Source organism: Oryza glaberrima, chromosome 3 (genome assembly GCF_000147395.1).
Source record: "Oryza glaberrima chromosome 3, OglaRS2, whole genome shotgun sequence".
Classification (NCBI taxonomy): Eukaryota; Viridiplantae; Streptophyta; class Magnoliopsida; order Poales; family Poaceae; genus Oryza; species Oryza glaberrima.
The window spans coordinates 1,816,239-1,952,623 of NC_068328.1; the positions used below are offsets into that span (position 1 = coordinate 1,816,239).

Here is a 136,385-nt window from a genome sequence, read left to right on the forward strand (position 1 = left end):
AAGCTTATGATGGGGGAGCATATCAGTTGATAGATTGTCAGGGAATCAGACCAATGCCCCCTATTAATGGAAGGTTTTTGAAGAAATATTTCGCATAATGTTTTTTTTTTCCTTTTTTTTTCCATTCTTTTTCTGCTTGATCACTGTTTTTTTTCCTTCAAAAAAAAAACAAGAATATACAAAAAAAAATGAGAGTTAGAGAGAGGTCATGCTTTCAAATGCATTCTCTCTACTCTGTTTTTTTTTTTCCTTTTCTCTGCTCCTTTATCAATGGACCATTGGTCCTAAAAAAAGGGCTTTCCCACGATGAGACTAGCTCAGGGCTAATGATTTGGCTGCCAGAAGACTTGTCGAAGACTGACTAAAACAAAAAATATGTAAGAAGAGAAAAGAAACATCTTCATCACACAGCACACAATGCCAAGCAGTGGTTGCCGAAGCTAGTGGAAAATATTGCACAGTTAACTACTGGGTAGCGGGGACGATATTTCCCTCGTTTTCTCGGTGAGTCTCAGACCAATGGAGACGTTGAGCCCCAGGGTAAGACTATAGGAAGAAGAGCATGAAAGGGCTACCTGTCCCAACATAAGTTGCGGTTCAGTGTGCAGCCGCTTGCCAACCCTATGAGGCAAGAACAAGGGTTAAAAAAAAAAAATCATGCCTGCGAGGGATATTTAGACACATAGTTGAGTGGCCACTCTCTGAATTCCTTGGAAGACGAAGGCTGCAATCCTCATACGAAGTATTCAACACACAACCAATGGTTATATGGTTTTCCCTTGAAAAATATCCAAGCGTCAGAAATTCAAAAGAACAAAAAAAAAAGAAGAGTAAGAATAAGAAGAAAGAAGATATCAATAGTCGAGCATGAAGTCTTTTTTCTCCTCTCCGAATCAACATGGAGAATATATCACGTACCATAACACGGAAGGAGGAGAGTGGTTATTCAACACCCCTCGGCAAAAGTAATGGCACATTTCCAAATCCAACTCCCAAAACCAATGTTAAACATTATAGCCCACCTAAGTCTCCGGTTCGATGAGACAAGCATCGGGAGGTCCGCAGCTAACCGGTAACCCTGCCGAAGCATTATCACTCCACATCCACGAACATCGAAAGAACTGTTATGATCTGAGTCATACTCGCCATGGCTATTCGGCGATATCAAATATGATAAGTCTTTCGGCAGCCTTATCTGAAGTCACCTCCATAGCTGACTCTTGATGGGAAAGCCAACATTTTTTTGAACTAAAACACACAAATATTTTTTTTTCCTCGTGTTTATTCATTTTTTTCTTTCTTTCACTGATACCTTCGTTAAGGTATATGATGTGCTACTGAAATATTTATAACATAATGACCACTTAAGCTTTAATCTTCATATTTATCTTGGATGACTTTTGGCTTCTGGTAAGTAGCGATGGATGTGCCGCTACACATATTTAGGGAGCAGTGCAACACGCCAGTGCGGCCAGTGTGAATCTGTGAAACCCTTCAACTCATTCAGCTGACATCGTGGATTTTTTTTAACGATCGTGTGTGGGTTGATAAAATTCGCTCCGGACACGGCACGTTTGTTTCGCCATGGCCAGGATAGATTATGGCATGGATGTTCGCCTCATATATCTACTCTGGACCCTGCCAAGAGATGCACAGGTCCGAGGAGTATTTCGTTAATTTTGGCATGGTTGTTCGCCTCATTCTTTTACTTTGGATCTTATTAATCATGTAGAGGTCCAAGGGATATTTTGTTAATAATGGCATGGTTGTTCGCCTAATCCATTTGCTTCGGACCTGATCAATAATATGCAGGCCCAAAGGATACTTGTTAACGATGGCATGGATGTTCGCCTAAATTAAATGAATTCAGACCTTATCATAAAATATACAGGCCAGAAGAAATATTTTGCTCAACGATAGCCTGGATTTCGGCCTCATATTCTACTAATCCATTAGGCTCTGACATGGGTTTCTTCGGCCCCAGCGCATCCTAGTGGAGTATATATCATAGTAAATACACAGTTATTTATTGCAAAATACAGGTGGCATAATCTATAGGTACCATGAGATTAGTAGAAGGGATTAAACATCTTTACGATGGCAGCTGCATGCACTTCTCCAAACTAAGAAACACAGAGTTCGCCTTGTTTGGTCAGTATTTGAACTCTGCTTGCAGTTATGAGATTTTAAAAAAAAAAAAAAAAGGGGGAGATCAAACATATGGTAAAAAAATGTGTGATGTGGTACTTAAATTATTACGCATCAGGAAATGGAAATTTTCATCAAGATAATTCTGAATCGCTCCACACTCGAATTTAATTAACAGTAGAGAAGTGGTGCGACTATTCGGTCGCATAGACGAAACATGGTGACATGGATTTACTAACAGTAACATGCACCTGGTCAGAGAACGAGGCAATAATTTTCATCAAGCAAAATTAAGCTTGAATTTACTCACAAAAGGCTTGATTCTGTGTATACAATATGGACAAAAAAAAAAGAAAGAAAAAGGGAAGCAGAAAACAAGCACATATACATATATGGAGGAAAAAAAATAATACTAAATTTGTGCCAGTTAAGCACTAGTACTCATAATATTTTTCATAATATTTTGGGCGCATCTAAGGATACCCCAGATTATTACAATAAGATGAGAAAGACTGGAATCACAAGCTAAGGACACAACTTTTATTCTGGAAAATATAAAGAGTAAAGACTGGCTGATATTACTCTTAAGGAATAGCTCGGATAACTGTAGGATGACTCAATTAAACTATTACTCGGGAGGTGCTGGAAGACCAAAATATGGGTTGCACGGATAGGACAAGATGCGAAGGATGGTCGGTGGGGCAGACGCTCCAGCCTCCTTCTGCTTTTTTGCGGCTTCAGCATTGGTCTTTGCGTTGGCACACTTGTTCTCCAGTTCGGCCACCTTCTGGGACAAAGAGTCCACGGCGGCAGGGTGATTGATAATCATCTCCTCGTTACACTTCACTAACTGATAATATTCTGCAGCGGCAGCTCTCGCTTCTTTGGCCTTCTTCTCATAGTATTCTGCCTTGGTTTGCCAGTCGGCATGACAGGCATCAAGATGTTTTCCGAAGGTCAGCATCTTAACCTTGTCCTCGGCAAATATCTTCAAGTCACGGGAAGCATCAATGCAGAGGCTCTCATACCTCTGTAACAAAGAGGTGGCTTCACTGTCATTTGAAATGACCATCAGTTCTTCAAAAGAAGGTGAACCTGAGTTGCCATTCAAAAATCCCACCAAATCCTCCAGGTCAGACATTAGCTTCACCAAATCTTCGGGGCGCGGCTCCACATAGTGCTCCTTCCACGACGAAGTAATCACCCCTATGGCATCAACAATCATACGATTGTCGAGGGGTTCCTGTTTCAAGAGCTTCTGTAGATCATGCACATCACGATGCACTGCCGCTGCATGCCGGACCATAGTGAAACCATCAGATGGCAGATTTAGTCTTGGGGGCTCATCATCAGTGGACCGAACTGACATTAGGAGAAGCCTTGGTTCTGCAGAATGAAGCTCAGCAATCTGCTTGGTCAATGCCGCCTCAAGTCTCTTGCCACGGTCTTGCATCAGATCAACCTGGGCCTTATCACCGGCAAGGTTACCTGAAGTACGGAGCAAACCATAGTAAATAAAAATGTTGTACCGCGACATTTCTTTGAACAAAAAGGGCAAGAGACAAATAAAATAAATATAAGTGAGAACTTAATTACCCTGGGGGAGAGATGAGTTGTTATTTTCATCCTTCTCTGGCTCCTCAAGTGTGTACACCACTGGACGTTTCTCTTCTTTTCTCGTCTTCCCTGCATCCGCACGTCGGGGTTGAGCTTGGACCGTCTTAGGCTGCGCACTCCCAGCAACGCCAGCCTTCTTGTGCGACTCCTTTGAAACCCGGGGGATGGGCGTATTGCGGTTTGACGAGACAAAGTTATTGTCCGGTATGGTGGGAACCTTAAAGTAACATCTCATCAGTAAACAAAAAAAGAGGGGATATTTAAGACGTCTACAATCAGGAGGGTATCGTTAAACAAGCAGAAAGAGATGGGACAAAATATATAAATGTATTTACAAAGAGTGTAATAAAGGGGCTCACATGCTCTGCAGAAGGAGTGTTGCCAAGTATCTTGACTGCATCATCCGACAAAGTATCATCCGAGGAATCGCTCGACACGATAGGGGGAGACTCACTGCTGCTGCTTGCCGGGGTAACAGGAGGTTTCTTGGAAGAGCTGACCTTGGCAAGTGTTGGAGAGCGATCTCTCTTCACGCCCCGACGACGCACTGGAGATGGCGAGTCTTGTGCTGACCTCCGAGGGCGAGACGAGGAGGGTCGTGCAGCGGCTCGTTTATCCACGTGCTCATGAGCTCGAAAGGCGGGTTGCGTAGATCGCGACCCACCGGCAAGGTGATGTTGTGGCCGAGCACCGAAGTCACCACGATCAGGTGCAGACCTTGGGCGGCGAGGAATTCCCGCGTCATGAATTCCAGCCGATAGTGGCCTCTCGGCTGATCGAGGGCCTCGAGACGAGCCGGCTGCTGGCGTCCGTTCCTTCTCAACGCCACTAGAAGCATGCTTGCCAGCATCACGAGCCATGAATGGAGCTGCTAAAGAAAATATATATATATATGATGAGAAGCAAAGAGTAAAAATCACGTGAACAGAAAGGTCAGTGAGAATTAAAAGAGGTACACGAAGATGAAGTACAAACCTGTGGCTTCCCTACCGAGATTGAACAATATTGCTTGATCAGGTCGCTGATGGTACGTGGTATTTATAGGGTGCTTAACCGAACCTTATATTTGGGAGTATTTGGCTAAAGGAAAGTGACGTGAGTTAATTTGGCAACATCATTCATAGCTCCACAGCCAGATCGTTGTTTTCAGATTAAAACATATATGGAAAATATCTGTACGAGGGAAAGGATCATGCTAGAATCGATTCAGAGGGGAAATAGAAAGGTTCATCAGTCACCAAGTTAATCCCGAGTCGCTCCACGCTCGAATTTAACTTGGTGAGGGGGCATTTTGTTCGATGATATTTTGTACACCTTTTTTATTTTATAAGAAATGGGGTGCGTCAAAATATTAATTCCGGGAATGACAGTACAGTAGTAAAATTAGTGATTAATTATCACCAATGATACAATCTGGCGTACATGAGAATGTTATATGACATGTGCAGTGCTGCCCAATTAATATACGGGTGCATATATACTCACGTGTATATATATATATATATATATATATATTTAATGATGTATTTCAGCCAGGATAGAATATATAAATATATGCATGGAATAGATGGTAGAATAAATGGCAGCACAGCTATAAACGATATCACTGACGAAAAGAAGAAATGACGGTGGATTGATTTTGGAAGCATGCCACTGTAGAATCATCATTAGAGAGCAATAATCACGTCATTTGCCGGCAGTTGATTTCCTATCGATGATTCCATGGAAACCATGGACACGCACGTATGCTTAGAAACCAGAAATTGCTCTGACAGGAGAATTCCACACCATATACAGATTGCACGCATATACGAATATGAGGAAAATGATCCCTCTGTATCATTCCAAATTGGAAAGGAGATCGGCCAGTGTAACTCAGACGGAATCATGCCGAATAAGGATCTCGGTTAATTGGAAGAATCACAGAGCATATGGAAAGAAATGCTAATCGCTAAATTAGGCAATTGGCTGATCACGCATGCACTGATCGAGCCATGCACGTACTGGCTGGAACCGCCTTTCTTCACTATAAAAGGCCATGCCATTTCACACAACGGACACACAGAAACGGAGGAACACACAGACAGAATACACACACGCGACAGTCACAGAGAGAGAGACACGCACCATTTTGGCCGGAGAATCTCGGCGTCCGGCGGGAACACGTGCGCTCGGCGGCCGGTGACGTTGGCCACAGTGCCTCGGCGTCCGGCGAGGAGGCGCGTGGAGAAGGAGACGATCGCCGGAGCATGTACTCAGCCATTGCCATGGGTATAGCTTATTAGCTTTCTTTTGTTTTTCCTGCTTTTCTGTTCAGATCGTCATGCATGCACAACACGGCGACGAGGCGAGTTTCTGGTGATGCCCGGCATGCTGGAGATAGCGTCCTCTCCGTCTGTCGGAGGCACTGCCGGCCGGAGATCGCGTCGCTCCCTCTCATCAGAGATGTCGGTCGCCGGCGACACATCTACCTCTGCCGCGAAGTCCTTGCCTCGCCGGCCACAACCTCTATCCCACGACGTCTTTACCTGGCGATGTGATGTCACCGAGACGTTGGACGTCGTCGCCTTGCCGGTCGCAGCCTCCCCTACACTACATCACTGACGTCCGCTCGCTCTCGTCGACGTTACCATCTTCTTCGAACTCATCGGCTGGTTGCTCGAGGAGAATGCCGGCCGGAGCGTCACTACTCGGTGCCCGCAAGGCGTCACCAGCTCCAGCCACGTCGCAAGCCATCTCGTCGGAGTTGTCGGGGACGTCGTCGAGCCGCCTGAGTCCGTAGACGACGCAACGCTGCCAAGCGATGCTCGCCATCATCCGCTGCTTGCCGGAGAAGGTTTTTTGTCATTTTGCCTCACCGGAGCACGCCAAAGGGAGTCGAGGCAGCCGCCAGGGCGCTACGCCGCAGAGCCGTCCTATGTCGCGGATGCTAACTGTCTTGTGCATGCCATTGTATACGGTGGCAAGCCAACAAAACAAGACATGCATGCATGCTACTGTACACGGTGACAAGCAAAAATGAGTTTGCAGATTCATACTCATTTGGGGCTGCTCCATATTAAACTTCCAAGCCACGACCAATTTGGCTATTATTCGCGTTGATCATTTTACTTTTATAATCTAATTCCGATGCAATTTCTACGTCGTCGGGTCATCCAAGCTACACAATTCCATGCATGTCTTCAACAACAATATAAACCAATACGTCGTCCAAGGCCGATGAGGCTAGACGGCAGGGCGGGCGGAGTCGACACCAAGACAACGTCACCAACACCGGCGTGCGGACCGACGAGGCCGCGAATACCGCCGGCGCCCACTCACACACATCTACATCACCATCACCATCATGCATGGGAGAACGTGAAGCGAAGACAGACGACGACGACCAGCGTAGCTTAATCGGAGGTATCTCACGGGTTTAACCCGCGAGAGTAATTAACCGGGTGTCTTCCGAGACCCCGGGAACCAGGAGATCACAATCGCCAAGTCAGATCCACCTTGCTTATGGGCCGTGGAGCGTATTTGACCAAGGATTCTGTATTTTTGTAATTCTTCGAGAATTATAATAAAATGCATTTTTCCTTCGTCCACTTTATTTTTTTTGTGTACTTAGTACACTGGCACGCCCGCACATTTTTTTTATTTTATTTCCCTGGGCAGAGAAGAAAAAATTATTTTTTTTCTCTCTAAACAATACAGACATATATTCGAAGGATTAAACGTACTTTAATATCAAAAAAATTACAGAATCCGCTTGTAAACCGCGAGACGAATTTGTTAAGCCGAATTAATCCATCATTAGCAATGTTTACTGTAGCACTACATTGTCAAATCATGGTGCAATTAGGCTTAAAAGATTCGTCTCGCAATTTACACGCAATCTGTGTAACTAGTTATTTTTTCGTCTATATTTAATACTTCATACATGTATCCAAACATTCGATATGACATGGTGTAAAATTTTATGAGGGGATCTAAACAAGGCCTAATTCAACTAACTCTCATTTTTTTTAATTAGCATATTTTAAAACTACTAAACGGTATATTTCGTGTAAAAAAATTTCTATATAAAAGGTACTTTAAAAATTAAATAATATATTTGTCAAAATTTTAATAATTAATAGTCAATTTAATTATATACTAACCACTTTTTTCGTTTGTGAGCCGCTAATCAGCCCAAATTCATGTACCACAAAGAACACATTATAATTATTATTTTCATTGGTAGGCAAGATATCAATCAAGAATAAATCAATTGTGGTGACTTTATCAATTTCAATATATCGGTTCGGACATACTCATAAAGATAAGGATGAGCGCACGTGTTGTGAACGTTTGTATTTGTGCCAATGGTTTTTTTAAAAAAAGGAGAAGAACACGCCCTTTGCTGCTTTGCATAACTTCGTGCAGTTTTGAGCTACCAAGAAAAGGCCCATGGGCTAAACCTACCTTGTTAGCCGAAGAGGAACGGAACCCAGAGGTGACGGCCCACGAAACAGAGGAGCCAGCTGGGACGACGCCGATGATAGTACAGGTACAGCACGATGTCCGCAGCCGCAAGGCTGGCGGTACACAGCACAGCTCAGCGCCACCGAGGCAGGGGTCGTGTCGCGCCGTCCGACTAGCGCTGGCACTGCCAGTCTGCCACCGCAGCAGGTACGGCGCCTCGTCCGGCCATCTGGCCAAGTTCCCCACCACCACCCGTCTTCACCTGCACGCTGCACGTACGGCCGCGGCGTCTCTCTCTCGCGCGCACGCGCCGTCTCGTGTAAACCTGATAAACCCACGAGACCGAGCTCCAACCGCGCTCCGGCCTTGCGGCGTGCGTGTCTCGTCGTGGCGTGGCGATGCCGCCGGGGGCGGGGGGCAAGTACGCGGTGCAGACGGCCGCAAAAACCGCGGGGGGGGGGGGGGGGGGGGGGGTGGTGGAGGGAGGGAACGCATGCTGCGTGAGCGACCGCGCGGCGCGGCGCGGCGCGTCACGTCGCTCTCGCCGTCTCGCGGAAACGTGTCCAACCAAACGCACCAGGGGAGGGGGAGGGGCACGCAATGATCGAAAGCGCAAAGCGGCAGCGAATCCCGCGTGGGATGAGCACCTGGAGCCGCAACTTTTTCGCCTTATTTCTTCCGGCCAATGGAGCAGTACTGTACTACTACTATTGTGCGGCAGGTGAAGCATCCATATGCTAATCTGTACTTCGATGCATCCGTGCGTGTGCGATCGATCGATGGTTCGGTTTATGTCGTTATCATGATAACCGGATTATTCCCCTCTTTTCTGCTTTAATAATGATTAACTTGAATTGGTGCTAACTGCTAATCCCGTGCTCTTCCGGTGTGTACGTATATGTATGTACGTAGCTAGTAATGATTTGGGCATATGCTTTAATAAGGTTTTCGTGGGAAAAGAAGAAAAAATGGTATCGCAAATTTCCCAACTTGTCTTTTGCACGGGAATAGTAATCGCGATGGCGATGGAGAATTGGGGATGCTGGTGTATAAACATTGCACATTTTTATACTGATAATGACCCTATGAGAGTGACAGCAGCTAGCCATTATACTATTATCTACTAGCACTATCCAACGATTTCGTTGGCAGTTAACGCGATGTAATCTTCTGCCACATCAGGTTATTTTATCCTGGTAAGCTGTCAGTGCACGTGAGGAGGATTATCTTAAACTATGAGTTCGAGAAAAATCTTTTGATGGTTCTAAGGCAGGAGAGTAGAGCTAGACAATGCGCTGGCGCCGCAGACGATGAATTGATAAACGAATTACAGTGGCACCAGCACAGTAGCACGTCATAAGTCATGTACTTTTAGCAGTAACAAAAGCTACATGTCCCCGTTAAGCAGCAGTAAATTGTTTGGAACTGGCTGAGTGATTAGTAAACGACACGGCGTCGTCGTTTCCCGGGTGCGTGCCAGATCAGCCACAAAAAAAATGGACAGGGTAAGTTGCCAACTTGGCCACTTTATTGTCCTCTCTTGCTGTTGTACTGGAAATGAAAAAATAATTATCAAATATTAATTAAGGGCAAATTAAGGATCAACTGATATTTGGCTCGGCTACTCGTCTGCCTCTGGGCAAAAAGCAGGAGCTTTTCTTTCTCCTTTCATTGTTCGAAATGGGAACGGAAGCTAACAGCATGCAACTGGATAATTCCATCAAACTGACGAGTGATGACTGATGACTAACGACTGAGCTGATCAGGTCAAGTGATGTCTTGCGAGGCAGCGAGGGATCTGAAGAATTCTGATATTCTGTTGACTCTGCATTGAGCACTACATTCAATAATTGCTAAAGTATTCTTTGTATAAACACAATGCTAGCCTGGATTTCTGAAGAATGAAGTCTGGATAAAAAGGAAAAAAAAACGAGCGAGTTGCTCCAATGAGTTAACACTACTTGAACCCTTGGCCAAAACTGATTTACATGTGATTGAACCCTCGGCCAACACGAGAGCTAATTTATTGGAGCATGCATTTGCTTGGACTAATTCTTACTGTCTGAAACTCTGACTGTTTCACCATATTCATTTTCTGTCAGCACTATATCCAGTAGACACTGTGCTTGAGTAATTGAGTTCAAGTTCAACTACTTTAATAGGAGGTGGAGACAGCGAATGACTAGTAGTAAGAAATACCTAAACATTGGATTTACCCGTTCCAATTTAGGAGGATACTCCAATTTTGAGCTGCCACTTGCTACGGCAAAAGTCCTCTACCATGAATTAATCTACGGGATTGCTTTTCCCCGAAAAAGGTCTACGGGATGGCACTGTTTCTGCTGCTTTTCGGCTGCCAAGTGCCAACACGTCGTCATCAGTTACTGTAGTGTTTAGTTAACAACAGTTTCATAGGACTAAAACATCATCTTCATCCGTGGAAATAGTTTCACGAGAAAACGAATGTATGTTTGGATATGGATTATGAGAGGCAAGACTGAAAAATATAAATTAATAGGAGATTAAGACGAAACGGTACGTAGGAAGAATGGATGGTCAATTGGTTGACATCTACGATTAGAACTTAATTAGATTCTAAAAGGTGAAACTTTAAGGTTATTTACTTCGTTGCTACTTTTAACCATATCGAATTACCTTTTCTTGTCATTATTATCTTATCAAAGTTTGACAATTATAAAATTTCCAATTTTATAAGCTCTATCATAATCTTGGTAAATCTTTAAACCAAATACATCCAACACCATCAAAATTGAAAAGGCATGTAGCCTAGTGGTTGCAGTAACCTGAGTAGCTACATAGGAGCGAATTTTAGATTGGGTTATTTGAGCGCTAATTTCTAACTTAAAAAAGGTTGTATATATCCGGTTGGATGTAGAGGCCGGGTAAAAATATCATTCTCTAAAAAAATTAAAGAAAATCAAAATTTGGCAACATCAAAACATACTAAAATCTGACATTATCAAGCTTTAATAGGGTTAAAGGTGGCAACGAAGTAAATGCGCACTAATTTCTCCATCCCATTTAGTCAAACATGTTTCGTGTTCAAATTACTGGTAACAAATACTTCTCGTTTTTGGGTAGAAATACCCTTCTCTAAAAAAAATAAAAATCAAAATCAAAATTTGGCATCATCAAAACATACTAAAATCTGACATTATCAAGATTTAATAGGGTTAAAGGTGACAACGAAGTAAATGCACACTAATTTCTCCATCCCATTTAGTCAAACGTGTTTCGTGTTCAAATTGCTCGTAACAACTTCTCATTTTTCGTTAGTATACTACCCGAATTATCACGCGATATGTTTTATGTAAAAATAATTTTCTATACAAAGAGTGTTTTAAACGATTATATAATATATATATATAATTTTATAATAGTTAATACTTAATTAATAATATACTAATGAGTATTCTCGTTTCTAATCTACCATCCCAAACTCACAGATCAACCAGCAGCCCTTAGGGCCACGGTATCATCGGCGAAAATTAACATCGGTGCCCTGGTGGGCACTGATCAGGAAATTTAGCTTTCGTGCCTCCAGGTGCCCGTGTGTCATGAGACTCGTTGCCGCGGCGTGGCAGCGACATGGTCGCCGAATTCACGGGAGCACGGCGATTTTGGCTTCGGATGCACGTCGACGGTAGCGACGCGCGTAAACCGCGCAGGGGGTTTCGCGTGACTGTGGCTCCGTACGTCGCCACGACGGACGGATTTATTGTCCTTTCTTTTCCCTTTCGAACTCATCAAAAAAACAACGACAACCAAAAAAAAAAAACGAGAGCACGAGTTAAACCGTTGACTCATGGACCAAAATACTAGAGGAACAGAGCAAGTGTGGGCCAAAGCATGACGTAACATCAGAAATTACTCCAAACCGTTCGTTTTCAGTTTTCACTAGTCGTTTCCGTATGCTCTGCTTACAGGTTGATGCCCTCGACCATTTCTTATCAAAATTTGACAGAGAAATAAAGTTTGAGCTATGGAGCCCATGACTAATAACCGAATCAAGAAACGTAAAATAGTTTAGGATGAGACTTTTATATATGTGTTATTATTGGTTTAAAAATAATATAGAAAATAGACCTGACGAAAAAACTAAAATAAAATCCAAAGTTAGGCCTCCAATTTAAAATTTTGTTGTCTTTAGCTAATATGTGGGACAACCTTTCTCTAGAAAAAAAAAGGTGAATAACATACTAAAAATAACTAGAATTGGTTGAAAGAAAGGAAACACATAGGTATAAGGGTTATCATTTCACATCATGTCCTCTCCTTCTCCAACACTATGTTTTGAAAGGCACATCAAAGAGAATCTTAGAACACCATCAAAGCATCTCAAGCAATTTATGTGTGTGTTTTCTCTGATTTCAGCTTCAACTAAACTGTTCAATATGAATCATTGTAAGGCTCACACAAAACAATTATGTCATATGGTTCCATTTATTTTCCTATCATTAAAGCGTTTTGCGAGTTGGATGAATGTTTCTATCGTTGAATTGAATATATGGAACATTTTAGAGGAGTTTACCTATGTATAGTTAGTGTTGTCATGGTGTAATTTCAACGTGAGAGAAACAATGATTTCAAAGATATTTAATACGACCAAACAAAAAATAGACATCCGAGTAATCATTGTAGTATTTCCTTTTTTTTCTGTGTGTGTTGGGAACGTACTCGTAGGTGTGTGAATATAGCGTTATATATGTCGGTGTAGCTACGCGTATGTCTACTGTATAATTGCAAGAAAAAAACTTTAGGATTTCAACGAAAAATTAGTGAGATCAGATATGTATCATTGGTTTTCATTTGTTTGGTGTGTCAGGGGTATACTCGCGAGGAGAGCTGCTACACATACGGTATTATGTTTACTATTGTTTTATGATAAATGTTCTCTCCTAGTGTTTGTTGACGGTTGCAAGTTTCGGTCCCACGCTAAACTATATAAGCAGATGGTCCGGCGTTGGATCGTACTAAGATCGTAATAAAACATCGTATGTGCAGTATTTTCCACTTGTGAGTGTGAATGTAGTGTTATGTTGTAGTGGTGCGGACCGCGGAGGAAATAAAATTTGTTCCAAAACGATGATGACGACATCTCCATTTTTGCTTATCCCCTCGCTAGATTTGCCGAGATGTGAACAGGAGACAAACAACATATCACCGTGCCCACGGCCTAGCCTTAGGCCGTACCCTGCACTGCACACGCGCACGCACGCACACACAGCGGCGTACTCCGTAGGCGTACCGCGGCAGCGAAAACCGAGACGAAACCCGAACCCCCCCATTCGAGCGAGCAGGTGTTTGTACAAAGGCCGCCGCGTCGAAAGCAACCACTCCTACTCGACCTCGCGCTCGCTCGCTCGCCCTACAGGCCACCGCCGCACCAGGGGGGGCAGCGAGCGAGCCCGCGAGGTAGTCGGCGACGACCAGGAGGGGGACTGGGATGGGTTGCTGCGGGTCGTCGCTGCAGGCCGGGACCCACCCGGAGAAGCCGCCGGGGATGGCGGTGCCGCCGCAGCGCCCGTCCTTCTCCCTGAACCAGCACCAGGCGCCGGGGTCGGCGGCGGCGCAGGGCGTGGGGAGAGGGGAGGTCCCGGCGTTCGCGGAGTTCTCGCTGGCGGAGCTCCGCGCCGCCACGGGCGGGTTCGCCGCGGAGAACATCGTGTCCGAGAGCGGCGAGAAGGCCCCGAATTTCGTGTACAGGGGCCGCCTCCAGCGCACCCGCCGCGCGATCGCCGTCAAGAAGTTCCCCAAGATGGCGTGGCCCGATCCCAAGCAGTTCGAGGTACGCCCCGATTCGGGAGGAGCTTGTTGTGCCTGGAGAATTCGTCTTTGCTGTCATCAGTCCGATAGATTAAGGTTATTTGCTTTGGTTCGCAGGAGGAGGCCAAGGGGGTGGGGAAGCTGCGCCACCGCCGCTTGGCGAACCTCATCGGCTACTGCTGCGATGGGGACGAGCGGCTTCTCGTCGCCGAGTTCATGCCCAACGACACCCTAGCCAAGCACCTCTTCCATTGTGAGTTATTGGAATATCTTTCTTTTGATAAGTTCCTTTCTGAATTTCTGATCACCAGGAGACTTTTTTTTTTCCATATCCGATAAACACTGGTCGCAAAAAGATTGGATTTTTCTGCCTCGTAGTTCCTGATTAGTGTGGAAGTTGGCAAAAGAGGACATATTGGTCTGCTTTGAGCAACTGCTGGCTCCTACCGGCTTCCTGCATTTGGTGTACCGAACGAATGATTGGGACTGCCCTTTGTCATATCTTGTTCTTATTCGGTTATTGTTGGCAATGATCTTGAGTCAGTCGAACTGATTATGACACAAGCTTCCTTAACACACTCGATGGAATGTTGGTGTTGTTATGAGTCTGTCAGCAGCTATATGTGTACACAAATGGATGCCTTAAACTGATTCAGGTCTCCAATGTGGAAATGTCTTGTTATTACAGTGACCAATGCAGTTGGTAACTTTTTTATGCATTTAAGGTTACGGGAGATTGTAGTTCACTTGAGAACTTAGGCTTCTTTATATGTTGTCTTCATGTTTGATGAACAACCTGACAATAGGGTACACTGGCAGTGGTGAAGGGTGAGCTGTGGACTGTATTGGTAATAGTTGTCGCAAGTACTGAATTCTGTAAAACCTCAACAATAATGCACTGTATTACTTCTTTTTGTGATCTTAATTGCATTCACCATTCATGCAAGTTTGAATTTGCGCAAACTAGCTGTGTGTTATTAAATTTGCAGTTCATTTATCATGATTATTTTTTTTTACACATTTGCAGGGGAAAACCAGACTATCGAATGGGCTATGCGTTTAAGAGTTGCACACCACATTGCTGAAGCACTTGACTACTGCAGTAGCAATGAACGGCCTTTATATCATGACTTAAATGCATATAGGGTCCTTTTTGATGAGGTAAGCAACCAATTCTTTTGTGGTGTTTGTATGTTTTATTCTGTAGGATTGTCTCATGTGGTAGAGGAAGTGAGGATAGTATATTTATCTCTACAAATACCTCCCTGCAAGAAGTAGTGTGCAATCTACGGAATGGCACTGATTTAATTTAGTTTGTGCTCTTATCCTGGATGCTTCCTCTGTTTGTTGATTTGCATGCTTATATTGGAAGTGGAAATTGTTGGCATCTCTAGTACCTGGAAGAAAGCACATGGCAGAAATGAAAATGTCAACTCTTTACCAATTGTGCTGATTGGAGAAATGATTAGGAATCTCATCAAAGAATAAATCGCTTTCCCATGATATTGTTCACATGAACCTCTCCTTCACATGGTTATCCAGATGTTATCCGTTTATCTAAATCGTTAATGTATTTATATTTGCAGAATGGTGATCCTCGTCTTTCATGCTTTGGCCTGATGAAAAACAGCAGGGATGGCAAAAGTTATAGCACAAACCTTGCATATACACCTCCAGAGTATTTGAGAAATGGTACATATGCCTTTTACCATGAGACTAAAAACTATTTTTTTCCTCTGAGATATGAACTGCTATTTATTAAAGAGAAAATCCAAGAAATGATATTGACAAGCGCCCAATTCCAAGAAATGTTATCAACAAGTACGAGTTCCATGAAATAATATCGTACAAGCAACTTTGTCCTAGAAATGCCATCGCCGTTAGGGTTCCGTTAGCATCCCTCCTTTAGGTGCTATATGATGAACAGTGTATTTAACGACACAGGATGGATAGAACCCTAACGGCAATGGCATTTCTCGGACAAAATCGCTTGTACGATGGTATTTTATGGAACTTGCACTCGTCAATGGCATTTATTGGATTTGGATGTTTGTCAATGACATTTCTTAGATTTTCTCTTTATTAAATGGATAAATACACATTGCTCTTTTTTTTTTCTGTATGCATGTAATTCTTGCTTTATGCCTAAATTTTTTATTTGAATTGCCTACTCTGGGCATTCATAGGAATATTATAGATGTTAACCATCGTCCATTGATGACAGAACTGTACCTTCCACTCTAATGGCATGACACATCATATGCACAAACTGGACCTATAATCAAAATAAGGCATAATAATCATGTTCTTTTTCCCTGCCAGATAAATAAATAATTCATCTTGTTTGCCTACTGAGTGCTTTTGTAAGCATTGATATGTGCTTTTTAAGGTGATTGCGAAGAAATGTCAAGCTCATAGTTAGCCAGCTAAAACATATGGGTGACTAACACAAAGGCAGCCTTAGGATAACAAATATAAGAGGAAACCATTCTAAATGTAAGGTAATTTTTTTTTTTACATTTCTTCATGGTATATTCTCCTTTTTCAGGTAGAGTTACTCCAGAAAGTGTCATATTCAGCTTTGGTACTGTTCTCCTCGACCTTCTAAGTGGAAAGCGCATACCTCCTTCCCATGTAAGTTTATTTTGCTAGTAAAGTATGCCTTTTCTTGTTCCTCTTTATCCTAGCTCCAATGCAGCATAAGAAGTCCGAAATCCGTACTGAAAATACCTTGGCCAGGTGGCATACAATGCTATTCTGCTTCTGCATATATATTTCTTTTGCATCGTGCTGATGCAACACTCCTGTGCAACTACAGTAGAACAGAGTTTTACTTATATAGACATGAACATTAAGAGGTTGACTGCTGCTTGAATTCATAGTATGACTAACACTCTTAGCTGCTCCAAATATTATTTTACTTCTAAATGTAACTTGGTAGCATAATCACATCGTAAGTGGTAACAATGCTTAAAACAATTAAAACATGTGCTTTCTTATTGACAATTAGCTTTGTTTCACTCAGGCTCTCGATATGATAAGAGGCAAAAACATTCAAGTGCTCTTGGACTCACATTTGGAAGGAAAATACTCAACAGAAGAGGCAACTGCTTTGGTAGATCTTGCTTCTCAGTGTTTACAGTATGAACCTAGGGACCGTCCCAATACAGGAAAGCTGGTCTCCATACTTGATCCTTTGCAAACAAAACTAGAGGTAACCATTGTGTTTTTATCCTTACTTTTCTAAATCTTTTTTCTGTCTTTGATGGTTTAAGCCTTCTTTACTAATTTATGGCTGCCATATTTTGACTGACCTAATTTTATTTTAAAATACAAACAGGTGCCTTCCTATGAGATGCTTGGCATTCCAAAGCATGAAGAAGAAGCACCTCCTGCTCCTGCTCCTGCTCCAGCTCCACAACCACAACACCCTCTATCCCCCATGGGTGAAGCCTGTTCTAGGATGGACATGACAGCAATCCATCAGATTCTAGTTGCCACACATTACAGAGATGATGAAGGGACTAATGAGGTAAATATTGGAGCACTTTGATTTCTGTCATATGGCAGATCGTTGTCTAAGAAATCTATCTCTTCATCAATCTCCCTGTTGCAGCTATCGTTCCAGGAATGGACTCAGCAGATGAGGGATATGTTAGATGCTAGGAAACGTGGAGACTTTGCGTTTCGTGATAAAGATTTTAAGACAGCCATAGAGTGTTACACACAGGTTGGAACGTCAAATATCAGGAACCTTCTGGTGTTACAAAAAAATCGTTAGATTGAAGTTATCTCACTCCTTTACCTCCTCTTTGGGTTGCAGTTTGTTGATGTGGGAACAATGGTATCACCAACGGTATACGCTAGACGGAGCTTATGCCACCTCATGTCTGACCAACCTGATGCTGCCCTCCGGGATGCAATGCAAGCGCAGTGCGTATACCCTGATTGGCCAACCGCATTCTATATGCAAGCTGTTGCGCTCTCAAAGTTAAATATGCAGAGTGATGCTATGGACATGTTGAATGAAGCTTCGCAGCTAGAAGAGAAGAGACAAGAGCGTCTCTGGTCTAAAGATGCGTCTGCTCAGTCTCCTTTGCGGCTCAAAGGTTTATGTTGAGACGTGCTGCTCTTCCTTCAGAAAATTGTGATACATTCCAGGTTAAAGAGTTGGGTGTAATGGGGGGGAAGGTGCTGCAGAATCCTTTTTTTTTTTTCTCTTTCGGACCAGATGTTGTAGATCCTGTGATTGTAACTATTTGGTTTGCCATTTCTATTATGCATTTTTTGGGGGGCACATGTATATGTAACATTAATTGAAAAAAAAGAGAGAAACAGGCACCATGCAAGGGAATTTGTGGTGGTTAACACTAGAGTTCGGTTGTTGTGAATAAGGTGCACAGTTGATCTTGTAGCTGAAGCTATTTAACCAACAATCCATTGCATGTGCTGAGGAGGCGAGCCGGCAAGGACATACTAAGCATCACCACGAGGGGTGTGTTTAGTTTACGCCAAAATTAGAAGTTTTATTGAAATTGGAACGAGATGTGACAGAAAAGTTGGAAGTTTGTGTGTATAGAAAAGTTTTGATGTGATGAAAAAGTTAAAAGTTTGAAGAAAAAGTTGGGAACTAAACCAGACCAAGAAAGAATTATGTACTCTTATCTGGAAAAGAAGGTAGCCCAGCGAAATCTTAAAAAGGAGGGAGTTCTTCAAAAGGAAGAACTGCAAAATAACCCCTACCCTTATGCCTTGGTTAGATTTCAATTTTTTTTCTTCAAACTTTCAACTTTTCCGTCACATCAAACTTTCCTGTACACATAAACTTCTAACTTTTTTATCATATTGTTTCAATTTCTTCAAACTTCTAATTTTTCCGTGGAAAACGCAGGCTTAGTACTATATATCTGACATGCGGCAGGCGCGAGCTCGATCTGTTTCCATGTTCCACCACGATTAACCTTCCAGACACATGGAAGAGACGGGCACCTCGTGTCGCCATTAGTAGACAGAATGGATGGTGATCACCGGTCTCATTTGTTTCGTTTATATTTACGATTATACGAACCACTTATTAATATTTTTTTTAGAAAAATATGAGAAACTTTTATACGTGTACCAAGCTATTTCTAGATCCGTCCATGCGTGCACGCACATCCTGATTATCGGTTTAAGTCTTACTTTCAGGCACCGCTACTATAGCTGTTTTGACTATCAGGGCATCACTAATGTATATGGACCAAGTAGTCCATATAGGTGGGACCCATATAAGTGGTCTTTTGTTATTTCTATTTCCACAATGTATATAGATAGCAATTGACATTAAGATGAGACCCACACTCTAAAAAAATTACTTCCAAATGCTATAGTTCTCTCATGAAAGAAGCAAAAAGAGAGATAGTATATTTTAATCTATATGGGTGGTCTTTATAGCTATTGGTAGCTTATCATATGGCTCTTCCTAATGCCACCTCCTACAATGGTAAAGGTACCCATATAGAGTTATAAGGACTGCTTTTTGGCCACATTGTGGATGCCCTCATGGTAGTACATTTCTTCAATAATTTATGCTCGGTTATACAAACTTTTGTAACCCCAGATTAAATACAGGAGAGGCGACCTCAAATCCTTTTTTTTACTTAAAAAGGTATAAAGGCTTTACCTTATAACCATTTTACTAATGGTGAATCAAAGATTAAAAAAACAAAAGTAGGAGAACACAGGGAGAACAGTAGAGGGGTAAAAAATTAAGGGCAGAGAAACAAACAGAGCAACAGAAGGAAAAGGTAGAAAGATAGAAAAGAAGAAAAAAAGACAAAGGGGCTGGGAAACAGCCCTAAAATTAACTCAGCTTGTTCATCCATTGATGGATAAGATCGCGACTGTTGTTTGCGACACGGTGCTTCCAAAGACTGAGGTCTTCTTTGATGTAGTGTATAAGCTGTGAAAGCCGTATAAACTTTCATTCCGGAATGTTAGTTGCACGATTCCGAGCCTTCCAAAGGGTGTGCACGCACGCGGCAAAGCAAATTGGCCAGCCAGGTTGCAGCTGGTTCGGGGCTGTATCGTCATGACAGTCTCGACGACCTCAAGTCTTCAGTCTTCTCACTGCTTTGGTCTTCGGCATTGGCAGTGTCCCGGTCCAAGGCTGTGTTTAGTCTAAGGCTGTGTTTAGTTCCTGAAAAAAGTTGTAAGTTAGAGGAAAGTTGCAAGTTTAAAAAAAAAAGTTAAAAATTTATATGTGTAGAAAAGTTTTTGATGTGATATGATATGATGGAAAGTTAAAAATTTAGGGTACTTAAGGGTGAACTAAACACGGCCCAAGCTGCCGCGTGCATACGCCATGCTATGGTCCAAATGCTCGCGGTCACTGTTGCACTGAATGTGCCGTCCTTGACGGGCTCATCTAGCTCGTACGGTTGCATGTACATCGTTTGAGTTCAATCGGACGGAGTGATCGAGCCGACAATCTCGCGCGATACTGTCGTATATAAAGCCGTGCCGTGCGCTCTGCAGTCTGCAGTCTGCACACACGATCGAGAAACACAATTGACAGTACAGAATTTGTAAGTTGTTGATTTGCGCCATGAGAAGGCTTCTCGCGCTCGCCGGCGCCACGCTGCTGATCGCGGCCGCCGGCGGCGCCAGCGGGCAGCAGGCGGGTGTTGGGTCGATCATCACGCGGGCGATGTTCGAGTCGATGCTGAGCCACCGTGGGGACCAAGGTTGCCAGGGCGCCTTCTACACCTACGACGCGTTCATCAAGGCCGCCGGAGATTTCCCTAGATTCGGCACGACCGGCAACGACGAAACCCGCCGGCGCGAGCTCGCCGCTTTCTTTGGCCAGACCTCCCACGAAACTACAGGTAGTACTCACTACTCACAAGCTAGTCACAACCTTCACAGTTCAGATCACTTAATTTCTTCTGTTTTTATTTGCAAATTAAACGGATTACTCCATACAAAAGGTGGATGGGCAACTGCTCCTGATGGACCCTTTGCTTGGGGATACTGCCGGGTGAACGAGATCACGCCGTCGGACCCGCCCTACTACGGCCGAGGACCCATACAGCTTACTCAGTACGTTCATAAAAAAAAACCGCACACAAACAGTTCTAAGTTATTGCAACACATATCGTCTCATGCAATGAAATCTATTACTACTAATCTACAAATAATCAATGGATCCACCAAAATAAATCTGATATGATGCATGCCCTCGTATGTATTATGCAGTAAGTACAACTACCAGCTAGCCGGGGACGCGTTGGGTCTGGACCTGGTGAACAACCCCGACCTGGTGTCAAGCGACCCCGTGGTGGCGTTCAGGACGGCCATCTGGTTCTGGATGACGGCGCAGTCACCCAAGCCGTCGTGCCACGACGTAATCACCAACCAGTGGACGCCGTCCGGCGATGACCGTAGCTCCGGGAGGCTCCCCGGCTACGGCATGGCCACCAACATCATCAACGGCGGTGAAGAGTGCGGCAAGGGCTACTCCACCGACAACGCCAAGGACAGGGTCGGCTACTACAAGAGGTACTGCGACATGTTCCGCGTAGGATACGGAGATAACATAGCCTGCAGGGACCAGAAGCCCTACGGAGGAGGTTAAGCACTGGAGACGATCGACTGGGAGTACGTCGTCTAAGCGGATTCTCCTAGTGCTAGTACAGCTGCTGGTTGCTTGCTAATGGCTAGCTTAGCCTTCGCGTACATACGTATATGTACGTGATCCTAGTACGAATAAAGCTAGCAGAGAGCGTTCGCGGATATCATGTAACAGATATGAGTATACGACACATGGTCGCTTATCTCACATGTTATTGTGAAATAATATTATTACTGGTGGAACTATGCCCCTAGTTAAACTGATCGTGTGACCGGTATCTGTGTTAATTTTCTTCAATTGCTTTCGCATCTCAGCTCCCACGGCGATAAGCGATCATGAGCTAGCGCTGTCTCTGCCGCGCGCTGCACTCGCCGTACGTACAAGCCCAACGCCAAAGTTGCCGCTTGGCGCCGCGCACCTAACTGGATCTATCTCCCCCAACCACCGAAACAGGAGGCGAGAGTCGCGAAGACTGGATCGGGGGAGCATATCGATCAGTCTTCTGCTAGTGCTACATCAAACATATTTTACTTGCAAGTGTCTTTGACAAACTCAAACTCGTACAGCGCTCCGAAGGTTGTCAAAAGCGAATATTGTTTGCGCAGAAATTTTGGCCCATTGGGTGAGTAGTGTCCCCTGCGGGCTGTGGTCCGAATCAGCCACCAGTTTGTTTAGCGGGCTTCTCCGCGCACAAAATTTGGCCCATACATCTTTCTTGTATTGCTGGGTTCCTAGGATCTGTTGTTTCGATCTGTTATAATCGGTGCACAAAAAATTGGCGGCGCAAACATGAATATAAAGTTCTTGAATCTTATAAGAGATTCTAGCATTGTCAAGTCAGAAAGCATCATATTATCTTGAGAGAAGACCAAAAGATTGATTGATATCTCGGTGCTACTACTATATGTACAATCGAATCCACAGCTAGCCATTCTACGCTACTTGTTCTTCGTCGACGGGTGATTTGATCTCTTGCTCTTGCACATGCATCTGGAGATCGCGATCGACTCCTCTTGCTTCGATGCACAATGTAATTCTCTGCCCCTTGCTTAGTAGTAGAGCAGATGGGCGTAGGGAGACAGGCAGTGCTGGTCCTGCCACGGGCTGCGCAGCTGCGTCAGGAACGGGTCCTGCAGCCAGTCCATCGCCGGAAGCTGCAGGCTCGGCAGCTGGCTCACCGCCGGGAGCTGTAGGCTCGTCGCCGACGCCACCGTGACCGTGACGTCTGCTTCTTCCTTCTTGGCTTCCCTTGGTGCGCCAGCGCCGCCGTTCTTGCTGCTGCTGCCGGACGGCGCCGCCGACGAGGATGAGGACTGGATCAGGAAGCCGCTGTCGTGGACGTCGTCCGACGAGAAGTAGTCGTCGCCGGTGGAGGCGGAGGCGTCGTGGACGAGGGATGCTCTCGTCGCCGTGTAGTCTCCGTGACTTGATCCTCTCTGCATCTCTTCCATTGCCGAGGCTCTCTGCTCCAGCTCCTTCAGTGGCGTCGCCTTCCGGTATATCTTGCAGAGCACCATGTCCTCCTGCAGCCAAACACAGTGTGAGAAAAATCCAAGTTAAAATTGTACTACTAGTGGAGTATTTGTTCTCTGGAGTAAATTTACATGTACAATGGTAAAAATCAAGGCAGTCAACTCCCAAGTCAACCGTGTCAATTCTTAATTCTTAATGCTTGGTGCGGTTTCGTGGAATATCTACATCATTGATACTGCAAGTCTACTGGGACAACGACTACATTGCACCCCATTTTCACACCAAAAACAACCAAATTAATGAGAGCATTCACTGCCAATGTACTAATACTCTAATACTAGTACTACATATGACATGATCATTGTTCGTTCAAAAAAGAAATAAATGACATGATCATTCTCACTTCATTCCGATCATTTTTTTTGTGACCATTTTAAGAATTCAGTAGTACTAATATTTTGCGATCACTTAAAGGATTCGTTCTAATAATTAACTCTGCAACTGATTGTTCTTGTTAATTGCTAAGAGAGCATTAGTTTAACCTTGGGAGGCGGCGCGGCGGCGCGGGCGGCGCCGTAGTCGGGGAGGCGGTACTCGTTCATGACCCAGTCCGTCTTGGTGCCGCGCGGGGCGCGACCCTGGTAGAAGACGAGCGTCTTCTTGAGCCCGATCACCCGCTTCGGGTCGCCGGAGCTCCGGATCGCCCTGTCCGACCCCGTCGCCTTCCAGAACCCGCGCTCCGTCGTCCGGTTCGGCCGCCCGCCGTTCCCGGCCTTCCTGTCCCGCGGCACGAAGAAGTACCACTCCCTCTCCCCGATCTTCGCCATGCCTGCACATTTTTACAAGAAACACACACATCATCATCATCAGATCATCCAGCTCAAACACTGTCTCCGTTCTTGCTGAACTCTCACTGTGTGTTGGTGTTTACCTGGGAGGTCCCAGGGATCATGGCGGTAGATGTTGAGGGTGCCGATGATGTTGAAGTGGAGCTTCTTGCCTAGGACGACGCGGGAGAGGTAGAAGTCGAGGAGCTCCTCCTCCGTGGGGTGGAAACGGAAGCCCGGGAGGTCCTGCTCCACCTCCATGGACGGCCCAGCCACAGCCACTGCCGCCGCCATTGATGACAGTGTGCTCTGCTCGCTCGCTCGCTCGCTCTGCTCCAGGTGGTGGTGGTGGTTGCCTCTGCACTTGGCTTGCCGATCTTGATTTTTACTGGAGACGATGGACGAGGTGAGGTGGAGATGGTTGTGGATGTGGAGGCAACGAGCTTATATAGAAAAGAAAGGCATTGCATTGCTTGAATACTTTAACGCGGTTTCATGGAGAAAACCGGTCGCAATTTCTTAGCACTGGTGACAACGACCAGTGCAGTCTCCAGTGCTTGGCTTCAGTAGTAGTAAAAAATAATCTGGGCGGCTTAACAGTAAAATTTATTTAACTGTATTTAATTTGGAGGGTTTTGCTTATTTGTGAGTGTGCATTAGGAGACTTGTCAGGTCACACAAATTGACTCATTTTTCACTCACCTGAAACATATGGCATTATGGCCTGTTCATTCCCTTTTGCTGTGCCGAATATTTATGAGTAACTCTCCAATTTGGCTGCTGGGGTGAGAGTTATTCCACAGTTTTAAATTTGAAAACGATATCTGTTTTACATAATTTTTTTTGACAAATAATCTGTTTTACTCAATAATTGAAGTGCAATCATTTCTGCAGGCATTCTCTCGGTTTATTTATTGGTCTTCATGTTTTACTACTTGATTAAGATCGTTTAGAATTTTCGTGATTCGCATAAGAAATTAAGTGTTCCTTACGAAGTTCATGTCGTCCGAGAATGTAACTTTCTCAACAGGTGGAGGTAATTAGCCATGATATCGTCTAAATGAGTAATTTAATTTGTGATTTTTTTTTTGCATAACTTGTCATTAATTACTACTACCTCCATATTAAATATAAGAGATTTTGTCCACGTAGATAAATAGTCTACATGTAATCAATGGTGTGTGAACGTTGCATAATTGTATTGTGTTTGTATCAGTGGGGATTTTTTTTAGAAAACTCATAAAGGATCTACCATGCAAAATTTCAACAAGCTGGATATCTACATACTTAATTAGACTTTCTGCTGTAATTCCACAATAAACTTCAGCCTTGTCATCGGATCATATAATTAAATGATACCATGTTAACTAAACCAATATGTAACACTGCATGGTCTTATTAATTAGGCGATTATATATTGTTGAGCCTCTCGAAACTGTGACCGGACTAGATCATATACGATGTCCACATCAATGGAATATTGGACTTGGTATAAGCTTGTCGGATAGAGATTGCGACCAATTCCAAAATTAAAGATGTCATTGTCATGTACTACATTCTTTTCTGTTTCTCTTCGAGATACCGCGCTAACCTATAGTTATAAAGTTGAATGATAGTAATATGAAACCCTAATTTATTCCTTCTTAAGAAAAGGAAGAAGAGAGAGTAACGTCTGGTTAATCTTGCTGTATTATTCCGGGAAAGGCGGCCACATCTCATTTTACTTGCACACTTTTGTTTGCTGAAGGGTTGGCGCAGCATGATCTTCGTCTGACTAATCTGTTAAGAAAAACAGCTTATTGTTAAAGATTTTAAACATGTTTTTGGACTTAAAGTTGCCGAGGATCTTCGATACACTTACAAAGGATCATGGAGCATTGCAGATCAATATAGAAGTAGGACAAGTGTAATTACCATCAGATTACCATTTTCATGCGTGCATAGTAGTACTTGTGGTCTAATTAATTGCCTCTTTTTTAAGGTAGCATCACGGCAGTCCTACCTTTTAAACATGTGGTATGTGACATCTAGAATACTTTTCTTTTCAATGGGCAGAAAAACGACTGGAGAGATTATCTGTTGATCAGGCATCCCCAATGTGAATTTGAACTAAGCAATTTAATGATGAACAGGCAGAACAGAAACTGTTGGTCAGTTCCACGTTTTACCGAGGACTTGATGGTCTCCCAACATCTATCTGGAAAGCAAAACAGGTAATGAGGTTTCCATTTTATCCCTGCTTTTACCTTCCCTTTCACTTTCTTACGGGAGACTGGAGTTAAGTCAGAACGAAAAATTACTTCAATTTCAGGTAAGAGACTAGAATTACTGTACCATGAAAGGTGCGATAACAGAAAGAAGAGTCACAAGCCACAGTGTCGTGGCTTCGACACCATGTCACCCTTGCGTTTGGTCCATTTGAGAGGATTGCAACAATCAGATCTTCAATCAGCAAAGGATTGGAAATCCCGGACCAATGATCGTTAGCAGGTTCTCATAGGTTGTTCATATTCTCTAATAAAGCAAAACGGCTTCTTAGAGATAAAAATTAATTTATAGGTAAAATTTTTATATGTATGTTAGCGTCTTCAGAGTTAATGCTGAAAAAGAAACTACGTTGAAAATGTCTTAACATCAACTTTAAAATTAAGTTTGAAAATTAAAAGTTTGGCTTTGGCTATGACTTATTAGGGCACCAATGGGGCTCTTAGCCGGTGATTAGGGGCCTGTTTAATTTCCAAACAAAATTTTTCATGCTGTCACATCGAATGTTTGGACACATGCATAGAGTATTAAACGTAGACGAAAAAAAACCAATTACACAGTTCGCCAGGAAATTGCGAGACGAATCTTTTAAGCCTTATTGTGCCATGATTTGACAATGTGGTGCTATAGTAAACATTTGCTAATGACGGATTAATTAGGCTTAATAAATTTGTCCCGCAATTTTCTGGCGGAATCTATAATTTATTTTGTTATTAGACTATGTTTAATACTTCAAATGTGTGTCTGTATATCCGATGTGACATGTAAGGGCAAAAATTTTTTTTCCAACTAACGCCGCGTTTAGTTCTGAAGTTTTTCTTCAAACTTCCAACTTTTCCATCACATCAAAACTTCCGTCTTTTCCGTCACATCGTTCCAATTTAAATCAAACTTTCAATTTTAATATGAACTAGACAAAGGCTAAACAAGCCCTAGGTTTTGGAGGTCAGCCATCAAGCTCGTTTGAGAACTCCAGTGAGGCAGCGACTAGTAGACATGAAATTTTTCAGCCTTTTCGACCTTAGCTAGCAAACTATAGGTGTGTGGCTGCCTGTCGCGTTTTGGTCATCTTGACCGACTTTGAACAAAGACTGCATGCATATTCATCATGAAAAGGACTAGTGTGACGAACCTAACGAATTCCTAGTGGACCAACCAAAGGCCCCTATCGTTTGTCTTTTTTTTTTCTTGACAAGGCAAAACAGCTTATTAGAGAATAAAAATAAATTTATAGGTAAAAGTTTTATATATGTGTTCTTGGTGACTTAAAAGCCAATGCTGTAAAAGAAACTACGTTGAAAATATCTCAAAATCAATCTCAAAATTAAGTTTGAAAATTTAAATTTTGACTTTTTCTTTGGCTGTTTAGGTCATCCGATGGGAGCAAAAGAGCTTATATAGTTTCTCACTGTTTGACAGCGACATTACACGCATTGGGTGGGTCGTGACAAAAATATTTGAACAAAACTCGGTTCCTACTAGTTATGTGTACAAACACCGATCACAACTGACAGGACAGAAAGGATGAAATAATTTCCTCACAAAACGGTCAGAGTTCCTGAATTTCAGCAAGAATTCAGACGGGATAAGGCGATCGGAGTTTGCCTAGCTACTTCCTAAAGTTATATCAGGCAAAGCGCATGAAGGTTTAAGGTGTATAAACAACATGTAAGTTAGGCAAATGCCTGGGAAGTCATGCATATGAGAATATGATTCTAGTAGCTCTTGTGCTTAACTTGGTAAGGAAAAATGTGTCTAATGCATGCCTGTGTGAATGTCCTGAACAGATATAAACAGAAGACTGCATGCTGATTGGTTCCATATATAGCTCTCACAAAAAAAAATATAATCACTAATGTAAAGAGAATATGAAAGCATGCGTAGTATTAGACGTAGTTTCTAGAGTATAATCAACGGGAGACGGATTTTTTTTTCCTGAGGACATATTCCCTTTTTTAACGTCATTTAAAAATTCTTCAAAAAAATTAAAATCTTTTGATACGATAAATCAATATGTGATGTTCATTCCACAAACATGCAAATTCAAATTTGATTTATATAATTAGAAACGAAAATAATAATTTTGACTATGAATTGTACGTTCTATTAATAGTTAAATTTATTTAATTTTTCTACTTGTATTAAGTTAAATTTAATCCTACATGTTTGTTTAGTGACATATTACATATTGATCTATCTTACTATTTTTAAAATTTTTAGTGATATTTTAAGCGATATGAAAAAGGAGAGAACATCCTTTCAAGAGATAAATAGACTTTCCTTAGCTTGTTAGTACAGTTCAGTAGTGCCAACCACAGGACCACTTATACATATGCATATCTAAACTGTTTATTACTAACTAAATAAAATCATTTATAGTAAAACTTTTATATATGTATTCGTAGTGATTGAAAAGTAATCGATAAAAAATCCACAAAATCAACTTTAAAATTAGGGTAAAATATGTAAAATTTGATTCACGTTGATAATAATTACCTGAAGGTATAAAAATTAATATAGAATTTAGATATCTTAAGATACTTTCTCAATGATTTAAAATTTCTCTTAGAACTAAATTTTAAATTTAAAGTTTGGTTTATAAGCATAAAATAAGCGAAACGATAGGCTGCCTGTCATAACGAAGTACGTTGATGCATTTTCTGTGGTTTGGCTAAGAAAAATAACGTGCTTAGTTAGGCATCACGCGGCCTTTTCTTTTCCTGTTGAAACTAGTAGTGAATTTGAAGGTTGCATTACACTGACAGACAGTCAAGTACCGTACCACTCTTTCTCGTTCTTTCCTTGACCGGTTCAAATGTACCGTGCCGGTACAAACAAACAAACGAACAAAGTATGAATTCCAAGCCTCTAGGCTCTAACTACTCATCCATCACATAAAAAAACAATAACTTGAATTCCAAATCCATGACCATGAAGATATCCTTTCATGCATTCACACATTTCAGGACCTCCTTTGGAATAGGGGAATTGTTAGAGGATTATACAATTCCAACTAATTAACGGCATGGTACGCTGTCAATTGTTCGGTACTACTCCATGTCCATGTCCATGTCCATGTCCAGCAGAAATTAAGTCATGTCAGTTTCAGTGCTCTTTGTTAGACTACTGTATTTTGTAAGCACTCAACACTAACCACAAGAGTAGCAGAGACCTTGGTGGTGGACTACTCCGCGTGAAAGTCAGTAGGCCGGCCGTTAGTGTACAAGAGATTTGCTTGATTTTCCTCTGCATGTCCGGTTGTCCACCCTCTGAAATGGGGAACAGAGACAGTAGCTATAGACTTCTCGTCAACGCAGAGGCGAGGCGACCATTCAAGTCGAGTCGTCCACCGAGGAGACCACACACCTCATCTCCCTGATCAATTGGCTGAGCAGTTCGCTATAGCCGGTGCTTGTTCCATTTTAAAATATAAGAGTTTTTAAACGTGGATATAATATATTATGATACTTTTATTTAGATTCGTAGTATTAAAATATATCTTATTTATTTAAAATTATTTATATTTTGGACGGAGGGAGAGCTAGGTTTGCGGAAATTTTCAATAGCCTCATGGGCAGACAAGTTAAAGCAAGTTATCTAAGAGAAAAGGTTAAAGTAGTTACAGTCACATTATAAAAGTTCTGTTAAACAACTTGCAGCAGATTCGGCCCATCTGCAAAGTGCCATTGTTAAGCAGCATATACTAATACTCCTACTATGTGATTTGCTATTTGACGTGTGGGCCTACTAGCCGTACGAAATAAAGTCGTATTGGACGCGTAGCTATGTTGCTTCTACGTCTGCTTCGTCATGGTTCGTTTCGTTCGTACGCAGGGAATCAAGCATATGATAACCACTGGAATAGTAACGGTAATAGCAATGGCTAGAGGGAGCTCCAGTGGCCTGTGCGAAGCATACGGAATCCGAACAGCAGCAACCTCCTTCAGAGAGAGACGTACTGTACGTACTTGCCATCAACTAAGCAGTTTCAGTGAAACATCCACCATGCTTTAATGCTTTGCCTGATCCCAGATTCCCAGACTTCAGTGCAACACCCGGGAAAATTCGGACTCGCCGCACTCGCTGCAACTCCTGGCCTGTATTTAGATTGGTCCAAAGTTTAGAATTTGGTTAAAATTAAAGACGATGTGACTGAAAAGTTATGTGTGTATGAAATGTTTGATGTGATGGAAAGTTGAAAGTTTGAAAAAAAAACTTTGGAACTAAACACACAGTAGCTCGCAAGGCGCCATTCCGCCGAATTGCTTAGGCAACAGGCTACTTGCATGGGAGTAGCGTTTTTGCGTGTGCGATTCGGTGTCGTTGCGGCACCGGGCTTGATGGATTGGGTAGTGGCCGAGGCCGATGGCTCTCCGGCAATTTGTTCGGCCCAGCCGCGCGTGGCGAGACCGTGGGCGTGGGAGTTCACGCACGCAGGGAGCGGATGTGGGTTGCCGGGCTAAAAAGCCGCCGGCAACAGCCACGTCCCGCCGCGCGTCGCACGTCCGCGCCACGAGGCACCGACCTATCCCCGCCTCGCGCGCCAAGCGCTCCACGCGCCGCCCAGCGCCGCAAGGCCCGCAAATACGTGGATCCCCCACGGCGCAACGCCGCAAATAATTTACCCGCACGCAAGCCTGCACGCGAACGTTCGCGACACTTCGTACCAATCCATTGTCCGTCGAACGCCAGAACTATTTAACCAAGACCAGGCGCGCGAAGAGCGAACGACGCTATAGCTTCAGCTACGTACCCGTTGTTCATCACTCACTCAACTCAGCTCAGTAGTCAGTGCGTACTAGGGACCGATCGATGGAGAAGCTGGTGCCGAACACGAAGAAGGCAATGGAGGACAAGGAGGAGAAGCCCAAGGTGCCTTCGAGCGACCCGGACCTCGTCGACCTCGTCGCCGGCGAGCAGCCGCAGCTGCAGCGGGAGCACCAGCCGCCCAACATCTCCGAGATGAAGCCGCTGACGCGGGAGGCGTACGGCGGCGGGATGTACGCCAATGAGGGGCGGAGGGACCCGACGCGGCCGCGCGCCAGCGCCACGCAGAGCGCCGACGGCCCGGAGGAGGCCGCCGTCAGGCCCAAGCACGCGCCGCCGCCGTCCACCGGCGACCGCGACCTCGACATCACCGGCCAGTCCTACATCCAGTAGTTAGTTGTGTGTGTCCGTGCCGTGACGGTGTATGCGTGTAGTCAGGAAGTTTGGTCCGGAACAAAGATGTGCATAGGTCGTTCCACGCTGTAACGAATAAATGTAAGTTTACTTGCTGTAATTTGGCCCAATAAGGCTACCGGCCTACCAACCGGAGATCGTTAGTCTTGGCCTACTAACTCTTATGGACCTTGCCAATGGGCTAATCTGACCAAGTGCCCATGGATCATAATAAAGTCACGAGGAACCTCTCTTATCAGCCCGCAAAATTTTACCGTTTTCATCCCTTAATATCCCTTAATATAAAGGATCCCTTAATATAATTAATATCCCTTAATATAAAGGATTTTGATATTTTTCTTGCACTATTTAACCATTCATTGTATTTTAAAAAATTATATAAATATATAAAAAAAAGTTGTGCTTAAAGTACTTTGATAATAAAGTAAGTCACAAATAAAATAATAATAATTTTAAATTTTTTAATAAGATGAATGGTTAAATGCAAATAAAATATCAAAATCTCTTATATTAAGATATGGTAATTTTTAAATGATTTTGAAGTTTTGTTTTCATTATGCTTTATATTTTCACCACTACCTAGCTAAAATAAATCTTACTAAAATAAACGTTTGGATGACACAAAACATTTTAACTGGATAGATGCTGCCACTTTTCCACGACAACAACGTAAGCTGCCATGGCCACGGCAGAGGCCCGCGGAACCACAGCCAAGCGTAGATAGCCTCCAAAATTCTCGACGGTAACACGCGTGTCACCGTGTCAGTGTCTCCACGGTCAATGCTTATCCAGTATATCTATCCAAAGCCGGGGAGGTAGGAGACATGTTCCACGGCGCCGCGCCATCTGCACCGGCCGCGCTGAGCCACGAGTTACCTCAGCACCTGGCCGCGCTTGTGGCGGGAGCCGGCCGTTTCACTCTCGCGTGCGCGTGACGTGGACGATCCGTGGCCGCTAGACACGCGAGTCGCTTTTCCACGTAGCCTTTTGTCGCGACGGTCTCTGGCCTGATCCTGATCGGGTTCAGTAGAGCCGCCTGGTTGGTCGCCACGTGGGACAGGAGCGCTTTTTGTCCACATGCTGTGACTTTGCGTGGAGCCACGTAAGATAGACCAGGCCATGTGATCCGTGATCAGTGCTATACTATGCTTTAGCGTACGTGATTTATGGAATTTAATTTTATGATATAATATATATGATTTTAAAAACATTATTTTAGTATACCATCTTATTGTCAGAAGTTGAAGGTTTAACCCATCACACATTTTCTTAAGTTCTTTTCTTTTTATTTTTGAGACTTTTTGGTTGTATGCTCACAGGCAGAGATCAGAGATACAATCCATTTCTATTATTTAAAAAAGTTTACTTTATTTTCATTTATAATTCTAATGAATTTTAGCATTGTAAAATTTAGTTGAAAAATAGACTAAACAAATTCTTATCATTGTTTTCTTATGAAGTTTTAGAAAATCCCAAAGCTTCCACTGTTAAAACTCTACATAAGACTTTAAACTGAAGTCTGACACTATCAAAATTTAATCCCACCAAAATATAGCAAATGGTACCGCCGTTTGTAATACTAAATATTGGTAAGATTAAAAATTACAACAAAGTAAAAAGCCCAACGTGCGTATATAGGGACCAGTGTCGCGTAATAATAATAATTTTATCTTTGCTAGTGTGCGTGAGACACAAGCAGCACAAGACATGGGACGGGGTCTTCTAGTAGGAGTGCCAAAACAATTTGAGCTCACGTCTTGGGATTCCACTACCGATTTTAAACTGCATTTTCAGATAAAGTGTGTGAATTATCACAAACAAAATAAAATGCTTTTTTTCATTAGTTTCCAGAAGAGTAGGGGAGAGAGGCTGGCCAACTTGTTGGGCCGGGCCGACCGTGCGGCTCCCTGCGTACCGATCACCACAAGCTTAGCACACGGTGGCATCCTTGCGGTGGGCCCACATCGGGGGGTCCCCTCCTGATTACTGCCAATCTTGACTCCCACCGACAAGCGGGACCCACCAGCATCCTTCGTCTTCTTCCCAAGCCCCATGTTCTTCTCCTTCCTCCTCCTCATCGCCACTCCTCTCCCCCACCTGCAAAGATCTCCCACCCCTAAACAAATCCAAATAAAAGCCCCGAAAAAAAAGGCTTGCTCATTTATGTCTCCTCATTTCCGCGAGCTGATTCGCAATCAATCGCTCTCTCGCTGGTTCGGATGATGCCCGCGGTTTCCCTCTTCGCCACCGCCCCTTTAAAACCCTCCCCCTCGCCTCCGGGCTCCCACCACCGCCGCCACTGAGCCAGTCCGCCGCCGCCGCCGCCGCTCCTGAAGCCCTCGCCGTGGCATGAGAAGATGGCCGCGTGCTCCAGGGGGCTCGTGGCGCGGCCGTTCGATCTGACCGCGAGGGGGGCGGCGCACTGGCCGTGCCCCGCCCCGCGACGCCGCGCGATCCGATGCTGCTGCCGCGCGCAGCAGGAGCCGCGGAGGCGCCTCTCCAAGGCCGCGGCGGCCGCGCCGGAGCGCACCGAGGAGTGGCGCATCGACGGGAACAAGCCCGCCGCTGCCGCCCGGGGCAGGCGTCGCGCCAGCCTCACCGCAATGCCGTCACTCCCCTTCCCTTCTCCTCGGTACGTGCACGGCGGCTCGTCACTGAACATGGCCCATTTTTCTGTCTTATCCAGTCAGGCCTCGCATTTGCCACTTACAGTAACATGTTGTCTAATCATTCCAACATATGGATTGTTTTTTGCTTTATGCTGAATTGCGTAGTGACAAGTTAATGTGCCAATGCTTTTGACACACGCTTTATGTAGTGGAATAAACCGTACCTTTCTGCTGTTGCACGAATGCTCTTTGTTCAGAGAATGAATTTTGATGGTAGACTTTGTTTTCACTAGTATAGTTCTAGGAGGCAGTGGAAACAACAGAATTTCTATCCACGGTGCACGCCAAGAGGGCCAGCTCCTCAATCCCGTGATACTCCGCCGAAGAGAGGTGGGTTCCTTGCTGATACTTCCAAATTTTGTGATAGACATAGTGTACTCCAAAAGGAAACACCCGACCCGCAGTTCCAAGTGTATTTTTCAGCTTTGCTAAGGAAATGCATTTGTTTTCTTTGCCACCTGCCTTATAGACACTGGTATTGCTAGTGAGAAGGAATGGGGAATCAACCTTCTGGATGAAGCAGTCAAGGAGTCTGGGACAAATGAAGATGGAAGCACCTGGTACAGGGAGAGTGGAGACGATCGTGGTGATAATGGGTACAGGTGTCGCTGGGCTAGGATGGGAGGACAGAGTCATGATGGTACCACTGAATGGAAAGAGACGGTATGTTCTTGTTGTTTTACCCTTAACTGATAATATTCTAGTACAAATTTATCAAGTTGTATACCTTTGTATGATGCACCTGAGTTAAGAGTTACCATCTCAGTTTTGTGCAAACACCACATTTTCGTATGAGAAGGATCTAGAAAAGATTTCTGGGATGTAGCCATTATATTCCAATGACTTCTTTATGTAACTTCTGATGCTAATGAGCTGTTGTTGATGCTTGTGGCACTAGTTAGAATCGAAGATATGTCTGCCATCCTGCAAGTTGCTTCGTGCTTGTTCCAATAGCTATAGCGCACTCTGCAATAGCTCCAACTTGCACTTTCTTACTTGACTGAGAATAGGGATTTGGAATTATAATCTCCCAGGATTTCATAGGCCATAGCTAACTCTTTTGGCACATTAATCAATGCTGGACAGAATTCTTGAGTTGTTAAAAAGATTTTTTCTAACAGATCTCAATAATTTATTATGTGGCAGTGGTGGGAGAAAAGTGATTGGACCGGATATAAGGAGTTAGGTATGAACATATCTTTATAATGAAGGCTCTGGTAGCAAATGGTCTTTGTAATTTGTTGTTAAATTTCCTAAGAATTCAGTTAATTTTCTTATTTATGTGTGCCCTTTTCCTTTTGCATATCTGATCAGCCGTCGTTGACTTTTCATTACAAATCTCTCACATTAGGTGCGGAGAAGTCTGGAAAGAATGGTGAAGGTGATTCTTGGTGGGAGAAATGGAAAGAAGTTCTTTACCAAGATGAATGGAGGTAAATTATTAGCATGCAAATTCATTTTTTTAATGATACTAGCTCCTTGCTTAAATAATACAAAAATACATAATCTCCACTGAATTTTAACTAATTTTGTCACCAAAAATAAGTTTACTGTTCTTTGTTTCTGCCTGCTGAAGAAAACAATTGTTTGGGGAGGAGGGGGGGGGGGGGGGGGAGGACAATTGTTGACCCCTTGGTTATACTTCTGTGAACAAAGAACTTTGATTGTGTTAAGCACTTGGCGCTTGCAATTTCTTGTTGTCTGTTTGGAACAATTTTGTTTGACCATATATCCATGCTCTATTTACTTATATTTGAAATTTAGCACATTATTGACTGTTATTACCAGACATGGCTATACACTTCAACTTGGACTTTTGGACACATCATATGTGCACCAATTATCGATTAGCATGCATTATTTTCTTATTCCTCTTATGGCCCATCCATTGGGTTCTAGTACCTTTGTTTGATGGAAACTTGTTCTGTGGGCTCAACTGCTTTAGGATTGTTCAATTTAGTTTGAACAATAACTGTCTAGAACCAAAACAGCATAAGCTCTCCTGTGGATTGGGATATTTGACACGAATATCCAGTGAAAATCACAGTGCTGATTCATAAATTATCCTGTTCAGAGAGTAGTTCTAATTTCTAAACATACTGGGCACATGATATATTTCTGGCTTAGTGTTATGATCATAATGATCTGTACTTTTGAGTAAAGGTCCTGAATTCTCTTTAAGATAGGGAAATTAAAGCAAACTAGGTGATACCCCGCGCTTTGCTGCGGGATTCACGAATGAGTATATGTTAAATATTGTCGAAATGATGAAAGTTGAAATGTTTAAAAAATAATATGAGGAAGATGATTTGGTACATACTTGTTGATCTCTATAATATAATATTATAGATGATATGTCATGCTTGCATGGGATTTAAAATAGGCTAGAATAGTAATTGCTAGTGAGTGAAAATGTGGCATGCTTGCATGGGATTTTAAATGGGTTAGAATAGTAATGGCTAGTGGATGATGATGTGGCATGCTTGCATGTTTAGCTTTAGCTTTAGTGGGTACCAACTATATAGAAAGTATAGATTAGTTAATAAATGACCATCTAGCACAACATTGTAAACTGTAGATCATAACATGATTTACATTGTGCAAACAGCAATCTTGCAAGAATAGAGAGGAGCGCTGAAAAGCAAGCGAAATCAGGAGCAGAAAATGCTGGGTGGTATGAAAAATGGTGAGAGTTATCTCAGGCTTTCGTTTAGGTTTGGTTGCAATTGTTCTGCAAAATATTTGCTTGAACTGTTGAGGTGTTCATGTTTCTTTCCTAGGTGGGAGAAATATGATGCCAAAGGCTGGACAGAAAAAGGTGCTCATAAGTACGGAAGATTAAATGAACAATCCTGGTGGGAGAGGTGGGGTGAACATTATGATGGCCGGGGTTTTGTATTGAAATGGTGAGCCTATATATATAGTGCTATTTTGCAGACTATTGTTATACTGTACTTTAGTTTATCTTCAAGCACTATACCATACACTTTACATTGTATTACATGTTTCTTATGCTGCGCGCATTGTGGCCTAAATCTGTAGTCTAGGTTGTGCATTTACATTGTGCATCATATTTGAGGCACAAGTTCTTTATACTTTTAATTTATTTGCCTGTTCAATCATGATTGGAACATCCGATGTATGTTAATTGGTAACCACTGCAATTCATTTGTATTACAGGACAGATAAGTGGGCAGAGACAGACTTAGGCACCAAATGGGGGGACAAATGGGAAGAGAAATTCTTTGCTGGAATTGGTTCTCGACAAGGGGAGACATGGCATGTATCCCCTGGTGGAGATCGTAAGTTTCATCGTCATTTATATATATGCACAGTATCCACCTTGATGATGGGCTTTGTTCTCTTTGGATGCTGGTATTAGGCATAAATGCTAAGCACCTTTGGACCTTTGATGCATAGAAAAAGTTTGCCTGCTGCATTGGCCGAAATTCACACTGGTGCAATCTATTGGAAGCTATGCTGGATATTTTAACATGTTTCTTTTATATATGAGCTGTATCTACTGTCTGCATACTCAGGTTTAGAAGTTAGATCCTGTTTATTGCATTGTTAAATGTGTGCACCGCTCGTAGTGTGACTTATGACTTATCTGATTTCCAATTGCCATCCACTTATCTGATTTGATACTTTCAGGATGGTCAAGAACTTGGGGAGAAGAGCATTTTGGTAATGGGTATGTTCCATCATGACGCTGGTCTCGCATTTGGTTTGACTGACACTTGACATTAATAAATGAATTGAAACCACATGGGCTTGTCCTTTTCTAATACACTATATGTCATTCTGCAATGGTTCTTCTTGCAACGATACTACCTGGCATTACAGTAGTAGCTTTCTTAGATACTGTTGTTCTCTTGTATTTCAGAAAAGTTCATAAATACGGCAAGAGCACAACTGGCGAGAGGTGGGATTTGGTAGTTGATGAGGAGACGTACTACGAGTAAGATTATGTCTTGTTTGGTTCTTCCAGACATCTTCGGAGTATTTTCAGATTTACAATTTGGCGTTGATCTGTGCATTGTCAATTAGGGCGGAGCCTCATTACGGATGGGCTGATGTCGTTGGAGACTCAACACAACTTCTGTCGATACAACCTGTCGAAAGGCCACCAGGAGTGTACCCAACTATTGACTTCAGCGCTTCATCTCCAGCTCCACCTTCGGATGATCCACCAGGCATTCCTCCTCCGCCTCTGGAATGAGTCATACCTGTGCCAGTACAAAAGAGAAGCTTTTCTGCATAGGTTTCCAATTTTGCCTGTAAGGGGAACATTCTTTGTAGAAAGGGGATCAACCGCAGTATTGCGTTCATTGGTTCATTCATTCTTTCGTAGCATGTTTTCCTTCCGCGGCTTAGCGTTTTATCGTTCCGGACTGCTGTTTGATCAATTAGGCGAAATAATCAGTGGCTCGCGATCATATTGTCTCTATGCTTATCCATGTGCGTTTTTGCATAAAAGCTCCGTATAAATAACGGAGGAGAAAGCTCTCAATGATATCCACGCGTTTTTTAGCATTGCCTTGCGATGTGGACACCTCTGTTTGGCTGTTGGTTTGTGTGGCGAAGAGACGTCAACTTCGCCCTGCTGTTTCCATTTTCCTCGCATCCAGCTCCGGCCTGTCTGTCCTGCTTGTATCCAAGTGTGCTGCCGTGGACGAGGCTACTCGTTCACATTTGTGACTTTGAAGTCCAGATTGGCCTCTTGTGCAATTTAATTAGCCTGACTTGGGTTGCCAAAGTCTTAGCGTAGTCAAGCTCCCCTTGAAGACGCTAAGCTGCATGCATGGCTAACGTTTGTAGTCAAATTTCCATCGGTAATTTTGAAATTTCAGTGATTTTTTGTTCTCCAAGTCTGACTCAAACCAATCAATTCCACACAAGTTCACCATTTTCTACTTTGATGCAATCAAACCAAAGGATAGGGAAAGGCCCACGCTGCAACCATTTAAGTCGCCACGAGCACTAGCATCGAGGCATACTCCTCCTGCTCCAGTGTCAACACGACAGTCAAACAAACACCAAGCCTCTCATTCCCACCTCTCGAGGAGAGCTTTCCCCACCATGGCGTCGCTCACCGCCGCCCTGGCCACGCCGGCGGCCGCTGCCCTCCTCCTCCTCGTCCTCCTCGCCGCCCCCGCCTCCGCCGCCAACTTCACCTGCGCGGTGGCTTCGGGCACCACCTGCAAGTCCGCCATCCTCTACACCTCCCCCAACGCCACCACCTACGGCGACCTCGTCGCCCGCTTCAACACCACCACCCTCCCCGACCTCCTCGGCGCCAACGGCCTCCCCGACGGCACGCTTTCCTCCGCCCCCGTCGCCGCCAATTCCACCGTCAAAATCCCCTTCCGCTGCCGCTGCAACGGCGACGTCGGCCAGTCGGACCGCCTCCCCATCTACGTCGTGCAGCCGCAGGACGGGCTCGACGCCATCGCGCGCAACGTGTTCAACGCCTTCGTCACCTACCAGGAGATCGCCGCCGCGAACAACATCCCCGACCCCGACAAGATAAATGTCAGCCAGACGCTGTGGATTCCGCTGCCCTGCAGCTGCGACAAGGAGGAAGGCTCTAACGTGATGCACCTCGCCTACAGCGTCGGCAAAGGGGAGAACACGTCGGCGATCGCTGCCAAGTACGGGGTGACGGAGTCCACGCTTCTCACCAGAAATAAGATCGACGACCCCACGAAATTGCAGATGGGACAGATTCTAGATGTCCCGCTGCCTGGTACGTGCCTTGCTGTTACTGTTTAGTATGGTTCTTGCAATCTTGTGATCGAGCTCAGAAGTTTTTTGTTTAACAGTGAATTTTCTCAGTAGACTAGTCTTACTAGTACTACAAGAGAAGAAACCTGAATTAGTTAGGCAGGTGTTTAGTTCACTTCAAACTTTTAAAAATTCCATCACATCAAATGTTTGGATATATGCATGAAGCATTAAATATGGACGAAAAAAAACCAATTACACAGTTTGCATGTAAATTGCGAGACGAATCTTTTGAGTCTAATTACGCCATGATTTGACAATCTGATGCTACAATAAACATTTGCTAATGACGGATTAATTAGGTTTAATAAATTCGTCTCGCAGTTTATATACGGAATCTATACTTTGTTTTGTTATTAGTCTACGTTTAATACTTCAAATGTGTGTCCGTATACTTAAAAAAATTTTGGCACACGAACTAAACACGGCCTTACTCGTATTACTACCTCTACATGGTTGACTGGGGAGACTGAAGATTAGCTGTGTTGTTCTGTTAGTTTGCATATTAAACTTAGGTTAGGTATGGTAAATTATTTGCAATATGCTGATAATATATTGCTCGGATTCAGTGGTATTTGCAATGAACTTAGGCTATGGTCCCCTTGCATGATGGAGTTTATCAGAATCAAAATATCTGGTCGTGACTCGGAAAGTTGCTCTCAAGAAAAGATAGCTAGCTGCACATGCTTCGATCGTTGAGAGATTGAGATAACATTACACATAGCTCCACTAGCACATGAGTAGAAAGCCACAAAATTCCATCGCAATGTTGAGGAATTTAAGCTTTAGAGCTTGAATTCCTGCACTCTTTGGACTTGTATAATCAGCTAGCCGTTGCTATCACCGGACAAACTATCTGACTTTGTGGTTTAAAATTACGGAATAAACTACCAATACCAATCCACAAAGTTGACCCTCGCTACTCACAAGGTTTCAAAATATACTATTATAGTACTATCTTAGATGGATCTTGATGTTTACTACTATTCACTTTCTTCGGTAAGAATGTCATATGAAACGAGTTCCTAGACCTAGTACTAACTTCTGGAAAACTGGTGTCCTCAGTGTGCCGTTCATCAATCAGCGATACCTCAGCTGATCACAATCTGATGCTCCTCCCGGATGGCACCTATGGATTCACCGCAGGAAACTGCATCCGCTGCAGCTGCAGTTCAACTACCTACCAGTATGCTCCCCTATTATTTCCATCTCCTTCTAAGTTGTTTCTGATCAAGCAGTAACCAAAGAATTTACATTTCTTTTCACTGTGTCAACCAGGCTAAACTGCACTGCAGTACAGAACAAGGGATGCCCGTCAGTGCCACTGTGCAATGGAACGCTGAAGCTTGGTGAGACGAACGGCACCGGTTGCGGATCAACAACGTGCGCCTACAGTGGTTACTCCAACAGTTCATCGCTCATCATACAAACCAGCCTTGCAACTAATCAGACAACAGCCTGCCAGAGTAAGTTGAGCCCGCAAACCTGTACAAACTCAGAGTCTCTGAGTTTGTTTGAGTTAAAGAAACGGCAGGTTTCTAATAGTTGATTTTGCAGAAGGAGGATCTGGGAGGTCGCAGTTCGCTAGGTCCATGTGGAGCATGTCTGTTATCTCCTTCCACATGGTGTTGATCATTATCTGTTTCCTTTGATGTTGGAGACTACTGCAACTCTAGATGGTACATTTCAAAGAGTTCTCTACGATCTATGATTGTTGTATACGATATATGATTGTTGTCGTAACTTAGATTTTGATGACTGGTTTATCCAGCTTTGAAATTTGAGTTTTGACTCTGTTCTTTAGAGGATGAGTGGCACTTGTACGGCTGCTTGAATAAAACGTCGATGTATTGTATTCGATCTGCATCTGAAAAGGAATATTCATTAGATAGGATTATTCGAAATAAAAAGATCCCACATGTTTTTGTTATAGGCGTTACATGTTCTGGATGGATATATAATGTACCATGCGGAAGTATGAATGGACTTCCCACCTTCCAATCTTCCATCTACACTTCAAGCCTTGCATAAAGCAAAATTGATCTTAGCAAGTCTCAGGCAAATGCTCGAAACTAGTACTAGTTTCTTTCTGATATCATTATTTTTGTTGCGACTTGTTTTTAGTATTGAAGATACTTTAAGCATGACATATTTTACATATTTGCATTAAGTTTCTAAATAAGTTGAATGGTTCAATATCATTTTCAAAAGTCCATGTCATGCATTCACTCCTTTCATTTATATATGACGTTGGATAGTTCACTAAAATGAATTAACCAACTCATATATAAGTGGAGGAGGGTGTGTTTAAAAACGGTGAGGGAATATTCCTCATTTTCCCCGAATAAGAGGGTATATTCTTTTTTATGATTACTTTTAAGTGCATCCTACATGATGCTGCACTTGACTCAGTTTTAACACGGAATTTATGCAACATCCGTGTTGGTCTTCCCAAATACTGTATCATCAGAAAATATCGGAGTAGTCGTGCAGGGCGCTGTCATCTTGGCAGCAAAACCAATCGCAGCTAGTACAATAGTACAAGACTACAACTTGGATTTGCTTTGCATAGGCAGGCTTCCCATGGCCCTGGCCTTCTCCCGGAGCAAGAACTTCTGCGTCTTCCCCGTCGACGTCTTGGGCAGGTCGCCGAACACCACCGTCCTCGGCGCCATGTAACGCGGCAGCCGCGCACGGCAGAACGCGATGATCTCGTGCGCCGTCGCGCTTGCCCCGTCCTTCAGCGTGACGAACGCGCACGCCGTCTCGCCCCAGTGGTCGTCCGGCCTCGCCACCACCGCCACGTCGAGCACCGCGTGGTGGCCGAACAGCACCGACTCCACCTCGATCGAGCTGATGTTCTCGCCGCCCGATATGATGATGTCCTTGGCGCGATCCTTGAGCTGGATATACCCGTCAGGGTGGCGCACGCCGAGGTCGCCCGTGCGCAGCCACCCGCCGCGCATGGCCTCCTCCGTGGCCGCCGCGTCCTTGTAGTACCCGCTCATGACCGTGTTGCCGCGGAGCATGACCTCGCCGACGGCGCGCCCGTCGGACGGCACGCTCGCCATGGTCACCGGGTCCTTGATGTCGACGTCCTGCAACATCTGGTGCTGCACCCCCTGGAGCGCCTTGATCCGCGCGCGCTCGGCGAGCGGCAGCGCGTCCCACTCGGGTCTCCACACGCACCGCGTCGCCGGCCCGTACGTCTCGGTGAGGCCGTACCCGTGCTGGACGTTGAAACCGAGCTCCTCCATCTTGGCCAGCACCTGCGGAGGCGGCGGCGCGCCGCCCGTTGAGATGAGCACCCTCCTCGGCAGCGGCCTCCGCTCCGACGCCGGCGCGTTCACGATCATGTTGAGCACCGTGGGCGCCCCGCCCATGTTGGTCACGCCGTGGCGCACGATCTGCTCGAAGATGACCTTGGGCACGACGTTCCTGACGCAGATGTTCGTCCCGCCCTGCGCCGCCGTGGCCCACGCCATGCACCACCCGTTGCAGTGGAACATGGGCACGGTCCAGAGGTACACCGGCATGGACGTCATGTCGTTGCAGAGCAGCGCGGCCAGCGAGTTCAGGTACGCGCCGCGGTGGCTGTAGATGACGCCCTTCGGCCTCGACGTCGTCCCCGACGTGTAGTTGAGCGATATCGGGTCGCGCTCGTCGGCCGGCCACCTGATCTCGAAGCCCCGCGGCGCGTCCCTCAGAAGCGCCTCGTACTCTAGCCCGCCACCGTCGCTGCTGCTGCTGTCGCCGGTGTCGGAGATCGCGATGACAAGAGGAAATTTGGCTTTAGCATCGGCGAGCAGCCTCAGGGCGTCGTGGGCGACGGCGAGGAACTGCGATTCGACGAGGAAAACCTTGGCCTCCGAATGTCTGAGAAGGACGGACACCATGGCCGCGTCGTGCCGGGTGTTCAGCGTGCAGAGCACGCCGCCGGCCATCGGCACGCTGAAGTGCAGCTCGTACATCGCCGGAATGTTCGCTGCGATGACGGCGACCTGACCAGCAATTAACCCATGTCTTGTTGAGAGCTGAATTGGCACCAAGTACAAAGCTCATCGAGGCATCAAGCTCTGGTCGATCACTTACCACGTCCCGGCGGCCGACGCCGAGGCGCGCGAGCACGGACGCCCCAGCGAGGCACCGTTCCCGCGTCTCGCGCCACGAGTACTCCCTGCCGCCAGAGACGACGGCCGTGCGGTCACCGTACACGACGGCGGCGCGCTCCAAGAAGCTCACCGGGGTGAGCGGCGCGTAGTTTGCATCGCTCAGCATACAGCCTTCCATGGCAGCTCGTGTACCAGCAATCGGGATCGATTTGTCACACTAATTAGTCTCTCTGAAGAAGAACCAATTGCAACTAATGCAATCCGATTTGTCCAAAGTGAGTTGGAGGATAATTAAACGGATGACCAACACTAAACCAAAACGTTGTTCTCCAGCTGAGTCAGTCTTCTTTCGCGTGCACTAATTAATTGCATACTTGATGTGTGCACTCCGGTTAGATTAAAGACGAAACGCAGGAGGTGTGAGACGCTGAGAATACGTAGTACATCACGGGTCACTCAATGAGTATCATGCTAGTGGAATTATTTTTCGAAAGCACTTCCAGTTGGCGCAATGGAAAAATGCCAAGAGCATTTGATCGAGACAGAGGGACAATATTCAACTATTCAGAGCAAGCTAGAAATGCAGAATTGTGTCAGCGTTATGTACGTTAATGTCGGCCTTTTCAACTGATGAATGCTATTACTACAGGATAATGGAATGGTCGTTGAATTGTCCGTCACTATTGTCTTCGTCTCGCTCCCTTTACATACCTTTTGGATCCCCTCCTAGATATCATCGAGCGATTTGAATTCGATGTGCACTGATACGAAGCTGCGCTCGTTTCTCACTTCTCCTATCTTCTACTTCTTCATTTTTCACATGCTCTTTTCCTAAGCTCCATCTTCAATTCATGGCTCCAAGGTTACTTTCTACCCTTATCTTATCTCCTACTCTTCTTGCCCCAAAGCTCAATCCAAGGCCTTCATTTTTCACATGCTCTTTTCCTAAAGCTCCTTCTTCAATTCGTGGCTCCAAGGTTACCTTCTATCCTTATCTTATCTCCTACTCTTCGTGCCCCAAAGCTCAATCCCCAAAGCTCAATCCAAGGCCTTTGTGGGTTTGGGGCGATAAGAGCATCACCAAGAGATACGTATAATCTTTCCCAAAAATTTATTTTTGGGTTTTCTAAACTAAAAATAGGTAGCGAAAAAACTGATATCTCCAAGAGAAATCTAAATTTTATTCCAAAAATTAAAAAGGATCCTTTTGTTAAACTAACATCAGATTCCGTTTTCCTCCCACTCACGTGCGCCCGCGCTCCTCACTGAGAAAAATCTGGCGCGAATGAGAGATTGGGGACGGCAGACGCACCATCTCTCTCCCTCGAATGAAGAGAGTGAAAGATGCAGGGAGAGGGTTTCCAAAAAAAAAGGATCCGGATAGGACATCTATTGGAGACTTTTTTTTCACCAAAATCTAAAAAAATAGGATTGGGGGTGAAATAAGGGAACTGTTGGTGATGCTCTAAGAGAGGCGTCGAAGTAAAAGCTTGCGAGGTGTGGAAGAGGAAGAGATTGCCGACACCCTCTCCATGGAGTTTGCTTTCATTATTGCCTCTATTCTCACTAATTGGTACTAACTCCATCCCAAAATAAGTGCAGCCGTGGATCCGTGTCCAACGTTTGGCCGTCCGTCATAAAAAATTTTCAAATAAGACGAACGTTTAAACGTTGGACATGAACCGGATAAAAACTGCACTTATTTTGGGACAGAGGGAGTAGTGCGCCACTCAGGGGCGGAGCTAGGTAGGAGAGGGGGGTGCCCAGGAACCTGGTCAAGAAAACTTTTTAGCTATAGTTCATTTATTTTCACCATTTGTGCACCCCTCTCAATTCAAACTTAGACACTTATATAAGTATAAAGTAGAGTAAAAAAAGTGAGTGGCACCCCTCTCCATTTCGTTCTAGCTCCGCCCCTGGCGCCACTAGTTCAAAATACATAGTATTGGTAAATATATCTCGTTTAAAGTGAAAAGATCAAGGATAGGGTGGTTCATGGTGAATCTTAGGTAAAAATACCAGCTCCAATATGCAATTTACTGAAAGTAAAATTAATAGGAGCCACATGATGGGCACAATTTTGGTGAAGCCACTAAGATAAATAAGTCATTTGGCCAACATCAAATTTTGCCACAGGGATTGGTGGCAACCTGCCAGCTGACATAGTATAAATTGAAAAACCACTCGATAAATTAATCATTTTTTTAAAAAATAAATCCAAACTTAAACTCAGACGTTCGGTAAATTTTGTTCAAAATTCACAGGTTTTCGAGTGGTAATGACAAAAATGGGCAAAACCCCTCGAATCAGCTAATAATCTTTGGAACTCTGCATACTACGGCATCCCATCCAATGTCCAACAACAGAAATGATATTACAGTTTACTATTGGCAGACTTGGTGAGACTGCCCATGGCCCGGGCCTTCTCCCGGAGCACGAACTTCTGCGTCTTCCCCGTCGACGTCTTGGGCAAATCATCGAACACCACCGTCTTCGGCGCCATGTAATGCGGCAGCCTCTCCCGGCAAAAGCTTATGATCTCGCCTTCCGTGGCGTTGGCGCCATCCTTGAGCTTGACGAACGCGCACGGCGTCTCCCCCCAGTAATCGTCCGGCCTCGCCACCACCGCCGCCTCCAGCACCGCCGGGTGGCTGAAGATCACCGACTCCACCTCGATCGAGCTGATGTTCTCGCCGCCCGATATGATGATGTCCTTGGCCCGGTCCTTGAGCTGGATGTACCCGTCAGGGTGGCGCACGGCGAGGTCCCCGCTGTGCAGCCACCCGCCGGCCATGGATTCCTTCGTCGCGCCGATGTCCTTGTAGTACCCGCTCATCACCGTGTTCCCCCGGAACATCACCTCGCCCACCGTCTGCCCGTCGTACGGCACGTTCTCCATCGTGGCCGAGTTCTTGACGGCGACGTCCTGCACCGCGATGTGATGGAACCCCTGCCGCGCCTTCAGCCGCGCGCGCTCCTCCGCCGGCAACGCGTCCCACTCCGGCATCCACGTGCAGACGGTGGCGGGGCCGTACGTCTCGGTGAGGCCGTAGATGTGGTACAGCACGAAGCCGAGCTCCTCCACGGCGAGCAAGACGCGGGGCGGCGGCGCCGCGCCGCCCGTCATGACGCGCACGGGCCCCGGCAGAGCCCTCCTGTCCGCGGCCGGCGCGTTGGCGATCATGTTGAGCACCGTCGGCGCGCCGCCCATGTGCGTCACCCCGTGCCGCGCGATGCTGTCGAAGATGACCTTCGCCGTGAAGTGGCGGAGGCAGATGTTGGTGCCGCCCTGCATGGCGACGCCCCACGGCAGGTTCCAGCCGTTGCAGTGGAACATGGGCACAGTCCACAGGTACGTCGGCATGGCGGTGATGTCGTACGCGAGGACCGTCGCGATGGTGTTGAGGTAGGCGCCGCGGTGGTTGTACACCACGCCCTTGGGCCGCGACGTCGTGCCGGAGGTGTAGTTGACCGTGATCGGGTCCATCTCGTCCACCGGCCACCGGATGTCAAACTCCGACGGCGCGTCCCTGACGAGATCCTCGTAGTCCACGCAGCCCGAGTCGCGGGCGCCGGCGCCGTCGTCGGAGATGGTTAGGAGAACCGGAAGGCTCGCGGCGCTGGTTGAGCCGGCGAGGCGCCTCAGAGCGGCTCTCCCAACGTCGAGGAGGTGCGACTCGACGAAGAACACCTTGGCGCCGGAGTGGCTGAGGAGGGTGGAGATCATGGCCGCGTCGTGCCGCGTGTTGAACGTGCACAGGACCGCGCCGGCCATCGGCACGGCGAAGTGCAGCTCGTACATAGCCGGCACGTTTGGGCTCAGGACAGCAACCTGAACATGGGACACACGACAATGTGGGTCATACGCCTGGGCCTAGTTTTCAGACTGACCCATGATTAAATCAGGTCGAAATTTTTTCGATCGTTGAGTGGCCTGACCAAGGAACATGAAGAGGTGGAGTGGACTGTGAGTGGGACCTAAAATCCTTACCATTTTCTCCAGAATTCCTATGGATCTCCGAATAACCAATAATTTGCATGGAAGCCACATTACTTCGCAGTTCATACTGAAAGTATAAAAGTGAAAGATCTAAACTGCAGAGAAGGCCATTCGCATGATCGAGAGTTTTCATGACTTCGCTACTATTACTCGGTGTCAGTAGACTGTAGACTCAGATTTATAACTGGCGTTGCAAAAATATAGATAGCGGCAATGCACGAGGATATTAGCAGCAAGGTAAAATTATCCCACTAACTGAAGAAGTATACGCGGCAATGCAGAAGCTTTATCGCTAACTGAATCAAGCTGTTTATTCTCAAAAAAAAAAAATCAAGCTGTTTACATGCTGATGCATAGAGAGAACATTAATATCAAGAGTACTGATAGGAGAAGATCCGCGAGGACGTGAGGTTATCTAGCTTCAACTATTCATGGGCTCATGGCAAAGATTAGCGGAAATATTACTCGTAAACTATATGTTTAGCATACTTAACAAGTTTTCTACCAAAAACTTTCGGGCCATCGATCTAAGCTGCATCCGCCACTTCCTACCTTGTTGGTTCAAAAGAAGAAACATCTAAGTAGCAAATGCTCGCGCACACGATAAGCTAAAAGAGCTAGCAGCATTGGTGTTCCACTCACCACATCGCCGCGGGCGAAGCCGAAGCGGGCGGCGAGCGCGGCGGCCAAGCGGACGCACCGCCCCCGCGCCTCCCTCCACGTGTACCGCCTCTCCCCGCACACCACCGCGGCGCGGTCGCCGTAGACGGCCGCGGCGCGCTGGATGAAGCTGATCGGCGTCAGCGGCGCGTGGTTCGCCGCGCACCGCACCGTGCCGGCATCCATGTCCAGCACCTCTCCCTCACACAGTCACACTCCGCCTCCCAAGTCCCAACTTCCCAGTTCCAACAAGGCTGGCGGAGTGGCGATCAGCGGAAGAGATGCGACCCCGGAGCCCCGAATTATCTGGCATCGGCCACTCATCTCTCGTCTTTTTTGTAGAGGGTCTATTCGTAACAAAGAGGGACTAAACTTTAATTTAAGAAATTCGTAACAAAGAATCAAAGATGATGGACTAAACTATAATTTGAGAAATAGAGCCTATTGGTAACAGGAGGGACCAAACTTTAATTTTTGGTAACATTATTGGTAACAGGAGGGACCAAACTTTAATTTGAGAGGTGGCTGGGTTGTTAGGTAACAGAGGGAGAAAACATTAATTTGAGAACAAGATAATAATACCAACCAAAACAGGACCAAAATTTAAATTAAGGGAATTGACAGGGGCCGCGCGAACGCGTACCCCCTCTACCACAAATTATGACGTCCACTCTCCCACTTGGGGAGATGGTAAACCAACGCGCTCACAAAGTGCAATGTGAGCCATTGATCTAGGCCACGGCCCTTCTTGATCGGCCGTCGACCCCGTCCAGGTAAGTATGTTGGAACGTTGCACCATCCGCCTCTTATATAGGAAGCGCTCCCGCCTCCATCGCCTCGAGTTATCGAGGTGGTACTAAACGAGAGCTGGCCGTGCTCGAGCAGGATTGCTATTGCGGCCGCAGGGTTGGGCCTGCATTGTCTTTGGGGCTTTACTTGCCCTGGTGGGCTTTGATTGGGGCGACCTGGCAAGCTGCAGTGTGAACGAACAGCGGCGACTTGTTTTCAGATGGAAAAAGTCCACTTTGACTCCCTTAAGTAAGCCGAATTTAATACGGACTCCCTTAGATTTGGTGTAAGGGAGTCAAAGTGAATTTTTTTCCTTTTCAGATCACCACACTTAATCAAATGTGGATTTGGTGTGGATGAATTCCCCTTTTGCTTCGTACGGCGTTAGGAAGATGCAAAACCAGTTGAACTTGAACACTTGCCTCCTTTTTATTACCCATCCACGGTGTGCTATTTTTTTCTCACGGATTATACCTAAATGAGAAACATCACCTAATTGCGGTGTTTGGCTAATGGGATTAGGAAATGAATTCCCACCAACCAAAAGATATCTTTAAATCCTAACTATTCATTATTCCTCTTCCATTTAATCCTAACCCTACATTCATTTCTCAATCTCAATCCCACCTCCTATTTTCCATTATCCAAACACACCCAATAGGCTAACTACGGTAGAATTTCTTTTTTTGATTTTTTTTAGATAATAGAATCAAATATCCCGGCCTTTACTCAAACGAGCTACAACTAATTATTACATAGTTCACAAAATAGCAAACTCACACAGTGAGTCCAGAACCACATAATGAAAATTTTAAACAAGCCCAAACCAATACTTGATGCTACTAAGATTCATAAAAGAAAGCTTGTACTAGGCCTTAGGCACTGCGCTGAAGTACATAATTGCTGATGGTCTCTACAGAATGAACCAGTCCTAACAAGTTATGATCCTGGCTCAGAAGGAACGCTAGCTTGCTTAACATATGCAAGTCGTTTCGGGGAGAGGGGCAGAAGGAAAAGAGACTCTAGCTTAAGTATTCTCGCCCTGCTTCAAAAGTACAGGGCGCGCGCTATGCCGCTATGGCTTTGACATAACAAGGACATTACTCCACTATTTACGGAGGTGCTAGGCCACGAGAAAATATAGGTGATTGGGCCTTGCACATTACAGAATTTCACTAGATTGGCCCGTTAGATGTAAATGCTAATCGTTAAATCAGGCCGAGATTATTTGGATCATCAAATGGACCGACAAGGATGGGAATGAAGTGGGCTGTGATTGTGAGTTTGTGACCGAGACCTTAAGCTTATCCATCTACACATCTCCAGAAACTCCCAATGGAGTCCCCGTGAAACCAATGATTGCAAGCAACATTACGCGTCGCCGAGTTTCATGATTTTGCCACGATTACTCGGTGTCACCGTGTCACGGTGTCAGTACCAATCATGTGACTTCAACACGAGCGTGCGCATGGTACGTAGGCTAAAGTAAGGCCATGTTTGGATGGGACTAAAACTTTTAAAGCCCTATCATATTAAATGTTTGAACACTAATTATAAATATTAAACATAGATTATTAATAAAACTCATCCATAATCTTGGACTAATTCACGAAACGAATCTATTGAGTCTAATTAATCTATGATTAGCCTATATGATGCTACAGTAAACATTCTCTAATTATAGATTAATTAGGCTTAAAAAATTTGTCTCGCAAATTAGCTTTTATTTATGTAATTTGTTTTATAAATAGTCTATATTTAATACTCTAAATTAGTAACTAAATATAGGGACTAAAGTTAAAGTTAAATCCCTGTATCCCAACACCAGCTAAACTGCCTAATGGCCGCATCAAAGCTCGCAGACACGACACGCCACGCCACGATAAGCCAAGACGAAAAGAAAGCAGGAACAGATCAAATCACGGGAAGCTCGTGTTGGTAAGTACAATTTCCACTCACCACATCGCCGCGGGCGACGCCGAAGCGGGCGGCGAGCGCGGCGGCCACGCGGACGCACCGCCGCCGCGCCTCCCTCCACGTGTGCCGCCTCTCCCCGCACACCACCGCGGCGCGGTCGCCGTAGACCGCCGCGGCGCGCTCGATGAAGCTGAGCGGCGTCAGCGGCGCGTAGTTCGCCGCGCACCGCACCGTGCCGGCCTCCATGTCGAGCACCTCCCCTTCGGCCTCCCCCTCCCTTCCCGCGAGGCTGGAGAATAGCAGAGATGCTGCGCCGGATCTGGCAGAAGTAAACGCTCGCTGATGGCGCCATGGCGATAAATTAATCGCGCGGGGGGAGGCGAGATTAGTAGTATAATCCAAGTGAGGAATTGAATAATCTTGGGGAGATTGGTGATGACATGGTGGTGATCCGGTGCTGCTGCGGCGAGCTAGCCTACGCAACGCACGGGATGCGGCTCTCATGGTGTGTGACTGCCAGTGACGCTGTCATCTTGTATAGCCGTGTCTGTGTCACTGTGTGAGGCTACTGTTCACTCCGGCAGGGACGCAGCGTATGCATCCATATGAGCTGGATTTTTCTGCATCGGCATCTCGCCTCTTTTCTTCGATTTTTTTTGTAAGGAGTACAGAAGCTTTGCCCAGTATACTAAGGTGATGTTAGGATCACAAGATACTAATTTTGAGTATAAAACATAGACAACTTACAAAACTAATTACATAAATAAGAGCTAATTTACGTGATAATTTTTTAAGCCTAATTAATCTATAATTAGCACATGTTGACTGTAGCACTACATAGGATAATCATAGATTAATTAGGCTCAGTAGATTCGTCTCACGAATTAGTCCAGAGTTATAGAATAGGTTTTGTCAATAGTCTACGTTTAATATTTTTAATCTGTGTCAAACATCCGATGTGACAGGGACGTCCCATCCAAATAAGGTCTAATAGAGAGAGTAATATTACAGTACTAGCCTATTAGGTAAAAAAGCCAAAAGGACTTTTCTTCGAATTGGACTATTCTACATCAGCCTCTCATCTAGACCTTTCATTAGACTAATGGAATGAATGATAGAGCTTTTTCTGCCGATGAGCTGCGGCTTACCACTTGCAAGCGAATACTCCATCCGTTCTATTTTTAAGTATCAGTTTTATCTGTTCTATTTTTAAGTGTAACTATGAGTTTTATTTTTCAACTTTGATCGTTCATCTAATATTAAATTATTTTATAATTAATAAAAATTATATTTTAAGTGTAACTATTAGTTTTCGTGTCTAACTTTTATCGTTCATCTAATATAAAATTATTTTATAATTAACTTATTAGTTTTCGTGTCTAACTTTTATCGTTCATCTAATATAAAATTATTTTATAATTAACTTTTTATTGTTATAAGATGATAAAACATGAATAATACTCTATACGTGATTTATATTTTTATTTTTTAAAAAAATAAAATAAGACAGATTTAAAATTGAACAAAAAATTGTTTTTATTTTTTTTCAAAAATTTTTTAAATACGAAAGCCCGTAGTAGGCAAGTGACCACCTCGATGGGAATATTTTAACTTAACCCCTCGCTTATCCGCTTAGCTTCACCTCATGGTAGTAGCACATAGCACCCGTCAACTTACTTATCAAAGGGCCTGTAAGTAAACAAGAGGGACCAAATTTTAAATTTAGGTAATTGGCAGGGGCCGCGCGAACGCGTACCCCCTCTACCACAAATTATGACGTCCACTCTCCCACTTGGGGAGATGGTAAACCAACGCGCTCACCAAGTGCAATGTGAGCCATTGATCTAGGCCACGGCCCTTCTTGATCGGCCGTCGACCCCGTCCAGGTAAGTATGTTGCAACGACGCACCACTAGCCTCTTATATAGCAGGCGCTCCCATCCCCATCGCCTCGAGTTGTCGAGGTGGTACTAAACGAGACCTGGTCGTGCAGCATTGCAGCTGCCTGGTTGGGTCTGCATTGTATTGGGCCTAATTGCTGTGGTGGGCTTTGAGCCTTTCATTGGCGCGGCCTACTTGGCAAGCCGGAGTGTGTACAACGGCGACTTGTTGCTTTCTGGTCACGAGCGCTTCAGCATCAGATGGATTCGGTGTCCCGAGTGGAATTGTCAAATCGATTTGGTGTCCCAAGTGGATTTTAGATTCCTCCTTTGCTACATACGGCGTTAGAACGCCAGTCATCACACAAAACCAGTTGAATTTAACAATTGCCTCCTTTTTTATTATCCCATCCAGATGTAACATTTTTTTTCTGATGGGTTAGTACATCAAAAGAAAAACATCTTTACCTAATAGGCTAGTACTGTAGAATATACTTCACGCTACTGATTCAGAAAAGAAAGCTTGCACTAAGTCTTAAGCACTACGCTGATGCTACTGGGATTCAAAAAAGAAAGCTTGTATTCTGAAGTACATAGTTGCTGCTGGTCTCTACTACCAGTAGCAACTATGTACTGGTCTCCACTACCAGTACATAGTCCTTACAAAGTAACCAGAAAAAATAAACATCACATTATTACAGCGGTCCAAAGGCCACGAGAAAATATAACTGGGGAGCTTCAGGACCATGGGTGCCTGGGCAAAAAAGAGAAGCACCCTTGCATAATCAGATACCCAGTGCTGTCCTCTGGGAAGAAATGTCGAAACATATGCTATTCCTTTGAACTGCCAGCCAAACATCATCGAACCTTTTTTTACTTCACAACACTTCCTGGAAAGAGAACATGGATTCAGACAGGGTCCTAGAATTACTGTGCATCAAACACAACCACATTTCTTTTCACAGGAAGGTGTAGATACTAATAAGGGTGTCAACGACTAATCCGCAAAACCTACTTTTAGGCCAAAATAAGCCACTTACCTGCTTAGTTTGACCTATAAGTGGGTTCACGGGTTAGCCACTTACACCCTTAGGTATATGATTGATGGGTTCAAAATTGCTTATTTATGTACGGGTGAGTTGTTCTAGAAATGCAGGAAGTCTTTGTAAAATCACATGTTATAAAATGGACAAAAGGCAATGTGTATTACTGACAATAGAAAACTAACCATTAGCTTTGTCATCTGAAAAACTAACGGCAACATGCTCAAAATAATCTCTTCTGGCATCTGGCGTTTAATCAGAAAAAAATGTTAGCATATGGTTAACATGTAGCTAAAAGTTAACTTGAAAACATTGGATCACAAAAATTTCACCCACATACTTACCATGTTTCATAGTTAAAGAAGGGTCTTCCTTATCTTTATACCCAACTACCTTTGCAGGGTTTCCTACTGCCATACTTTAAACATTATATATAAAAAAAAAAGGTCAGATCAATTTGACTGAAATACTATTGTACTCATCAAAATAAAAATGATGTAAAAACATGCAGCAAAAAAAAGGCACACGTGTAAAATAAATAAGCATTTCATTACAAAATACATATTACAGCGATCACTTGGGGATTTGACTATGTAAAGGCCTGCTGGCATAATTTGCATTATTTTTCAGTGCAAGACAATAAGACACAACTGAAGGACTCCTTAACCCAGGAAATATCGAAGAGCCTTTCCTAGGGGGTATGCCAAAAGTGAAAGGGAATATATAATCTGCTGAGCACAAGAGAAAGATTCTTCACCAGGCACTGGTATTTTGGTTGATATATTCTTAGATTAGTCTGGGATGAACATAACCAGGTCTCACTAAATCAAGCACTTTAATGGGAAACATGATGCCAAGAGCCCATGAGAAAAAAAATAATATCTCCATTAAAATCCAAATACTTAAAATTTACACTACAAAAATCAGGCACCTTTTTTTATATCCGATATAATGAAGTTCCTAGTCCAAAATTACTTTATCATGATCATGTTATCCCCCCCCCCCCCCAACCCCGGCCTGCCCGCCTCCCCTGATTTTGCTCTCTTTACAAGGAAACCACATTGCAAGAACCAGAAAGGTCATATCTGTAAATGATTGTTTCTACAAATTTGACATTGCAGCAAACACTATTTAAAAAATATTAATAGGTTAGCTCCTAACCTGTGGGGAGGTACATCCTTTAAAACAAGGGAACCAGCAGCAATCATGGCACCTTCACCTACGTTTATGTTGCCGAGGATAGTAGCACCAGCTCCAAGAAGAGCCCCCTGACCAATCTTGGGGTGTCTATCTCCATTTTCCTTGCCAGTACCACCAAGTGTAACACCCTGTAGGAAAAGTCTGAGTTTCGGTATCCAAACAATATCATCCATATCGAAGTCATTGTTGTTATAAACCTATCTCGGCACATTGTAGTGTATATATGTTTTACCAACTCATTAGATGTATAATCAGCACACCTGTTGTAGTGCTCAAAACTAAAATTGCATCTAGAAGTACTGCTTTATTTTGAATTTTGCAGCTAGCAAAAACTGAGTTATGCTGGGCACCTGCATTAATGAAACCCAGTTTCCAACAATGGCAGTTTCACCAATAACTAGACCCGTTCCATGATCCAACAATATTCCCTCTCCAATTCTGGCCGCTGCAGATTTAGTAATAAAGAATGTAAGGAAGATAAAGTGGGAAAAAAGGGAACATGATAAGGCATAAAAGATAAACCACAAATGTTCATAACTTCACTGTTCAAAAATCAAATTTTAAAAGCAATATAAAAAGAACCAACAATTATCAACTAGAAGAGTGACATAAAATTGTCCTGCCAAAGATGATAAAACAGGCTAAATATCGCATATCACCATACAATACTTGAATGTTAAACACACTAGCAGACCAGGAAAATGCAAATATACATCATTACAGAACAATCATATACCTGGGTGTATATCCACTGCAAAAACCTGAAAGGAATATGATACCAAATGTTACTGAAACAGAACTATTTGCTAAAGCAATGTAAAAATATGCTTCATAAAGAAATCAGTGTTCACCTCACTGATACGGCTCTGCAGTGCCAATGCCAGAACTTTACGACCTTGATTCCATAATACATGAGCTATCCTATAGGATTGCACGGAATGGTAACCCTGAAGTGGTTCACAAGCAACATTAGAGTTCTTCATATATGTTGATATTGTGTTTTCTTTGTAGCGCAGAGGGCTCTTATTACACATAAGGCTGAATCGAAGTATCTAGCAAATACATACCTTGAGGTACAACAATGCCCAACTGTATTGTGCACAGGCAGGATCTCTGTCTTTAAAGGCCTGAATCAGCAGAGCGATTTTATAGTTGTCAAGAGATCAATGGGATAATACAGAATGAAGCTTCATGCAAACACAATTACACAAACATGGTACATCCACAGAATAATACTATAACAATGCTCACCTGAGCATCAAGGCGAATAGAACGGCGTATATCTTTGTTGTTCATCATAACATCATTGAAAATGTCTATTAACTGAGTTGCAAGCAATGTTGGATCTTCGAGCCTGTTTGCAAGGACGAAACTCAACGCCCTCTCGAGACAGTCATGAGATAGTACGCTGGCGTACAAGAAGCTACTTAAAATAGGTTCCTTCTCTGCCTGTGAACAGTATAAGAGGCAACAATATAAAACTAAAGCTCTATCATAAATAAAAAACCATAAAGTCATATTTAACCACGTATGATGTAGCTCATGTTTAAAACTCATTCGCATGCAACTGGAGCTTGGTTTTATTGCTTGGTCTTTTATTAAAAAGAAACTAAACTATCACACAGTCACTGATATGCTTCCGAACCTGCGATATTGGCCTTCAGTTCTCCACTAATCAGATAAATTAGCTATAATAAACTACTTGCCTCTTCACTCCTAGTTTTTAACTGGAGTACCATTTTTGCCTCCTGAATTACTTGGCTACACTGAACTGGCAACTACTCCTACACAATAGAAACTGATTCAGGAGAACAAAATATACTAATAACATTTTTTTTTCTCACAAGGGTCAAGGCAACTAAATTTTAATTTTAAAAAAACATTACTCAATTCATGCTATTTCCCAACTGCGCTTAACTCACTCAACACAAGTGAAAGCAGAAGACAATATAACGAAGTGCTAACTCAGAAGAACAAGTGAACTAGCATTTCTACCCCCTCAAACCCAAATCGAGCCGAAAGAACTCTCTGGACCTAAGAACATGCAGAACTTCAATTAATCCAAACACGACCACCAAAAAAAATCGTATTTTTTCCTCGTTCCAACCCAAAATTCAGAGTCTGTCTGGCACAGTAGAAGGAAAGCCGCGATCAAATCAGAAGGATAAAAGAAGAGGTCCGATCAATCCGCGAGAGCGATCTCGTGAGAGTACTCACCTCGGACTTGGCCTCCGACTTGACGGCCTCCCATATGGGGTCCCCGGCGGCGTCGACTATGCCCCGCGCCGCCGCGGCGGAGCTGGCCCGCGAGCTCCCCATCACGTAGATGGGGAACATGGTCTCCGACCGGCTCCTCCACTCCCCCGCGCACGATCCGCAGCCACCGCCGCCGCCGCCACCCTGCGCGAGCCTCCCTCTCCCCCTCCCCGCCGCCTCGCCGCCGTGGTCCTCCACCTTCTCGAGCACCAGGCACCCGCATGACGTCATGGGTGCCCCCCAAGGGGAGGGGGCTTCTCCCTCGCGGCGGTTGTCGGCCGGCCCGACGCGGCGAGTCGCCGGCGCGCGCGCCGCGGCAGAGGAGCGAGCGAGAGAGGAGAGGGAAGGGGACGAGAGCGAATCAGCGAACGAAAACCAAAACGGCGAGTGCGAAAGAAGCGGTTGGGGAGCGACGGGGTTATTTTACGGAACTGACGGCGTCACCGCGCGTCTGGGGATGCGCGCCCGAGACGAGAGGAGACGAGACGACGAGAGGCCCCACCCTTGGCGGCTTGCGCGGCGGCGGCGCGAGGAAGGGATTTTGCGGCGAGGTGTGGGGGGCCAGAGGGTGGTCTGGTGCTGGAACGGCAGCCACGGCTTTTTCGGTTTGCGCCTTTCGGCTCGATGGCTACCACTATCCCCGCGACCCCGCCCCGCGGCGCGGGGGGGGAAAGGGGATCCAGACAAATCCTACGGCTCGCGGCGCCCGCGCGGCCGGGTGGGTGGATGGGTGGACGGGGCCCGGGACGTGTGTGTGTGTGGTGCCGTGCGTGCGTGCGCGCGCGCGCCCAGGTCGCGTAGGTCGCGTGTGCCGCCATCGTGTGCGCCGCGCGATGGTGGGCAGCGGGATGCGCCCCCTGTGCCGCGCCGGTTGACACGAAAGCCTTGGGTGTGTGTGGTGCCGTGCGTGCGGTCGCATGTGCGCGTGCGCCATCGTGCCGCGCCGGGCGACGGGTGGGCGGGTCTGTGCAGGAAGCGTGGCCTGGTCGACACGAACTCACGAAGCTTTGGTGTTTTTCTGTATAAAGCAGGTGACGCCGCCGGATAATCGCAAACAACAGTGTTACAGTGTACTGGAGTAGAACGGAGGATGTGATGGGCATTACTGTCATCGTGTCGCTGACGCGTGACATGTTGTCAACTTCCTCTTTTCTCTTTTCGGCTGTGTTTAGATCCAAAGTTTGGATCCAAACTTCAGTCATTTTTTATCACATCGATATATCATACATACAACTTTTCAGTCACCCTCATTTCTAATTTTAACCAAAAATCTAAACTTTGCGCTCAATTAACACAGTCTTTATCTACTAGGGTGGTGTGGACCGTGTGGTGTGGATACTCTCGTCAGTCATGGCAAGTTTTCCCTTCGGATGCGACTGGTCAATTGGTCATGCCACGCATGAAATTCGCGCACCAGTGTCAATCCTGTTCTTTGAGGTCAGCAATCAAAAATTATTGACCAAAGAAGATCCTACTTCCTAGAGTAGTTTATTTTTGGATTGGTTATTCAAGTTTATCTCTAAGAGCAGGTACAATAGCAGACTATAAACCAGCTGCAAACATATTTTAAGAACATAAATGTGGAGAGAGAAGTGAATCGGGCTACAGATTTGTAGCCAGCTGTAGCACGGACTCTAAAACACAGTGTGTGTATAACAGGTAGGATCAGATATTAATAGTGTAGTATGTAACTATTATATGAATAAGCTATTAGATTAGCTATATATGAATTGGAGCTAGTACCTAGCTATAATATTAAACTTGCTCTAAGGGTCACTTTCAAACCGCAAATGAAAATGGCTACACCGTAGCTTCCTATAAAAACGTTTCCCAAACTGTAGGTCCGTTTGATATAACTCTAACATTTAAAACTAACTCCAAAAGTCAAATCGGACATGAAGCAGCCTAAACTCAGCTTCACTCCTAGTTAATTTTACGAAAGCGCTTCGGTCAACTCTATTCCCATTTTAGTTGGAGCTGAAATGTTTTACCGGGCTTCATCTCCAGAAAAGATGGAGCTCTAGCTGGAACCGTGCCAAACAGATCATACTTAACGGCGTATTCCGTAAAATTTTTTATATAATATTTTTTAAAACAAATAAATAAGTTAGTTTTTAAATTTATAATAGCTAATATTTAATTAATAATCACTCCGTTTCTAAATATTTGACGTTATCGACTTTTTTAAATATGTTTACCGTTCGTCTTATTAAAAAAATTAAGTAATTATTAGTTTTTTCCTATCATTTGATTTATTGTTAAATATACTTTTATATATACATATAGTTGTATATATTTCACAAAAGTTTTAGTTATTATAAAATTAAACAATAGATTTATTTGATATTTTAAACCACGTAGAAAATTTTCACATGAAACATAAGTTTAAAAACGTGCTAATCAAAATCGTGATGAAATCGGTATGATAATAAGAAAAGAACAATATTACTACTCCCTCCATCCCTAAGGGCGTTCACAGTGTGTCGTCGTGGCTTCTGCCTCGACTCACCACATCGGAGATTCCATGCCACGCATGCATTTGGCGTAGCCAAGTGAAGACCGCGGAGCCAACTTTGGGCACGCGTTCTGTAACGGCCTGCCTCTCCCAGGCCGGACCCACTTACATCTAGCTGCTCTTATATGTGTCGTCGTGGCTTCTGCCTCAACTCACCACATCGGAGATTCCATGCCACGCATGCATTTGGCGTAGCCAAGTGAAGACCGCGGAGCCAACTTTGGGCACACGTTCTGTAACGGCCCGCCTCTCCCAGGCCGGACCCACTTACATCTAGCTGCTCTTATATGTCATAGATTGTTGAAGACCGCGGAGCCAACTTCGGGCACGCGTTCTGTAACGGCCCGCCTCTCCTAGGCCGGACCCACTTACATCTAGCTGCTCTTATATGTCATAGACTGCCTTCACAGATCAACACAAGTCTTTTCTGCACACTTTGTTCTCACTCGTGTGCACTCAGGAAGAATTTCCTGATCGGTTACCTATCCCAAAATTGCTCCAGGCAAAGCACGCTTAACCTCAGAGTTCTTTCGAGATCGGCTTCTGGAAAAGAAGTTGCAACTTGTTGATATGAGTATTCTATTAATCCTATTAAGCCCTGGCTCGGGATATCATACGTTCTTCCTAGGCTTGGCAGGCATGCGTCAGAGCGAGAGGTGAGGAAAGACGAGGAACGGGACGCACGACGCGCTGGGAGAGGGCGTGGCCCCGTGCTTCATCGCCCCCAAAGAGTGCGCTAGACAGATCAAGCGAGGTTGACAGCGCAGCGTCGACGTCCTGGAGAGAAGAGAAGGCAGTGGCGGTGGAAGAAGAGGCGGCGGAGGAAAAGGCGGCAGTGAATTTGGCGCCTAACCTCGTCGTCGTCCTCGTTCCGCGCCGTCGGTGGGGTGGGTGGAGGTCGACGGCCGCAGTGGGAGGAGAGGAGGGGGCAGGCCCGCGGGGGATCGTCGTGCGTCGCCATCCCTCTCCCCGTGGCGGTCCTCGGCTCCGCGACGCCGCCACCAGATCGGGCGAGCTCGGCAGCGACATCGATGGCGGCTTCCGGCCCCGGAGACGGTGGCTTCCCGCCCGCCACCGTCGCCGCTTGGCCTTCTCGACCCTTCCGCCGTTCGTCGCCCGCTTTGTTGAGTAGAGGGGAGAGAGAGAGGGGGGAAAGGCGCGTCTCTTGAGGAGAGAGGAAGGAAAAGCTTGGGGAGAGAGAGGAAAAGTTGTTTCACGTCGACCCTACTCAAGGCTACTTACACTAGAGTATGAGGTTTGTAAGGTTCTTTATCTATGTGGCATACGAGGAACATTAAAAATCGATGACATACAGTAAACGTCCTAGATGATACTAGTAATCTGCCCATGCTAACGCTACGGAAATATTTAGTAATACAAATCAAACAACCAAAATAAGATATATGTTTTGCCAAGCATATAATGAGATAGAATTTATAGTAACGTGCATGCGTACAACACATTATTTACAATATGTATAAGAAAAATAATTACATTCAAGATGTAAAAATAAGATATAGGACAAAGCGAATTCATACTTTAATTACATTTCTGAGTTCAATTGCAAACAACATACATCAAATTTTGAAAATGTTTCCTACTTAAGGAAAACAAACTTCACAAAAAGATTTACCATGATACATCTTGATTTGTCATGTAAATCATCACTTTTTGCCATATCCATGCACACGGGCCAAATTAATTAAACTGAGGTTTTCCTTGTCATGGAGCTTGTGAAGCGCATAAGCACAATTAGATCACAAGGAACTACTTCACAATGCGGCTCAATAGACAATAACATACTCCTTCCGTTTCACAATGTAAGTCATTCTAGCATTTCCCACATTCATATTGATGTTAATGAATTTAGACATATATATCTATTTAGATTCATTAACATCAATATGAATGTGGGAAATGTTAGAATGACTTACATTGTGAAACGGAGAAAGTATATGACAAACGCCGGCGCCCAGGGTATTCTGGCTAGCTCCACAGGGTGGTGGGCTAGAAGCCTCACCACTTCTAATTATTTGATATTAGGTCCTACCCTAATATCCGCATCTTTTTGACAATAAGATATCAAAGCCATAATATTCGCGTCTTTTGACAATAACATATCAAAGGTAGCTTTGCCGGTGCTTCATCGCTATGCTCTCCCATCAACTCCATTCATCGTAGACATAACTTCGTTATCCATGAGCTTTACAGTATACAATAAATAGGATATAGATTCCAAAATACTAAGCATGAGAACCCCATCATATAAATGACACCAAAATCTTAGTATATCAAGTAAGTGTCAACTGTGCCAATTCGAACAGCTTCTCCATGGTCTCACCAGTCGCACACTGCATTGAGTAATCCAGAGATATGCCTTAATACTTTCTGTCAACCAACAAGTACGTTAGCAATGAAAGTAGAAACTCACACAAGCAACAGCAGGAATTTAAACCCTTACATTGTCATTTCCTAGCAGCGCTCGACATCATCCATCAGATCATGCATGTTTTTTTTTTCTCTAAATCGGACCAATGTAAGCCTGCTCCTCCCATGTGTTGCAAAATGCCAAACCATAGTGAGCCTGAAGTCCATATTATCCATTTACTTTGATATCTGAAATCACCATGCCAGGGTTTTGAATCAAATTAACATATTAGAATCATGTGAATTAAGCCAGGGACTCCATGCAAGAGGTAATGGTTAAACCGGCAAGAGTTAAAATATTTTGATTAACAGATGACTTTAGCTAATTGTGACAAAGAATGACATAAAACAATTATCAATTTTTGATTTCTTTCATGATATTGAAGTATATTAATTGAAGGGATGATATATATTTACAGGACACTTAGGGCTTGATCGGCAAGCATAGATTTCTCAGGGGAGATTCCCTCCCACCACCCAATTGCCCTCCACTGTGGGATTGTGATTGTTTGGATAACAGGGAGAGGCGGGGATATTGTCTCACATCAAATTCAGAATTTAAATAGGACTCATGCATTATAGAAGTCTGGCCAAAGTTTCATTATCCTCAAATTACAGAAATAATTTGCAACGGAAAATAAAATGCATGGTATTTAGTAATCATGGTGGCTAGACCCTTCCAATAATCGTTGACTGTTGTTGGTCACAATTGAGCTGCCGCTAGCCCCAAGCATTATGCCCATTCGAACCATTTTCATGTTATTATGGTTAGACTAATGTATATGCTGCCATAGATGCCATTGCGTGCAGCTATGAAAAAGCTCTGTAACCAAATATCAACTAAATAATCAATGCAGCAAATTAAACTGTGGAAGAGATTAATCATCACCTAGAACCAAACCTGTTAGAGATTAATTGATCGGGAGGGAGGCGGGGAGCCGTTGGATCGTCGTCATCAGAAACTCTATACTCTATAGAAGCACTCCAAAAATATTCAAATCTTATCAGAAAGCACTCAAAAACTTCCGTGTTCATATCCCTATGTAAGGACCACAGAAAAATGCAGTTGTTGACTCTGCTCTCCTAAAAATCCCACTTTACTTCAACTTCCTTTTTCAAAGTGGCTAGAAGGTTAAATCCAGGCACCTCAAAAGAAATTAACCAATACATGAGTTCTAATAAAAGGATTAGGTTGTGGTCACAGTAGTAATCTGACTGTGAGAAATGAGTCATGCAAAAAAGGATGAAGGATTAGTGCTAAAACATGGCAATAATAAGGCAGCACTAACCTGAGAAATATCAAGAGCCTTTCTTCCACTTCATCAGAAAAAGGATTGGTGTAACAATTTATGGGGAATATTGTCGATAGGAAACAACTTACTAAAATTCTGCATGAAAACAATTTAGTTCCTTTCCATCAATTTGTGAAACAATTCAAGAACAGCATATCGAAAGCCTGTTTAGAAGAAGCATATATATATTAGTCAAAGTAGGGCAATACCTTTCAGAAAATACGAAAAGTTCAAACCTTTTTTTTTTCGCCAATGCCAAAAGGTTCAAACCTGTAGGAAAGGCAAAAACATGAGAATGATTCACATAGTATTGTGGTAAAAATTGTGCTCATCCTGCATCAGGGCGTCCACCATCGTATAGAGAGTATAGTAGCTGGAACAACTATTACCTTAAATACATATGCAGCAAGCCACCACGAACAAGTTTGATTATTTTGTTTGAAGTCATTCCACAAACACTTCCGAAGCACTTCTTGGTACTGTTGCAGATGCAGTGATGCAAACAATCATCTCGGACTTATTTGGGCTAGGGAAAGAGTCCAAGCTGTGCACTGATTTTTATCTCGTGTTCTAATCAAAACAAATGAAAAACTGAGCCATGCTCGGGCCAAGACAATGAAGATATACCAATCAATCAGGGAGCAGCAAATCGAAATGCTCACATGTGTTACTTGCCTCCATGTGTTTTGGCCGCCGTAGGTGGACACCTCCCATTCTTGGATGGCTGCGAGCTCGTCCGTTCCGGTTGTCACGTCGGCGCTGGGAGTCTTGCCGGCGACCGTGGTGGCAGGAGACTGAGCGAGTGGGCGGCCATCTGGCTGCGTACAACCAAAGGGTTCAGGGACAGCCGTCGGTCGAGGTGAATCTGGGATGGCCGCCGGTGAAGGCGATCCGATCTGGAGGGAGGCGCGATAGAAAGAGGAGGGAGGGCGCGGTGATTTTGCTGGGGAAGGGGAGGGGAGGCGAGGCGAGGCGAGGATCGGATCGGGAGGGAGGTGGGGAGCCGTTGGATCGACGTCATCAGATGATTTTCGATCGTTGGATGTGTCACACGATTAATGAACTATAGGGTAGGGTAGATTTTGGTTGGAGTAGAACATATCCATCCATATCCTCCCACCGTCGACTCCGCGAGTGCTCACAGTCCACCAAACAGCAACCCACCGAAAATAAATCGCGAATATCCGCAGCTGCTTTGCAATTGTGGCGCGCCGCGCTGCGTCAGATTTCTCCTCTTCGGTTCCCCTCGCCAACGTGTCCCACCACCCACCGTCTATTTTGTCCCCTCTAAAACCCTCCCTTTCCCCCGCATCCACTGCCCTCCCTCTCGCCGCCGCCACTTCCCCCTCCCTGACGCTTCGCCGCAGCAAAAGGCGGAGAGAGCGGCGCGCGCGCGGGAGAGAGAGAGAGAGAGAGAGAGAGAGAGAGAGAGCCGAGAGGAGCAAGCGAGAATGTCGCCTATGCTGGCGACGCTGCCGGACGTCACGGCCGTCCTCCACTCCCCGTCGGCCTCGCCGCCGTCCGGCCTCCGCGCGCCGGCGGCTGTGGGGATGGGGATGGCGAGGACGCGCTTTCTCGCTCCGCGGGCGGCGGCTTCGGCGGCCTCCGCCGTCTCCGCGAAGCCGGCGGCGGTGGCGCCGCTGTACGCGGACCGCACGGTCGTCCGTATCGGGCTCCCCAGCAAGGGCCGCATGTCCGAGCAAACCCTAAGCCTCCTTAAGGTCTCGCACATCGTCTCCGTTCCTGCTTCCATCTATCGAATTCTGTATTTACGTGGTGATTTTGTTGACTTTGTGTTGTTATTATGCTGTTCATGCCTCGTGGTGCAGAGTTGCCAATTGTCAGTCAGGCACCTCAACCCGCGGCAGTACACCGCAGATATCCCGCAGGTGAGGTTTCCATCTCCATTCATTGTCTTCTATCAGTTCGTCATTTCTGTACTGGAAATTGGCCTACTATCGAATTAGTAGGCCACTTAGGCTCTCTGATTCATTGATAAGTATACGTATGGGCTAGTCCATTTTCAAAGCATTGCAGTTTACCATTTCCTGTATATGCACTATTGTTAGTATGAATGCCCTTTTGATGGTTGAATAAATACACAATAGCAATTCCAAACTAAGGCCCGGTTTAGTTCCAAAGTTTGAACCCCAAAAACGTCACATTGAACTTTTCTACACACAAATTTCCAACTTTTCCGTCACATCGTTCCAATTTCAATCAAACCTCCAATTTTAACGTGGAACTATACACACCCTAAAGTTACTTTATCCCTTCGACAGTATGAGTGAAATACTGCCATCTTATACAATATTATATTTTTAGTTTATTTCTTCCCTTCAACAATTCGAATTTTGTCTGAACTTCTGGTGCACTGATGGATGAAGCAACAGAAAATTTGTCCCTTAAAATGATTCAAGCATCCATGTCAATTTAATACCCCATCGATCACATTGTGTGTTCACAATACAAGGAGATGTCCTTTTAGAAACAGTAGTCATTTTTAATGAAACCTAGCATAGTTATTGTACCTTTTCCACACTTGCATATGGTTTTAAAGTTTGGAGAGATTTTAGTTAATTTATTTCATTTAATATGGGTAGCATTAGCAGCTTTACCTTCCTATGACTTTGTCCCTGCATGATCTGCAGCTATTTGTGGAAATGTGGCTGCCTGTTTAGAAAATTAGTATTGGAATATAACGGTGTAGGAGATAGCTAAGGTAAAAAGTCGCAGTGCTATTTAAATCACATGTTTTGATTTTTTTCTTTCCTTTATGCAGGTCCCAAACTTGGAGGTTTGGTTTCAGAGGCCCAAAGATATTGTCCGCAAACTACAATCTGGGGATCTTGACCTTGGCATTGTTGGTTTTGACATAGTCAGTGAATATGGGCAGGTATATTTTGGGAATTAATGCTCAATGTTTTAGCTTGGGTTGTGCATACCTCTAGTTTCATACTAAGTTTCTTCTATACTTATTTATAGCATACATAATGTTCTTAATTTAATATTTATTTGACTTTCTTAGCAAGGCTTTAATAGATTTATACTTGTACTTATCTGAGATTTCCTGTGGCAGGGTAGTGATGATTTAGTAGTTGTTCATGATGCTCTCGAGTTTGGACATTGTCGTTTGTCCCTTGCGGTATGGTGTTCTAGAATTGCATCCATGCGTACTAGTTGTTACTTGGTTGAAGTTTGTATCTGTCTGAAACTGTCAAATTGCATGATCAGGTTCCTAAGGAAGGCATTTTCGAGAATATAAATACTCTGGAGGATTTGGCAAATATGCCTGAATGGACACAAGAGAGACCATTGCGTGTTGTTACAGGATTTGGATATGTATGGTCGTGAATAAACTCAAAGTTGTTCAAGTGCTCCCCCCCTCTTGGACATTAATTTGCTGTTCATTTACCTAGTTATTTTATTGTATTGCAGCTAGGAGAAAAGTTTATGAGAGAAAATGGTTTCAATCATGTTTCGTTTTTAGCTGGAGATGGAGCTCTTGAATCATATCCCGCTGTGAGATTGCACTTCTCTAATAACTTACTTAGGTTTCTTTGTAACTTAAACTTCCTTTCTTTTTTGTACTTCTTTGTTTATCTAGTTGATATATTGATGGCACAATTCTGTTCCTCCATAATAGTTATATTTAGATCCTAGTAAAACCAAATTTGCATATTTCTGTCCCAATATTTCAGCTTACAAGATTGGTATTTGCATGGTATTGTCTGTACCGCTGTACTATTGTTTGTTATTTCTATTTTATTATGATGTTAGTATGTTACAAAGCTGCATGGAATTTAAGTATACCAATACCATACTTTACTGTAATTTGAATTTGAATTGTAATAGATCTGAACTGAAATTTTTCTTTACTTCTTTATTCTATATTGGCATGTTTGTCTTGATTCTTGATATGTGAACTTGTGTGTTCTTACATAATACACAATTAGCCTATCAAGGTTAACAAATGCTAAGAATTCTTTTTTCCTCTTGTGAAGATGGGTATGGCTGATGTTATCGTGGATCTTGTGAGTAGTGGAACAACCTTACGTGAGAATAATTTGAAGGAAATTGATGGTGGAGTAGTTTTGGAAAGCCAGGTAAGCCTAACCTCTCCCTCCCTTCCTCTCACGCGTGCACACATGCATGTGGGAGAGCAGATGCCTGGTATTTTAATTGACATTTGCTTCATCAAAAGATAAATTGTGCTCATTTACAAGATATGTAATATCACGCAGGCCACGCTTGTCGCATGTAGGAGATCGCTACACAAACGTAATGGTGTCTTGGAGATTACGCATGAGATGCTTGAAAGATTAGAGGCTCACCTCACAGCAACTGGGGAGATAATGGTAAACCAATTTTGTAGCTTAAATTGGGTGATTACTCAATTAATTGCTTACTTATTATACTTTACATTGCCATATAAGGTCACAGCAAACATGAGGGGGAACAGTGCGGAAGAAGTGGCAGAAAGAGTTCTCAGCCAAACATCGTTATGTGGATTACAGGTATCACTAAAAGTATCCAAAGTAGTATTTTACCTTTTTATATACTGACCATGAATATGTGCACTTATGTGGCAGATGCTAAAATATCTCTTTAAAAATAATATTATTTTCCACATTCATAAATTAGTACTCTATAATCTTGAACTGGAAATATAATTGTATTGTAGCTGCTCTAATATCTAGACCTGATTAATCTTCATCATAATCTGGGCAATTTAAAGCTTTTAGGTCCTTTGAAATAAAACTAGTTTTGCATTTCAAACTTATAGCAAAAGCTTTGCTCATGATTATCTGACTGGAACCACTGTAGTTTGAAATACTGATGTGGAAAATCACTAAAGCTTATGAGTTGATTCACTCATTTTGATTTAAACAGGGCCCAACCATAAGTCCAGTCTACCGCTCACGTGATGGGAAGGTTGCTGTGGAATATTATGCGATTAATGTAGTAGTTCCACAGAAGTCTCTTTACAAGTCCATTCAACAGCTGAGATCTGTAAGATATTTTACCTCAATACTTTTAAACGGAAATGTGTGCCTATCTCCCCTTATTCTTCCTTTTCCTTTTCTGTTTCATGTGGGCAATTGTCTCTTATCTTTAGAAATTTTCTAATGTTGTAGTAAAAGGTATATTTATGTGCTTATATGAGTAATTATCAAAAGATGTTTCTGTGCTATTCTCACTGCTGTCAGCGCAAAAGATAAATCTGATATGGGAGCTCATAATAGAACTTATTGTCAGAACATATATGGCCCTTGCTATATATTTTTTGAACGTGTATGGCTTAGTTCCATTGATAAATCCAATTGTTTTAATGTTTACTCATTAACTTGTAACTGCAGATTGGTGGCAGTGGAGTCTTGGTGACAAAGCTGACCTACATATTTGATGAGGAAACTCCTAGATGGCGCAAACTACTTTTGGAGCTGGGGTTGTGACTTGGTGTGAAGTCTGCCATACTTCTCTGTCAATGACCCTTTTAGCATCGGTTTACTTATGCTCGCTGAAGTATACTACAACCATAATCAGAAATGAGCTCTCGTTTGAAGTGTCTGCGGTGCTTATTTGAGAGGAAATTTTGGTCTGTGCCATCGTACATTGTGCTCGTCTAGTTATACCTTTGACAAGCATATGGGTTGAAATACCTTTTATGTACCTGTTGATATAATTGTGAGACCTTATTGCCTTGTTGGATAGGTGTGCGTATGAATTGTACCTTTTCTTGCGTGACGCTGAATAAATTGGGCTTTCTGCAATAAGATGGATGGTGTAATTCCACCCCGTAGCAAATCTGTCCGCCTCCTATGATGCAAGGCTCCTGCTATCTTTATCATTTTGGGGTTGACCCGGGGTTACTATGGAAGAGTTTGACACCAAATTTGCTCTTGGTGCTGGATCTGGGATGATCAGGGAATTCCAAATTACCAATTCTAATTTTTCTTGTCAAGTTCCTTTCCTCCTTTCTTTTTACTTGTCTTGAATATTGCCAGTATTTACAGACACATCTGTACATTTGCTTTGCCCGGCAATTTTCATGGTCAAATTGATAGAGCAGAGACAGAACACCAACCATTTACATGATGATATTGCTTTCAGAATTTAAGTTCCATGAAAAAGTAATCCAATATGAGATGGCGACCCTTTGCACGTGCAGGTATAGTGTAGACATGACAAACAGTTTACATAATACTGCACACATATTATCTTTGATAGATTTTTGCATATTTTTACACAATTGGAAGCCTTATACTCACTCAGTCACTGATGGCGCACACACAATAAAAACTGTTTAAAAACTGAACCAAATTCAGAGCAGAGCTGGTGCACATTTTCTCCCAGCTGCTTATTTACTATCGGCAAGCACGAGGGTCACGGCTACAAACTACACGATCAAGTCATGGTGCATCACGCCTTTAGCTGCAGACGTGCAGAGCCTCACACATTTCGCCGTGCGCTTACCCGGACCTCGAGCGGCACTGCCATCTCGCACGACAGGCGGAGCACCTCCGACAAGTCGACGGCGCCGGACGCCGGCGTCCACTCGAACTCGTGCAGCAGCGTTGCCATCCAGGCGGTCACGGTCGTCATGGCCAGTGACTTGCCGGGGCAGCTCCTCCTGCCGGACCCGAACGGCACGAGGCGGCCGTCGGCGCCGAGCACGGACACGCCGTGCGCCTTGCCGCCGGGGAGGAACCGCTCCGGCTGGAACTCGAGCGGCCCGTCCCACACGTCGGCGTCGCGGCTCATCGCCCACTGGTTCACCATGGCGGTGGTGCCGGCCGGGACGAGGTGGCCGTCGACGTAGGTGTCGGATATGGCCCTGTGGCGCCACGAGAGGAGCGGGCCCGGCGGGTGCATCCGGAGAGCCTCCTTGAGCAGCGCCTGCAGGTAAGGCAGCGACGGCACGGCGGACTCGGCGACCGTGTTGCTCCGCCCGACCACCGCGTCGAGCTCGCGGTGCACGTTGGCTTGGACGTCGGGGTGGAGGACGACGCGAGCTAGTGTCCACTCCATCAGCACGGCCATGGCGTCAGTTCCTCGAAAGATCATCTCCTGATAATTTAATGTAACCACGGTTTTATTATTTACTCATTTGGTTATGTAATACGTACGTCAGGGAGTAACTGCTACCATCCGTTTGTATGATTCTTTCTACATATAAAATCTGAAAGAAATAGGGAAAAAGTTGGTGGAATTTTGCATGGGGGTAGCTTTTTCTAAAAAAAGGTTTTATTTTGTTTTTCAGATTTGATCACAACAAAAGTTAGTTTTGCATGATGTGTTTACACCTCTTTTATAGAACTGTTTGATGCCATATTAATCCAAGCACGCCAAAATATCAAAGTACACGGATCGTACCCAAAGCACGGCGGCGATGTCGGCGTCGGCGAGCCCCTCGCTCTCCTGCAGCGAGAGCAATATGTCGACGAAGTCACGTGCCTCTCCTCCGGCGATCGCCTTGCCACGGTGCTCCTGGATGATGCCTCGCACGAAGCGGTTCACCCGTGGCATGAGCTCGGCGCACCGTGCTCCGACGCCCTGCGGGTCAACGGCGGCGAGCCCCGGGAAGTAGTCGCACCAGTTCTCCTTCCCGAGGAGGTCGTACCCTTCGTGCACCATCTCGAGCAGCTCCTCCACCTCCTCCCCGGACTCCGGCGCGCCGCGCGACACGTCGTACTCCTTGCCGAACACGAACCGCATGATGTAGTAGAGCGACGCGCGCCGGAGGACGCCGCGCACCTGCACCGCGGCCTCCCCGCCCGCGCCGCGCAGCGCGGCGACCACGCCCCCCGCGACGCGCGCGCGGTACGGGGCGAACGCATCCACCTGCCTCGGGCCGAACAGGTGGCCCGCGGCGACGCGCCGGAGCGCGCGCCAGTACGGGCCGTGCTCCGCGAAGCCGATGGAGCGGTGGAACATGAGGCCGTACGCGGCGTGGTTGAGCGGCCGGTCGGCGAACGCCGGGTTGTCGAGGATCTCCTTGGCCACGTCCGGGTGCGACGTGACGACCGCGCGTACCGGGCCGAGCGACAGCGCCATGAGCCTCTTGGCACCCGGCCGGCGCGCCGCCTCGGCGGCCAGCGAGCAGTGCGCCAGCCCGGACATGAGGCCGAGGCTTCCGACGACCGGGAGCCCTTTCGGCCCTGGGATCGAACACCTCGGGCTCTGCCCCCTCGCCCTCCAGTACTTGCCCCATGCAGGGCCACCCGGGTGAGCCCAGTAGAGCAGAGCAGTGCCTGCCCATGCAAGGCATGCAAAGATCGCGAGGTAGACGAAGCTCGTGGCCATGGCTGACAGTGTGGCAGCGCTCTCATTTTGCCCTGAGATGGGCGGGAGGAAGGTCAGTGGCAGCACCCACCAGTTCTCAGCTGCTGAGCTCTCCATTTGCAATATTGCACTGTGCTGCTGCTGTGAAGTTCTGTGTGCTCTGAGCTGCAGCTCGGGGAGCTGTATTTATAGGAGTTTTGGAGCGAACATTCCGTCATTCCTCCTCCGGTGTCTCCTGGCAAAGATGATTCAGTTACAATCATTGGCAATAAAGAAGACTTTGCAGTGCACCGTTGAGTATAGTCCAGTACAGTGGTCCTGGTTCCTCTGTTTTTCCATTCAGGTGATCACTGACCAGGTAGTTCAGTTTAGAGAAAATAATCAAACCAGCCTAGCTAGTGTATGTAAACTGCATGGAAATCGAGGAGAAATTGGTCTCAGTATCTGCTAAGTGAAAGGTTCAACGAGCGGTATACGGTACAACTCCTGTGTTGTACTACTACTTGGTCTCCAACTTTTATTCTGTCGCAATCCTAACTGGCCACACGTACGTTCTTCAGATTAGTCTAGCTTCAGTTCGCGACACCTGTACTCCTGCTAACCATACTTTTTTGGCAAGTCCTAAATTATGAGAAGCCTGGGGTACCAACAAACCATAGCCCAATAAGTCTGCAATTGCAGCTTACGTGTTGCTGATATATAGATCTCACTATATTGTGGGTGTAGAGTCGTTGAGAGAGCGTTGCGGCTGCTTGTTTTCTCGACAGAGTTTGTTTTCACATGCTTTGTTTAGGGCGTCATGAGGACATTCACGCAAGACGCAACGACTGCGCATGCAGGTGCTAACTAAAATTTTATATTGTGCATCAGTTGGTGTGGAACACAATAGGAGTTAGTTAGGCATGCTTGCTTGGTTTTTATGCTTTATGCATGAACTGTCCTACACTAGGATCAGTCAGCGGTAGCGCTTGTACCTGTCAGAGTAGTTAATTATACACTAACTATAGTACCATTATTGGATGGACCAAAAGATTAATTACACTGACTTGCTTAGCCTCGTCATTAGCAGTACGTATGTGGGAGTAATTTCGTCACCCCGCAAAATCTTCTATGATAATGTCCCCATCCCTGCAGGCAGGGATATGTACAAGTACAACTAGCCGAACTTTATGTATGCACATGTACGTGTAGTATCACCTGTGCAATGTGTGAGCAGTTGCGCAGGAACTTATCAGGAACACGAGAGCAAAAACAAATGAAATTAATGCATTCTCTCCTTATGAAAATATAACAACTTCTAGCTTTTAAAATTTGTCCCAAAATATAACAATTTCTTCACCAACATTCTCTTTTTAATCAATCACAATTCCCCACCATTCAATTTTCCCACCTACCTCCACTTCTCCTCCAACCACAACACTCGATCCCCTATTTAATCCTACCAACTTTCTTAATATCCGTATTTAACTCTAAAAATACTTATATTTTGAGTCGGATGGAATTCAAGTTAAGACTGTTTTAAATCATTCAACACAATCGCAAGGTAATTCAGCTATAAGTTTACCAAAACACAATTGGGCGGGCGGAATCTAAAGTGGATTGAGTACGTGGTTAGTTCCGCAAATCGTCTGCGCCCATTGTTTCATCGAACCAAATAACTTCGTTTCGTGCCGTTTAGGTGTTTAGCTGCTGCAGTTCTACATGCATAAACAGCGGATCCACTTAAAAAAAAAAATCCAAAACACCGAACTGAACCTAGTACAATTAGGATTGAAATACTCTGACTAAAATGTGAACCCTCTACCGAGCAGAACCACATATCAATGACTTTGTCTTAAGGAAGTACGCCCTGCATTTTTTTAATAAATAAAGCCGTTGACTTTTAAATATATATTTAACCATTCGTCTTATTAAATTTATATGAAATATAAATCAATAAAAGTGATAAAACAATTCACAACAAAAATAACTTATAATTACGTAAAATTTTTAAATAAGATGAATGATTAAATGTGTGATATATATAAAAAATCAACACGTCATCTATTAAAAACATGTAGTAAGTCAGTACACCACATGTCCTACTGTCTTGCATTAGATCCGCCACTACATACTGGAACGCACGCGAACGGCGCACAACCACCTGAGAGTAAAGATACTAGTATAGCTCACTTTCTACTATTAGCTTATCTTAAAGCTAACATATATAATAAATTAGATATAAGGTTGGCTATAATTTTCTTCTCCTCTCTCTATCTCTCATACATTTAATATATTTGTCTTGAGATTGTGTTAAGTTAGCCTTTGCATGAGAGTCAATCCCCTTGATTTTTTGTTACTTTTATATCTCACTATTATTATACTTGCTCTGGAAGCTGAAAGAGCTGACCCGCGAGGCCGCGACTGTTGCATAACTCCTTGGGAAGTACGCGGGGACAACCGCGCGCCTAACATAACGCCCCTGGTGCCAACACCATCGTGCGCATGGACAGCGCTCCCGCCGCCACAAACACATCTATCGGGCGGCTTCCGCGCGTGATCCGCCACCGAAATGCACCCGCCGCGACGCTCTCATTCTGCCGGAGCGCCGGTACCACGCGCCCGGCGGAATGAAAATGCGGCCGCTACTACGTGACAGGATGCCACTTTCCAGCGAACTCGTCAACATCCGCGCGCATCCCCATTTTTTTTATCTGAGCAAAACAAGAAATATTTTTTTTTATCTAAGCAGGGCGGTGTGAATTTTTATTTATAAACAGGACGGCGTGATTTGGTAGCGTCCCGTTAGCCTAATTAGAGCAAGTTTAATAATATAGCTCACTACTAGCTCCAATTTATATATAACCAATCTAATAGTCAATTTATATAGTAGTTGCTTACTATACTATTAATATATGGTCCCCTATCATATACGCTCTGTATCTTACAGTCCGTGTTGCAGCTGGCTACAGATCTGTAGCCCGCTGTTTTTTTCTCTCATCTTTTATCTCACTAAAATATATTTATAGCTAGCTAATAGTCTACTATTGTACTTGCTCTTAGACGGAGTCTTTTACCCCTATGCCATTAAGAAAGTTGGAGGTTACGCGTGTGTCACAAAAAAGTTTTGAGTTGCATGTATACCATGACGTAAACTTTTGTTTACCCGTGTGCCATTCCATCCACCTTCTATTAGAGAATGAGCTCTGACATGTGGGACCCACGTATGAAAATGACTAAATTGCCCTTGAAGCATTTTCATCTCTACTACTCCTCTCGCGCCTCGAACCCTAGCCGCTGCCGCCGTTCGTCGCCGTCGCCGGCACGCCGCCGCCGCCTCGCCTCGTTTGTCCGCCGCCGGTTGTCGCCGGCACGCCGTCGCCACCGCCTCGTCTATCCGCCGCCGCCTCTCTAGCAGCCGCCGCCGGCGGTCGTTGCCGTCGCCAGCACGCCGCCTCGCCTTGTCTATCCGGCAGCGCGCCTCGTCTATCCGCCGTCGCCTCTCTAGCTGCCGCCGCCGCCGGTCGTCGCCGTCGCCCGCACGCTGCTGCCGGTCGTCGCCGTCGCCGCTGCCTTGCCTTGCCGGCACGCCGCCGCCGCAAAAGTGGCTGAAATGGAACAATGGCAAAATAGATCTTTCAAACCTCCGTTAGTCTCCATTAGTGATGATTCCATCCAAAGTGGCGTACAGGTAAACAAAAGTTTGTGTCATGGCATATAGGTGACTCAAAATTTTTTTTGTGGCACACACGTAACCTCCAACTTTTTTAATGACGTAGGGGTAAAAGATTCTCTTAGACGCGGTCTATCTGGAGCGTCCAGTCTTCCAGCGGACGCGACGTTGTTATAGCGTCCAAGGTTCCTAAAAACACATTCATCTGCTCACAGTACCCCAAATCAGAAACCCACCATTGAAGCACCGATCATGAGCCTCGGCGGCGGCGGCGGTGGCGGCTACCAGTGGCGCTAGTTCATCACGATCGAGCCTTGGAGTGTGTGCCCGTGGCCGTTCTGGGTGCGCATCCACGAGACTGAGTCTCTCGGCCTCACGCGCGGCGTCCGGCCATCTGGTTAATTAGTCATCCTCTTACACGGCCATGTACTGGTTGTATGATTACCTCTTTTCGATTTTTGCATTCAAGAGTAAATGAGTAAATCCCGTGTGGTATTCTTTTCTTTATTCATACATTGCACTGATACTGCCTCAGGCGATAGCTGTTTCGTGCTTATGTTTTAGAGGACAATGACCGAAATATGAGCAACAGCCATCGTAGCAAGTGCTTGTAAGCTAATTTGTCTGTTCATTCTGGCCTGTTTTGTCAACATAGCAAGATGATTAAGGAGACAATAGTCAATAGTGTGCACATAATCTGGAAAAATGATTTAGTTTTACTGTAGGACCAATCACCATACAATCCTTATTTTTGAGTTGCAGAAAAAAATATACCAGTTGTAAATTGTTTGACATGCTCTATTAATTTTTTTAAGGTAACTAGTAAGATAAGGGCTACTCAAGATGGGCTAGGTCGGTCAGCTGCAAGAAGTGATGGAGAGCTAGGCTTATTAGATGGAGATCAAACTTTAGTTCAGCAAACTGAACAAAGTGTTTCAGAACGTTTTAGTAGCACTGCTGTGGATGCCCCATTGCCAGCTCAAAATCTCAAAAGTTTGGGAAAATGTAAGTTATAGCTTGTTTCATATACTTGTTTCCAAAAAATAAAATAAAATAATTGACTAATTTTTACCCTATGTATGCAGGCTAATGATGGGGTGTAAGAGTGTCAGGTTTCACCGTACGTGTTGGTGGCATTCCATACCATTTATTTATGTGAGCCGCTATTGAAGAGGCTTGGATTTTATCAAGTTGCTTAGATGGGTGGAATGGGTATATATGTGCAGTCTATAAGTATAAGCGATGTATACTCAATGCAAAGGACTACCGTGCATATTACAAAGGAGTACATCTGCATCTCGCAGCATCGATGATGATGATAGTTATTTGATCGATGCACTAAAGTTTTTAATCATAATCTCCATCTAGCGCTGCAACCATTGCAGGATATAAATAGAACAAATCTAAAAATCCGCTACTTGATTAGTACTGATGTCTAATCAATTCGAAACAACCAAAAGAAATACCTTAGAGCAAATAATCTGCGATCCCCACTTGAATTCTGATCATCTAATGTAAGATTTGGGCATTATTAGTTCTCCAGTAAGAGAAAATTAGGAGAGAAGATTAGGGATATGAACTGTAGGATAATGAAGAAAGACAGCAATAGGCCAGGTACCAGAACTCAGCAGCGTGCAATTCCGATCCGTTTCGTTATCTTTCTTGCGTGTGTGCAGTTGGTCGGGCAAGGCCGCTATTATGTTTCCGCGTCCAGGTTGTCGTTCAAGGACACGGTAAACACCAGGCGTCCAAGTTAGGCGCTGGCAAAGGGCAGCATCCCCATGAAAACAACAGGACGCTACATGACCACAACGTCCTGCTTATTAATCTAATTTAATTTCTATGATGCTTAAACAAAAAAAATATATTTCTCATCCTGCTCAGATTAAAAAAAATCGGGCGCGCATCCGTGTGTACGGGGAACGCACGCACACGTAGGTTACGCAGCCAAGCAGCCCGAATCGACCGCAGGTTGGGTGAGGTGGCCGTGATGGTACGTACTACGTACTACCGCAACTCCGTCACGATACGAAAGTGGGATCGTCCAAGAGCATCTCCAACAGCCTCTCCAAATCAAACTCTCCAAACACTCATATAGCCAACTCTCCATCTGATTTAGAGCATCTCCAACAGTCTCCTTATTCAACTCTTTAAGTTAAATTTTAGCAATTTTAAAGTAAAATCGTGCTCCAACAGACTAGCTAATCGGATGGCCAAGCCATCCGGCAAGCCAAACTACTCCTCCCGCCGGCCAAATTTGGCCAGCCAAAATAGCCTAGCCAAATCGTGGGTCCCACCGCTTTCCCCCCCTCTCTCTCTCGTCAGATGAACGCCAGCGCCGCGTCTTCGTCGCTTCGCGCCGCCGCCCATCCACGCTGGCGCCGCCCGTCCGCCGGCTCCGCCCCTCTGTGCCGCCGCCCCTCCGTGCCGCCGCCTCCGCGCCGTCGCCCCTCCGCGCCGCCCCTCCACAGCGCCGCCCCTCCACGGCGCTGCCCTTTGCTTTGCCGACGCCGCCGGGGCCACCCCTCCTCCATCGTCGTCCTTTGCCAGCGCCGCCCTCCGTGCGACGATGAGAAGGAAGGAAAGAGAAAAAGAAAAAGAAGGAAGGAGAAGAGAGAGAGGGGGGGGGGGAAGAAGAGGAGTGGAGACTGACATGTGGGTCCCTTGTTATTTTGGAGAGTATTAATAGAGAGTCTGTTTGACTAGCCAAATTAAATAGAGAGTTGGCTATATGAGTGTTTGGAGAGGCTAATTTGGAGAGGCTGTTGGAGATGCTCTTAGCTAGTCAAACTACATGCTTACTCCAACAAACTCTCTATTAATACTCTCCAAAATAAAATCAGACCCACATGTCAGCCTCTCTCCCCCCTTCTTCTTTCTTTTTCCTTCTTTTCCCCTTTCCTTCCTTCCTATCGAGGTGTCGACCACACTGTTGTCGACGGCGGCCGACGCATGGCGCGCGGTGGTGCGACGACGCGGGGAGGCGAGAGGCGGCGCGGGGAGGCTGCCGGATCTAGAGGCCGCCGCTGGCTTTGCGGCGACGAGGCGATGGCGGCAGACAAGGTGGGAGGCGGTAAGCGATGGCGCCCGACGACCTCGACGACAACCCCGACGACGACCTCAATGATGACGACGGCGCCCCCGACGACCTCGACGACGACGCCGCCGCCGCCCCTGATGACCTCGACGACGCCCTCGGTTGTAGATGACGGTGGCTTCGGCAGTGGGGCGGAGGGGCAGTGCCGGCAGAGGGAGGGCGCCGGCGCGGCGGAGGCTGGAGGGGCGCCGAATCTAGGGGATGGGTAGAGAAGTTGCGTGATGAGGAGGAAGTCGTGATCTGGGGAGGGGGAGAGTGTACGGGATGGGAGGGGGGGTGGGGAAAACGCGTGGGGCCTACAATTGGAGAGGTGATTTTAGCTGGCCAAAGTTGGCCAGCGCGAGGAGAAGTTTGGCCAGTCGGATGGCTTGGCTAGCCAGTTAGCTAGGCTGTTGGAGTGTGTTTTTATTTAAAATTACCAAAATTTAACTTGGAGAGTGGGATAAGAAGGCTGTTGAAGATGCTTTTACGCTAGATTTGGCGAGAGATCGCCAGGATCTTGCTTTACAGCGACCCCAATTCTCTGCATGCGGACTTCCGTTTGTCTGAATCCTTCTTATGGTTTTGTACTTCAGTTCAGTGCACTGAGCCTAGCTAACCACGGATCCTTAATAAGATGGGTAGTTTGGCCTCTGAATACAGATCGTACGCTTGCAATTTGTGAGCGTGATACACATGGTTCGGCACATCGCAATGATTCAATGGATCATCATCATTGCACGCATGCAATCAGAAAAAAAGATCAAGTACGATATATTACTCCTAGTTGTTATCAGTAGTTGTTGCAGGGTATATTGACTGGCTATACATAGTGCTGCACGCAGGGAAATAGGGGCATCTTCCCTGCAGATGGTGAGACACTGTGCCTAACCTAATTTGCTGAGCTAAGCTCCAGTGCAGACTAGCTCCCCTGATTCTAGCTACTTCAGAATACATATAAACAATTCTCCGCTCTATACGTTTTAGGGGTCAAAATTCGGATAGAATTGGATTCGATCAAAGATTTAAGCGAGCAAAGTAAATCTGATCGAGGCAAGCCAGTGCACGCACGGGCTTCGCAAAAGCGACATTTATGGTTAAATTTGATTCCTGCTCCTTGGCCAATGCGATGATCCATTGCTTTGACTTGTCAATATCAGGACCAGATGCGCAACTAACTGATGATTTTGTCCTCAGCAATGCAAGGAGATATCCATTTGTCAGTGGAGAACCCTAACTGCCAAAAAGTCGAAAGTGAAAAGACGGGCATGCGATTCTGATATACGCAGCTTTTTCGATGATAAATCGAAAGCAAATCCTTTCTTAGGGCCAATTTGTCTGTATAAATATTTTTGAATTGAATAGAATTGATTCGATCTGGCACTCATTTTATATTTGGCAGAATCGAACTTTCCTGTTTCTGCACACTTGCGGAGCAATTTTCTGTTGCTGCTGCATGTATAGCCCACTTCCTCTCTCCTGTTACGTTTGATCTACTCTATGATCCATACAATAAGTTAATGAACCACTTTGTATACAATACAAATGGAATAATCTTCCTGAACTTTTTCACAGTTATTATAGCTCAACGACCCAATCCAAATTATCCATCAATCAGGCCATGTATTCTTAGGTCTTCGTGTTGTTGCCTACAAATCCACTCTAGTGAAAACAAAGGACGCCGACGTTTTATAAAAACAAAGAGGTGCTCTTACACATAGCACCACTTACTAATCTTTAGCTGTTCTCCTCAAAAGTTGCCTTGCTACAATAATCTTTCAAGCTAGTTAATGATCACACAGAATGTGGCTTTTGATTGATCCAAATACAACTAGTACCAAAGCCTTATAATCAGTTATATGTGCTCAATAAGATATAGCAATGCCAACACTACACCTACTTGAAAAGTGTTTATTTCACTATGCTCCTGTCACTGGCCCATAGGCTCTTAGCATATATTATACATAGAAGCATATGCAAGATCAGTAGATCACACTAAAGTTTGCATGGTTCAGATTGAGCCTCAAGATATTTCAGGATCCAGTGTGAAAGCCTCCTTTTCTGTTGCCAATCATCTCCATTGAATGCAATCTGTAGTAATTAAGGTGGTGTTTGGATCCAGGGACTTAACTTTAATCCCTGTCTCTAGACACTAATTTAGAGTATTAAATATAGACTATTTACAAAAACTAATTACATAAATGAAAGCTAATTCACGAGATAAATTTTTTAAGCCTAATTAATCCATAATTAGAGAATGTTTACTGTAGCATTACATAGGCTAATCATGTATTAATTAGGCTCAATAGATTCGTCTCGCGAATTAGTCCAAGATTATGGATGGGTTTTATTAATAGTCTACGTTTAACATTTATAATTAGTATCCAAACATCTGATGTGATAGAGATTTAAAAGTTTTAGTCCCATCTAAATAGGGCCTAAGAACCGATAGAACAGTACGATTGTTTCAACTCATGGATATGATTATGAAGCGCTATGGACACGCCAAGCCACACGCCCACACTTGATTTGATTTTGCTTATCACCGTGGCATTGATTCGAACAATGTATCTGGAGAGATCACATTTTTCAAAACAAAAAAAAAATCTGGGGAGTTCAGTTCAGACGTAGCACACGCATATGCCCCTAAACGGCTTTAGGGGCTGTTTGGATGGACTAATTTTTAATTCTTATCACATTAGATGTTTGGACACTAATTATTAGAAGTATTAAATGTAGACTATTAATAAAACCTAATCCATAACCCTGGACTAATTCGCGAGACGAATCTATTGAGCATAATTAATCCACAATTAACCTATGTGATGCTACAGTAAACATGTGCTAATTATGAATTAATGAGGCTTAAAAAAATTGTCACGCGAATTAGCTCTTATTTATGTAATTAGTTTTGTAAGTAGTCTATATTTAATACTTTAAAATAATGTCCAAACATCCGATGTGAGATTAGAATTTAGTCCCTGAATTCAAGCATCACCTGAATTCCTTTTCAGCTAGCAGAAGGTTATCCATTGTTTTTGGTTGCATCCTTTATGGCTAAACATACAGAAAATTTCAGAGGCAATTACCTCTGTTAATCTACATCTCACACGTTGCTAAAAAAAATCCGGGCTAGAAGAACCAGTTGTAGTGTTGTACCAGTAATAATTTACATGTAACTCAAATATATTCTAGTGAAAAATTCATCCATGATCAGTATGCTGCTAAAAAAAAATCATTCATGCATATTTGTGAGTTTTCAACTGTGGCAGTAAACTTCTTAAGAACTTCCATACTATAATCTATAATATCTCACATAATCTGCAGCAAAGAATTTGTTCCTCCAGTGCATGGGCAACGACCGAAAAAGGCAAATCACCATGAAATTCGCGGGCTAAAAAGAAAAAGGCAAAACAATCTGGCTGGAATGGAGGGGAAATGGAGCGAATTCTTGCTGTTGCTGCCGTGTAGTTGTGCACTTGTGCGTGGGAATCATCTCGCGCGGCCGGGGAGAAGACCGCATCTGAATCCTCACAGCGACGTCGTGGTCAGTCAGCCGAGCCGTCGTCTGGCGGTGGTAGTGGACTCGTGCAAGGTCCAACTGATCGATCATCGCGTGACTTGACTAGACTTCACTTTTGAGAGGGAGACTTGCCTGGCAATGGTAGCTATTGACTTAGACTTCATATTTCGTCAACTGAGATGCAAAAGCGCTCTGTAGAATTGAATTGCAGATGGAGCAGTTAAGCAGGTCCATCTCTGTCTCTGATTTGGAGCCCTGCTTTGTATAAGTTTAAGGGTTTATTCCACGTAAATTGTTCAATAGATCTAATAGCTAGTTTTAATGTTAGATTTGTTGATTCTTTGGTCTTCTCATTCTCTTTGGTGATCGGTGGCTACCGCATTTGTAAGGTCTTTGATGTCGGGTTGCCCATTATTCAATTGGCAGCATCGGCTTTATCGTTCAGATCACCGGTGTGTTTGACGACGTTGTTTGAGGATTTATAAGATGGTGATCGATTTCGTTTGTATACTTCTATATTTTTGTTTGTACAGGAGTTGATCAAAACTGTGGCTACGCTCATCAGCTCGTATCTCTTATGTTATTCTAGCAAGCAGACTATCTTTATTTCGTTTTGGTAGTTATTCTTATTTGACTATTACGTGTAAAAACACTAATAATCTCTATACAAATGTAATGTACATTGTTTCAATGAGAAAAAAAAAAGATCCAAAGTAGTACCAAAGCGCAATGCTAAGCTGGTTAGGTAGCAGGTTATAAGTTAGCTATAAACACGTGGATGAGATCAGAGAAGAGAGAAAAGGAAATTGGGCTACAGATTTATAACCAACTTCGGCACGAACTTCAAAATGTTATGTGTGTATGAGATGTGGCACTATGTATTAATGATGCAGTATATATTTATAGATAACTATTGCATGAATAGATTATTAAATTGGCTATAGATAATTTGAAGCTACCAGTTGACTATACTATTAAACTTGCTCTTAGTTTGTGTTCGTTGCTTGAAGTTCCTAACTCACTCCTTCTCGTTTTCCGCGTGTACACTCCCCAAACTATTAACGATGCGTTTTTTCAAAAAAAATCTATAGGAAAGTTGCTTGAAAAACTCATATTAATCTATTTTTGTAAAAAAATTATGCATTAATTAGTCGCTCCGTTTTACATGCACCACAAATTAGTTCCCAACCACCAGGAAAAAAACCCCGCCTTATGATTGAATCTGAGCCATCCAGTTTAAGTTTTAGACACATGCATTCATATTTGCGGCTAATTATTATTTCAGTGGTAGCTTAGTAGGTGACATATGCATTGACAGCGACACGCTTGTATCAACTTCATCAATATGAAGATATATCGTACAACGAGATGCTTATGCTAACTTTGTTAATTTCAAGATATACATATTGTTAATTTTAAGATATGCTAGATAATAAAACATCGGTCTACGATGATTTCGTCAATATTAAAATATGCTGAATAATAAGATGTCGGTCTATGATGATTTCGTCAATATTAAAATATATTTATATGCTGGCTTAATTTTTAGAGGTGCTAATAGAGATAAGGGTGTGCGTGTGTACGTTTATAAATGCAAGTATGCGTGTGTATACTAACATCCGCGTCTGTACCGTATTTCGGGGGAAAAAGTAGTGCCAAAGCTGAAATTACTTGACCTCAGCATCAATTACCTTCAGTCTGTACCGAAGTTCAGCTTCATTCGCACCCTCATTCGCATCAGGCAGAGAAGATCATAACGCGCGGTACTCATAACTCAGGGAATCTGTTGTTATTATTCTCCACAAGGAAGATGGGCTGAAATCCCAGAGGCCGGCCTATTCTAGAATCACTAATACGGGCTTCCCGTCGAGGCCCACTACATCACCGTCGAGGCGACCATCACCGACACGCCAACGCGGCACAAACCAAATCGATCGAAAACGAAGCAGTCCCCAGATCCAATCCCTTCTATCTATAAAATTATCCTCGTGCTTCCACGTCATCATTAAATTATGAACCGTTGGATGAATATATTAGATCGTTTCTTAGACGTTGGATGGAATGCAACATAGAGCCCAACTCATTAGTCACCGGGTGAGTCTCTTCGCCTCCTCAGTACCAAATGTAGCCCACATGAACACATTGGCCCATCTCCACACACACCTACATGTATCCAGCCCGTCAATCCGTATAAAAGAGCTTTATGGCTGAACACCCCTTCAGTTGACATGTGCTACCTTAAATTATCTATAAATTTTAAATAGGGCTGTTAAAAAGAATTTCTCCAAAAAAATCTTGAGATTGTACCTCCTATCTAACAAATTATTGTTAACTAAGTCCCGCAGCAATGCGCGGGACATCCTCTAGTATCAAGACGCCCTAGTCCTCACCGACGCTTCCACCACGCGTCGACGCCCCGGCGGCACTTCCGCTCCAGATACTCCTCGCGCGCCGCGCCACGCCCTTCACTCAGCAAGCCCGCCTTGCGCCGGAGCCCGGGTACGTGACCGACTGCTGGGAGATAAGAGATCGCCCGAGCCTGGGATTAAGGCAGAAAATAGGGGAGAGGAGGAGGGAGTCTCTGCTACTTTGGCGGCGTTTTTTTTTTCTCTATTGCTCATGAAAGCTGGCGTGATCTAGGGTTTTGGGCATTGGACTCGGTGAGTCGTTCCAGGTGTGGTTGCAAGATGTTGTAGTCAGACCCAGAGTTTTGGCCGTGGCACCATGTCAAAGAGTGGGGGATTGTGCGCAAGCCTGACGCCAATCCTCTTGGAAGGAGCAAGGGGACATGGCTGTTCCGCTGATTTCGTACCTTCGTGAGTTTTCCGGTTCCCCTCCATCATCGTTATGTGCTTTTGTTATCTTAGGGCCTGTTCAGTTTAATATTATTTTCAACCATTTTTTCTGTAAAATTACCAAAATTTTGGTTACGTTTAGTTTGTTGCTAAATTTTAATAAATACATATGAAATCTTGCTAAAATTTTTGACAACTTTACCAAAATTTGGCAATGTCAAAACCTGATAAGATTGAAAATGGTAGTAAAGTGAACAAGCCCTTATTTCCCTTGGATGGATAATGTCAAATTACTCTAAGCTCCATGCCTTATGTACTATCTGTCTTTTAGGACAAACAAATGGTTGCAATTATATGCAGTGTGCTTGCGCTAATTGCCAAACATCAGTTCAACTATATTATAAGTTCATCTATCACGATTATTTACTCTTATTTTTCTGTACTAGTGATCAACCGCCCTTCATTTCAGAAATAATGCATCAAAGCAAATATGCGGATAAGTAGAACTAGTACAACTTATGCTGTACCACCCATCCATGGCTCACATGTTACATCCTCCCACGTTGCTTATACAAACAATGAATGAATAAACTACAGTCTGTTCGATCTCACGCGCAAACCTCAAATAAAACGACCATACCGACGGGCGACGGCCCGACGCCACTACGCCAGCTTTAGAGTTAGAGGCGCGCACATCGCTTGGATTTGCTCTGCACTGACTCCCATATATACCACTTCGCCGGCTAGGCGACCCAGCCATCCTCGCAAGTCGCAAGTCGCAACACGTAAGCCTGCACCAAGAACGACTCTTGCTTGACCATGCCGAGAGCGCGAGGTCTTTCCTGCCTCATGTCGCCGCTCAGCGGCAAGCGCCACGCCGGTGACGCACGCCGCAGCAGCGCCGCGTGCATATGCTGCATCGGCCCACACCACAAGCCGTCGTCCGCCGTCGGCGGTGGCGGCGGCTGCGTGCCCTGCCTCGCTCCCCACGCCGACCACAGCGTGAGAGCGCCTCTCACCAGCTGCTGCGGCAGCGGCGGCGGCGGCGGTGACAACAACCTCCGCGGCCGCAGCAGCACCACCACCAGCGCGCGCACGCCGCGCACACCCAAGACGCCGTGCACGCCCACGGCCCGGCGACTCTGCGGCGTCCGCTCCCGCACCCCGCGCCGCGGGCAGGTCGGCTGCTTCCAGTCGTCGGCGCCTGCCGCCGCAAGGACGCCGCGGACTCCCACGACGCAGCGCGCGTGCTACGTCCGTGGCACGGGCACGGCTCAGGGCAACGCGAAGCTGGGCAGGCGGCGCCGCTGGCTCCGGTCCACGGGCCAGACGCCACGACGCACGGCGCGCGCGGGTGGCGACGTCGGCAACGGCGGCGACGTCAAGGTTTACGACACTGGCCTCGTGGAGGCCGCCGCCGAGGAGTCTGTAACAAAGGAAGAGGAGACCAGTTCGAACGACGAGTACGCGCTGCTGTGCAGGCAGGGCTTCCCACGCGAGGACGTGGCCGCGGTCACCATCCAGGCCTACTTCCGAGGCCACCTGGTGCGCGCGTAGAAATAAAACTTGTATTAAACCGAGACCTGGTTGTTAGTTTCGGCCATTGGTAAGAGGATTCGCTTGTGTTTTGCAGGCGAGGCGGGCGTTCAAGGCGCTGAAGAGCCTGGTGCGGCTGCAGGCGGTGGCGCGGGGGGCGTACGTGCGGCGGCAGGCGGAGGTGGCGATCCACTGCATGCAGGCGATGGTGCGGCTGCAGATGCGCGTGCGCGCTAGGCAGGTGCTCACCAAGCCCAAGGAAGGGCAGCTCTTGCCGAGCTGATCATCAAAGCCGTACGTGTGCAGTGCACAACCACGTTACCGTGGGAAATAAACGTCGCCTGAATAATTCTGGAAATCTATCAAGTTAAGATGTTTGGCGTTTGTTGCTGCCGAGAACATCTTACATGGGCTGTTGGCCTGTTGCTGTGATGAACTTTCCGTGATTTGTAATTCTAAATATGTGTAATTCATATTTTGTCCTTGGTTTTCTTCTTTTACCCGTGGAAAATGCTTGACTGTTTCGTTTGGTAATAACCCGTTTTATTTTGTTTTCTTTTGATTAACTTGATCCTGTGACCTGAAGAATTATTTGACCCATATAGAAGTAGTTTAGTAATACACTCTTTAAGATTTGTTTTCATTTCTCACCCAGGCTATGTCGTGCCTCTCATGTTGCACAAGTTAATTAGTCAACTTGTGTCATGAAATCCTTTGTTTCGTAACCGGTTTTCCTTATTGTCATGCATTAATTAGTGCATTACCACATGATCTAAAAGGAAAACGGCTTATGGATAAAACACAGTCAAACTAAACTCATGGAAAGACACAATCAAAATTTCATTTTCATATGAAAGGGGCTGGCCAACATTTTATTACAAGGACGATAGGTAAACTGCAACTGTTACAACGGTAGAAAAACCACGATGCCGAACAAAACACGTAGTGACGACGTAGTACTGGAGGCCGGGCCAGACAATCTGCGACAAATTAATCGACACGGCGCGCAAATGGCAAAGGCGCAAGTAAAGTAACAGTAGGAAGCATACGTGACAACCCCTTGGAACTCATGCAGCTCGATCGTCGATATGCCCATGTTTAGTTGTTGTAGTTCTCGACTTGCTCGTTGCGGTAGTGCTGCTGGCCCTGGCCCTGGCCCTGCTGGTGCTGGTAGTTGTTGCCGGCGGACGGCGATTGCTGCTGCTGCTGCTGCTGGGCGTTGCCGGCGTGCGCGGCGGACGGCGGGCGCTGCAGGCTCTAGACGTACTCCCACGACTCGCGGCTGGAGATGTTGTTCCACCACCTGCTCACGTTCTTGCGCGCCTCGAACATGCGGCGGGAGCGCGGGTCGGAGGCGAGGCGGTCGGCGTTGGGGAGGTGGGACAGGTCGGCGATGGTGAACTTGTCGCCGGCCAGGTACGCCGCCTCCTCCAGCCGCTGCTCGTAGATGTCCAGCAGCTTCTCCAGGTCCTTCTTGCTCTTCTCGAACACCTTCCGCATCTCCTCCTCCTTCTGCTGCTGCTTGTTGCCGTTGGCGCCGCTCGCCGCCGTCTTCCCGTCCGTCGCGCCGGCCACCACGCGCTTGCTCGACGCGTTCGCCACCTGGACCTCCCTGCCATTGCTGTTGCCGTAGCCGTTGCCGTTCCCGTTCCCGTTGTCGTTCTGCTTGGGCATGTTGGGCGGCAGGAAGGCGAGGCTGTAGACCATCTCGGCGCTGGGCACGTCGAAGCTCTGCGCCTCCGTCTGCAGCCACTGCTCGATGGACGCGCGCTCCAGCGCGCCCGTGCCGATCAGGTCCGGGTTTCCCTGCCTCGCGTACTTGTGCGCTATGTGGCGAAGGATCCCCCTCGACTCTGCACGCATGTACGCATTCCACACCATTATTTACAGTCGTGCAAGTGTCAATCCGTACTACAAATCTCAATGCTAATTACCGGACAGGGTGAGGTTGTCATCTTCGAACGTGAGCGCCTCGCCGAGCGGCTGCACAGTTTTCCCCAGACGTGTCAGTCCGAGAATTGCACAACGACAATGTGGTATGCAGAGCATGAGTATACCTGAAGCTTGAGATATTGGGGCATGCGCTGCGTGCCGCGGTACGCGTCGACACGGACGAGCTGGAACTCGACGTCCTTCTCGAAGAGGCACATGAGCACGCGGGCAACCTCCGCCGAGGTGGGTGACCCGAAAACCTTCACGCTCGCCGGCGCCATTTCAGTTGCAGTGGGCGGCTAGTGACTCTACTGCAACTGTTGGTTGGGATTTGAGAAGGAAGTATTATGCAGATGGTGGTGTGTTCCTGCCGTTTGGGGGATAGCTTGGGTGTGCTTATATACATGCCAAAGTGGGGAGCATAACACGCTTTGCTTGCCAAGAGGTAAATCTAAAGACAAAAATCAAAGGGGGGAAAAGAGCTAAAGAGCAAAGCGCTGGATGCCAAAGGGAAAGACAAGGCTCATCTCTGCTGCCAAGGTTGTCTTGTGCATCATATCATGATCACACCCGCAAGCAACCAGGCGATGATGTTCATTAGAAAACATCATAATTTGTGTGCTTTAACAAGATCTAGTCGAAAATAGCAAGGTCTGAGAAGATTTCAGGGTGAAAAAAAGGAAAGGGAAAGATTCTGTTTCGCCTTGATTTGTTCAAGATCTGCTTACCAAAGGAAGTTTCAGATTATTCTACTACTATATGTCAAGTGCAAATATCTTCAGAAAGAAAGTATAGTGCAAAATAACTCCTAGTAATTCTACTACTCATGTGCTAAGGTAATTAAGTTGTTGCAAATATCTTGAGAGAGTGAACATACTACAGCAGACGAAATATATCAGATTAAAAGAGTCTCCAGATCATTTTTTAAAGAAAAGAAGAATCTCCAGAACAAAAACATAACATGACAACGTGACACCCTGACACATCAAACAAATCTCGTTTAATAAAGAAGTAGGAGGGAAAAGAGTTCAACAAAACATGGAACATTCCCCTCAATCTCAAATAATTATACACTAAGCTGATATCATCAAGCTTTAATAAAGGGTATCCTTTTCTTCTTTTTTTTTTATTCTCTGTTCTTCTGAAAAGAAATAAAGGGATTCATGAATTTAACTCTTCAACTCTTGTTACTGTCATATGCTAAGGGTTGCAATACCACCTCGCAACAAGTTTAATAGTATAGCCAACTACTAGCTCCAAATTATCTATAGTTAATCTAATAGCTAGTTCATACAATAGTTACCTGTAAACATATACTACACAATTAATATATGATCTCACCTATTATATACACATATATCTTGGAGTTCGTGCTGCAGCTGGCTACAAATCTATAGCCCGTTGGTGCTCTCTCACCTCCTTTATCTCCTCGAAATGTATTTATAGTTGACTTATAGTCTGCTATTGTACTTGTTCTCAGTTTTTTTTTACACCTAATGTATAGTGTTAGACTCAAATAATACACTCATCTCAAAATATAACAATTTAATATTGATTGGGATCACTTATATAGTACTATAAATAAAAACATGGGAGCATTCGTAGTATTAAGATAAGTCCCGTTTAGAACTAGGTTACTATATTCTACGATAATGGAGGTAGAAAAAAAAGAATCTTTACATGTTTTTGAGGTTGGTGACAATCTCAATAATTGTGAGGCGATTTACAACAATACTCTTCCCAACAGGCCAACACACGAATATTAGGCCCCACTACATCGTCTAAGCTTTAATCATTAGCATATCTGTTGTCTTAAATTAGAGACCACCTTATATACACATAGACACGTTAAGAATGTGCTGTCTTTTGCCTTTAACCGTATTACACATTAAAAAAGGTATGGAGGCGCTAGGCTCAAAACGTAAATATCAGGGTTGTTTGGTTGACACCCTCAATTTACCACAAAAGTTTTGACAAAATATGGCAAACCACATATTATGTGGTAATTTTGTGAAAAAAATATATGATAAGTGGGCCTAATTTCTTAAAAAGTGAAGTGTAACATAGTTGTAGCAACAATCAAATACTAGGCTAACTTATCAAAAGTGGATAACACAAATGTGGTAAAGTGTGGCTATCAACTAAACAATCCCTAATTTATTGCATTTAATTTGAAATTTTAGTGTAAACATTTTATTTGACCTAAAAAGTAACACCCGATTTACAGCGTAGTTTGTTCATGTTAAGGAGTACTACTCCTTTTTAACTTACGAGCCGATGCGAGGGTAGAGTTTCAGTTCATCATATTAACAATGCCTTTTTCTAGTTGACATGCAGATTAATTAATTCACATGAAAATGTCCATGAACTCGGGACTGAGTCCAGTTTTCACGCCATAACGAAAAATCGGTTATCTTTTCACCCGCCTCTGTCTAACTACACACAACAAGACACGGTGAAACTATTTGATTGTCATAAGCACTTTATGAAAGTTTTTACAATGTGAACGGTTCGCACTTAAATGGGTTTTAACATTGTTGAAACTTACTTTTCAAGTCCGTCAAAAACCACCCATCAAAAGTGTAGTTATTTATTTTGGAGGATCTTAATTTAAAAACGAGTAAAATGAATGGAATATCATCCAACTTATTAGGTGTGTCGGAGTCATACAGATCACTCTACTTTAAAAATACACATTTGAGTCACTAATCTAACTATCCATACAAGCATATGTTGTAGGTATGTCACGTAGGGTTGAAAAAAGGCAGTGTATCATATGCACGCACACAGCTAGGTAGATGCACTCATGCACACGCCCATCCGGAGCCTTTGGATCAACATCCTGTGGCCAAGACCCCGAGTGTGGTATTTTTGCAATTAGCCGCCCGCCTCCTCCACTTATTTTTACGAAAGACCCCTCCACAACTCTCTTCTTCACTCACGCAATCCATTTTGCAAAAAAAAAGAAAAAAAAGAAGAGAAAACACATCCCATTCTGGATCTGGCACAACGGGCACAAAGCACGCGCATCATCGGGCTTCATCGGTGGAAAGGACGATTTCGAGCGGCGCCGTATTCGGACTTCGAAGGCGACGACCACAACGCATCGGCGGAGACGACGACCTCAATCAGCGTGGCCGACGGAACAGTGACGGTGAGCCTTCGGAGCCAGAGATTTGGAGTGACGGCTCATCTTCAGAGGCTGCCGCTGCTCTCATCGTCGTAAAGTTTGTGAGGAGAGTGGAAACTGAGCTCGGCTGGTGCCTGGTGAAGATTGTAGCTGGATGTTTGTCACGCCCCGAACTAGCCCCGAACGGAACTAGCCCGTGACGCTCCAAATTAACCTGTTAATCGATACCAGTCCCAGGGAACAGTGCTGGTATCACAGTAAGACAGAATATCACAGCAACAGAGGTCTCTTTATTACAGATTAGGAGTACAGTCATGTTGGGCTGCGGACAGATCCCGAGCTCACAACTGCATTACAAAGGGAAAGCGGAAGCCAAGACTTGGACCAATCATCACAGGCGCGACTTGGGAACTAGACCAAAACCCTAAAACTCATCGTAGCCGACTTGCTCCTGGAAGAACTCCTCGTCAGCGGGATCCACTTCATCTTCTTCAGCAACTTGGGGGGGATTATTTATATAGAGCAAGGGTGAGTACAGGAGTACTCAGCAAGCCATGGGAATTAAGTGTTTAATGCAGGCTTCAAAGGAAAGGCTGTTGTTTTTGTAACTGGTTTTATTGAAACTCCTTTTTGAAACAACTAAGTGAGTGCTTCTCAAACGACACGGATGAGACAGTGTGTCTCGTCCGGTCGGAGTATGTGCAATGTATCAGTCTTTGAATTGATTCAAGGTTGGCACACCGCCAATAACTTTCAAACGGCCACCCGGGCCTGGCTGATCTTATCAGCCGCAGATTTTTCAAACATCGAACTCATTCCACAACAGTAATTTCACAAGCAGTAGTCAAACAAAACTACGCAAGGAATCACCTCACATCCACCCATGACCGTGGGCACGGCTGTTCGAACAGTTTAATAACCTCTGCAGAGGGGGTACACTTTACCCACACGACATTACTAGCCATGGTCACCCAGCCTGTGCAGAATAGCCACGTCTAGTGACTTTGGGGCTTTCACGTCAAGGCATTTCGAAAGCCGACACAGGGTTACCATATGCCAACGAGAGGGGTCCTAGACCAACAACAGGTTAGGTCCCAGACCATACTGTGCCAGGAAGCCCGGGGGTTCTCCCCGACACCACCCCGTTGAATCCACATGTCTCTTGGCATCATGGTTCCCCCGATTAGCTAGTTACTCAGCCAGGGGTGTCCCATTCCACCCATGTGGTCGCACTTGCCTTATGTTCGGATGAAATTCCAAGGAAACGGTCCTTAAGTGCAAGAGCGGGAAACCGTACTCCCAGTACGTCCCCCGGTCCGCGATTTTGGAAATTCATTTTAGTTCGCAAGCACCGACCCAGGTGTCGGGTTTTCCAAGTCTTTTGTAAAACCCCAAGTTTTACCCATCGTTGGATATTTTAAATTTGAGGGGAGGTGTTCCGATGCCCGTGCCCAAAGGCCCGTGCATAGAAGCACAACAGTTGACAAAGGAGGTTTAGGTGTTCAATAATTCAAGGAGGGTAATTGCAGCAATTAGGATTGGGACCGGCAGGCTATCTCGCAAGCCGCGGCCGATTTACTTGTGCTAATCCTATTCATGCAATATTTGCGGAAAAGAAATACTTAGTTTTAAATTATAGGTGCAAGATGATCAAAGGTGACTTGCCTTGCTCGAGATCTTGAGCTTGATCCTCGAAATCCTCGCACTGCGGGTCTTCGGGCTCTGAAACTACACGCGAAACGGGACAACTCAACAAACGGCGAAAATAAAGCCCTATTATTGACCTCTAAACGTGCCATTAAATAGATCTCGAGATTTGAGGAATTTTGGAAGTTGAACGGAGTCAAACGGATATACGGTTGAGAAGATATTGAATTTCTAAGATTATTGGATTTTTGGTCTAAAAGAAAAAGGATTTAATTAAACCCTTTTGAAAAGAAAAGAAAGAGGGAAGGGAAACAGACTTCCCTCGGGCGGCTAGGGCGCGGCCCGAGAGAAAGGGGCGGCTCGGCCGAGCTTAATGGGCCGGCCGGCCCGAGAAGGCGGCCCAAGGCACGCGCGGGAGGAGAGGAGAGAGGTAGCCGGTGGGCTAGGTCCATCTCGCGTGGTCCCGAGTGGGACCCGCTTGTCGGCGGCTCGGCTCACCGTGAGTGAGGAGCACGCGACGCGGCGCTAGGGTTTGGAGCGGGGCGCGGTGCACGCGCGCGGCACGCGGTGGGTGCGGATGCGCCGGCCCCACACGCAGCCTCATGGCTCACGGTGGACCGCGCGCGCGAGCGGAGCAGAGGGGAGCGGCGGACCGGGGTCGGCTTGACTCGGTCTTGGCCGAGCTGGCGCCGACGTGGCGCCTACGTGGCTGCCACGCGGGCCGGCGGGAGGTTGAAGAAGGCGACGGCCGGAACGGACGACGGACGGCGGCTGCGGACGGCGGGGCGAACCACGGCGATACAGGTGAAAGCGAGCACACCGGGTGGTTGCACGAGACGAGGGGAGACGAGCCAACGGCTCGGATTCGCCGGAGGGAGTTCAACGGCGGCGGATTGCGGCGGCGGCAACCGGCGGCGAGAAAAGAGGGAAACGGCAACGACGCGACTAGGGTTCGATTCCTCCGGACTAGAGCATCTACGCGGCCACCGGAGTCCGTTTCTAGCATCGGATTAGACGGAGACACTACGAGAGAGGCCGGCGACATGCGGGCGCTACGGAGCACGGGCGGCGACGGCGGCGAGCACACAGCGAGCGGCGGCAGCAGTCAGGGCGGCACCAGCTAGCCACGGGGAGGCTATACGAGCTTCTACCGAAAGCTAAGGGGAAGAGGAGGAACGAGGAGGGAGAACGAGGAGGAGGCACTACCGTGCGGGGTGAAGGGGCGCAGTGACGATGGCCGACGGCGTGGGGCGTGATCACTCCGGCCTCGGGCCGGGGAAGAGGAAGGAGAGGGTGCGCCCGAAGTCCACGTCACGCGTCCTCGCTCGTGCCGGCTCCTCCGACACGCGCGACGACAAACGGCGACGGCGAACAGGGCAGGGCGCGGCAATGGCGAGGGCGAAAACGGGGAAGATTGGTTTGGGGAGGGGCTCGGGTTTATAGGGCGGCAATGTCGGTTTGGGAGGGAGGAACCGACATTGGGTGGTCAAGCCAGCGAGCTGGCTCTCCGGCTAGCGGCCAAAACGGCGACAGGGAGGATGACACCGGCGGGGGGGGGGGGGGGGGGGGAAGAAGAAAAGACAAAGGGAAAGGAGACTTGCCTCTTGCCACTTTGGGAAAAGAAGGAAGGAGGGAGAGGGCGACGAGGCAGTGGGAGGAGGAGCTCTGCCTCCAACCCTTGGAAGCATGCGCGGTGGTGGCGGGGCCGGGTCGTGACGACGGCGATGATGGCGGGGTCGGTTTGGAAGGGTGCGGCTATAGGGCGGCAGGCGCGGGCTCAGGCGTGGCAGGGCACGCACGCTGGCTCGCGGGGCAGGGCGCGGCGCAGGCGGCGTAGCGCGGCAGGGCGCGTGGCCGGACGGCGCAGGCACGGGCAACAGGCGGCTAACGACGGCGGCGACCGCGCGGGCATGCGCGCGCGAGGTAACGGCGCGCGGGGAGTTTGCCGAGGATGGAGCGGGGAGGAAGAGCGGGAGAACGAGAGAGAGAGGGAGAGCTCAGCTCGGCGTCGGCTCACGTGCATACGCACGCGCACGCGGCGCGCGGGCAGAGCGAAGGGAGAGCTGAGGGAGAGAGAGAGAGGAAATCGGCCCACCGAACCTGAGGGAGGCAAAATAGACTTTTACGGAGGAATTTGATTTGGGAAGGATTTGGATTCGGGATTTGAATTTGACGATAGATCGGGGATTCGAGATCAGGGATTGGCACGGAGACTTACAACAAGCAAAGAAATAGATTTCACAATTAGGGTTTTTTTTAGAATTTGAATTTTCCCGCTAGGCGCCACGACGGAACGGGCGCTACAATGTTTTTTTTTTGTCAAGATTGGATCGTATCCTTTTATGGGGTTCTATTGGTTTTTTTAGCTTGAGATTTATCATCTTTTGGGTTCGGCTACCTGTGTGCTTGTCTGAAATGAAGTCTGAATTGCCAGTCCACTTTTTTCGCAGAGAAATTTGTTCTTTTAGTTGTATTTTTGGTAGAGTTTCAGAACCAGTAAGTTGTGCTGCTCATCAATCATCAGTTCATCCCCAACTGATAAGTGAGAAGATATTTAGCCATTAGCTACATGCCAACTAGTTGAGAAAGTTTTTTTCCACTAAACTTGAACAGAATCTCTGCCACAGCGATACTCAAGAGTAGCAGCACTGCGGCAGCCTCTCCGGATGCGGCGTTGCTCCAGATCGCTATCTCCGCCGGCGAACCGTCGATTGAGGTCGTCATCGATGGCCAGCATGTAATTTTCGCTGCCTACGAATACAAGCCGTTGCTAGAGATTTCTGTCTCCGCCGATGGTGGGAGTGCTTGTGCAAGATCCAGAATGAAATGGGCGATTTTTTTTCTTTTCTTCTTCTTCTTCTTCTTCTTCTTCTTCTTCTTCTTCTTCTTTTTGCAAAATGAACTGCATGAGTGAAGAAGAGAGTTGTGGAGGGGTCTTTCGTAAAAGTAAGTGGAGGAGGCGGGCGGCTAATTGCAAAAATACCACACTCGAGGTCTTGGCCGCAGGATGTTGATCCAAAGGCTCAGGATGGGTGTGTGCATGAGTGCATCTAGCTAGCTGTGTGCATACGATACGCTGCCTTGAAAAAAAATGCATATAGAAATATGCAGAAAACATATATTTTTTGATTCACATAGCATTACTATGAGAGTTATCGTACCGGGGTAGCCCATCACAGTACTCGGAGGACAGATCTCTAGCGTGATACAAGCCCAGGCCCATGTAATCTGTTACTATAAATGGCGGCGAATAGGGAGATAAAAACCTATCCCGCCAATCTTGACAGATGGCAGGTACCCAGAATTTAAGGGATATCGCATCCTCCTTGCCGCCGATCACCCTGCTGCTATATAAAGGGAATCGACAGCACCCCTTGGGGGTTACGCACTATCTTCATTCAACACTCTATACATAGGTAATCCACCAAACAACTAGACTAGAGTATTACCTCATCCCGAGAGTCTGAACTAGTATAAATCACTATGTCACCATTTCTTTCTAGCATCTAGCGTACCCTATAAATTTTATTACCAGTCTTAGAAATCGACAGCTACCAATTGACAATACATGAAACTAGTGTAATCAAATCATTTCACTTGTACCTATTTTGACGAGTTCTAGTTCCCAGTCCTCTCTCACTTGGCATCAAACCCTAGCAGCTTTCATTGTTAGGTCTACGCATTTTCAGAAGTATTTTTTTTAATTTTAGGTGGCATGCCAAATGTATGATATACTCACGTGGATAATTAGATGAGCACATGACTCACTTAACTAATATTAGTGACTCAATGTGTATTTTGAAAGTAAAGTGATATATATATGATACATCTAAACAAGTTAAATAACCCTTCATGCATTTTACTCTTTAGGAAAAAAAAGTTTTTTTTAAGAACATGATGACAAAAATAAACTCAATGTAGTATGATGGGTTGGATTTTGATGCTATCATTTCTGTGCAAGACTATCCACATGCGCGTGGTTCTTATTGCATACTTCTTTCGTCCGATATAAAACAAAAACTAATATGAAATATGACATATTTAGTACTATTAATCTCTATTGTCCAGATTCGTATTACTGCATATGTCATATCATGTACTATGTTTATTTTTATGGGATAGAGGGATATGCCATATTATTGTGTATTGACCTAGGCGTTAGCTAGGTCAAACTACGTACTCAATTGTTGGCCCATGCTAGCTAGACTTGCAGTAAAATTAGTTTTTTCGGAGGGCTACATATACTGCCTGCACATGAGCAAAAAAGGCTGGGACACATTTATATTTATTGAATCGAAAGACATGGCGTTGCAAAAGGAATACACTGAGAGGAGACCTCAAGAAGGCTTCATATTATTCTTAGCCGAAACGACAATTAACGTAGACGACAACCACATCACTGCATGAAGCCCGACGAATTAAAGCCGTGGACGAGACAAAGCAGAGCTCGCCGCAGAATGCAAGAGAGTTTTTGAGCTGCGCGTGCGCATATCACTCGAACGCGCCAGGGTGCTCGCTCTGCATCTTGACCACCTGCTTCCAGGAGGCGCGGTTGGAGATCTCCTCGTACCACCTCGCGACGTGCTTCTTGGAGGTGAAGAGCTTCTTGCCCCTCGGCGACCGCGCGTTGACGATGTAGTGGGAGTTCGGGAGGTGGGACAGGTCGGCCAGGGTGAACTCGTCGCCGGCGAGGTACTTGTTCTTCGCCAGGATCTCGTCGTACACGTTCAGCATCTGCTGCAGCTTCCGCTCGTTCTCCGCGATGCGGGCCTCGTCGGCCGGTATGTTGAGCTGCGGCGCGAACGCCAGGTGGAACACCAGCTCCGAGCTCGGCGCGTCGAAGCTCTGCGCCTCCGCCTGCAGCCACTGCTCGATCGACGCCCGCTCCAGCGACCCCGTCCCGTAGATCGTCCTGTTCCCGTCGTCTGGGAACTGAGTGCTCAGGTATCGGCATATCGCTCTTGAATCTATGCCACAAAACAACAAGAAGATTAAGAAACAAGAATCCATTTGTTAATAATTCAGGTGATTAAGAAAATTTAGAAAGCAGTAATTACCAACAAGAGTCTTGTCGCCATGCTTGAAAGTCACCTGCCCGGTCGGATCCTGCAAAAGAACATGGGAGGGGACAGAATGAAGCCAATGTACGTGCGTGATTGTTTCATTTCCAAGAGCCTAAAATTAACCGAATGGATTGAAATGGCATGATGATTTTATTTATACCCGTAGCTTGATGAACTCGGGGAGCTTGTGCTGCTTCTTGAAGGTGTCGATGCGGATGAGCTCGAACTCGAGGTTCTTCTCGAAGAGACAGGTCAGGACCCTCGCGACGTCGGTGGACGCCGGCTGGCCGAACACCTGCAATCCTGCCGCCATTGCTCAACTCTTCCCGGTGATTAAGCTAGCTAGTTTTCTTCCTCGGTGATCGAGCAATGTGCTTGTGGATTTGCAGGTGAAAGTGAGTTAACCTGTGTGGCTCGCTGTGAGGAGGCAGAGACGCCGATGGGTATTTATAGGGATGGATTAGGTGCTTGCCTTGCTGCAGAGGATTACAGGACGGCGAGGAAAAGAGAAAGCTCAAAGATAAAGAAGAGCTAGCCCCTGATTCTTGCTTGGAGCAACTATCATCTCCGGCAAGGAAAAGAGACGATCCCCCATGTGTCTCGGCGTGATCTTTTATCAATAGGGTAACCGATACAAAAGAGGCTGCGTGCATTTGTCGGAATGAATATTGCAAAGAAACGAACAAGGTACACAAGGCATACTGGCAGGGGATGATGAACGGAGCAGGGGTTACGTACGCTACGGATTTAAGGTTGGATTCAGTAGGTACACTTAGCACGTTCTTTAGAGCTGTTTCATTCCGATTGTTTTTGAGAGAGAAAAAAGGTAATGTCCAATCGAGTGTGATGTTAAACAGGACATTCTAGAACAATGGAATTTGATCCGTCCGAGAAAACAAGTATATCTTGAAGTACGAGAGTGCCTTTTGGTGCTACTGCTACCCGTGTATGACGACGTGGCTAGATGCAACGGCAATCACAGATTTAGCTAGCATTCTAACCGATAAAGTTGCAAGGACAGTGTTGGGGTAGAACCGTAGAAGAGGGAACGAGTTCAATGACTTCAATCGGCTCGTCCACCACTTGCAAAGTTGTGGCTCACATACATCAGATCATATGAGCGATTTTGCTATGCATTTTTTGATCAAATTTCTCATCAAAATTTGTCAGATATAAAACCACGACACGAAATCAGGGTCATTGTTTGGCTTATTCACAGAAAAAAGACAAACGGTATATTTACAAACAAAAAATAATTTGTGAATAAAATTTTTATATACGTGTTCTCAGCGATCTAAAAGCAAAAACTGAAAAATAAACTATGATGAAAAAACTTTTAAAATCAATACTAAATTTAAGGTTAAAAATTCAAATTTTGACTAACAAGTATAAGCATAAATGAAGATGAGGCCGGTCCTAAAACGGGTTGGCCTGGATAACCTGGACCCCCTACAAATCGGGCGCCCGATCGTGGGTGGGAAAAAATCGGGCGCTGACATCGGCATGACGTCAGCGCCCGATTTACGTGCAAAACTATTTTAAACTGATTTTTCTCTTAAATTACTTATCCAAATCATGATCCGATTGCACCATTAAATTCGTTATAATTAAATCTTCAAGACAAGACCACACATGGATATATTCCGACGAAAAAAAATTAGCTTATTATTGAATTATTTTTAAATGTTGTACGATGTTCCACCAGGTATATTGGAATTGTTTCACTAAGTTGATCGAAAATGTTTCACTTGTTTAAATCTGGTGCCGTTTTACCTTATATAAAAATAATGTTTAAGTAAATAGCAAAAAATTGTTTCAGTTCATTGTAACATTTAATCCATATATAGTGAAACATTATAAATACACTAGGTGAAATATTTTTCGGTGGAACAAAAAATAAAACGAATTCCCTTAATAGGAGGTTTCCAAAATATGTGGGTTTTTTTTTTTTGCACTGGAATATTTCGTTTACTGCAACATTAGATCTATACATAGTAAAACATTGTGAGTATACTATGTGAAATATTTTTTATGGAACAAAAAAATAAACCAAATTCCCTTAATAGAGAGTTTCCATATATGGGATTTTTATTGCAAATGAGTATTTTAATTCACTGCAACATTAGATCTATAAATAGTAAAACATTGTAGATAAATTAGGTGAAACATTTTTTTAAAAAAGAGAGAGAGAAATGGGTGGATCCACGTGGGAGGAGGGGCGCGCGGGGGGAGCGCCCGATCTGGCTCCCCCGCGCCGGTCGCACGACCCAGAGCATTTTCGGGATAACCTGAGCCTGACCGTTCGGCCCAACACATCAAGCCCTATAGATGATCGGTTGATCTGGTGGCGAATGGTCGGCAAATCGGCAGCAAGACCCTGTCTAGTTGCCAGCGGTTTCAAGACTTTAAACGATTCTACTCTGTCTGCCTTTCTCCCCTTAATTGTGCATACCATTTAATTTTTTTTTCCGTTGCAGGATATACAAGACCATACTAATACTATACACACATCCGCAAGTGGTATCTTAACACACTAAAAAACGGACGACCAACACAAATCTCTAACTTTACTAGATTCCTATAAAAACATGCATCTGTGTAATATTTATGAACAATTTAATTCTAATAGATATAGAGTCATATGCTCACAACTCAACTCATAGCAGTACTTCACTATCTAAATTCAAATCTACTCGTTCACCAATGAATTCCTTACAAATTTGTGTTGTGGCATTCTTACATCCAAGATCCTTAGGATCCTTAGGCATGGAATGATGGCTCGCTTCTAGAGCTCCTAAACGATGTGATTTGTGTGTGTGTGTGTGTAAATCTATTTATCTATAATGGTAATTCATTTCATCGTTTGTTTGTAGCCTCAAATAATTATCATCAATCATTCACCTATTCAGCATTCCATTTCATTAAGGTTGTTTTCAGTTCCGCTTAAGGGTTTAACTGCTTTCCCATATTCAGTGAACACGCTTCCTATTTTTAGTGAACACGCTTCACTGCTAAACGATGTGTGTTTTAAAAATCTGTCTACGCATAAGTTTCTTTTTAAAAAATACATTATTTTAGTTTATAATAGTATTCAATTAGTCTAATGACTCTTCTCGTTTTATGTGCCACTCAAAAGCTCAATCCAAGCACAAAAGAACACTATTATTCAGCGAAGAAAACAACAGATTTAGAACTGCCAGGTCGATTAACAATTTTATTTAATCACTAAACAAGGGAGAAAACAAATGACCTGTAAAGCAACGAGGTACATGGTATGAAACTACGTCACAACAAGAAGAGGCTTCATATTATTTGGTCACACGACAATATAAGCAGGGGATGTAGATAGCAGGCAAACTAGCGACGATGACAACACAGGACAGCAGAAGCCAGATCGATCGACAACGGACACGATGAACTTGGGCAATATATCAGGCCATTACTCGAATGCACTTGACCACCTGCTTCCATGTCTCGCGACTTGAGATATCGTGGTACCACCTTGCCACATTCCTCCTGCCAGTGAAGAGCTTCCTTCCTCTCTCAGAACTCACAATGTAATGTGAGTTTGGAAGGTGAGAAAGGTCAGCCAGGGTGAACTCATCACCAGCCAGGTACTCATTCTTTGAGAGTATCTCATCATAAACATTGAGGACTTGCTGAAGTTTCTTCTCATTTTCTGCAATAACAGCATGGTCCTGGGGAATGTTCAGATGGGGAGCAAATGCGAGATGGAAGACGAGGGCCGAGCTGGGAGGGCTGAAATTTTGAGCTTCTGCTTGAAGCCACTGTTCTATTGATGCCCGTTCTAGAGATCCCGTTCCATAAAGGGTCTTATTTCCCTCTGGAAACTGAGTACAAATGTACCGGCATATAGCCCTTGAATCTGCACATAGGGTTCACGTTGTCCTCAAATCCTCAAAAAAAGAAAGTAAAACTAATAATGTAAAGTAGCCATTGTAATGTGGATCCATGGTGGCCTTACCGACGATGATTTTGTCACCATGTTTAAATGTCACTTGCCCATTAGGATCCTGAAAAGGTCAAACAGAGCACAGCTTAACTTAGTATTCGAGAGAATGAATCTAAATAAAAATAAATAAATAGTATCGTACCCGCAGCTTAATGAACTCAGGAAGCTTGTGCTCTCTCTTGAATGTATCAATGCGGACAAGTTCAAATTCCAGATCCTTCTCAAAGAGGCATGTCAGGACCCTGGCAACATCAGTAGATGCTGGCTGGCCAAACACTTGCAAGCCTGCAGCCATCGTTTCTATTGATTTGATTGATCACCTGATCAAGTTGTTTAAAACGACAACGAGGGATGATGACAGCAGGATTCTTAATCAGGTATTTATAGAAACAAAAGGAGAAGTTCTATGCTTGCCTTGCTACCAGGCACCACAAAAATGGAAAAGGAAAAGTGTAAAGAAAAAGAGGAAGATCTGGATTCTTGCTTGCAACAATCATATTGTCTAGAACAAAAACAAATCCTACAAAACAGCCTTCTTTATTAGTATCTATGAAGTCCTTCAGCACTAGAGTGAAAAATATAGCATAGAAGGAGCTTGCTACACAGTACTACAAGATTCTTTTATATTGTTTATGAGAATTTATATAGGACAGTAAGAAGAAGATTGGAATCAAGTACTAGACATACAAAGAAGATGTTGTGACTTCCGCCAGGGTATAAGAATAAGCTTTTCAACAAAAGCAACGTCCCTAGTACAGAGTTGGATATAATCCAGCTGTTTAACCTATAGAAGATTAACCAACGATACATCTGCATGTGCTTAGTCTTTAATGTTGAGCAAAAGACATACCTGTATGTTCTTCAACTTTAAACAAGGACTACTAGTTGTTAACTTAGAATAACATTAGCGGGCTGTCAGGAGTTACGCCTGCAATACTACAAGATGAACTTAAAATGACTCTGCATATTACTTGTAATAATTGCACCATGATGTAGCAAAAAAAAATGAATTGGAAATCTACAATATTATTGACATTCTGAGCAAGGGAATCATGATTCATGACAATTCGTTTTCCACCTCATCTTGGATTGCTAGCAGCACAAAATATCGGGGAATGCTTAGGGCCTTTTCACTGTACAATTCCTGAGGCAATGCCCAATAATCACAATAAACTCAGAATAGTTCTCAATGGTTGTATCTCAGCAGTGCTGTTTTGCTGACAGCCTACTAACGTTGAAATCTCTAAAGCATTTACCCTCAATCTCAACACTAGTAATTAGAGAACGTATGGATAAACAAAGGAGCCAAAACATTTCCAGTTTTCCAATCTCATACCAAAAAACCAACTCCAAGATCAGCTGTAGCCTGAAAGTTATATGAGTTCGTTAAAAAAAGAAGCTATATGCAACTTAAATTTCAATAGTGAACTAGAACAATCTACTAAAAGGAACAGGACAATGCAGTTCTTTTTGCTAGCAGACATATCAAGAATATGTAAATCTAATAGTTGCATATTATGAATGTGTGGTAGGATACCATGTCTGTCAAGAATTCAGTGCCGACAGTATGGCATTTGCAACTATTTGTCTATACCATTGTTACCTTGTTAAGGGAACTGTTAGGTAAGTAAACTTGAGAACCTGAAAATAGATTCAAACTCATCCAAACTAAAAGGTACAGATGGTAGCACAATATTAGGGACCCATAGGAAGAGCTTGCACATTTTGTCAAATGATACAAACAACTGAACAAGACCGAATCTTTAACGCAACTAACACAAGACGCTCAGAGGGGAAAAAACAAGAAGCCTCATGAGGGCCGTGGTACATTCTGCAACTCAACAACCTTCTTCCATGAAGAACGAGCTGATACCTCATCCCACCACCTCGCCAGATTCTTTCTCTCCGTGAACAACCCTGCCTTGTTGGTCTTGCACACAAGAAGATCTGTGTTGGGCATGTGCACCAGGTCCGCCAGCGAGAACTCATCACCTGCAAAATACTGGTTCTCCCCCAGCCACTGCTCGTAAACATCGAGCACCTTCACAAGTTTCGCTTCATTTTGTTCAACCACGGCCATGTCAGTGGCCCTACCCATGAACGGCGCAAATGCGAGCTGGAATGCCATTGCCAAGCTCGGTGGGTTGAAGCTCTGGCCTTCAGCTTCTATCCATTTCTCAATGGCAGCGCGGCCAACCGCCCCATCTTCTTTCCTGCCCATGAGGGTCTTGTTACCGCTGTCGGCGTACTGGTCACAGATGTAACGGCAAATAGCCCTCGACTCTGCCAAACATGATATGATACAATCAGTTAAACCATATGTAGATCTCCTCATCTTTTGCATTCAAGGACCATTTTAGAACATGGAAACTATATCATTTTTTTCACAAAGGGCACTAGTGATTGGGGAAATTTCTAGGTAATTACTAATTAGACGCGGCTACATGTTATTTGCATCTCCTTTTTCCAATATATTGATGTGATGAATCAGTACGTATTTCGAACAAAAGAGAAAGGGAGAATAAAAGGAAACTGGAGGAGCAACGAAATTAGCGGAGGAAACGGGGGGGGTTAGGGTTTTACCGAAGACGGTGGTGAGGCTGTCTTTGAATGCGGGGACCTGGCCGAAGGGCTGGAGCTTGAGGAAGGAAGGGGACTTGTGCTCGCCCTTGGACATGTCGACCGGCTCGACCTGGAACGGCACGTCCTTCTCCAGGAGGCAGGCCGCCACGCGCGCCACCGCCGGCGAGATCATCGGACCGTACACCGTCACAGGCGCCGCCATCGCCGCCGCTCCTTCTTCGGGGACCTGCCGGAAGACCAGAGATTGGATAGGAACTGGAAGCAAACCACTAGTGACTGTACTCTACTCCACTAGCTGGCCGGAGACGGAGGGACGCGAGTGAGCGGCACACTGACAGTCTGACACACTGACAGATGGGCTCGAGTGGCCTTCTCCACGGTAAAAACTCACAGAAAAGCTTTTAATTAGACATTCTACCTAGGATATCAAGTTGTGCTAAGCGTTTGGATCCAGTGACTAAAGTTTTCTTGTCACGTTGGATATTGGATGTTTGGACACTAAATATAAGTATTAAATACTCTATAGACTACTACTAATAAAACTAGACAAATTTTTTAAGTCTAATTAACCCATAATTAGCACATGTTTACTTTAGCATCACATATGCTAATCATAAATTAATTAGGCTCAATAGATTCGTCTCGCGAATTAGTCCAAAGTTATGGAATTAGTCCAAAGTTATGGAATTAGTTTTATCATTAGTCTACATTTAATACTTCTAATTTATATCCAAATTTCGGATGACAGGGCCTAACACCGGTAAAAAAATTCCTGCTCAGTAGTAGTACATTTTTACTACAAACCAAACTGTATAGAGACACCATTAACTGAAAAAAAAATTCTATTGTATGTTCGTCTTTCAATACTGGATCAAAACATACTACGCACTTTTTTTTTTTTTTTGGTTTTGCTCCGGAGAGTGGTGCGGCTCAACCTGGTTTCGGTGGCTCTACAGCCACAAACGAGGATAGTGAGAAACAAACAAGCGGATGTATAGCTTACAAGCTTGTTTATGCTAACTACGGCAAGGAAACTGAAACTAACTAGAGGTAGTGGACCTGGCGCTTTACCAAAGTGATCTTTTGATACTAACATATGATGAAGCACATGTCGCATAACAAACAATTAGAGCGTATCCACAATAAAGGTGCCCACTTAAGATATCGTATAAGAGCCAGCAATCGGAAACATCTTATATGGCATAAGGTCGATAAATAACTTAACTATGAGAAAAGCTGAAACCTGGAAAAAGATACCAGTACAACATCAGGTCAGGAAAGCAAACAATGTACATACATAAGCCCAGGGAATCTGAATGCAACATGCATATCGTGTATGCGTGTTGCGTGATACAAGTATACAGCAACGGATAGGTTTGCATATGCATACACCGCAAGAAAATACCTCAACTGGTAGAGACAATCACACAATAGCTTTATAAGAAAGAAAAATGAAATGGTGGAGGTACAACAGGAGATCAACACTAGCAGGCTAGAACAGGGAGATTATTGTGGGTCAAGAAACCTTAAAGAGTGATGCCTTATTCTTCAGTGATGGTTTCAGTGTCAGATACAGGTTCACCATTCAAAATCCACTGTTCAAGCTCATCAAGATCATCATCATCATGTCGATACCAATCGGACGATCTATCCCAATTGAAAGTCCCCAATTCTTCACCACGGCAAGCCATATGTAAGAATGGACGGCTTCGAACAAGGGCATCCACCATAACCCTGTTCAAGCTGCCCATTACTCCTAGCCATCGCAATCTTGGGAAATATGGTTTCTTGAACCACCGGATTGCAAGTGGTGTAATCGCACCACAATCATAAAGATCCAGCAGCTGCAAGCTACTGCCATGGGTTCCACCATCAACTAGCATAGACGCAAGAGCCATCACAGCAGCATCTCCTATTTTCGGGTTCTCTCTCATTCGGAGTTCAATAATAGGAGTTCGACTCCTTGCTAATAACATGATACCATCATCAGTAATACCTGGTATTCTAGAGAGATCCAACACCTGTAAGCTCTGTTTAACAGAACCAGCAAACAAGAGTGGTATGCAATCATTTGTTAACTTTCGGCAACCCCTCAGAGATAAGGAAGCTAGTGGACATGTTCCAAGGCCCAGATACTTCAATGCCTGATCACTGATATCACTTCCATCCAAGAATAATATCTGCAATTTGGGAAGGCAGCTTAGAGATCTAACAGCTTCATCACCCAGACTCCTGCAGTCCCTGAGATCCAATACGTTGAGATCCTTGTTGAATGACAACCTCTCAATTCCAACGTCAGTAAGGAGATTACACCACCTCAGGCTCACATGTGTCAGGCAAAGGGAAGTGGCAATTATGTCATGGAAAACAAGATCTGTGAACTGGCTTCCATGGGACACCCTAAGCTTATGAAGGCCAGAACAAGAGTGGATGATAGCCCTAAAACCTGTGTCTGTCACGCGGGAGAAACCACCAAGACAGACACTCTCAAGACTTGAGCACTTTTCAGCCATTAGCAGGATTCCAAGATCATTTACTCGGCGGAAAGAGGTGAATAAGAACTCCTGACTTCTCATGAGAGAAATATGCTTCAACTTACCATTTGGATTAATCTGCTGAAGACCAGCATTGGTGAGATCTGATGATGTTGTAGGTTCTATTATAGGTGCATCCTGCAGGTCCAGATGTGTCAATGATGGAAGCGCAGTTGATAGTGAACCAATCAAATGGTCAGTGATGAAGTCCACGGTGAGGCATAACTTTTGGAGGCTAGGAAAGAAAACAGGTTCCTTTACATGATGCATGCATCGTTGCGATTCCATAGCCACAGTAAGAAGTTCAAGCAACATTGTCATTGGAATATATCCGATTTCTAGGGAGGTCAGGGCTTCTGAAGCAGATGCCCACACATGGCTAAAATTGGGGTCATCGAACATTGAGAAATCAAGGGCCAACCTGAGAGACTGAAAATAAGAGGGACATAAGTTGCCAGTCCAGAACAGTAAAAGGTAATTGGATTTCAAAGCAAAAGATAATCATACTTCAAAGTAGTAGAAATTTCACAAAGATTTATGTTCATAGTGACTTATGATCCAATAGGGAAGAGTAATAGAAAACTAAACAATCACAATATAAACACCTTTGGTTTCACATAACTGATTCGGTAATAAAAACTAGAATTATATATATCTACGGTGTTTTCAACTAATGGAAAACATGATTGCACAAATTAGTTGTTGCAATAGTAATTGAGAGCGAAACAATACCTCCAATTGAGAACAGCCATTAAGCAATTGCTGCAGATCAGAGAAGCTTATCGGTAGTCCCCTACGCTCAGCAAGGGCATTCAGGGAAAGCACTCTACATCCAAGCGGGAAAGAAATGTACTTCTCAATACCATATTTGACAACTGAATCAAACTTTAGTTCAGAACAGAAGCGACTCTAAGCAAACAGTAACGCTGGTTCACTGCATTTTGTTTTATTGGGATCATAAACTGCAGTATTTTCTGTTAGCGATGTCACCCTGCAGAGTTAACAGAGCAGTAGAAGAGTACCTGAGTTCTTGGCAGGTGGCTCCAAGCTCGCAGAGCAGGCGGCCGCTAATGTTATCGCAGTTGAGGAGCATCAGCTCATGGAGGTCGGGGCGGGCAAGGCAGTCGATGGCGGCGTCCTCGAGCCTAGCGCAGTCGAGGCGGATGCTCCGCAGGCTCGGGTTCGGCGGCATCAGCGGGCGGAGCAGCTCGTGCGTCAGCGCCACCTCCTTCAATCACAGACAAAGACACAAGAGGAAACGAAACCCCGTCAAATCCGTAGCCAGTGGCGATGGCGATAGCGATGCGAGAGAGCAGAGGCAGGGGGGGTGGGTGGTTACTGACGGAGAGGTGGAAGGAGGGGAGGAAGGAGAGGGCGTGGGAGGCGCAGGAGCGGAGGCAGCGGCAGGCGGCGGAGGCGGCGACGAGGGAGCGGACGTCGAGGCGGGAGAGGATGGTGGCGAGGACGGCGGACGGCAGCGCGGAGTCCATCGCCGGCGGCGGCGGCGACGAGATCGGATCTGGAGGAGGCGGGCACATGGCGGATCGAGTTCGGTGGTGGTGGTGGTGGGAGTGGTGGAAGGATGAGAGAGATAGCGGTTTTTGAGGAGGACACGCATAACCGTTGCTGCTTCGCGGAAGCTTCGTTTCGGATCACGGGCCCCACTTGGTTGCGGCGCGGGGATCCCCCCCCCCCCCCCCCCCCTCTCTCTCTCTCTCTCTCTCTCTCTCTCTCTCTCTTTCTTCCTTGCCAGTGCCACGGCGGGTGGTTTGTTTTGCGGGCCGGGCCGCACGTTGGGCTTTGACTCGCGCACGAAAAGTTTTCTCCCGGCTTGCAGGAGTTTGTTTGTTTTAAATTCGGATTGATTTTGTTTAGTTTTGAAATGGACTCGTCACTTCTCGGACATTTTTGTGTGTAAAAGCTCGGCGACAGCTTCTACGGAAATAAAGATGATGTCGTAGAGGACAGGACACGGCCTACACTATAGGTCAGATGAAGAGTCAAGGCAGTATTGGTAGAAGGTAGAAACACAATAATAAATAATACATTCTCATGCTGTATCGTGTACGCTCTGTTCGCTATAGTTGTTTTATAGAACTACATAGAACTATATGACCATTGCTGCGTAAACCTTTCAACGAGCAGCCAATGCCTTTATCCTAGTACATTCCTACTGCTACTCCCGATCACTAGCAGCTGGGCCTGGGCCTCATGCTCCAACCAGCAAGATCGTTGGCGCACGTTATCCCTCACGGGCTGTTGGGCCGCGCGACGATTAGCAGAGCCAGTGTAAGCTTCATTAGGAAAAAGTACACCGAAGGTCCCTCAACTTTTTATCGAGTTACAAAATTGTCCCCCAATCGCAAAACCAGATATCGGCCGTCCCTTAACTAATCAAAACCAGCCACAATAGGTCCTTCGGTGGTTTTGACCCCGGTTTTGTCCTACGTGACGGCTGAGTCAACGTGGGACCCACGTGGGCCCCCATGTCAGCCTCTTCTTCCCTCCTCTCCAACTTGCTTCCTCTCTCTTCTCCTCTCTCATCCCCTCTCTTCTCTGTATCGAGTGAAGCCGGTGGGGCAGGAGACGACGGCGCGCGAAGAGGCGAGCTCCTATGAGCTGATGTAGATGATGCGGACAGCGCGGGACGACGGCCGTCCTTCCCCGTCCCCGCAGTCGCCGATGGCGTCGGTGTCGGCTAGCCGGTGGCGGCAGCATCGCAAGAGGAAGAGAGCATCGGCGTCGGTGATTCGATCCAATCCGGTGATTCGATCCGCGCCAGTGATTTGATCCAATCCGGCGAGAGGGGGAGAGGATGCTGCTGGGGTGGGCGGCGCAGTCACTGGGAGCGCCATCTCGTCCTCCTCCAGCTCTGCCAGCGCCTTCCCACGGTTGCCACTAATGTCGGTGTCGGCTTGGCGGTGGTGGCGGCATCATGAGAAGAAGAGAGCGTCGGCGTCGGCTTGGCAGTGGCGACAGCATCGGCGGCGGCGGCGAGGCGGGAGGAACGCGGCGACAATGGTGACGCCATGAGGGCGCTTGAGGACCGGTGCCGCGACGCCCTCGGCGACTGCCGCCCGCGCCTAGCTCCTCCCCCAGCTATTGAGGACCAGTGCCGCGACGCCCTCGAACGCTGGCGCCACCGTGCTCCCCCCGTCCTCTTCGCTCTGTCCCCGCGGTACCGACGCAGACGATGGGCACGCCGGCACAGTGCTCCGTGGTGGTTGGCACGGAGGCGGGCGTCGCAGTGTTGGAGGATGGGTGAGGGCGAGCTCACTGGCCTCCCTGACCCCCTCGCAAGACCTGCCTCCTCCCTCTCTGTCGCTCGTCGCCGGTCTCCCCGCCCCCTCGCTGGCCCCACCTCCTCACTCGACGGTGGCTGTGGCCTTTGCTACCGCAGTTTCCCCTTCTCCCGCGTCACCGCCGCCGCGTCGCCGGCCACCGTCGCCACCGCGTCGCCGGCCGCCGTCTCCTCCCACGACCCCGCTCGCCGGCCGGCCTCCTAGAGAATAGAGAGAGAGAAAGAGAGAGGAGGGAAAGAGAGAAGGTGATGACATGGCATCCTAACATGTGGGGGCCACGTGGGTCCCATGTTGACTCAGCCGCCACGTAGGACAAAAGTGGGGTCAAAACCACCGAAGAACCTATTGTGACCGGTTTTGATTAGTTAAGAGACGACCGATATCTAGTTTTGTGGTTGGGGGATGATTTTGTAACTCGATGACAAGTTGAAGGACCTTCGATGTACTTTTTCCACTTCATTACCACTCGCAAGCTGGAAAAGGTACACCGAAGGTCCCTCAACTTGTCATCAAGTTACAAAATCGGCCCCCAACCACAAAACCAGATATATAACATCCCTTGACTTACAAAACCGTTCACTTTAGGTCCCTCGATGGTTTTGACCCCGATTTTGTCCCACATGACGGCTGAATCAGCGTGGGCCCCACATGTTAGGATGTCATGTCATCCCCTCCTATCCCTTCTCTCCTCTCAGGCAAGCTAGCCGATGGGTGGGGAGGAGGTCGGCGACAACGGGCGCGAGGACGAGGGGGTCGACGGCGGTGGTAGTGACGTTGCAGAATTAGGCAAGTAAATGAATGAATGAGAAGAGTCCTACCCCTATCTCTGTGTCTCCAATTCTTGCAGAATTATGCAATCCCTCTTGGACTACCTCGGTGGCAGGAGGGTTGCATAATACTCATATCTCAATCATCTTCGTGCTCACCCGAATTCACATGTAACAACACAGTGGATGAGACCAGCAAGGAGGCCACCTTGGATGCGCTGTGCGCGCACGGAGTTGCGGATGAGTTCTTGCGAACAGCTAAGATAGGGGCCATTTTTTAAATATTTTGGATGTGCACACCTTGCCGCCCTCTACTTGGGCAGCAGGGGCCATTTTTTAAATATTTTGGATGGTATAATATTTTTGTAAATACTAAAAAATAAAAATGAAAAAAAATCGCATCCCAGATGGCAAAAGAAGGAAAGAGCAAAGCGGGGCAACCAGCTGCCTGCGCCGGCCCACCTGTCCGGCGACGAGGCATTTACGTGCACGGGCCCGATGCCCCGATGGAGGCGGTGGCAGGGCGAGATTCCCCGGCGTCTCGCTCGCATTTACCTCCCCTGCCTTCAACCGCAACCGCACGGGCATCTCTCATCAATGCACGGGCATGGCATGCACGAACCATATTCCAGTCCTGGCCTGGGCCTGCCCCAACCAACACCCCCGCCTTGTCTCTTTTGTCTCGCCGTTTGGGCCTCATTCAACGCCAACACCACGCCACCAACACACAACATCTCCTCTCGCCCATTCAATGCAACTCGGACTCGCCCTCTCCTCTCGTCCTGTATGTACTCCTCATTCATATACGTGCTAGTACTACACTACAGTCATGCCGTATACAAGCACCTGCAGTCTCTCCACATGCAATGCAGTAAATCGATATCCCAGAGATCTCTGTAGAAATTATGGTAGAAGAATCAAAATAGACCGGTGAGTTTAATGGCCTGGTGATACACGCGCATGCAGCACATATTCTGTCAGTATTATTTGCTGCAGGAACATGTGCTGTCAGTATTTATTTTTGCGGTGCTCATTTCTGCCATGCAACCTCTCTCTCAGTATACGTACCTACTGCAACGACAGTACTACTACGACCAGTAAAACTTGGCATGGTACAAGTACAACTACAAACAAGGGAGTAGTAGTCGTAGTAGTGATCGTCAAGGAGTTAGGCATGCATGCGTGATTCTTCATCGTCTCCTGAGTCCCGATCAGCCAGATCTGCAGCTAGCGTCATGGAGTACAGTAGTAGTACATTCAAATTGCCATGGTCCCGGAGGTTAACCCCGTTCCAGTACCTGTCCCAGGTTGGCCACCTTATCGAGTGCTCATGTAGAGGTGTGGCTGTGCATGACAGTTTTGATCGATCATCTCCCTGGGCAGGGGCAGGGCATGCTCAGCCTGACTGCATCTCAATCGCTGCTCGTCTCAATAGTCAATCGTAATCGCAATATTGCCAAGATGTTTCTGAAACCGAGCCTGTTTATCCTGACCTGTGTGATGCAGCATGGGGCGGCTAGCTGATGGCACATGTAAGCTTGTGTCTCCGTGAATGAATGCTGTAAGCTATAGCTAGCTGTAATCGTCCGGATCTCGCCAAGCAGATCAATCAAGGCCCGAAATCGTCCTCACCCGTCCCTCTCCGGCCGGTCTTCCAGCTCAAAAACCCACGGAATTAAACGCGAGGAATCCTCACACCAGCACGTCTAGGACGCTCCTACATTTATAGGGTGTGTTTCACGCTAAAATTGGAAGTTTGGTTGAAATTGAAACGATGTGATGGAAAAGTTAAAAGTTTGTGTATGTAGGAAAGTTTTGGTTGAGTTATGATCCAAATTCATTTACACTTAATAAAGGCCAGCTTCTTCCGTAGTGGAGCGGAGGCCCGTCGCCGGTAGGCTTAGGCCGGACGTAGCGGATCGTCATCCCTATTAGGGTTCCACTATATATATACCTCATGTAAGCCGTCGTGCAGTGTTGTAACCTCACCTCAGATATAGTGAAGATATTTTGTTGGCTGACGCCTGTGGTTTTTTCTCTCCTGTTTTGGGAGGGTTTTCCACGTTAAATCCCGTATCTTCTGTGATTGATCTATTGTTCTTTATTGTTTGTTTGCCTATCACTTCCTACCAGTTTTGATGTGATAGAAAAATTGAAAGTTTAAAGAAAAAATGTGGAACTAAACTCGGCCTATGTTCCACTACAAGAAAGTTCACTACACCTTCCTATTCTCCTCCTCGCCCACACACGCTGCAGTCATGTGGCTACTTGCATTGCGCTTTTGATCGATTAGGCTACGGTGAAGAATATGAACGAAGCAAACAGAAAAATATGTGTTGTTATCAGTCTAAAAGCTAAGGAAGAAAAATATCCTACAATAAAAAACCTAAATCAACTTTAAAATTAAGTTTTGAAATTTAATTTTAGTTGTGGCTCGTGAGACAATAAATGGACGACGATAACTACGAAACTTTCATTTATCAGTGTTCCACCATGACGCTATCCTCCTAGTTGGCCGCTGCTTGTTCAATGCCTCTAGGGAGGGATGAGACCATGGGCGAGAGAGAGACATAATTCATGCATGTTGCTGGCCCCCTTTGCACACAAAAAAGCATGCAACGATCGATCGCTAGCTCAAGGAGAGATGGGTTGGAAGGAATCTCTACACATTTATGCCATTGCACCTACATATGCATCATTTTTTTGAGGTAGAGAGAGGGCCGGGTTTCCATTAATGCTGCAGCCTGTCTTACTCATTTGGTAGCCGGGGGACTTGAATGCTCACCCACACAATGAGGTCCATAAGTTGGAGGCCTCTGCTTGCTACCCCTCTCCATCCCTAAGCCCATTCTTTCACCACACCTCTGCTCGCCTCCTTCTCCATCTCTCTCTAAGCTGCATGCCTTCCATTGGAGACAAGGGAGAGAGAACCATTGCATGTCCATCGTCCATGCATCTGCATATGCATGGTGTTGTTCTTCTCGTCTACTTCCTGCTTCTACATGTGACGGAGAAGAAGGGAATGAAATGGTAGCTATGATGTTGGCTCGGCTCACTCAGACGGCATTGGCGTGATGCAAAGCATGCATGCGTGCTTGCTAGCTCACTTGTGTTTCTGATTGAGCCGTGCCAATATCTTAGTGCTCTTTCATGTGTACGTACGCGCACGCACAGTTGCACCATGCATCGACGACGACCACTGCCATGGCCGCCGGTATGCGTGTCTTCACCTGCATCAATTCTTCTTGCAGGTATATATGGGCTATGGAGTTCCCTTGCATTACAATGAGCTGCTTAGCTGATTAACCATTATCGCCTAGTTTTGTAGTTTCCGAGTTTTCAGTAATATCGCACGAACTAATGATGTTCTTGTTATTTAGACCCCGTTATATATAGTTGTATAACTTGTATACGTAGTATTTCTAGCGTGGGTCCAATTAATGGTCCATATGTTAGGTCTCGACTTTGATTTTCAAGCACCAATGCCCACGGAGTGCACAGTATATATCAATTATATGCATGCAGAAACTTACAGGATTGCATGGACGGGGTGCAGCATTCAGCATTCTCATGCCTGCTAATTGCTGTTCCAGCAATCCTTTTTTAGGGCAGTGCCATTGCTGCTCCAGTAATCGGACATCACCATTCATACATGTTTGTAACACGTCGTGCAGAAAGTACGAAATTACCTGCATAATTATAATGTACAAGCTGATGATGAAGCCCAATAAAATCGTGTAATAAATAACTTCGATGGAAATTAAAGGTTGGATAATGCACGTAGGAATGTGTATCCACCAATCTGTTAATTATGGAGGAATGGTTTATGACAGGTAGATCCTAGATACTAGCAGTAGCAGCTTACTACACTGTATTGACTGAAAGTATCTGCTAATGTTTTTGTGCACTCGAATGCTATGCTTAGTTGTTTACCTGCAGTTTGATTATTTTTAACTCGCCAATCCGGGATTATATGATCTCATCAGAAGAAAAGCTTACTCACGCGAGTTTCTGTCAGAAGAAAATCCTGGAATATATGACCTCTTCAGAAGAAAAGTTCGAACTTCTAATTCTGCCGTGTCCACTGAAATGATACAAACTGTACTTACTGCGTGCCGTCAGCACGTCCTGAAGTCTGAATATAGTACAACTAAGCTGCCAATAGTATTTACTAGTTTTTTTTACTGAAATCTCTTTTTATATTTATTCTCTCATGCAATTCTACTCTTCAAAGGACCTCCCATCCTGCCTCCTGTCCTCCTGCTTCTCCAGTTGTTTACAAAATTAAATTATCTTATGTACCCAAAAATAGTTCTAATTCAACTTTTGTCTACATTTAAATATTTCGAAAATATCAGAACGAGCGCTGTCATTACAAAAAGAAGAATGCGGGGTATCCAGGCCAACACCCCGACTTGTGCTTACACAAATGTAAATGCAGATGGTCGGGTAATCTCTCTGTTTATTAATTGCTGCAACACTGTGTTGCAGCTTCCAACTTCTACAAAATGTAAATGCTCCAGCTCCTCTCGCTCTGCCTCTTACTCAATGATGTGTCTGTGTGCTGTATTCTTGAATAATTGTATTTCATTCAATTCGAAATCAATTAAATTGAAGGGGGGAAGGGGGCAGAGTAATACAGCGGATCACCATGATGCCAGCTTGTATTGGTTGCCAAATTGCTTGCATATGAAAAATATCAAGATGCAGTTGACGACAGAGACGGCATTTACCCGTCACTAATAAAGATCCAAAATTCAGAGCAATTGTAACAGAGATGAATGAAATCAGCAATGATGGCTACCCAGAAAATTTTGTGCTATCACCCCCGTGGTGTTGCGACAGAGCAATTGTAACAGATATAATGAAATCAATAATGATGGCACCATTTGCCATTTTGCCACACTTGCTACTGAGAGCAACAGTGGACCTTATGGCGCCACTTTAGGTTTATGTACTTCGAATATCAGAATGGATTAATATGAAGATTACAACAACAAAGTGCTAGGAGTAGAGATCAGGCATGTGGTTCTAATGGAAACCATAACTATATACTTAGTTTTCAACCAACTTGTAGCCAACTTTATGTCTTGGCCCCTTTTCAGAATGCAAGAATGATAAAAACACAAAAGAGAGGGTTGCAGAACATATAAAAAAAATATATGAAAGAATGGATGTTTGGTTAGACCACATGGATTTAGGGAGAGACAGACTCCAAGAAACATTCCCATGAGGTTGGACATCATTTTAAATTTCCTTCGAAATTACATCATTTGGTCCTATTCGTTTTGGAGGAATTTTAACATATAGAAATAGGAAAAGCGAAAGAATAGGAATGAATATGGAAGAATTTTAACATATAGAAATAGGAAAAGCAAAAGAATAGGAATGAATGCACACTTCAATCCATAGGAATTTTCAAGAGGTTTGAGTGATGAAATTTTTCCTATGTTTTCTCTTTACAACTTGTAGGAAAGAAAATTTTTCATTGATTTTTTTATACCTACATTCATATGAATGTACCGAATGACACTCATAAACGAATAGTCCATGAATATTCCAAAGAAATTAGGTAGGATTCTAAAAGCTTTAACATTTTGTTCCAAAGAACCAAATAGGAAAGAAATTACCATATATATGATTCAAATTCTACAAAACTTCTCTACAATTGTTCCAAAGAAGGCCTTACATCATAACGTATTGCACATTAGGACTGGAGTGCACTAACAACTTCGGGTAACAGAATGGTTTTCTGAAGGATAGTTAGCAGGACATTTTGACATTGTGAATGATACCAGGAATTGGAACTTGGGTTGGAATATGATAACGTCAGAGTAGTAAAGGAGGAATTGCAATTACTGTAGCTGGTACTCCAGCACAGTAGTCAGGAGCACCATACATCAAATCAAAGGGATGAGGTTCCCATGGGTAGTTGGGACTTGCCAAGGAGTAACTATGGAAGTAATGATATGAGCGTAAATGAGATGGCAGGGAAAGCATCAAAAGAGACAACAGGTAGAGAATATGGGGCATGGTTACTTTGGTCAGGGTCAGGGCATTTACACGCATAGCATAGATAGATCAGATGCATGGTGCCCGGACCGGACCTGACCTAGCCTGGCCTCTATATCGTCAGACAAAGATTCCCTCATTCACTCCAACCCCCGCCCAGCCCTATACCCATGTTGCCTAGCATCGCAGCATCACCACTCCTTGCTAACTGTCATCTCGGCACCACCACTGTGATAGCATCACCATCGCTTGCCTATTGTGTTCTTCTACAGTTCACAGCTATTCAAACTGTTTGGATCACGGGAAGCCAAACCGTTCAGATCGTGCTTGAACAAGGCTGTGTTTAGTTGGATCTAAAGTTTAGATTTTGGTTGAAATTAGAGATGATGTGACTGAAAAGTTGTGTGTGTATGACAGGTTGATGTGATGGAAAAGTACTGAAGTTTGGATCCAAACTTTGGATCTAAACACAGCCCAAGTTAAAATTGCTGTGCTCGTAACAAGGCCAGGTGTAGATCCAAGAGCTCTGCTGCCAGTTGCTTTTCCAGTCTGGTTACCTTTCATGGAACTGATTTAGGCCCTGTTTACATCCCACCCAAAAATTTTCACCATGTCACATCGAACGTTTAAACACATGCATAAAGTATTAAATATAGGCTAAAAAATGACTAATTGCACAGATTGTGACTAATTTGCGAGACAAATCTTTTAAGCCAAATTGCTCCATGACTTGACAATGTTGTGCTACAGTAAACATTTGCTAATAGAAGATTAATTAGGCTTAATAAATTCATCTCGCGGTTTACTGACGGATTCTATAATTAGTTTTTTTATTAGTGCCCGAACACCTCATACGACACCCTATATAATACCTTATGTGATACGCCAAAACTTTACACCTTTGAATCTAAACACCCCCTTAACTGCGAGGCTAGCTCTCTGGCTGTGCGCTTGTGCCGAAATCACTTCAAGTTCGTCCATGCTGCTAACAACGTTGAAGAGCTCTGGTTGACTTGACATAGAACATGGACACAACTACACATGGCCTCTCCAAGCTGGCCCCAAGGTACTTGACACCGCTTCCTCCCATAGGATTAAAAAGAGCAATTTGATGTAGCTTATGGGTTTTCAGCAAGCCAGCAATATATTTTTGCCTCGTTCTAAACGGCAAATCGCCACTGGTAACGTTCAGAGCAGCATAAGGCAACCAACAGCAAGACATCAATAGGAGCAGGTTTTGCAGCTCAACCAGTGTAGTAAATCCATGGGTCTCCATACTCCCATGGCACTGTCCCCCTCAGCGTCCCCAAGGATGAAGCTGGCATGCCCAGACTCTAGAGTTGTTTAGTCATAATTAGATTCTCATCGTACAGTGTTTGTTGCATAGAGAAGTTTCTTGATAGTTTTAAGATCCTACAATTGTTAAATATTTATATATATCCCAAAGAAAAATGTTGCAACCACCATGTCTGATTTCTGTGTATATTATTGTTTATTAAATCCAAAATTGAAACGTTGGCTGTGTCACATGTGAAAATATGCAGAGAAAGTGCATTAACGACTGCCTTGGAGTGATACAGACTTTGAGGGACCTAGGGATGCAGCCATACCTTCATTAAGCTGCATTATTTTGAGGCAGACCTGGGTATTGAAGTCCCCAATTAAATTGTACACTTGTACTAAGGCCCTGTTTAGATGGGGAAAAGAAAATTTTTGGGTGTCACATCAGATGTTTGACCGGATGTCGGAAGGGGTTTTCGGACACGAATGAGAAAACTAATTTCATAACTCGCCTAGAAACCGTGAGACGAATCTTTTGAGCCTGATTAAGCCGTCATTAGCACATGTGGGTTACTGTAGCACTTATGGCTAATCATGGACTAATTAGGCTCAAAAGATTCGTCTCGCGATATCCATGCAAACTGTGCAATTAGTTTTTGTTTTTATCTATATTTAATGCTCCATGCATGTGTCCAAAGATTTGATGTGATGTTTTTGGGGGAAAAAAATTTTGAGAACTAAACCAAGCCTAAATAGATTCATACGGTTTTGTTGAAAAAGTTCGTGTAATTGGAATGGGAAAATAGCAGTTCAGTCCAAATTGCTTCCTTGAAACTAAATTTATGAATTATCTATATTTATTTAGTAGTTTTAACTACATGGATTCCACACAAGCAGTGCAGGTAGTAGTACTAAACTAGTAACATGTTTTGATCTGTTAAACTGCTATAAAGACTAGCTCTAATTCTGTACCACGAGATGTTTGATATATATTTGAGGTCATTCAGGGAGAAGCAAATTGCGATTGGGAGGGAACAAGGATGTAGGATCTTGGACATGGATCTCTTGAAAGATTGAGATAGGCACCACTGGGGATCAAAGAATGAGCCATGCACAAACTATAAAAGTAACAAGCACGAACTGTGCTTGTGTGATCTGAAACCTCTGATTACAAGAGACTAGAGAGCATCAGGCTCATAAAATCTCACTTTTGATTTTTAAACTGGGGTTGCATCATGCATTCATTTCTGAAGGTATTTGAGGGCAAGTGACAATTAATGAGTTGCAACAGTACAAACCCTTAATTCCATCCTTTCTTAGCAAGGATAGGTGGTTTAAGATGAGAAAATAACTAACTTTGCTAAGCTAACTTGTGGGTCATGGCATGTACAAGGGAACACAGTAGCACACTAGTGCCAATGGTCATGCTCAATTGGTTAGAGTCCGGAACTTTTGACACAAATCGGCATGTGACGTCCTGTGCATTTTCAACAAATTTTATATCAAAATATACTGATACATACATTTTTTACCACTTCACATGTGGTGAGAAAAATTATATCTGTTCTGCCGATGCAGTGAGAATTTACACTAACAATCGGGACGTGAAGGAGAAACAAAATAATTCTTGATTAATATTTGTATCCAAGATGCTAGGAATATCTAATATTAATGGGGTAGAAAGAGAAAATAATACTACTGGAAACGTAAAAGTATGCAGGTCACGCTAAACTTATATTTGGCATTAATAATTTGGGTATCTTGAGTTTTTTATGGCTAACCTCTTAAGATTATACAGCATTGATATCATGGAACTTTGGCCTTCCAATTATCATGGGCATACCACAACCTGTTGATTCCCTTCAAGGAGCAACCTCTATCTGAAACCAAATGCTTCCATTCAGTTCAAGAAACCAGCAGAGATGTATAAAAGCATAGCGGCTAACTGTACCTACCTTGAACCAGAAGTGATTAGATCATGCACTGGAGAAAACAGAGTTGCCTCCCAACAGCTCAGTATCTTTCAATAAACTTTACTAAATTTGACAGTGTCATATACCATCCAAGTGCTGAACTGGGTCATGTTGCTTTGGTAGACGAAAGCTCTTGAGTAATTTGATAAGTTCATACGTCCTTGCATGATGACCCAACCGGAGGCATAACTCCAAAGGGGTAAATCCATCCTGAAGTAAGCATATAAACCAAATCATACTCTCATTTGACAGAAGCCTTTATTTAAGAGAAATGCAGGAATAAGTAGTGCTCATGCATGTCTCTTAAATACCATCTGAAATTACGGCACTGGAAATGCATCACAAACAGTGATAAAACTGATGTGAGAATATGATAATAGTATCACAAGAGAATTGGCGATTAACAGAAAACAGCTCACATAAATAAGTTCCTCCTGGGTCATTTGAGAACTACCAGCACATAATTTGCTTTACTTACTTGAGTTTTCAAAGTTCTATCAGCACCCTTTATTAAGAGTAGCTTAACGATATCAGTTCTCTGTGTTTGCACAGCTAGATGCAAAGGTGTCCATCCATACTGCAAAATGAATGAGTTAGACAACTAATCCATCAGAACTGAAAATAAAGCAAGACACTCCCAAAAATGAACATACATCATCTGGCCGATTAATGTCAACATTGTACAGCAAGAGAGTCTTTATGGTCTGACTGCATGCTGTTTGGACTGCATAATGCATTAGGGTTGCACCATCCTGTATCACCAAAATTGCACTGTTGTCATTGACCAAAACTATACAAAATACTGCATAGAACAGGAAAGGGATCAAGAAGTACGAGTCTGCAACCCACCATAACAATGCCTACCAGAGGTAGAATATCTTAGCATAACTAAAAGATACCCAAGCCATCCAAACATAGAGCATACTCACTTTATCGTGGATGAATGGATTTGCTGAATTCCTTAGGAGATAGTTGATAATGGCATGCTTCTTGGAAAGAATTGCTTTATGAATAGCTGGTAAACCATCCTGAGAATACCACCGGAAAAGGCCCGACAAATTATAATGATATCACAAAGATGTAAAGCTTCTAACCATAACCTTTTTTAAGATGAGTCAACTTTCAGAATAGAGCTTACCTTATCAAGGGCATTCACATTAATATTATGTTTTAGAAGATTGTCCAACAGATAGAAATCTCCTGATGCTGCAATTGTGTGAAGTGGAAGCCACTTGCTCTACAAGACAAATAGATTAAGGTATGTCAACCATCAGTCAGTAGATAATATTGCACAGCAAACTAAAAGAGAGAGTAGCAAACACCACCTACATAGCCTAGAGATGAAACCCAACTGGAGCTACACAAATCAAAATAGATAAACTGGAAATAACAAACATGATCAAGCATACGCCTGGAGATAACACAAGCTTTATGATGTGACATATCAAGATGTTAGTAATGCAAGTCAGAAAAAATATATGGTGCACAATGCACTCTTCCATGAGACAAAAAAAAATGTTAGTGTGACGAATTACAGACAATAATAGTTAAGTCACTCTGGGCAGAGAGTGCTTACAGAAGTAGCAGCTTCAAGATCAGGTACTCTCTTGTTCAGAAGAACCTTCTCCTCATCTGTGAACAGCTTCCGTCGGCCTAAAATATAATACAAATTATTCAAATCCACGAGAACAGCAATGAAAGAAAAATGTCACATAGTGAAGTTGCACCATTACTTGGTCATGGATAATTGGATATACCAAACAAATGTTTCATCCGATAAACTAAACTAGAAATGGTATAATCACTCAGAAAGTTGTGTTTCGTTGACCATGTTAATGGCAAAAACTACATATATTTGTCACGTGAGGAGTAAAGAGCATCAAATATACTGTGGTAATGTACAACTACTGCATTAATCTTTTTTTTTGGTAATCACCTACTACAAATCAACGACCATAGATTGTAGTATTCAATAACCAAGTCTGAATGATAATTCGAATGTATTCAATGACCAAGACAGAATGATGATTCAATGTAGCATAACAAAAGTTCCAGAACTCACTTTTCGGATTGTTGCCATCCTCCATCTCGCCTGGCACATACTCCGTACTGTTAAACAGCTCCGTGATGTCGTCGAGGCTTCTCACACCCAGCCCCAACCTCGGATTCCTAGGTGCCACACGAGCACCAGGCTCAGGAGGCGGCGGAGCCTCCACTCTATCCGGTACGGGTGACCTCTCGATCGGCTCGGCGTAGTCGCGCGCGACGCGTCCGAGCTCCGCGTCCAGCCTCCCCTCGCGGTACGCGCGGTACTCATCGGGCGCGGCCACGGCGGGGGGCGCCCGCCGCTCGAGGCGGCTCCCGAAGCGCAAGCCGTGCGCGATGCGGCGCTTCTCCTTCTTCGTCAGGTTTATCTCCTCCGCCGCGTCCCTCCACCTCTCCGGCACCAGGCTACTCCCCCCTCCGCCGCCGGCCTCCGCGGCCGGCTTCCGCCTGGGGCGCGAGGTGGTCGATGGCGCCGGAGAGGGGAGGTCGACATCGGGCTCCTCGAAGGCGTCGTCCTCGAACACGACGCAGTCGCCGATGGCGAAATCCTCGTCGAATTCATCGACGGCGGCGACGGCGAAGGAGGTGGGAGAGGTAACGAGCGGGCGGCGCCTGGGGAGGAGGGATTTGCTATGTGGGTGGAGGCGAGGAGAGGCGGAGAGCGGGTTTAGGGTTTGGACATGGGAAGGGAAGGGGAAGAGGAGGAGATGGTGGTGGAGGGAGAGGGAAGGAGGCATCGCGTCGTCCTCGTCCCGCCGTGCCGGAAGACGAGAGGATTAGCCGGCGTTTAACCGGCTCGTCAGAGTGGGCCTCGCCGATTGGGCTACGTGTAGTAACTTATTTGGGCCGGAAGGAGCCCAGTTTCTCTATGGATGTGAAAGAAGCTTCTAAGGCCTTTCCAATCCTTCTCAAATTGAAGCCCATAAATGAATGTCGGGATACAACGAGAGAAGGCTGAGACTTGAGAGTACTTTGTGTGCCATCGTGTTGCTCCATATATTCATTCTCAAATAGATGGCATTTTAGGATGCATTCATGCATGCATTCGAAATAAATAATCACTAAAATATGATAAGTATTTGATATTTCCTAGTCATATTAGTAGGTTTGTTATTCTTAAAACTTAATATTTTATGTGGTTATATTTCTAACATTTTTCATAAATTAATGCAATGTAAAAAAATAATGATCAAATATGTGTATTGGTATTACCTAGAAAAAATTAAGTATATATATAACTTGTTTTAATAGGGTGAGTCTATCCAGCGAACGTTCACTAGCACATTAGCCGAGCGAGCACCTTATCTCTTTAGATATTCTCCACCAGATCTGTTCGTTCCCTAAAGCTTCCCCAAAGTAACGTGAAGAAAGAGGCGGGGAAAGAAGCAATGTGGGAGCTCATTGGTTCTTCGCCCCTTCCCTCTACTCCCTTTGTTTTCTCTCCTCGGCGTGCCACACATCTCACCAGGGTAAGGTCCTCTTTCACAGCACTTGTTGGGGGTGTATCTTTCTTCCTCCTCACCAACCAGCAACGCAAAAAAGAGGTTTTAATTCCTTTCCGGCAAGGCTGACATCCCCTTCCTCCTCCTCGCCAACCAAGCCTATGCCTCATCCTACACAACATCGACAAGATCCTTTATGGATATACCTCACCTTTTTTTCACTCATATCTAATTTCTTGTAAGACCAGTTTCTTGCATTTTTTAGCTAAGAGTTATTGATTTTTGGTAGAAATATTTACATATTTAATTGATAGTTGGTGATTTTGAGTTTTGGAGTTTCTGTTTGAATTTGTTTGAAATTTCATATGCAGAATGTTTCTCTGTATAAAGATTATATGTACAGAGTTTGTATGTGTAAAGCTTGTATACACAGAAGTTTCTATGTGCAAAGTTTCAACATGCGAAGTTTATATCTGTAAAGTTTATTCATGCAAAGTTTTTACGTGCATTTTTTTTAGAAAAAAAGGACACTGAAAGGTAGGAAACCCTTCGTGTTCATGCATGCTTATTAAAAATGCAAGCTTCACATGTCGAACAGATTCAAGCATACTACCAACAAAGGGAAACATCCACGCTTCCACCAGATTCACATGCACAAGGGGTGCATGCCAGTCGAGCCGTTAATCACGCGCATAAGCGCTAGACAGTGCTAATTGTGGTTCGAAGTAGGGCTGTCAAAAAAAACTCGAGGCTCACGAGCTGCTCGAGCTTGACTCATCCTAGGCTCGATTCGAGCTCGGCTCGAGCTCCAGACGAGCTGAGCCCGAGCATCCCCCTAAGCTCGCAAGCTTTGTCGAGCTGAGTTTAAGCTTCCAACGAGTCTAGTAATATATAATTTTTGTTGTTATTTAATAAATTAGGAGATCAAATATGTTATTTATATGCCTTGTATTGACATCATATATTTATTTTATTCTTTTTTTCCTCTTCTATTAATATAATGAACTAGAAATTAATTATTTTTTTAAAAGATTATCCTTGAAATATTATTGTTTTACTTAAAAATCAAGCTCGGTAGTCGAGCTCGAGCCAAGCCTGTCGGAAAGCTCGAACATTTTTAGGCTTGGCTCGAGCTTGTATCGAGCTTGAGTCTAGGCAGATAAGCTCACTCGAGCTCGGCTCGTTGATAGCCCTAATTAGAAGCCATCTTGAAAATCGATCGTTGGGCCAGAAACGGAAGTGGAAAAAAGATCATGTCACCGAGATCCTAGCGAGCGATCACACATTAGTAAACTTGGATTTTGATAGGTTTATTTTCCATGTTATGGTCAGATGACTATGTAAGCTTTTCTATTTTCTAATGCTATCTATAGTAGCGGAGTATATATATATGATCAATCCAAGGTTTTTTTTTTAATGAGCGGTACATATATATTACGCATAGTTTAAATTACTCCCTCAACTATTGTGTTCATTCGATTTACCATCCTTCACTAGCTAGGATATGTGGTATCTAAATTGATTTCACAAGTTGCGAACAGGTTAAAGGTTCAACATTGCATTTTCTCGAGCGTGAGTTTTCTTCGGTCTATATATACATTTATTTATTGTTAATTAGTTAACAAGTACTACATAATACATCCTCTGGTTTGACACTACGTGGCAAAAAACTAAAAACATTGACCTTTTGCTTTTCGATCTTAATCAATTTAATTAGTTGGTCTAGTCTTTTCTCGGTTGCTTTTCGATCTCCCGAGGACGAGCACGCAAGAAACTTTAATTTCATTGATATTATTTTTTTCGCAAATTATTTTTCTCCGTACTATTTGCTCCTTGTAACAACAGTGAATGGATGTACGGGTTTTTTTTTTCTTTTTTTATTTCAGCAGGCGCGTAAGCCAAGGCAACGTCAGGTACCGGCCCCTAGCTAGAGCACTATGTTCGCTTTGGCACATACTGATCCATCTGCGTATTTACCGACAGTGTATAGTATTACTGTAGTTAGCTAGCTGCTACTCCCTCCGTTTCACAATGTAAATCATTCTAGCATTTCCCACATTCATATTGATGCTAATGAATGTTTAGATTCATTAGCATCAATATGAATGTGGGAAATGCTAGAATGACTTACATTGTGAAACGGAGGAAGTAGCTAGTACCAGTACGAACAAAACTGATCTGTTTAAAAAAACCTGAACTTTTTTTTTAAAAAAAAAACTATGCTCAGGCTTAATATCGATCTGTATTTTTTTTAACCGCCAGCGGTCGACTTACAAAAACTGATTGATATTTTAGCTGATTTTTTTACAAAGTTGATGAAAAATCATCAGTTTATACTAGTTTGTTTTGGTCGGTTTTCGACGAGTGGTTTTCAAATCTAAAATTAAAAAGTAAACATATCCTGGATACACGTTTATACTAGTGCATGTCTGATTGTTCATATGTGCGCGTGTGTTAGATAAGTCTTGTAAAAATACAGAGGATGCAGTCCTAGTATGAGAACAAATATAGTTGGTTATATACACGTCATTGTAATTCGAAAATCACTATAACAGGTCGTGGATACTCTCCTATGACTTAAAAAACTTTGTTTCATGAAACCGGCGATTAATGATTATCAATATTAACCTAGTTTATTCCTTTTGTGGTGCGCATCGGCAAAAAAATGAGTGGAATCTGTGAGAATTCAAAAAATTCAAAGAATTTTTTTATCTTAAACTATTTTTAAAACATAATCGTCGTCATTCTTCCTCCCATAACTCCCCCCCCCCCCCCCTCCCTTAAAAAAATTAGCTCCGAAAAACCACATAACAACCCATTATGAAAAACCGGTATAGAAAGGAACTGAATCATATTTCTATCTTCTAATCCCGTTGCAATGCACGGGCATGTAACAAAGTAGTACACTCAAATTGTAAACATGTACACAATCTGCATTTCTTGGTTATGTGCGTTGTTTTCTACCCAAATAAGTGGCCATGAAATAACGAAGCATTCCATGTAGATGTGAAATTGCATTTATAGCTTCTGCCTTTCTATGAACAGTAACACAAATGCCTTCTTCAATTCAAATCTTTGCATGCTTGTGTACGTCCAATTAATACTCTCTACGTATAAACTGCCTTTAAGCACGTTACAGTGCTTCATTTAGTCTCCCACAGTTGTTGACAATAACAAACCAAGCGAAAGGAATAAAACAATGTCACGATACTGTTCTCTCATATGCGCGCGCATATGATATATAGCTCGGGACAAAACCAGATGAACCATTTCTGTCAGCATAAGAACAAAACGCACAGCTAAACTTTCAGAAGAAACAAAGAAGCAATAGCAGTACTTATGCAAGTGTACAAACAATTGGTACCTTGGCGTTTAATTCAAATCCAATGTTCGACAAATCACACGGCCGGCTCCCATACCGATTCACAAATGCAAAGCTTACAATACTTGAGCAAATCTTTAATTTGCTCTCTGGTGTGTTCAGAAACGAGGTACTACCACTGCTGATGAATATGAACTCATAAATGGTACTCGATCTACTATAATTCCTGGAGCGAAGTGCATATGCATGTATAGCTATTACTCCTATATCATGGATGATGAAGATCATATATATGCAACCTGTACCTGCTCACAGTGCTCAGCGTTCAATGGATTGTATAGCAAGCTAGCTACAGACACCTTCCGCCATAGCCTGCGCTCCTGAACAATGTCTGCTTGATCTCGTCGGTGCTGACAACTTGCCTCTTCCCGTCCTCCTATCATGCATTGTCGACGAACCCATTCAATATTGAAACAAGAGATTAATCAAAACATATATATGCCTATATATAGCTATAGGTTAATTTGTTCGAGCAAGAAATCAAGGTATAGCTATATATCGACCGATATAGATGTTCAGAAATCCGCACTAGCTAAGTTGCTATAGCTATCAAGAATTCAAGATAGATATATAGAACTTACTTGTAAGCAGGAGGCCTGCATGCCAAAGTCACTGAAGCAGCTCACGACGCACTGCTCGATCTCTAGCCCCAGCACCTCCAGCGCGCTCACCGTCGACAGCAGCACGCCGGGGTTCGCCGGGCAGCATATCTCGATCCTCGTGTTCCCGCTGCCCCGGTTCTCGACATCGAACTGGAGGCAAATCAAACCGCAGTTTAATTAGTTAGTTTCGCCCCATGCATCACAAAGTTCGATCGCAACAACCAGATTAATTTAGCTGCGCGGACGCACAAGAAATATACAAGCACATACATACATGCCAAACTAAAACTCCATCGATGCGATGCTTGCCTGCGTAGCTAAGCTAGGTACGTACCTTGGTGGAATTCCTCACGAGCATCTCGTTGTTGTTGCCGCTGGAGGAATCCTTCATCGTGTTCAACAGGTCGAGCTCCTCCGGCGTGGCGCCGATCTCCTCCTCGAGGGTTTTGATCCTCTCCGTCAGCTCCTTCACGTAGTCGATGGTGTCACCAAGGATCGAGGTCCTGTCCATCTGCAGCGCGAGCGAGCGATTGATTGATTGTTTAATTACAGATATATGAGCACACGGGACACGGAGACAAGAAGCTAGCTACAGCTAGCTAGGTCAATTAATTAGGTCACAAGACAACAATACAAATCAATGTGTGTGTCACCTTGCTAATCTTGGGCACGATGGACCGGAGCATGGACAGCCGGTCGTTGAGCCGCTTGCGACGCCGCCTCTCGGCCATGAGGTTCTTCGACGGCGTGCCGTGGAGCTTGCTCCGCGGGTGGACGCCGCCGCCGACGCCCCTGATGCCGGCCATCATCTCCGAGCTCTCTCCGGCGCCACCTCCAAACATGAACGTCGGCGACGACGAGCCGCCGCCGCCATGGAGCAGCGCCTTGTCGCCGCTCGTCTCCTCCTCCGCCACCATTGCGTCGCGGAGAGGAGTGAGCTGCGTCTGCGTCTGGCTAGCCGCCTCCGAGGGGACGAGCTGGGCGCCGCAGCTGCGGTACGGGTTGCAGACCTCGCTCAAGCAGTCGAAGTTGAACTCCTCGTGCGGATGCTGAGGCGGCGGCGCCGCCATGGACGCCAGCTCCTGGAACGGCGACGCGTCCATCCCGCCCCTCGCCTCCGCGCTGCCGCCGTCGCCGCCGTAGAAGAGGAGGTCACTCATCATCATGCCGCCACCGCCGCCGCCACCCGGGTACGGCGGCGCCTGCCACGGCGCCGACCCATCACGCCGCAGCGACATGAGCTCATCCAAGAAGGACTCCTCGTCAAGCTCCATGCCTCAGCTAGCTAGCACCTGCAGCAAGCTAAGCTATAGTAGTATATATGCTCCCTTTCCTCGCTAGCAGTCACCTCTCCTGCCTAGATTGCCCAAACCCTCACGCTTATACTATCATCCGAGACCGGGACGGCGAGTAGCTAAGCCACATGTCCAAGTTGCAGGGGGGAGCAGTGGCAGTGGCAGTGCAGGGATGGAATGAAAACGGCCGTGACCAGAGAGAGGGGAATATGAAATGAAATGGAGCTAGGCTAGCTGGGGGCACGGAAGCAACCTGGGAAATGAAACGCGGTGGGCCGCGCGAGGTTGGGGTTGCCAACCCAACCCAAGCAAGCAATCGAGCGACAATTATTCCTCGCAGCTAGTTTTGGTTTGGTGCGTGCGCCCATGCAGCTAGGCGCCGCTAACTAGGGTATATCGGTCGGTAAGGGCTCGCGCGCGCGCGCCAACTGGCTGGACCGCCGGGTCGCGCGGTCGGTCGGTCACTAGCTCGCGCGCAGTCTGAGAATGGAATGGAATCTCTCCACTTGTTTAATCGCCTGGCCTGGCTACATTCGGTTTCAATTATCGACCATGTCGTTTTCGCCTGAAATCTGCAATCTCGCGGAAGAGGCCTTTTAAAATTCATCCTGTACGTACGTTGCTGGCTGGCGGCGATCGAGGTTAATTTGACGGCCGGCCCCGCCCAGTGCAAAAAGAATTTGGTCGCGCATAATTTATATCTTACCCCCTCCATAGCTAGCTAATTAATCGGCGTACGTCGTCGTCGTGTACATACATAGGGATAGGGCCGGGGTGCAGTAGTTGTCACGGCCACCTACAGCTAGAGGGAGCGGGAGAGCGCGCGAGTCACCGCGGAGTCAAAAAGAACGGGCTAGTGTAGCTAAACAAAAACGAACGCGCGTAATACGTTACCCTCAGCTCTGTGTTGTTTAGCGCCCAGATTCCCCTGCCAATTTGGCGAGCGATCGGTGGTCGGGTCGGGTCGGGGTCGGCCCCGCGCGCTAGCTGCACGGTGAGATGCCATGGGAGTACGCGCGCGCCAGTTGATAATTTGCTGGTGCTGTGGAGACGTCGCGTGCGCGGCCGGTTCATGCCTCATGCCTAGCGCTACTAGCTTGATCGCCTCGTTTTCGAGCTGATCATCGAGAGGTAGCCGTCGGGGAGGGGAGCAGGGGCGCAGCCGCGTCGCTGTCGCCGATCGAGTCAGATCAGATCGCCCATCCGCGTACGCGTACGCGTGTACTTGGTGGTGTGCTGGCTATCAACGACGTACGTGCCGAGCAATCGATCGTCTCCTGGGCTATTGGCTATACGATCCAATATACGAATGCGGCGCGCGAGACTAGCTAGATCGATCGATCAGGCCGATCACATCATTGCCGTTTAGTTGCGTGTTCGCTGGGAGCTCAGCTTATTAGCTATAGCGAACGAGCAGTTAGTAGTACGTGCGTGTGATGATCGATCGATATATATGAACCGATCGATCGATCCGAGATGGAATATGCTGGAGTGGTGGGTCTCATTATCTGGGAGATTTGAGGGGGATTAATCTTGATTCGGATGAGCTATCAGATCTGATGGGGGGCATGGATAAGATTAAAACAATGCGCATGGAACAAAAACCCCAGTCGATTGTTTATCCGTCAAGATTACTAATTAGACTTGCTGTACTACATAACTTTGTCCTTGGTCGCGGGCTACCAATTTAAATACTCATTTTGTTTCCTTGCAATGATCGTACGTATAACTAGTTGTAGTATATATACTTCTTCTATTAAAAGAAAAACTAGTCGTAGTATGCATGAGTACGTATTTCTTGTTTAGAATAATGCCAGCACTATCAACTGGATAGAAACGATGCTAACTTTTTTTGTATGCACGCAATATATTTCCAGTACCAGGCCACGCCAACTCATCACCCCCAATGACCCTCCCAAAAATAAGTCCGACAAAACTGTTAGCATCTTCGTCGACCCATGCTCTATAATCCTTCTTATATATGTGCACCAAAATTGGTCTTCACTAACTAAACTAAATAATGGCACGCTTTTTTAAGCCCATCACTTCTCTGTTATTTTCATCCATCGGTGATGAACCTACAGGGCTACACTAATATCAAATGAGAGTAACCCAACGAATCTAAGCCCACTACATCATACAATATCCAATCCTTTACCTAATATGCATTTATCAGCTATCTTGGCATATTAATTAATGTTCCATGATAATATATATATAAAGACATTGCACTTACATCTATTAGATACATATACAATATAAACATTTGAGAATACTAATTCATATGTTTGTGTTTTGCTACGGATAAAATAATATGTTCTAATATATGTTTTTTAAGGTTGGTGGAGCAATAATACTGGTAGAATAATTTATGTTGCTAATTGTTTTCATTTTAAAATATATAGATTGCATACAAGAAATGAGTGCGCAAAATCTAACCCCAAAAGCAAATCAGAAACAACATAGAATTCACTCCTATACTGGCCACGTCCCTACTCCAGCTAGCACTATCTTGAAATATCTTACTAGGTTGAGAACCGCGGCCAGGAGTGAAGCGCCAACCTAGGTTCAATTCCTATTGGACCCAGGTTATCTCATAATTTTCTTCTCTATCAATTATAGATGCTAAATTCCTCCTTGGTACTATAAACAAAATTCGCTCTTTAAGAAAAAAAAAAGTTACTACGTTGATGTATGTCACGTCACCGAAAAACTTAGTAGATACAGGGTGTAAAGTTTTGGCGTGTCAGATCGGATATTATATAGGGTGTCGCATAGAGTGTTCGGGCACTAATAAAAAACTAATTACAGAATCCATCAGTAAACCACGAGACGAATTTATTAAGCCTAATTAATCTATCATTAGCAAATATTTACTGTAACACCACATTGTCAAATCATGGAGCAATTAGTCTTAAAAGATCCGTCTCGCAAATTAGTCGCAATATGTACAATTAGTTATTTTTTAGCATATATTTAATACTTTATGCAAATATTCAAACGTTCGATGTGAAATGGTGTAAAATTTTAAGGTGGGATCTAAACAAGACCTTAGTTTTCGGACCCCTAGCTTGTCTTAACTGTAGAGGAGAGGATAAATGTTGTGGTGATGGATCTCTAGTAGTTTGCCATGGACTGCGGTTGATAGAGATGGGAAATGGTATGTGTAGTTGCATACGAGATGTCGGCTTACGATTTTAATACGAGCAAACACCACGCTGTCGGTATGGAAGTGGAACCAATTTTTCTATGGGACCAAAACTTAGTACTGTCAATAACGTTAGAAGAGAAACATTTGATCGTACAAGTATAGCAAACAGAAGATGGTACGTATAACGGAGCTCGATAGAGACCGTGGCAGCGTGGTCCTGGGGGCAAAGTAGCTATTGCCTGTACGAAGCAGTTCATCACATGCATGGATTACCCCTCTGAAGAGGTACTGCAGCTGCAGCTGTCCTACAAAAGCTTTTGCTTACGCAAGCGAACAGGATCCAGAATCATGTTCCCCAAGAGCAACGATCCAAACCAAAAGGCGCACATGCATATGTTCGTACGCGGTACACACCGCTACTAGCCTACTACACCCCATGCGTTGCATGGCATTCACCAACATGTACAGACCGGCCCGCGCCCCCCACTCCCGCTGCGCGCTCGATTAGCTCGCATCGCACAGGTACAGGCAAGGCAACAGGCCGTCCCGCGCGCGCGGAAACAAAATCAGGGACCGCGTCGCGAGCGGCGGGCGCACAGCGCGGCCGGTTCACGGGCGCGCGCCCCATGCACGCATATGCCGCTAGCGCGCTGAGCAGCGGACACGAACAGGTGCAGCGTACAGGGACAGTTTGGGCGGTGTGAGGTGAGGTGACAGAGCGCGCGCGGGGGCGCCGTGGCCTACGCCGGCCGGCGCATCCGTCCGCCTCGGCCTCGTCCGCGGGGGCGCGCATCCCTACGCACGACCGCGCCCGGCCACACCGTGCTACTACTGCCCTGGTACGCTCGCTCGCTCGCTCGATCAGATCAGCGGCTAAACGCCTAAACGCGCGCGTACGTCCTCGACTCCTCTCCGCCACACGGCCGGTGCCGCCCCGCAAACAGCGGCGGTGTTCGCGGCTGGACGCACGCAACTACCCGCTGCCGCTACGATGCGTGATGGCAAAATAGAGCACAATAGCGCCCGATCTGCTTGTTGGAGGAGAGACCTGGATCGGCGTGCCCCATGGCCGTTTGTGCGCGTCTCTTCTCTCCGGCCTTTCCGTCAATCGTTTCTATAGTACACTACACTTGTATAGGCTTTTTAGTAGAAACGATAGTATCATAGTAGTAGTATTTACCTACGTGGGTGACAGGTGAGAGGGGCACTGCGGCCGTGTTGCCTACGGAGTACGAACCGACCGGCGTGAATGGTGAATCGTGATGGTGATTCACGCCAAGTCAAGTGGATAGATCATAGATAGCGCTCTGTGCTGCGCCCTTTCGCTTGCGGTGGGCGGTGGAAGGGGGCGTGGTTGTGCTAGATAGGCCGTGGTGTTCTGTGGTTAGGCGGGCCATTTGGGGTCATGGGCTGTCTCCTGCCTGGGTCCCTTCCCCCTTCCCTCAGCACGGCTTGGGTTTCAAGCGTCCGATCGATACAACACGTACGTTGTTCAGGGCGTCTCGCGAAATTGACCGCTGCGGAGGTGGCCGCGAGCCTGCGACAACGACGCAGGACAAATTCGAAACTTTGCACGTGGGAACTGACTAATGCAGCGTCTTATTAAGGGCGAGAGTACCACGGCTTATCTGGTGTTACGTTGGGAACTCCACACATCTGGACATCTGGTACGCAGCAATGACGCGGATAAATTCCAAGGATTTCAAAGGGAAACAGTTCGGACACAATTCGACAGGATTCTCTCGTTTTCCAAGTATAGGGCTCATGATCGTGTGTGGATCTATCAACGCAGATTATTTCATCTGACATTTGTTTACCGGAGCTTTCGAAACCCTCCACTAAAACATGGCCAAAAACTCGAGATGGAACACATAGTTTCAGTACTTCACGTTGCACAGGAGATGCCATGTTGCCAATATATCCATCAGCGGCTGCTCCGTGACCCACGTCACTTTTTCACCAATCTCCTACAGTATGGATGGATGGATTCCACGACCACGAGTCGATAGTCACACAAGGTGCTGAAAGCTGCTCTGCTATGCTCCGAGGTAGCTACGACGCCTACCTGGATATCGACATCAGAACCACTTCAAAAGGCCGAAGCTCTTCAGTCTGAAAGAAAAGATGTGGATTCTCTGAAGTGAGAAGTCTGAACCCTTCTGCAAGCGACTCATTGCCTGCAGAAAAATTCAACCTCAGCCTGTCCTGCAAGAATCTCCTCGAGCATGCAGGTTATTCCCTTTTTGCATTCATTTCTCAGGGTCTCAACGCTGCAAAAGGAATCTGATTTCTTACGAACACAGCAGTGTTCCCAGCAGCAACAATTGGATCCTCGACAGCCTACAGGTTCAGAACAAAATGTAAACACATTATTGAGTGCTCGAATTGCCACCCCCAATTTTTTTTTAAGAAAACTATCAGAACCAGCCTATGCATGTCACTGGCTAAGGTACCCCAATTTTTTTTAAGAAAACTATCAGAACACAGCTAATGTCTGGCTAAGAAACAGACGTGTGGACCATATAAGAAACACATAAATGGTTTTCCAAAAAGATGGGTTACATTAGCCCATTATGGCCGTTTTGGATTGATACCAAAACTTTCCCTACCAATGTTTTAGGAGGTTGAATAGTAAATATGATGGTTTGGTTTGAAGCCAATTAGTTAGCAATGCCCATACTCATTTTGGCACAAATAAGTTTCTCTACCATAATATGAAATTTGGTATCATATTGATAGCAAACCAAACACGAGTTAATATATCTCTGCCCTACCAACAAATCGGTAGGGTAGAGAACCTCTGTAGCAATAGAATAATTTATAGAGAAAAGCACAGTGCTGGTCCAAGAAGCAAAACATATTAAGCTATCATCAGGGCATTCATATGCTTTATAGAAGACATGTAGAAGTAGAAATGAAGAGTTAAGGGTATAGTCTAAACTGGTTGCCACAATGGGATGAAACAAAGTTCAACGCTGTAATCAACTATGCATCATGCTTCATGCAGATATGCTGCTAAAATCAACTAAAACAAGATGCTTACAACCAGACAAGCAAAGTAACCATCATGTAACCGTGTATATTATAGAATTATTATAACATACACTGTAGGATCCTTTCCTATAGTTGTTCCCCCTGAAAAACACAAATAGATATTGAATTCAAACACATGAAAACAAGAACATACATTGATAGGATATACACTAGTTTCCAGGAAGTGCCATAAGGTTCCATCAAACAACTCTGCATTTATCATCACATATGACGGCGGTAAGCATCAAAGACTGTCCTTAAAGCACAGAGCTTATTAACGTTGAGTACTTACTTCTAACACTGAAGTTTCAACCTAACTAGCAGGGATTGGCTCGTGGCCACTCACACACCCAGGTTCTATTCCTAAGACTTACTTGGGCGCCTCCCTCCTTAAGTGAATACCAGAGGTCCTGGCCATTTTTTTTTTTACCAAAGTGATCATATCCTTTTTTTTAGAACAAGAT

At 45.0% G+C, this 136,385-nt stretch overlaps 19 protein-coding genes, 1 long non-coding RNA gene and 2 other non-coding genes across 33 annotated transcripts in view; 6 read left to right on the forward strand and 16 right to left on the reverse strand.

Moving 5' to 3' along the window:
* The first annotated feature begins 13,502 nt into the window (after positions 1–13,502).
* LOC127767699 (serine/threonine-protein kinase BSK1-2-like) lies at positions 13,503–18,369 on the forward strand. Its single transcript, XM_052293121.1, has 9 exons — positions 13,503–14,023; positions 14,119–14,254; positions 15,029–15,162; positions 15,588–15,693; positions 16,550–16,635; positions 17,027–17,215; positions 17,342–17,533; positions 17,618–17,731; positions 17,825–18,369. The coding sequence occupies exons 1-9, from the start codon at positions 13,682–13,684 to the stop codon at positions 18,119–18,121; spliced, it is 1,596 nt and encodes a 531-aa protein (XP_052149081.1). The 5' UTR covers positions 13,503–13,681; the 3' UTR covers positions 18,122–18,369.
* A 2,140-nt stretch (positions 18,370–20,509) lies between these two features.
* Positions 20,510–21,858, forward strand: LOC127768721 (chitinase 11). Its single transcript, XM_052294348.1, has 3 exons — positions 20,510–20,867; positions 20,970–21,081; positions 21,238–21,858. Exons 1-3 carry the CDS (start codon positions 20,588–20,590, stop codon positions 21,614–21,616), a joined length of 771 nt encoding a protein of 256 aa, XP_052150308.1. The 5' UTR covers positions 20,510–20,587; the 3' UTR covers positions 21,617–21,858.
* Positions 21,859–22,525: 667 nt separating this feature from the next.
* LOC127768720 (NAC domain-containing protein 22) lies at positions 22,526–24,316 on the reverse strand. Its single transcript, XM_052294347.1, has 3 exons — positions 24,018–24,316; positions 23,629–23,915; positions 22,526–23,136 (listed from the first exon to the last, which is right to left on the reverse strand). The coding sequence occupies exons 1-3, from the start codon at positions 24,205–24,207 to the stop codon at positions 22,663–22,665; spliced, it is 951 nt and encodes a 316-aa protein (XP_052150307.1). The 5' UTR covers positions 24,208–24,316; the 3' UTR covers positions 22,526–22,662.
* Positions 24,317–30,901: 6,585 nt separating this feature from the next.
* On the forward strand, positions 30,902–31,597 carry LOC127768627 (uncharacterized). Its single transcript, XM_052294246.1, has one exon. It carries the CDS (start codon positions 30,991–30,993, stop codon positions 31,336–31,338), a length of 348 nt encoding a protein of 115 aa, XP_052150206.1. The 5' UTR covers positions 30,902–30,990; the 3' UTR covers positions 31,339–31,597.
* Positions 31,598–33,409: 1,812 nt separating this feature from the next.
* LOC127766624 (uncharacterized) lies at positions 33,410–41,747 on the forward strand. The gene is made up of 15 exons (XM_052291722.1): positions 33,410–33,991; positions 34,267–34,358; positions 34,498–34,691; positions 35,175–35,214; positions 35,380–35,461; positions 36,637–36,714; positions 36,809–36,934; positions 37,209–37,330; positions 37,683–37,722; positions 37,915–37,989; positions 38,079–38,175; positions 39,201–39,777; positions 40,881–41,001; positions 41,094–41,281; positions 41,373–41,747. The coding sequence occupies exons 1-15, from the start codon at positions 33,717–33,719 to the stop codon at positions 41,465–41,467; spliced, it is 2,202 nt and encodes a 733-aa protein (XP_052147682.1). The 5' UTR covers positions 33,410–33,716; the 3' UTR covers positions 41,468–41,747.
* Positions 41,748–42,257: 510 nt separating this feature from the next.
* On the reverse strand, positions 42,258–44,307 carry LOC127766621 (butanoate--CoA ligase AAE1-like). Its single transcript, XM_052291720.1, has 2 exons — positions 43,908–44,307; positions 42,258–43,816 (listed from the first exon to the last, which is right to left on the reverse strand). The coding sequence occupies exons 1-2, from the start codon at positions 44,103–44,105 to the stop codon at positions 42,362–42,364; spliced, it is 1,653 nt and encodes a 550-aa protein (XP_052147680.1). The 5' UTR covers positions 44,106–44,307; the 3' UTR covers positions 42,258–42,361.
* Positions 44,308–46,203: 1,896 nt separating this feature from the next.
* LOC127766620 (butanoate--CoA ligase AAE1-like) lies at positions 46,204–52,062 on the reverse strand. 3 transcript variants are annotated; one of them, XM_052291719.1, is made up of 3 exons: positions 51,336–51,397; positions 48,570–48,934; positions 46,204–47,759 (listed from the first exon to the last, which is right to left on the reverse strand). In XM_052291719.1, the coding sequence occupies exons 2-3, from the start codon at positions 48,771–48,773 to the stop codon at positions 46,302–46,304; spliced, it is 1,662 nt and encodes a 553-aa protein (XP_052147679.1). In that variant the 5' UTR covers positions 48,774–48,934; positions 51,336–51,397; the 3' UTR covers positions 46,204–46,301. The 3 variants fall into 3 exon arrangements, with proteins under 3 accessions (XP_052147679.1, XP_052147677.1, XP_052147678.1); XM_052291717.1 differs by lacking the exon at positions 48,570–48,934 and having other exon boundaries at positions 51,336–52,062; XM_052291718.1 differs by having other exon boundaries at positions 48,570–51,415.
* LOC127769088 (U1 spliceosomal RNA) lies at positions 49,209–49,368 on the reverse strand. Its single transcript, XR_008016658.1, has one exon. It is a non-coding gene; the product is annotated as a U1 spliceosomal RNA (small nuclear RNA).
* Positions 52,063–53,027: 965 nt separating the features above from the next.
* LOC127769100 (U1 spliceosomal RNA) lies at positions 53,028–53,187 on the reverse strand. Its single transcript, XR_008016669.1, has one exon. It is a non-coding gene; the product is annotated as a U1 spliceosomal RNA (small nuclear RNA).
* Positions 53,188–53,546: 359 nt separating this feature from the next.
* Positions 53,547–58,216, reverse strand: LOC127766622 (probable serine acetyltransferase 2). The gene is made up of 10 exons (XM_052291721.1): positions 57,633–58,216; positions 56,667–56,864; positions 56,483–56,542; positions 56,267–56,362; positions 56,152–56,176; positions 55,766–55,860; positions 55,377–55,543; positions 54,560–54,633; positions 54,401–54,460; positions 53,547–54,062 (listed from the first exon to the last, which is right to left on the reverse strand). Exons 1-10 carry the CDS (start codon positions 57,900–57,902, stop codon positions 54,046–54,048), a joined length of 1,062 nt encoding a protein of 353 aa, XP_052147681.1. The 5' UTR covers positions 57,903–58,216; the 3' UTR covers positions 53,547–54,045.
* A 4,101-nt stretch (positions 58,217–62,317) lies between these two features.
* LOC127766653 (uncharacterized) lies at positions 62,318–64,967 on the reverse strand. 5 transcript variants are annotated; one of them, XR_008016264.1, is made up of 7 exons: positions 64,568–64,966; positions 64,295–64,475; positions 64,115–64,175; positions 63,903–64,001; positions 63,515–63,584; positions 62,648–62,802; positions 62,318–62,574 (listed from the first exon to the last, which is right to left on the reverse strand). It is a non-coding gene; the product is annotated as an uncharacterized LOC127766653 (long non-coding RNA). The 5 variants fall into 5 exon arrangements; XR_008016263.1 differs by having other exon boundaries at positions 63,503–64,001; positions 64,568–64,967; XR_008016262.1 differs by having other exon boundaries at positions 63,515–64,069; positions 64,142–64,175; positions 64,568–64,964.
* Positions 64,968–65,199: 232 nt separating this feature from the next.
* LOC127766652 (ATP phosphoribosyltransferase, chloroplastic) lies at positions 65,200–69,719 on the forward strand. Its single transcript, XM_052291764.1, has 11 exons — positions 65,200–65,626; positions 65,735–65,794; positions 66,688–66,801; positions 66,985–67,050; positions 67,140–67,247; positions 67,344–67,427; positions 67,910–68,011; positions 68,150–68,263; positions 68,342–68,422; positions 68,799–68,918; positions 69,266–69,719. Exons 1-11 carry the CDS (start codon positions 65,357–65,359, stop codon positions 69,359–69,361), a joined length of 1,215 nt encoding a protein of 404 aa, XP_052147724.1. The 5' UTR covers positions 65,200–65,356; the 3' UTR covers positions 69,362–69,719.
* A 155-nt stretch (positions 69,720–69,874) lies between these two features.
* LOC127766651 (cytochrome P450 78A9-like) lies at positions 69,875–72,331 on the reverse strand. Its single transcript, XM_052291763.1, has 2 exons — positions 71,283–72,331; positions 69,875–70,976 (listed from the first exon to the last, which is right to left on the reverse strand). The coding sequence occupies exons 1-2, from the start codon at positions 72,306–72,308 to the stop codon at positions 70,359–70,361; spliced, it is 1,644 nt and encodes a 547-aa protein (XP_052147723.1). The 5' UTR covers positions 72,309–72,331; the 3' UTR covers positions 69,875–70,358.
* Positions 72,332–84,721: 12,390 nt separating this feature from the next.
* Positions 84,722–87,494, forward strand: LOC127768140 (protein IQ-DOMAIN 17-like). Of its 3 annotated transcripts, XM_052293670.1 has the most exons (4): positions 84,722–84,941; positions 85,083–85,258; positions 85,707–86,782; positions 86,871–87,494. In XM_052293670.1, the coding sequence occupies exons 3-4, from the start codon at positions 86,057–86,059 to the stop codon at positions 87,054–87,056; spliced, it is 912 nt and encodes a 303-aa protein (XP_052149630.1). In that variant the 5' UTR covers positions 84,722–84,941; positions 85,083–85,258; positions 85,707–86,056; the 3' UTR covers positions 87,057–87,494. The 3 variants fall into 3 exon arrangements, 2 of the variants coding, with proteins under 2 accessions (XP_052149630.1, XP_052149631.1); XR_008016554.1 differs by lacking the exon at positions 85,707–86,782 and having other exon boundaries at positions 84,722–85,258; positions 86,871–86,960; XM_052293671.1 differs by lacking the exons at positions 84,722–84,941; positions 85,083–85,258 and having other exon boundaries at positions 85,333–86,782.
* Positions 87,495–87,895: 401 nt separating this feature from the next.
* Positions 87,896–89,076, reverse strand: LOC127765594 (glutathione S-transferase F11-like). The gene is made up of 3 exons (XM_052290531.1): positions 88,831–89,076; positions 88,708–88,756; positions 87,896–88,626 (listed from the first exon to the last, which is right to left on the reverse strand). The coding sequence occupies exons 1-3, from the start codon at positions 88,984–88,986 to the stop codon at positions 88,031–88,033; spliced, it is 801 nt and encodes a 266-aa protein (XP_052146491.1). The 5' UTR covers positions 88,987–89,076; the 3' UTR covers positions 87,896–88,030.
* Positions 89,077–97,737: 8,661 nt separating this feature from the next.
* Positions 97,738–98,960, reverse strand: LOC127767592 (glutathione S-transferase F11-like). The gene is made up of 3 exons (XM_052292972.1): positions 98,706–98,960; positions 98,540–98,588; positions 97,738–98,449 (listed from the first exon to the last, which is right to left on the reverse strand). Exons 1-3 carry the CDS (start codon positions 98,856–98,858, stop codon positions 97,974–97,976), a joined length of 678 nt encoding a protein of 225 aa, XP_052148932.1. The 5' UTR covers positions 98,859–98,960; the 3' UTR covers positions 97,738–97,973.
* Positions 98,961–101,691: 2,731 nt separating this feature from the next.
* Positions 101,692–102,879, reverse strand: LOC127767030 (glutathione S-transferase F10-like). Its single transcript, XM_052292231.1, has 3 exons — positions 102,661–102,879; positions 102,531–102,579; positions 101,692–102,431 (listed from the first exon to the last, which is right to left on the reverse strand). Exons 1-3 carry the CDS (start codon positions 102,811–102,813, stop codon positions 101,977–101,979), a joined length of 657 nt encoding a protein of 218 aa, XP_052148191.1. The 5' UTR covers positions 102,814–102,879; the 3' UTR covers positions 101,692–101,976.
* A 1,263-nt stretch (positions 102,880–104,142) lies between these two features.
* On the reverse strand, positions 104,143–105,433 carry LOC127767029 (glutathione S-transferase F11-like). The gene is made up of 2 exons (XM_052292230.1): positions 105,102–105,433; positions 104,143–104,801 (listed from the first exon to the last, which is right to left on the reverse strand). Exons 1-2 carry the CDS (start codon positions 105,301–105,303, stop codon positions 104,329–104,331), a joined length of 675 nt encoding a protein of 224 aa, XP_052148190.1. The 5' UTR covers positions 105,304–105,433; the 3' UTR covers positions 104,143–104,328.
* A 935-nt stretch (positions 105,434–106,368) lies between these two features.
* On the reverse strand, positions 106,369–109,315 carry LOC127767028 (F-box/LRR-repeat protein 10). The gene is made up of 4 exons (XM_052292229.1): positions 108,979–109,315; positions 108,658–108,863; positions 108,368–108,461; positions 106,369–108,064 (listed from the first exon to the last, which is right to left on the reverse strand). Exons 1-4 carry the CDS (start codon positions 109,171–109,173, stop codon positions 106,643–106,645), a joined length of 1,917 nt encoding a protein of 638 aa, XP_052148189.1. The 5' UTR covers positions 109,174–109,315; the 3' UTR covers positions 106,369–106,642.
* A 5,853-nt stretch (positions 109,316–115,168) lies between these two features.
* LOC127767341 (ankyrin repeat domain-containing protein, chloroplastic) lies at positions 115,169–124,038 on the reverse strand. 4 transcript variants are annotated; one of them, XM_052292640.1, is made up of 10 exons: positions 123,033–124,038; positions 122,547–122,623; positions 122,109–122,207; positions 121,900–121,998; positions 121,624–121,722; positions 121,449–121,547; positions 120,953–121,180; positions 120,779–120,877; positions 119,327–119,403; positions 115,169–115,393 (listed from the first exon to the last, which is right to left on the reverse strand). In XM_052292640.1, exons 1-7 carry the CDS (start codon positions 123,751–123,753, stop codon positions 121,049–121,051), a joined length of 1,326 nt encoding a protein of 441 aa, XP_052148600.1. In that variant the 5' UTR covers positions 123,754–124,038; the 3' UTR covers positions 115,169–115,393; positions 119,327–119,403; positions 120,779–120,877; positions 120,953–121,048. The 4 variants fall into 4 exon arrangements, with proteins under 4 accessions (XP_052148600.1, XP_052148599.1, XP_052148602.1 ...); XM_052292639.1 differs by lacking the exon at positions 119,327–119,403; XM_052292642.1 differs by lacking the exons at positions 115,169–115,393; positions 119,327–119,403 and adding an exon at positions 116,711–118,296.
* A 3,768-nt stretch (positions 124,039–127,806) lies between these two features.
* Positions 127,807–130,049, reverse strand: LOC127765484 (transcription factor BHLH3). The gene is made up of 4 exons (XM_052290396.1): positions 129,096–130,049; positions 128,777–128,953; positions 128,422–128,592; positions 127,807–128,216 (listed from the first exon to the last, which is right to left on the reverse strand). Exons 1-4 carry the CDS (start codon positions 129,714–129,716, stop codon positions 128,130–128,132), a joined length of 1,056 nt encoding a protein of 351 aa, XP_052146356.1. The 5' UTR covers positions 129,717–130,049; the 3' UTR covers positions 127,807–128,129.
* A 4,452-nt stretch (positions 130,050–134,501) lies between these two features.
* LOC127768655 (uncharacterized) overlaps positions 134,502–136,385 on the reverse strand; it is a gene marked incomplete at its 5' end in the record, with an annotated part of 5,822 nt that continues 3,938 nt past the window's right edge. The window contains 2 exons of the mRNA XM_052294275.1: positions 134,502–135,228; positions 135,993–136,023. Coding sequence (XP_052150235.1) covers positions 135,145–135,228; positions 135,993–136,023 — 115 coding nt within the window. The remainder of the gene's footprint in view (positions 135,229–135,992; positions 136,024–136,385) is intronic.

Bases quoted from the DNA above. Each gene is read 5' to 3' on its own strand.
- LOC127767030 (XM_052292231.1), bottom strand. From the start codon at position 102,813: ATGGCTGCAGGCTTGCAAGTGTTTGGCCAGCCAGCATCTACTGATGTT. The intron at 102,580-102,660 runs GTACGATACTAT...TGACCTTTTCAG, and splicing joins CTGAGTTCATTAAGCTGCGG to GATCCTAATGGGCAAGTGAC. The intron at 102,432-102,530 runs GTAAGGCCACCA...CCCTATGTGCAG, and splicing joins TGGTGACAAAATCATCGTCG to ATTCAAGGGCTATATGCCGG.
- LOC127767592 (XM_052292972.1), bottom strand. From the start codon at position 98,858: ATGGCGGCAGGATTGCAGGTGTTCGGCCAGCCGGCGTCCACCGACGTC. The intron at 98,589-98,705 runs GTATAAATAAAA...GTTCTTTTGCAG, and splicing joins CCGAGTTCATCAAGCTACGG to GATCCGACCGGGCAGGTGAC. The intron at 98,450-98,539 runs GTAATTACTGCT...TTTGTGGCATAG, and splicing joins TGGCGACAAGACTCTTGTTG to ATTCAAGAGCGATATGCCGA.
- LOC127767699 (XM_052293121.1), top strand. From the start codon at position 13,682: ATGGGTTGCTGCGGGTCGTCGCTGCAGGCCGGGACCCACCCGGAGAAG. The intron at 14,024-14,118 runs GTACGCCCCGAT...TTTGGTTCGCAG, and splicing joins CCGATCCCAAGCAGTTCGAG to GAGGAGGCCAAGGGGGTGGG. The intron at 14,255-15,028 runs GTGAGTTATTGG...ACACATTTGCAG, and splicing joins AGCCAAGCACCTCTTCCATT to GGGAAAACCAGACTATCGAA.
- LOC127765484 (XM_052290396.1), bottom strand. From the start codon at position 129,716: ATGGAGCTTGACGAGGAGTCCTTCTTGGATGAGCTCATGTCGCTGCGG. The intron at 128,954-129,095 runs GTGACACACACA...CTCGCGCTGCAG, and splicing joins TCGTGCCCAAGATTAGCAAG to ATGGACAGGACCTCGATCCT. The intron at 128,593-128,776 runs GTACGTACCTAG...ATTTGCCTCCAG, and splicing joins TCGTGAGGAATTCCACCAAG to TTCGATGTCGAGAACCGGGG.
- LOC127767029 (XM_052292230.1), bottom strand. From the start codon at position 105,303: ATGGCGGCGCCTGTGACGGTGTACGGTCCGATGATCTCGCCGGCGGTG. The intron at 104,802-105,101 runs GTAAAACCCTAA...CATGTTTGGCAG, and splicing joins CAGCCTCACCACCGTCTTCG to AGTCGAGGGCTATTTGCCGT.
- LOC127767341 (XM_052292639.1), bottom strand. From the start codon at position 123,753: ATGCCTCCTTCCCTCTCCCTCCACCACCATCTCCTCCTCTTCCCCTTC. The intron at 122,624-123,032 runs GTGAGTTCTGGA...ATTATATTTTAG, and splicing joins GGATGGCAACAATCCGAAAA to GCCGACGGAAGCTGTTCACA. The intron at 121,548-121,623 runs GTATGTTCATTT...TTCATTTTGCAG, and splicing joins ACATTAATCGGCCAGATGAT to TATGGATGGACACCTTTGCA.
- LOC127768627 (XM_052294246.1), top strand. From the start codon at position 30,991: ATGGAGAAGCTGGTGCCGAACACGAAGAAGGCAATGGAGGACAAGGAG.
- LOC127768720 (XM_052294347.1), bottom strand. From the start codon at position 24,207: ATGGCGGCGGCAGTGGCTGTGGCTGGGCCGTCCATGGAGGTGGAGCAG. The intron at 23,916-24,017 runs GTAAACACCAAC...AAAAATGTGCAG, and splicing joins TGATCCCTGGGACCTCCCAG to GCATGGCGAAGATCGGGGAG. The intron at 23,137-23,628 runs GTTAAACTAATG...GTTTGGCTGCAG, and splicing joins CCGCCGCGCCGCCTCCCAAG to GAGGACATGGTGCTCTGCAA.
- LOC127766624 (XM_052291722.1), top strand. From the start codon at position 33,717: ATGGCCGCGTGCTCCAGGGGGCTCGTGGCGCGGCCGTTCGATCTGACC. The intron at 33,992-34,266 runs GTACGTGCACGG...TCACTAGTATAG, and splicing joins CTCCCCTTCCCTTCTCCTCG to TTCTAGGAGGCAGTGGAAAC. The intron at 37,331-37,682 runs GTAAGTTTCATC...TGATACTTTCAG, and splicing joins TGTATCCCCTGGTGGAGATC to GATGGTCAAGAACTTGGGGA.
- LOC127766622 (XM_052291721.1), bottom strand. From the start codon at position 57,902: ATGACGTCATGCGGGTGCCTGGTGCTCGAGAAGGTGGAGGACCACGGC. The intron at 56,363-56,482 runs GTATGTATTTGC...GAACCACTTCAG, and splicing joins GGGCATTGTTGTACCTCAAG to GGTTACCATTCCGTGCAATC. The intron at 56,177-56,266 runs GTGAACACTGAT...TATTCCTTTCAG, and splicing joins TGCAGAGCCGTATCAGTGAG to GTTTTTGCAGTGGATATACA.
- LOC127765594 (XM_052290531.1), bottom strand. From the start codon at position 88,986: ATGGCGCCGGCGAGCGTGAAGGTTTTCGGGTCACCCACCTCGGCGGAG. The intron at 88,757-88,830 runs GTATACTCATGC...AAAACTGTGCAG, and splicing joins CCCAATATCTCAAGCTTCAG to CCGCTCGGCGAGGCGCTCAC. The intron at 88,627-88,707 runs GTAATTAGCATT...ACATGCGTGCAG, and splicing joins TGACAACCTCACCCTGTCCG to AGTCGAGGGGGATCCTTCGC.
- LOC127766652 (XM_052291764.1), top strand. From the start codon at position 65,357: ATGTCGCCTATGCTGGCGACGCTGCCGGACGTCACGGCCGTCCTCCAC. The intron at 67,248-67,343 runs GTATGGTCGTGA...ATTGTATTGCAG, and splicing joins TTGTTACAGGATTTGGATAT to CTAGGAGAAAAGTTTATGAG. The intron at 68,423-68,798 runs GTATCACTAAAA...TGATTTAAACAG, and splicing joins CATCGTTATGTGGATTACAG to GGCCCAACCATAAGTCCAGT.
- LOC127767028 (XM_052292229.1), bottom strand. From the start codon at position 109,173: ATGTGCCCGCCTCCTCCAGATCCGATCTCGTCGCCGCCGCCGCCGGCG. The intron at 108,462-108,657 runs GTACTCTTCTAC...GCTTGGATGTAG, and splicing joins GCCACCTGCCAAGAACTCAG to AGTGCTTTCCCTGAATGCCC. The intron at 108,065-108,367 runs GTATTGTTTCGC...TCTTATTTTCAG, and splicing joins ATGGCTGTTCTCAATTGGAG to TCTCTCAGGTTGGCCCTTGA.
- LOC127766621 (XM_052291720.1), bottom strand. From the start codon at position 44,105: ATGGAAGGCTGTATGCTGAGCGATGCAAACTACGCGCCGCTCACCCCG. The intron at 43,817-43,907 runs GTAAGTGATCGA...ATTGCTGGTCAG, and splicing joins GCGTCGGCCGCCGGGACGTG to GTCGCCGTCATCGCAGCGAA.
- LOC127766651 (XM_052291763.1), bottom strand. From the start codon at position 72,308: ATGGAGAGCTCAGCAGCTGAGAACTGGTGGGTGCTGCCACTGACCTTC. The intron at 70,977-71,282 runs GTACGATCCGTG...TTAAATTATCAG, and splicing joins ACATCGCCGCCGTGCTTTGG to GAGATGATCTTTCGAGGAAC.
- LOC127768140 (XM_052293670.1), top strand. From the start codon at position 86,057: ATGCCGAGAGCGCGAGGTCTTTCCTGCCTCATGTCGCCGCTCAGCGGC. The intron at 86,783-86,870 runs GTGCGCGCGTAG...TGTGTTTTGCAG, and splicing joins CCTACTTCCGAGGCCACCTG to GCGAGGCGGGCGTTCAAGGC.
- LOC127766620 (XM_052291717.1), bottom strand. From the start codon at position 51,797: ATGAGAGCCGCATCCCGTGCGTTGCGTAGGCTAGCTCGCCGCAGCAGC. The intron at 47,760-51,335 runs GTGAGTGGAAAT...TCCCATGTTCAG, and splicing joins GCGTCGCCCGCGGCGATGTG to GTTGCTGTCCTGAGCCCAAA.
- LOC127768721 (XM_052294348.1), top strand. From the start codon at position 20,588: ATGAGAAGGCTTCTCGCGCTCGCCGGCGCCACGCTGCTGATCGCGGCC. The intron at 20,868-20,969 runs GTAGTACTCACT...TCCATACAAAAG, and splicing joins GACCTCCCACGAAACTACAG to GTGGATGGGCAACTGCTCCT. The intron at 21,082-21,237 runs GTACGTTCATAA...TGTATTATGCAG, and splicing joins GGACCCATACAGCTTACTCA to TAAGTACAACTACCAGCTAG.